This window comes from Castor canadensis, chromosome 14 (genome assembly GCF_047511655.1).
Source record: "Castor canadensis chromosome 14, mCasCan1.hap1v2, whole genome shotgun sequence".
Classification (NCBI taxonomy): Eukaryota; Metazoa; Chordata; class Mammalia; order Rodentia; family Castoridae; genus Castor; species Castor canadensis.
The window spans coordinates 114,120,099-114,241,994 of record NC_133399.1 but is presented as its reverse complement, the minus strand read 5'-3'; the positions used below and the strand labels follow the sequence as shown (position 1 = coordinate 114,241,994).

The following is a 121,896-nucleotide window of genomic DNA, read 5'->3' as shown; positions in this document are numbered from 1 at the left end:
ATGTAATATTAAGTTTTTATGAGTCCCAAACTTTCCCTAATTTTAGCCTGCCTCAAAGAGATAAAATTACATTCGAGAGTGTTAGGCTTTACCAGGTTTCCGTCTGTGGGCCCCTGCGGCTTGTGATGAGAAGGAACAGGTGTGAAAGGAGCAGAGGGTGGCCTTGCACCGGCTTGGTTCCCATGTAAGCAGAGCCCTGATGTCCAGTTACGCCCCCTGAGTCCCTGGAGAGCAGGTCTCTTCCTCCCCTGCAGAGGATTCTGGGTTGCAGGCTTCTGCCCTAGTTCCATATGGTCTCCAGATGCCCACCAGGGCCTGTTGGCCGCTGGTTTCCTGTAAGCCATCTTTGTCCTGACAAGCCCTGCATTATGGGTCACATGCTGAGCTGGACAGTCACCCCCACCTCATTGTGTCAAACCACTCTGCTCCCTGTGGGTACTTTTTGGGAACCAGGAGATCACTCTTCAAGGCAGACCCCCCACCCCAGGAGCAGGTCCAGTCAGTGGGAATGAGGAAATGTGAATCAAAGCTGTAGTTACTGGAAATCCCTTTCGTTCCTTGGAACCCTTTGTTCTGGAGTCCAGGGTCCAGCTTTCCTCGGTGCAAGACTTCACAGAGGCTGCTTGCTTCCTCAAGTCTTAAAAATATGACTCTGAGATCAGGGTTCTTAAATTAGAATGCTCAGACTATCTGCAAAATTTTCTTTTAAAATGTGTTTTCATTTCTGTGATAGTCCAAGTGAATTTTTTACCAGTCGTGAAGACTAATCACTTTGGAAGAAGTAATTTGCAATGCAAATGTGCACCCCCCCCTGTATTTTTAGCTTCTTAGGTCAGCGTTCCTCAAACTGGGACCTAAAAATATGTTCTCAGAGTGCTGCAAGTCCTTCCCAGGGCTCAGCAGAGCTCCAGGTTGGGAAGCCAGCACTGGGAGAGGTCCCTGCTCCCCAGGTCCCTGCTGTGAGAATTCAGACAGAGCAGGAGTGGTCTTCCTGCAGGCGTCCTGGCTCCCTCCATTCCCCAGCCTGGCACAAGGCTCTGCTTTCCTGAGCACCAGGCTGTCAGGCTCCCCTGCCTTCTCTCAGTGCATGTGTGCTGCCCTGGCTGGCCAGAGAGCTCACTTATCACCCCCGTTCTGAGGTAAAGATGGATCCTCACAGCAGACAAAGCTGGCATTGGTGAGTCTTACTGTCTTACACAGACCAGAGCAGGAAGATGTCTGTCTGCACCCTGAGTTTGGGTGTCACCTCTCCTTAGCATGCAGTGCCAGCCCAGAGGCACTGTGGAGTGCCTGAGGGGCACAAGATGGCAGGTCTGGCTCAGGGATGGGGGTGAACACAGACACAGAGGCCCTTGTGGGGGACATCAGAGTTGATTACCTATTAGGGGAGAGGCACACATGTGAGTCCACAGAAAACGGTATACAGAGATTCACAAGGCCCAGGGTGGGGAGCAGAGCTGCGTGTGTGTAAATATTTACTGTTCTTGAGCATTTGTGTCTCGTGTCTATTGTGGAAAGCCCAAGTGGATGTGTTGTTCAAATGTGGCTTCATCTTTTACTATGGTGACTTACAGATCGCACAGTTGATCCTGTGTGGAAGGAGGGCTGCTGGAGCCATGGCTTTACGAGAATTCTCGAAGCAGAGGAGAGGCTGTGCTAAAATGGTCACATTTCCTAACAATGTCTATTGTGACTAAAAGCTCTGCTGCATAATTTCCTGCCGAGCAGAACAAAATCATCATTTTCTCCTGTGCTGCTTTGTACTCAGATTTTAGGCACTCTTCACAAAATATGCCAGCCACACATCTTTGATTCGATATTTATGTATTCCCCCACACATCGAATGTCAAGGCTGCATTAAGGGGAATGTCCGTAAGAACGACAGCGTCTGCAGCTTGCTTTTAAAAAGAAGCTCTGACGGGCCCTTGGGTGTCTTGAACTTTGAACATTTTACCATAAGTCCTCCAGAGCCCAAATGCCGATATTTGTCTGTGAATGGTCAGTGCTCTTCATGGCAGATCTGATCACCTCCGCATGTTGAACTGCTGTGCACATCACACTGTGGGAGTCGTTTGGATCGGAACGGGTTGTGTTTCCTGTGGATTAGTTTGCCATGTTTGGACAGGCAGCAACAAACATCCAGGCAAAGGTGGTTTGGCTTCAGAGGTGTTTCCTTTTCTAGAACAAGTTAGAGCTCATGAACTAAATGGTCATTGATGAGGCTGGGCAGAGTTTTGTGTTGTGTGACTTGGAGATTGACAGAGGGTCACCTGCCCTCTGGGGCAGGTGGGCGTTTTCAGAAGGCTGAGGGGAGACACAGGTGAGCTGGAAGAGGAGGTCGGGCATGGAGCCAGCACAGCACAGAGTGGGGACTGTAGACTGACATGTTGTCTCGAGTCCAGCTTTTATTAATCATCATTTTAGTTGTGCACATTCATTGAGTATGGAGTGAGAGTTCAGAAGCTGCATACAGCAAGTCCTGATGAGATCAGGGGTGTTAGCCTTTCCATCCTTACACTTTTTAAATTTAATTTTTTGGTTACTAGCAGACCACTTCTGACTGATCAGCTAGATGCTGACCTGAGTGTGAGGATGACATCTCCCTGGGTGGCACTGAACTGGCACCTTGGGCAGCTGGTGGTGATGATCAAACAGCAGAAGGACGACTGTCAGTAAAAAGAGAAGTGGAGAGGAGGGCAGTCTTTCCACTCACAGTGTCCCTGAGCTCTGGATGTGAGTGTTGACATTTCACATAAACCATCATTAGTTTTGCTCAAGAATGAGGCCACACGGAACCATCAAAAGAAGAAGCTAAAATAGTTAACTTATAATCTTAAACCATAGCAGATGTTTAAATAAGCGTGAGAGCACTTTTGGCAAGCTTTATATCTGTGGGTCATGAGATGCCCGGTTCAGAGCCCCTGTCCTCTCCTGGACCAGGACGCGTGCTCCGATGGCAACAAGGTGCTCTGTGCACGAGAGAGGCCATTTTCTGAGAAGCTGTGCAGCCGTGGGAGGCCCATTTTTAACTTATCATCAGGTCCATTTAGCTCCTGGCTGAGGAACAATTATATACTTTCTGTAAGCTGACTTTTTGTCTTTTAATTCTAAGTCAGTAGATACTGCTTTACTCCAAAGAGCATTTAAATCCTAGCCCACAAATCATCTAGGAACAGGCATGGCTTTGTTGAAGTCACTCAGGACATGTCACATTGATCAAAGAGGAGGCTGGAAAGCCCAGCTGAAGGACTGACTTCCAGCGGGTGAGTGGAACACAATTGGAAGAGTTTTCTCCACTGTGTCTACAGGAGGATTGAGTTAAGTTTTAGTTTTACAGAGACTAAATAAACCTACCACGTCAGTGCTAATTTATGGAAAATAATGTCACAATTTTCATCTGCCATGAATGCTTCTCTGCCCCAAACTGGATGGATAGAGGACATGCCACCAATTCAGATGTGAGCCAGGTCTTGGGATATAAACATTTTAAGGACCGGGTGACTTTGATTCAGCTTAAAATGAGCTGAGCTTCCTACCTCTTTCTTCTGTCAACAAGCATTCCCTACTGACTGAGTGTCCAGCCCAGAAATGGGGGGCTGCAACTCGGGGTTCATCAAGGTGGTGCAGGATGATGTGACATCAGGGTCAGAACTGTGTGTGGCTCTATGACTTGGCAGTTCTGTGATTATTGCTCTACATCCTGTTATTTGGTGGCTGGTTTTGTCTTCTGGTTTTGTTCTGTGGGTATTTTGACTTGGGTGAAACAACTGAATTTGCAAGTGCTGGACACAACCAGCCCCTCTGCTGCCTCTGCTCTAGTCTGTAACAGGGGTCTTTACACAGTGATGGAGCCAAGTGTTGCACATGGCACTCAAGGGAAAATGTAAAGTCAGCTCTGCAAGGAGGCTTTTGAGAATTCAGGCAAAAGGAAACTTTGGTCTCTTAGCTATGAAATTTGGCACATTTGTTATTTCATAGCTACAATGAATGAAGATTATACTAATTTTAATGTCTTCTCAACTTGGGAATTATTCAGCCCACAAGCCATATGTCTTAGGATTTTCAGGCTGCTGTAACAAAAGTACTACAGACTGGGAGATTTATGCTCAATAGAAATTTACTTCTCCCAGTTCTGGAGGCTGGAAGTCCGAGGTCAAGGCATGGCATGGTGTCCAGTGGGCTCTGGCTTTCTGGTGTGTAGATGGAGCCTTCTCTTTCTGTCCCCATGTGGTGGTGGAGGCAGGGAGCTCTCTGGGTTCTCATTTATAAATGTGGCTATTCTTTGATTGTCACCCAAAGGCCTTGGGAGTGAGGGTTCAACACACGAATTGCAAGAGATGTGGGCTTTCAGCATATTACAGCATGCTTCATTTTATTAAATTTAAATACCATTGATTGTGAGATAAACTACAAGTCTATGCAGCTAGAAAAATTATGGCGCAAACTCTGTTACTGTCCATATTTTAACTTACACATTTTAAAAGAGCTCTTTAAGGCATGCATAAATACATGCTTTAGTTTATGTAGCTCTCGGTGCACATGTCTGTATGTATGCGTATGTAATGTACACATTAGCAAAGGTATTTCTACAGCTTTTCTGTAACATCTGCCTTTTTACACTTACATGATCTCAATTTTTAAAATTTTCTTTTCTTTTTTTATTTTGTAGTTTTTACATTTACTCCATGTGTACACATTGTTTGGGTCACCTCCTCTTACCCCATCCCCCTGGCTTCTGAGAGTATCTGCCTTTTGTGAGTCGCTTTGTAACTCAAGCTCACAAGTATCTGTAACGTTCCTCCCACTTGGTTCTCTGTCATCAAAGATGTCAAATGAACAAGCTTTGGGAGGGCTTCAGTATTCACTTCCAAGCTGAGGATCTGTCTGCACAACCACTGCTGATAGTGTCTTGAATTCCTGATTTTACCATAGGGTATCAACGACATATCCCAGACAATGGTCTCTCCTAGAGCCTAGTGTGATGCTGTCTGTCATCACAGAGATGACAGCAAAGTCTGTGTGTCTTGCTCTCAAGTGCTCTGGCACCACCTACACCAGGAAGTATGTCCGATGTCACAACACCTCTCTCGTGTCCCTCTCTTCCCCAGGGCATCTTCCCATGGAGTCCTGAGGGAATCTGCTCTATTCACGAGTTCCCTTCAGCTGGTGGCTGTGGTTTGACAGCCCCTGTCACCAGGAGTGGGAGCCATGACCCAGGTGCACAGACAGGGAAAGACAATCACACCACGTCCCTGATGGACCAGTGGGATTTTGATAGGTCGTGGATGATGGTGAGATATGCTCCAACCTCAGAGGTGTAAAACGAAACATAAAAATCAGAGCATCTTTGGATCTGTGGAATATTGGGGGCAAAACTGGCAAACATCTCTTCCGTGTACTGACCTGGTGACCAGACCGCTGAGGTGCCACCTACACCATGATGGAGTGTATCAAGTCTTCTCAGAGCTCCATATCTTTGCTCTGTGTGAGTGCTCAGGTTTACAAAGTGTGTCTTCACCAAAGATTACAGGTGGGACCCCCCAAGCTAGAACAGGAGTTTTGGGGGTTTTCTTTGCCCTTCTTTTCCTTCAATGTCTTCTTTACTCATTTTATTTATTTATTTATTTGCAGTACTGGGGCTTGAACTCAAGGCCTCTGCCTTGAGCCACTCCACCAGGCCTTTCTTGTGATGAGTTTTTCCAACATAGGTTCTCGCGAACTGTTTGCCCAGGCTGGCATTGAACCTTGATCCTGCTGATTTCTGCCCCTGAATAGCCAGGATTATAGGTATGAGCCACTGGGGCCCAGCTTCATTTTTTATTGTACTGGGGTTTGAACTCAGGGCCTTCTGCTTTCCAGATAGGCTCTCTACCACTTGAGCCATAGCCCTAGTCCTTTTTGCTTTAGTTACTTTTCAGCTAAGGTACCACATTTTTGCCCTGGTCAGTCTGAACTGTGATCCCCCTACTTAGGTGTTTGACACTGTGCCCAACTTTATTGGTTGAGATGGGGGTCTCTAGCTTTCTCCCCAGGCTAACCTCAAACCAAGATCCTCCCAGTCTCCAACTCTTGAGAAATGGGATTACAGATGTGAGCCACCCTACCTGGTCAAATCCCCAATTGTTAACACATTATCCTTGCACATGGTCTGAAACCTCAAAGATGTCATTATTCTCTTCCTTCCTTCTTCTTTTCCTTCTCCTCCTCTTCCTTCTCATCTTCCCCCTTCTCCCCTCCCCCTGCCCCCTTACCCCTACTCTTCTTTCTTCTTCTTCTAAAGCAACCAGAACTATGGGTCTTTGCTTTGGAAAAGAAAACCCAGTCTTTTGACATGTAGGCACAACCTGAAGGCCAGGCTTTATACCACACTACAGGGAACCTGATATTAAAGAAAATGCATCACGGCCCTAGGATTCGTCTTGCTCTTCTTTTGCACGTGTGACTTCAAGAATACAGTTTGAAATTCTTCACTTGAATCAGTACCTTGTGCTGGCTCAGCATTCCAGAGATTTCAGAGTTCTTTCCTGCATGACCTCACTTGATCCAAAGAGCAAAAGCAGCAGAGGCTTCTGTACCCATTTTCCTGGTGAGGAGACAGAGGAGCTTCCTGATGCTCCACTGTGCAGTGACAATAGGGGCCAAAGCTGAGCTGCACCTTCCAGACTCAGCATTGACTGTGAAGGTGGAGTGAGGACCAGGTTGGGAGAGGCCCATAGGTGGCACAGCTCTTCACCAGGAGCCCAGGGTGGCTCCTTACTGCCCTGCCCCTTTAGCTGCCTCATTGGCCACCAGTCCTCCAACTCACCCCCCTGTCCCCTGTCACAACCCTCTGTCTTTGTTTATTGCTTTTTTTTTTTGTAGTGCTGGGGGTGGAACCCAGGGCCTCGTGCATGCATGCTCGTGTAAGCATGTGGTGAGAACTAGGAATGGTCACTCTGGCTGCAGAGCCCAGTGGGGCGCACTTTGTTATCAGGGCACTAATGGAAGTCATTTGGCTGTCTAGTAGGTATGGCCTTCACCAAGAACTGCTGCACTGGGGCATGGGAGGGAGGATGGAGGAGAACCCAGTGTCTGTAATTTGTTCCACAGTGAAAAGTCGAGCTGTGTGGTGGCCTCACACTCAATCATGCAATCTGGATACCAGGGAAGGAGAAGGGTCTGGGTTAGCCATCTGAGGCAGGCAGTGGGGCTTTGAGTCATTATAGGGTGATGGACTGCAGGAGTGTGTGGCTGAGATGCAGGAGAAATGGTGTCCTGTGCTGTCCCATGCTCTCTCCAGGAAGGAAGGGGATTCCACAGAAGAGGGGCCGGGAACAGATCAGCCCTCCTTCAACCCAGAGACTTCTCTGGCCTTACTGCTCAGGAAGTGAATGTATGTGTGTGTGTGTGTGTGTGTGTGTGTGTGTGTGTGTGTGAGAGAGAGAGAGAGAGAGAGAGAGAGAGAGAGAGAGAGAGAGAGAGAGAGGGAGAGAGGGAGAGAGACTGAAATGGCCGTGTGCCCATGGGAACTGATGTGGCAGAAAGGCAGCCCCCCTGGGGGCCCTCCTTGGAGGCAGATCAGAGACTGGGATTCAGTAGTGAAAGAGTGGGGTTCACTGGTGGGCTGGGCCTTGACACAGGATTGCAGATCAGAAGGCACCCAGGCTCTGCTCAGGGAGACACTGTCTTGATGTGGCTATCTCTTGAGCTGGGCTGTGACAAGGCAAGTCTCCTCTCCCCACTATGTCCAGGGGCTAATTCCATATCCTGTCCTTTTCCTGTGGGTTTCCACTTGACTTTCAAACCTTATTTAAAAGGCATTGCTATATGTTTTACTTATCCACACATGAAAAGATCCATTTCTGATGGGCTTCCAGTGCTAAAATGCTTCAAAGCCATGTGTTATCATTGTGATGACTTTTGCATTTTGCTTTTTTCTTTTTTTTGCATGCCAATTTTCTTATCATATTTCCCAGAATCTTGATCATGATGTTTTTAAATTCATACCAATAACAAAGTTCCAAGTTTGTGTTTTCTCATCAGACTGTCTTTCTCATTTTCTAATAATATTTTTGTGTTTTATTTCTGTGTAATTCAACAAAGCACATTTATTGTTTACTTTTTTTCCTGTTTTAGAAGGAATTGTTACTTAGTGAAGCCCACAGGATCTCCATATGGCTGAACACCTCCCTTAACACCTTAGTGTGTCTCTCGGGAACACTAAGGGTTTTCCAGACATCTCTGTTCTCCAGGCGGGGATCCCTGATAGGCACAGCACCTGCCAGGACTCAGACATTGCCCACCAGCTGCTGGAGGAACTGTGGGAGCAGCCACCACATCACCCAGAGGCAGAGGGCTTTGGAACGAGACAGGGCTTGAAACACTCAGCTATTTCTTAATGTCAGACACACACATTTCTTCTCTGAATCAAATTTAATTCCCAATTAATTTTCTCAATAATTGGTTTTTCGTATAAGTTGCGGTTTGGATCTGAAGTGTCCTGCAAAGTGTCATGTGTTGAAGGCTTGATCCCTAAGGCAGCAGTGTCCACAGGTGGGTCCTTTGGGAGGTGACTGAGTCATGAGGGCTCTGACCTCATCAATGGATTAATCCATGAGTGGGCTAATGACTTCCTGGGCCATTGAGGGGTGATGGAAACTTAGGAAGTGGAGCATAGTTGAAGGAAGTGAGTGTTGGGGGGGCATGCCTTTAGAGGGTAGATTTTGACTCCAGCCCCTCGCTCTCTCTCTCTCTCTCTCTCTCTCTGTCTCTTCCATGAGGTTAGATGTTCTACTTTGCCATGCCTTCCTGCCATGATGTTCTGCCTCACCTCAACCTCCCTCAGTGCCCACATAGATGGGACCAGTTGACCATAAACTGAAACCCCTGAAACCATGAACCAAAACACACCTTTCATCCTTTCGGTTGGCCTATCTTAGGCATTGTGTCACTGCAATGGAAAGCTGAGTGACGAACACAAGAAGAGCTAGAGCATATACAAGTGTTGAACAGCCATGCACCATGGAGAGCGAGCATCAGGCTATCCTCAGTGCAGCTGTAGTCTGACAGCACAAATGCACAACCAAGCCACACAACACTCAGAAAAATAAGTAAATGGCTGGATAAATATCCCCACTAATGAGGGAAAAGTCCTGAATAGGCAGTTTTCCAATGAAGACACAAAAATGGTCAGCGGCTATATGAAAACGTGCTCAACAGCCCCCCTCTTCAGAGAAATGCGAATCAAAGCCACAAAGGTGTCTCCTCACGACTGCTAGGTTGATGGTTTCAGAGAGAGAAGAGATGTGAGTGTCGGTGAGGAGCTGGAGCAAAAGGAGGCCTTAGGCAGGGCTGGCGGGAACGCAACTGGTACAACTGCTGTGGAAGAAGCATGGGAGTCCTCGGGTATTGCAAATGGAACTCTTCACCTCCGCACGGCCACTGCTGTGTTTACCCAAAGGAAATGGACTCAGCACATGGAAGGGGTCTTCAGACTGAGGTCTCTAAACAACTCCTCAGCCCAGCAAGGCGCCTCCCAGGTACAGTGACCTCCTGTCTCTTACCTTGACATTGTGACCTCTCACCCTTCTGTTTGAGCAAATGTTAATTTACCTCCAAGGCCAGAAGCACATCCTAAATGTGCCATGAGGTTTTTTCCATCCATGTTTGTGGATGCTGTGCGCACCACTGCCTTCTGCCCGAGGTGTGCTGGCGGTGGGCCCACCTCCCTACTCTCTGTGTCTCCACCCCCTCCAGTCTCTGCACTACATCTGTGTCCTATTTCTCATGGAGCCACAAAGGGGTTTTGTGTGACTGCTACTCAAGAAGGTGTCATTGCATGTTACTGGGAGGACCAGATTTCAGTAGAAAATATTTAGTTTTGTAAAAGGAGGGGAATTTCAGCCAGAGAGAAATGCTTTTGTACTTCTTAGAGAAAGCAGGGAGCAGAAGGGATTCAGTGGGAGGGGTGACAATCTATACACTCCTGTCACTAGGCATTGTGTTGTGGGAAACATCAACAAAGCTCTCTCCCATACCCTGTTAAGCAATTGCCCCTAGGAAAGACTTCTTTTCCTGTTAAAAACAAACAAACAAAATCCCCAACAAAGCCTGCACTGGCTGCTCTATTCTGGGCACAGCTTGCCTTGAAAATTGAAGGGAGGCAGCCCATCACTGTTTTATGGGCCATGTCTGAGCCCAAAGAGATGAAGGGAACTTGGAAGGCTGAGCTATCTTGGGGATGGCGGGGAGTGATGAACCATGGCGTTAAGTGGGCCAGCACCTGGGTGAAGGAAGTACTAAGGCATCAGAACTGGGGTTTGGAAGAGACTCACCAGTGGGTGTCCGGTGTGCTGCCAGGGAGAGGCCCATATGGTCTGTCTTTTCCTTACAACCAGGTTGGGCTGCAGGCAGACCTTGGGCAGAGGGTGTGGTGACCCCATTGCCATCCTCTGTTGTGCTGAGGGGCTAGTCCCGGAGGACAAGGCCATGCATAAGGACCGGCTGTTGGGGTTCTTCTCTGTCTCTACTATGTTTGTAGCTACAAGTGCAGCAGTGACCAAGTGGAGAGCCTTCTGCCGGGGTCTCCACAAGGGCAGGCCTGACCTTTGCACTCACCTGGTGCTCTGGTGAGAGCCCTACTCTCTGTGCTTGAAGCTCTGTGTGGGACCCTGAGACCCTGCAGTGCAGTCCAGCCTGTCCGTCGGACTCAGGCACAACTCAGCTCTGTGCCATTCAGCGCCACTCACTGGTATCTGTGGTGCTCTGAGGCCTCTTGAGAGGACTGAGATAAAGTAGACATAAGCTCCCGTGAGTAGCTTAGCCTGCCACAGAGAATACAGACATGAAAACAACCAGCAACCATACCAAACAGGAAGTCGTGCATCTGCAGGGGATAAAGGAGGCTCTGGATTCATCCTGTGTGCAGAAATAGGGCAGCTATATGGATGGCAGGGAGTGTAAAGGGGCAGCTGAGAGGACAAGCAGGACTTTTTCTTTATTTTTAGCAAGAGAAGCAGATTTGAATAAGGAGCACTGGCTGATCTGTTCCCATTGACATCCAGAAGTCTGAGATCTCCAGGCTGTGATATCATGATGAATGATGACTGATTCATTTAGTGTAACTACACACTGAGTGCTTCTATGTGCAAGGATTTGACACACTGCTCCTTCCTCCATGGGCCAGGACTCTTGCATCCTTCTCAGACAGTCAATGCAAATAATCAGAAGCTTGAAGTGTACACTATAGACTTAGTCATCCCAAGCGCTGAGTCCACCTACACCTGTTAACAGCTATGAATTTTTCCACTGTACGAAATGGCATGATTGAAAACCCAACATTTGGATTATAAGACTAAAATGATAGATAAGCAATCATCCTCCCAAAAAGGATATTTTGTGAACCACCTCCCCACCATGTTTTCCCATGAAAAATTAACGCTGGCTTTCATCCACCCTGCATTTCTGTCTCCTTTGAAGCTCTGCAGACTAAATAGAAAATCCTAGGCAAAGTAACAAATCCCAGGCACTTGTAACAAAATGCTGCACTCACTTCTCTAAGAACAATATTGGTGTGGACACTAAGGAGAACCTCTTCCTACAGCGTACCCTTCCCTGCTCTTCTCCCCATGGGTAAACTAGATGTAAAGACTGATGATGGGTAGTCAGGAAGGAAAAGTAGATGATGGATAGACACAAAGGATGGATACATAGATACAGAGAGATGATGGATGGGTAGATAAGAGACAGGTAAGTAGATTCCTGATGGATGACAGTTGATAGATAAAAGCATGAATGCATTTGTGTATGCGAGTATAGATTGATGGGAATAAACCTATGTAAGATTAAAAGACTATGTTTGCAAGTTAGAAATATGCACCATTTTCTTACAAGGTCATAATGGAAGTAAGAGACTTTCTCTATAAAGTAAAAAATTCCATAGCAAAAAATTAAGGTTAATTTTTTTTTTTGGTGGTACTAGGGTTTGAACTCAGGGCATTGCACTTGCTGAGCAGGTGCTCTGCTATTTGAGCCAAGATACCAGGTCTTTTGCTTTAGTTATTTTTGAATAGGTTTTCACATTTTTACCCTAACTGGCCTAGACCACAATTGTCCTATTTATGCTTCCTGTGTAGCTGGGATGATAGGCATGTAACACCACACCCAGCTTTTATTGATCGAAATACTGTCTCCTCAAATTTTTGCTTGGGGCTACCTTTCCTGAGAGCTCCTGATTTCTGCATTCTGAATAGCTAGGATTACAGGTGTAAGCCTCCATGTCAGGTGACAAAATGAAAATTCAAAAGTGAATGCTGTAGCTGGGGTACACAAACACACACAGATGAACAAGGAAGGCCTTAGACTGAATAAGTCGGTGACCTTTGGTAGCTGTTCATGAGTGTAGTGAACAGCCCCAAGTAGCTTCAGAAGGGACAAGGCCAGAGACGAAGGTCAGTCAGTTAGGATACAGGGACATCAGTATGGGTTAAGTTCCCTGGGTAGGCCATGGGGACCATGGATGTTGGGGAGGGGACATGATTGCATGCTGAGGTGACTGGGCAGTCACCACAGCTCTGGGGCAGCATTGTCTCTCATTGTGACATGTATGTCTGTTTCATGCAATTTTGTGTGGAACTCTACAGGCAAGAATCATGACTTTGAATTTAGTAAAGTATGGAGCAGTGCCATGTGTGGTCACTAGCACTGTGTAGTGAGGAGAGCTGTCTATGTACCAAGCCCACTGTTGTCACCTGCCTCAGATGCTTCTCTAGACTGGGTCGCTCACCTTCTGACTCACAAGTCTTACATCTGCACACATGGCTAAGGAGCGGGGGGTCTCTGAGCATCAGTCCTTGGGCCGTAGAGCACATCTCAGCTCGAGGAGCCTCGTGGTATGCACCACAACAGTGTTCACTGTCCACTCATGTTGTCTGCAACTCGCCCAGCATTCTCAGATTCTGGGCAGCTATTTTGATGGGGTGTGCAGTCTGCAGCTGGGCTTCTAACGGGGGAGTCCCATATCATTCCTCCAGAGATCCTCAAATGAATGTTCTGATCTTATGTCTGGGTTGGACTGAGACTCAGTATTTCTAAGTAGAACGTCCATGCCTGATGATGCTGTGTGATCACCAGAGAGAGAGGTGGGGGGAAGAGAGAGAGGGGGACAGACTGGAGCTAGAGATTGAGAGGAGATAAAGGTAGAGATAGGTAGATGCATAGATAGATAGATGGTATGAGTTAGAGAAAGAGGAACTAGAGAGAGAGAGAGGAAGAGAGAGGTGGAGAGAGAGAGCGAGAGAGAGAGAGAGAGAGAGAGAGAGAGAGAGGAGGTGGCAGAATTAACATTCTACAATGTTTGGAATGTGTGACTGTTGAAGTCTTCTCTGAAAGATGAATAATAGAGAGAAGTGTGATCACACATTGTGATTTACTACAAGCCACAGTGCTTATAAATGTAACTATTGTCCCTCAACATAAGGGTGGAGTGGACGCTAATGAATGACTTAAAGTCAGAGGGAGGATTCCATTACAAAATTTCACACCTTTCATTGGAAAAAGAGGACTCAAGGAAGGGTCCTTATGAAAAGTGTTCACAGCTTGAGCCTCACACCTGGGGGAGTGTGTTTCTTGCCAAGTGACAAGACAAATATAGAGACTGTCATTTTCGAGGAAAGAATTTGCTGGGACTAGTCTCCCATGTCACTTGGCATTTATCTGAGCCAAAATACCATGGATTTTTAAGGACTTTGCTGCTTATAAAGTATTCTGTAAGTCTCATGGTGAAAATATATATTTCTGAGAATTAGGCTAAACATAAAAGTCCAAGTAGATTAATTCTTATCCCAATTGATTTCCTTCTAAAATCTCAGAGAGGTCACGCTGCCTGCCACTCCGAAGCTTCTAAAAACGTTCCTATGGATTATCTCGTTGAGGAGTTTGGGGCACCCAGAGACATTTGGAATGGACTGAAACCTCGGTGTGGCATGGGCTGTCTCCCTCAGACAGTGCTCAGGCAGTGGCCAGTGCTGAAGTTCTAACATGTTCTCCTTCTTGATATTTCTTCATTGTGACACACTTCAAGAGTCTGATGTGATGCAAGTATCCTTGAATATAAAGTGCAGCTAATTTTGCAGATCTATATTTTTCTTAAATAACCATCACAGCCATCACAGAGAAATCTTCAGATGCAATTTACAAAGCTCATTTTTTGGAAATGTATTAGTGATCACTTCTTGAAACTTGAAATAAAAGGGAGGTAGTTCAAGTAAAGTAAATCTTGCTCAAGCAATGGCTTTTAAGATGGAGAAGCAGCCCTGACCCTGAGCCTGTGGGGGGCCTTTGGCTCCCCCCACCACGTCAGCATTGTTTTGATGGCAGCTGATTGACAGCACAGGGCCAAAGCACTGCAGCTAACAGGATTAGAGTATGCACAGGATTTATCTTCTCAGTTGCAGTAGGATTTGCCAATAAATTCCAGAACTCAGCAGAATCTTCTCTGTCACTTCCAGTCTCATCGCTTCCTTTATCCCTCTGATTGGGGATAGACTGTCTTTATCTTGTGTAAGATGGTGAGAAAAGCAAAACTCCTCGGCTTCCACTTTGAGGTTTTTTTGTTTCAAAACAACCTTAGGGATACTTCGCTTTTTTTTATTCAAAGTGTCTAAAGAATTCTAGCTGTGGAGGAAAGGCAAATTCCAGCCTCAGAGAGCTGGTCTTAAGTCATACCGTGAGGCTTCTCCCTCCACCATCCTGCTCCTGTGTGGAGCGGCGTGGCACCTTGACTAGAAAATGAGACTTTGCTAAAAAGCCTTAATCCAAACTGTGACTGCAAGCGTCAACCAGAAAGGTGGACTGAGTAGTTCATGTGGCTGGCAATGTCACCATCGGGAAGGAGGTCCTTCCGCTTGTCCAGTCACTCTTGGACACAGTTTTCCTTAAAAATGTGAATTATTTTTTATAAAGAGATTAACTTTTCCCCTTTCTTCTTTTGATAAAACTGTTTTAGGAGTTGACGGTTTGAGAGCCTAGCCAGGTCATCATAGGATTGTCTGGGCCTGTTTCATGGTTTTGGGGATCGTCTCTATGGACCTGGAAGTTTTGGGGGAGCTCAGATTTGTTTTTAAATCTCAGCTCCATTGCTTTTTGGCCGAGTGGCTTTGGGAAAGAGACAACTTTGTTAAGCCCTTATTTGCTTTGCTCCAGGAAAGGGACAACTATGTGAGTGGTTTACTGGGTTATGGTGAGGATTGACCAGACCAAGTGCCTGGAGAACTCAGCAGTGTTTGTTAGTTGAATCCATAAAATGCCAGCTATTGTTTCATCATGCAGACCGATGCAGAAAACAGTCAAAAGAAACGTGTGAGGTTTTCTTGAACAACACGTCCCCACTGCACAGGACACAGTGAACCAGTAGCAATGCTCCAGGCCAGGTACCCAGCCACCTTGACTCAGAAGCATCTTTGTCACATGTGATTCCAAGGTGACAGCCTTGTGGTTTCTGCCAGGGTCCACACAACTGGAGGTGTCCCTTGCCCATGTGCTGTTCTGAGCCAGCCAGTGGCTTCACTGAGTTTTGTGTGGATGGAGTGTCTTGGCTGCCGACTGTCCTGTGTTAGGGGAACCACCCACGTGGTATGGGGAGGGACATGGCTTCATTTCCTTGCTTTGCTCTGAGGCCTGAATGAGGCTGGATATCGTCATGGCCCATGGCTTCCCCGGTCTCCTGGATCGTGCATATCAATTCAGCAGATGACTTTTAGGATGCTCTGGGCCTAGCTGTTGAGGTGAAGCGGTGTGGATGATGCTAGATGTATGGCCCTGTGAACTCAGTCATCGTTCATGTCCAGAGAAAGACGCATGCATCTCAGACCAGGAGCAAACACTGTGCTGTTTGCACAGTTCCAGTGGTGAGGATTTCGCTACACATGAAGTTCTAAGACTGGTGTTGTATCACATTTCATCATGATAGCAAAATCTAGGAACATAGGTTACATTGTAACTTCTTTTCTTCAACATTTTCCAGTGCAAGAAAATTCCTCAGTGCAAAGTAGATGTAGACCCCAGCAACACGTATCTGAGTGAATATGATACACGTTTTCACAAATCTGTGTATTTAATTTCTGTCAATAGTAAATTACTTTTGCAGAATTCCAAACACCATGTTGATAGTTGTACTGAATCTGACTCAATTAAACAATTTTGAAAGTTGGGAGATATTTTTAAAATTCAGGAGCTTTGGTTGACTTTTTATGAACCATTTGAAATCCTATCCCCAAACTTCCTGAGGACTTTGTCACCCTGGAAGCTGCTGATTCAGTCCAACACCTTCTCATTTCTGCTCATTGTGGCTGCTAGGTACTGTCTATGTCTCACCATCTGAGTAGAGTCTGTAGACCTGTGGCTTCCTGTATTATGGGGGAGGGGGGCTCCATCTTTGGTGGTTTCCTCCATAGGTACCTGGGGATCAAGTGCCAAAGCTATACTAACATTGCTGGCCACCTATCAGAAGGTCTGAGATCTTTCTACACCAGTCACTTGGTTAGGTGACAAGACCTCGCTGGGTCTAGTTCCTTCTTCCCTAAAGCAGACAAAGGAAAGTTCACCTGTGCTTCCCAATGGAAGGTAAGAGAGGAGAGGTGCATTAAAGTTTCCAAGGGACATGAAGGTGAGTCATAAGGAGGTCCATAGGAATTTGTGTGATGTCTTTTGGTCACAATATTTAAATTGCTTTGAAATTTTGGCTAGTTGAGACTGCAACTTAATCCAGTGGTGTGTGGGCCACTTTAGAGGAAGCTCTAGAAAGCTGTAGCAGAGCTTAGTGGACAATTCTGGAAGGAGCTCAGAAGACAAGAATGCCTACAGGAATGTGCACAGTGAAGGCCAGGATTGTGAGTTTTCAGATGGGAATGAGGGTGAGAACCGGACCCGAGACCATTCACGTTACACTGTGGCAAAGAATTTGCCTACACTTGTCCATGTCCTGGGACTCTGTGCAAGACTGAGTTTAAAGGTGGACTAAGTAATCTGGCAGAGGAAATTTCAAGAAAGCAGAGCATTTAGGCTCTGGTGTGGATATTGCTGGCTGCCTTTGTCCAGGTTTCCAGTGAGAATTCATAGCAAACTAGCGGAGCAGAAAGATTTGAAAACCGGGCAGTTTGGCCAAAAGAGGGATCTGTTTAAAGTTGCGGACACGGAGGGGGTGGTTGTTAAAGACACAGAGTCACAGAGTTACTAGAAAGAAGTCAACTCCTTTGCATCGGGTAGGAGAGATGCCTTGAGGCCATCTCAGGAATTGGTCAAACTTCGTGCAGATTGCAGGGTACAGGGCATGAGAGAGTGAACTCATTGAAAAGACTTCCCCGGGAGAAGGGGGCTCTTGACTGCCCTGCTCCCATAGCGCTGCCTGGAAAAGTGTTTCTCCTTGTTCAACCCCCCAAGCACTCAGAGGCTGCTGCAGCCATGTTAGAAATGATTTTGGGATATTGGGGTGTTGTAAGAGGGATGATACAACTCAGAAGTCAACAGGAAATACAAAATTTACTTCTGCAGAAGGGTGCGTCACAAAGAGTTTGGTTAGCAAGCAGACTGAGCGGGAAGTTTTTCTGTTTTTATCCTTAGTGTAAGTTTGCCCCTCGCCCCGATTGAATGGGTTTGGGTTCACAATCCTTGTGATTGGCTCATTTGCAAAGGGGACACGAGGGGCAAAGGGACCTTGGGTCAGGGGGAGCAAGGAAATTCCTCTGGGTAATAGTCATCTTAAGCATTTTTAAGATAGGACATCTGGTGATAACAAGAACTTATTTAGCTAAGAAGAAAAAGAAAGTCAGCTCTCTGTTCAAAACCAGGAACCCTGCAAGATTAAGCACATATATAACAAATTGTTGCCTAAAAATTTGGGGAAGTTAAGCTGACATCTGCACAATGATAACTATGCTATACATTAACCCCTTTGACAGAAAAGACCTGACTTTAGTTGATTCTTACAATCATGGTCCAAGGAGGCCCAGATACAGCTTGAGTTGGAGTCCAACCTTGGCATTGTCCACATCCATCTGTGCTGAATGAATGATTTATGAAGTCATGGAAGCTTCCACCCAGATTTCAAAGGAAGGTCTGGAATGCCAGGCACTATGGCAGAGGGAGAGTCCCTGCAGGCCACTCCTGAGAGGGTGATACATGAAGCTGTGCAGGTGACATCTGTGCTACAATGGAGACCCCGGCATGTTGGAGATGCCAGGAGCACATGATGTCATCTGAGGAAAGCCATAGGCAATGAGTAGAGCAATCCAAGAAAGAGGATTCAACTGGCAAGACCCTAGAAATAGGCTTCCCCTGGATGCCAGATGCAGTGTTACATGAGTTACTGTTTACCCTGATGGGTCTCACATTTGCTTGGTCTGAGTCTTTCTTGCTGTTCTCCATTCCTTCTTTCTGGAACTGGAGTATTTATCTGTGTCACTGTATGTTTGCAGAATGTAACTTGTTTTTGATTTTACAGGGGCTCACAGCCAGGAGTTCGCCTTGAGACTCTGCAGAGAGTTTGATGTCAGACTTTTGAATGTGGTTGGAATATTAAAACTATGAAGTCTATCTTGGAGATAGACTGCATTTTGCATTCCAAGATGGTCAGGAGGCTTTTGGGGGCCGGAGGTGGAGTGTTTGGGTTTAAGGAGGTGTGATTATTAATCTTAGTTGTCAACTTAGTTGGATTGAGAAATGCTTAGGAGATTAGTAAAGTGCTCCTCTGGGGTGTCTGTGATGGCATTTCTAGAGAAGATTAGACCACGAGAGCTCTGACCTACTGAATGCATTAACTCCTTGATGGACTCATAATATCATAGTACTAATGGGAGGTGGGGAGAGGTAAGAGGGCAGGCTTACCTGGGGGCTAGATCTTGTCCTGGTAATTCCTGCACCCCGTTCTCTGCCTCCTGGCCTCCATGATGCGAGCTGCTCTGATTTGTCTTGCTCTCCCTGCCATGATGGGCTGAATCCTCTGAAATCATAAGATAAAATAAATCTTTACTCTCTCAACTTGTCTCTCCAGTGTTTTGGTCACAGCTATACAAAAGTAACTAACGCCATGATTTACCACAGCCCAGGTGTAGGGTGAATAGCCTTGTCCAGGTGGCAGGGACTTGCTTGAATTTAAGTTTGTATCTATTTAAAATGACGTTTACTTGTGAAGCCTCTGCTGTGCGAAACAAGTATAATTAACCCTGAAGATGGAAAAAGAACTTAAAGTATTTCTTTGCTACCCATAAAGGAGGTGGCACATTGTGACATAGAATCTGGGCTGGCTGTTTAGGTAAGTTTGAGTCAGGCGTTTGGCGATATTGCATTAATATGACACCAAACATTTGGTGGGAGTCGAACTGGGTCTCCAGGGTTACCTCGGTGATGACTGTGTTTAGTGCAACTGGAGTCCAACAAATACACAGACTCCCAGTAGGTGTATACGTGTGTGCATACTCATGTGTGTTACACACGTGTGTAATGACGAATGTGCACACGACTTGGAGATTGAGAATGAATATAGATACATGAACTTAATTCTCCAGCAAAATGCCTGGTGTTTGGTGGCCGCTCAGCAGTGGCATTTGTAGCATCTATGCGCTAGATGGACAAAGTGCACACGGAGTATTCACAGGTCTCCTGCTTCTGTGTTCCAATGTGACTTGCTATGCTCTGAATTTTTCTTTTACCTACCTCCTTGTTTCCCTTCGAACCCTTTTGAAAGACAGCAAAGACTGAAGAATTATTTATTACCATTATTCTTAGACTTACGAGGGGAAGAGAGGCACACCTACTCTAGTTTGCCTTCTGTAACCAGGCAATCACACCACCATCCCCTCCTCTTTCTCAGATGCACTGAGGTGGACAAGCTGTGTCCCCAAGTAGCCACATGGTCATGAAAACTGATGACAGGTATGTTTGTGCCTGCATTTGAGTAACATGGTCATTTGGGTTTATAATTTGCCTGAACAAAAGCTTGTGATATCTCATTTACAGCCTTTGGTTTTTCCATGTGGGACCTTAAACTGGAGAAGTCACACTGATGCACACTGATGAAATGTTGGGAGACTTGGATAAGGCACCCCCTTTTTGTAGGTGACAGTTGTGGTTTATGGATGCTAGTGTTTTTTTTCCTGGATGCAATTTCCCAATGGGAAAAAAAATCAGTGAGCAAGTGACCTCTGTGCAGACATAGAACGGGTTCTGTCTTCAAGCAAAGAAACAGGAAATTTCTTTTTTTTTTTTTGGTGTAATGGTATTAGTGTTTTATTTTATTTTATTTTATTTTTTATTTTTTATTTTTCATTTTTCTTTTATTATTCATATGTGCATACAAGGCTTGGTTCATTTCTCCCCCCTGCCCCCACCCCCTCCCTTACCACCCACTCCACCCCCTCCCGCTCCCCCCCCTCAATACCCAGCAGAAACTATTTTGCCCTTATCTCTAATTTTGTTGTAGAGAGAGTATAAGCAATAATAGGAAGGAACAAGGGATTTTGCTGGTTGAGATAAGGATAGCTATACAGGGAGTTGACTCACATTGATTTCCTGTGCGTGGGTGTTACCTTCTAGGTTAATTCTTTTTGATCTCACCTTTTCTCTAGTTACTGGTCCCCTTTTCCTATTGGCCAGTTGCTTTAAGGTATCTGCTTTAGTTTCTCTGCATTAAGGGCAACAAATGCTAGCTAGTTTTTTAGGTGTCTTACCTATCCTCACCCCTCCCTTGTGTGCTCTCGCTTTTATCATGTGCTCAAAGTCCAATCCCCTTGTTGTGATTGCCCTTGATCTAATGTCCACATATGAGGGAGAACATACGATTTTTGGTCTTTTGAGCCAGGCTAACCTCACTCAGAATGATGTTCTCCAATTCCATCCATTTACCAGCGAATGATAACATTTCGTTCTTCTTCATGGCTGCATAAAATTCCATTGTGTATAGATACCACATTTTCTTAATCCATTCGTCAGTGGTGGGGCATCTTGGCTGTTTCCATAACTTGGCTATTGTGAATAGTGCCACAATAAACATGGATGTGCAGGTGCCTCTGGAGTAACCTGAGTCACATTCTTTTGGATATACCCCCAAGAGTGGTATTGCTGGATCAAATGGTAGATCGATGTCCAGCTTTTTAAGTAGCCTCCAAATTTTTTTTTCAGAGTGGTTGTACTAGTCTACATTCCCACCAACAGTGTAAGAGGGTTCCTTTTTCCCCGCATCCTCACCAACACCTGTTGTTGGTGGTGTTGCTGATGATGGCTATTCTAACAGGGGTGAGGTGGAATCTTAGTGTGGTTTTAATTTGCATTTCCATTATTGCTAGAGATGGTGAGTATTTTTTCATGTGTTTTTTGGCCATTTGAATTTCTTCTTTTGAGAAAGTTCTGTTTAGTTCACTTGCCCATTTCTTTATTGGTTCATTAGTTTTGGGAGAATTTAGTTTTTTAAGTTCCCTGTATATTCTGGTTATCAGTCCTTTGTCTGATGTATAGCTGGCAAATATTTTCTCCCACTCTGTGGGTGTTCTCTTCAGTTTAGAGACCATTTCTTTTGATGAACAGAAGCTTTTTAGTTTTATGAGGTCCCAGTTATCTATGCTATCTTTTAGTTGCTGTGCTGCTGGGGTTTCATTGAGAAAGTTCTTACCTATACCTACTAACTCCAGAGTATTTCCTACTCTTTCCTGTATCAACGTTAGAGTTTGGGGTCTGATATTAAGATCCTTGATCCATTTTGAGTTAATCTTGGTATAGGGTGATATACGTGGATCTAGTTTCAGTTTTTTGCAGGCTGCTAACCAGTTTTCCCAGCAGTTTTTGTTGAAGAGGCTGCTATTTCTCCATCGTATATTTTTAGCTCCTTTGTCAAAGACAAGTTGGTTATAGTTGTGTGGCTTCATATCTGGGTCCTCTATTCTGTTCCACTGGTCTTCATGTCTGTTTTTGTGCCAGTACCATGCTGTTTTTATTGTTATTGCTTTGTAATATAGTTTGAAGTCAGGTATTGTGATACCTCCTGCATTGTTCTTTTGACTGAGTATTGCCTTGGCTATTCGTGGCCTCTTGTGTTTCCATATAAATTTAAGAGTAGATTTTTCAATCTCTTTAATGAATGTCATTGGAATTTTGATGGGAATTGCATTAACCATGTAGATTACTTTTGGGAGTATCGACATTTTTACTATGTTGATTCTACCAATCCATGAGCATGGGAGATCTCTCCACTTTCTATAGTCTTCCTCAATCTCTTTCTTCAGAAGTGTATAGTTTTCCTTGTAGAGGTCTTTCACATCTTTTGTTAGGTTTACACCTAGGTATTTGATTTTGTTTGAGGCTATTGTAAATGGAATTGTTTTCATACATTCTTTTTCCGTTTGCTCATTGTTAGTGTATAGAAATGCTAATGATTTTTCTATGTTGATTTTATATCCTGCTACCTTGCTATAGCTATTGATGATGTCTAGAAGCTTCTGAGTAGAGTTTTTTGGGTCTTTAAGGTATAGGATCATGTCTTCTGCAAATAGGGATATTTTGACAGTTTCTTTACCTATTTGTACTCCTTTTATTCCTTCTTCTTGCCTAATTGCTCTGGCTAGGAATTCCAGTACTATGTTGAATAGGAGTGGAGATAGTGGGCATCCTTGTCTGGTTCCTGATTTTAGAGGGAACGGTTTTAATTTTTCTCCGTTAAGTATAATGCTGGCTGTAGGTTTGTCATATATAGCTTTTATAATGTTGAGGAACTTTCCTTCTATTCCTAGTTTTCTTAGAGCTTTTATCATGAAATGATGTTGGATCTTATCAAAGGCTTTTTCTGCATCTATTGAGATGATCAAGTGGTTTTTGTCTTTGCTTCTGTTAATGTGGTTTATTACGTTTATTGATTTTCGTATGTTGAACCACCCCTGCATCCCTGGGATGAAGCCTACCTGGTCGTGGTGAATAATCTTTTTGATGTGTTGCTGAATTTGGTTTGCCATTATTTTGTTGAGGATTTTTGCATCAATGTTCATTAAGGAGATTGGCCTATAGTTCTCCTTTTTGGAGGTGTCTTTGCCTGGTTTTGGGATAAGTGTAATACTGGCTTCATAAAATGTGTTTGGCAGTTTTCCTTCCCTTTCTATTTTGTGGAACAGTTTAAGGAGGGTTGGTATCAGTTCTTCTTTAAAGGTCTGATAGAATTCAGCAGAGAGAGAATCCATCAGGTCCTGGACTTTTCTTTTTGGGGAGACTCTTGATTGCTGCTTCAATTTCATTTTGTGTTATAGGTCTATTCAGGTGATTAATTTCCTCTTGGTTCAGTTTTGGATGATCATATGTATCTAGAAATCTGTCCATTTATGGATGCTAGTGTTTTTTTTCCTGGATGCAATTTCCCAATGGGAAAAAAAATCAGTGAGCAAGTGACCTCTGTGCAGACATAGAACGGGTTCTGTCTTCAAGCAAAGAAACAGGAAATTTCTATTTAAATTTTCAGGTTGCTGACAACAACACAGACATCTTTTTGTAAAATCTTATCAAATACTGCTTAAGAGTGACTGAGGGTGCAGAGCTGTATGCTGGAGCTCAGGTTTTATTTTTATTTTTTGCTTTTAGGAAATAGGGTCTCATTGTAGAGCCCAGACTGGCCTCTTTACTTGCTATGCAGCTTATGTTGGCCTTAAACTGATGATCTTCCTACGTTAGTCTTCTGAGTGCTGGAATTGAAGCTGTGCACAACCATGCCTGGCTTCAGGAGTGCAGGGTTAGTGTGCATTGATGGGCATTGGCTCCCATATCTCTCTCTGGGCCTCACCCTAGAGAGTTTAACACTCTGGCCTGTGGATCACTCATTCCTGTCCTGAGATGCTCATGGTCACACAGGTGGACACTGTTGTGCAGATCTAAGTTTGGGAGTCATTACTAAGAAGACTGGACCTTAACCTTTGGGTCTCTATGAGCCATCTTGAGACTTTAATTCTGTATCTACGCTCTCATTACAAAGACACAAATATGTGTCCCCACATGTTCAGAGATAAGGTTCTACTACGAAAAGGAAGTTGGCTTTTCCAAATGTGGGATTTGTGCAATACACAGCCACAGCCAGGTTCAAGGCAGAGCCTGACGAGCAGAATTAAATGGAAGTTGGGGTTATGTCTTGCAGGGAAGACGCAGCAAATTCATCCTTTTGATACTGTGATGTCTAGATCATCTAAATATGATAGCCAGCTTTGTACTTTTCTGCTTCTGTGTGGGCTCTCTCACTAGACCAATGGTTGCGAAGTCCTAGTTCCAAAGCTTTATAGTGCTGCAGGCATTTGCTCCACGGTTATAAACAGCTTTCGCCCGTGCCCTCTCTCCCACCCATCGCTCTAATTTTCTGCTCCAGCCTGCCCTGGTTTTCTTCTCCTTTCCCTCCAGCTGTCCACACTGCCCTGCAGGTTAGAAAGTGTTAATTACTCCCTCACACCTCCGGAGGTTCAATCTTGCACTAAATAGCTTCCCAGCCAGACATCTCTCCAGGGGCTGCCCAGGCTGGCCTCTCAGGCCCAAAGCGAGTCCTCTGCCTGCAGAGGCTCCGGCTTCTCTTCTGATAGCTTTTGGAAGTGATTTGGGCCAGGGCTGGAGGCCCTTGCTCTCCACTTTGCAGTCCCCCTCATGCCCATGTCCTCTCATTCCTCCATATTAGTGCACCTGTGCTGCAGGTCCTTCTCAATACTTCTTTTTTTCTCAATGCTTCTTTTCTTCTTCCTGTGCAAGCTTTTGATGCCTGTTTAAACGTGTTAGTTTAGTGTCCCTTTTCTTCTTCGTCTATTGACCTACTTCTACGCATTGTATTTAGTGAAAACACATGGTTAAACACTGTAGTGTTTAGACTGTATTTATACCCAATGTTTCTAATTAATTTTACCTTCTGAAAATGATTTTTCTTCTTCTTTAAATACTTGATTTACTTCTAGACTACTTAAGTCAGTCACATCCGTTTCATAGGTATTTAAATCATACCTATTGAGTGTCACTCTGCCCCAAGAGCAAACCCTAGTACTTCACTCATTTTGTGGGATGTGACTTGAAGAATCAGGTGTGGTGAGCTTAGCCAGAACAGAGGGCACTGTGAGCCGGGACTGGTCATCCTACAGCAGGGCTTCTCTGTGAAATGCACCTGCTGTCAGCGCACTGAATGAGCAGGCAGGTGAGCCCAGGCTTGGAGGAGAAGTAGGGTACACTGAATCCCCAGTCCTGTGCTAGGCCAGGACTCCTGGTTTAGGCTCAGAGGTGGTGGTTGGTGGCCTCAGGTCCACCCCGAGCAGTGAATCTGCTTCTCTTACCTGAAGCAGGTGGGTCTTAAGTGTTTCTTAGGATTACCGTGAGACTTTACAGAAGGCAGCAGGTGGAAGCCCTCACCGCTTCAGCCAGCTGTTTCCTCACAGTGCAGGTTTATCTGGTTTTCATGAATGTCTCCAACATAAATAACCTCCTTTCTATGTATTGGGACCTCTTTTTATTCACTGAGCTTAACTTTGTCACTGCACAGAAAAGCAGGCGGAGAGAGTAGCTCGCTACATGGATTTTATATATGACATAGTAGGATTTAGGTTATCATTCTCGTACTCAGGACTTCTGAAAGTCACAGTTCCTAGATTTTGGAGGAAGTCTGTGTTGGTGTACCATCTTCATGGACATCGTCACGCATGCTGGAACTGAATTATACCATGGAGTAGTGGAGTTGAAATAGCTGTGCATCCCGCCTGCTTCGGACTCATACTGCAAGCATCTGGCCAGATGTGTGGCCTTGGGCAAGTTATGTGACTGTCTGAGACACTGTCACTTTGCAGCTGTCCTAACACAGAAGAAAGCCCCAGAGTAAGAACGAGCTAACTAAGGCCTGCTTTGTGACGGCGAGGCTGAGGGTAGGCTGCCCACACACAGGACTTCTCTTTGGAGATCCCGCCAGGCCTGAGGGCTTCCTCTGAGCTGGCTTCTCTGTCTTCACATTCACAGCATTTGGATAGGCCCCAAAGAGGAAGCAGTGCAGTTCCAGGAGGAAAGGGAAGAAATCCAGTTTGTACGTAACTGTTCAGAGCTGAGACACTATAAATCAATTCACATTTTAAAGTGTGTTTGCTTTGTCGTTCCTGCAATTCATCCCAAACGAGGCTGTTTCTACATGGTTATTGTGATCAAAGCTAGGCTGGAGTTCCGTAGACATTCTCATCGCCCTCTTATGTTTTATGACAACAACCAGCACATCAGCTGGCTGTGCAAACGCACCTCCAGGGTCTCTGTGGTGGGCGGCCTCTGTTCTGACTTTGCTGCTTGACAGCCAGCCGTCCTGTGACTGCAGTGTTTACAAAGGGACAAGGTGGCACAGGCCACAACTGCACGAGATGTGGGGAGGCATTCAGCAGCTACACACACTTACACACGTATGCACCTTCAGACACACATGCACACAGGCACACTCACACCCGTGTGCATACCCAGAAACATATGTACACTTACACACACATTCGCTCACATGCCCACACACACTTACATGTGTGCATGATTCACTTGCACCCACACACATGCATACACACACGGACCCATTTGTATTCCCCACTCACTCACTCACAGAACTTATAGGGAAAGTGCTTTATAATTAAGGGACTTTCGCTGCACCTCTGTCGAAACACACACTCTAATTTCCACACCACAGCAAACCTGTTTTGGGGAGCACATTCTGATCGTGGCTGGGCCTCGCTCTGGCAGCCTCATTTCTAACAGGGACGAGAGTGTCCCTGGGGCCACTTGCAGGGAATTGAATGGGGTGTGATTCTCTCCCCAGGAAATATCTCTGACAGAAGTGTGTCCTGTGTCACGGTTCTCAGGAGCTGCGTGGGATTCTGAACATGAGCTCTGTAATGAAATCCAGATTTATGTTCCCTTTTCCCTGCATTCTGCAAAAACAAACACAGGGCACCAGCCCCATGTCTTAGATCTGTCGCTGTCATTTGTACCCAAAGTGCCTCGGCTCAATTCTGAGTTTCTAGGAAAACAGGAGATAGTAGATATCCATCAGAAACTCAGCAGCCACCCAGGCTCAATATTGTTTTTTCTGTCTTATGAAGTTTTACTCTTATCAGTGTTGGCATCAAATAATATTTATTAAGCCTGTCCTGGGTCCTGGGCTTTGCAGGGTGATGTTCTTTCTACAGTCTCCTTGTTGTGCTGGGTTTTCAATGTACCTGGCTAATTTTGTTCTGAAATCAATTTCTTTCTTGTTAACAAAATAGGTTATTTTTTGCACTAATTAAAATCACAAGGTAATTGAATTTGTTTGCAATTTCAGTAAAAGTGTTTCAATGACTACAAAAGGTGCTGGGGTTAAGTATTCCTGCTTGGAAGACGAACTACTCTGGGTTCCTCAGTCATTAGCCTGTCTCCTCACGTGGCACTCACGGCCCATGAGGTCCTCACCCTCGGGGCTAACTGTGCGCTGTTCACAGGGAGCACTTAGACACAGCACTTAATCCCCACCAAGACTGTCCTCATCCTTGATATGACTTGGCTGCTCTTTGTAATTATTAGTTTTGCTTTATTTTTTTCTCATAAAATTTCCCCAAATGGCAGGTTAAAAGAAAAACAAATTAGAAAACAGATAAAACGCTAATTATAAACTATGGAAATAACTGCTTAAGGTAACAACATTAGCACGTCTTGTCAATTCCAACTCCTGTTGGAAAATTGTTGAGTGTGAAAAATGCGTGTTGGATGATCTTTTAGATATTAATACAGACCTCCAGGGTATTTGCTGTTGTAGCCATGAGTAGGTAATAAGTAAAAATAAATAGGTGCACTCACTCTTCCACTTGATTTCCTGACTCGCTGGAGTGTTCCACAGGCATTGCCTCCCTTATCCACAGCACGACCCCACCCAGGAGGTAATCTCGGCACCCACCAACCTAGGAGAGTTGCAAAATTTACCCAAGATCATGCTGACCTTGAAAACAGATCTGGCTCACTAAAAACCCACAGCCTTTGTCACAAAGTGTGTGAGTCAAGTCAGTGAGCTGTTTCTATGTCAGGAGCCTCAGGTTCTTCCCAATCCCTGCACAAGAGAGCTGCCAGGTTCTGGCTACAGGCAGAGTTTACCTTTGCAAGAACTGAGGATGTGTGGGCTGCATTGTGTAAGTCTGACTGGATACTGGGCTGAGCAGGTCTTCCATCCAGGCAGGGCAGATTGGACCTTGTGTTAGTGAGATGAAAGAGGAGAGAGCCTGCAGGAAGCACCAGAACATCGCTCTTTTATGGAAACATGGAGGGTGCTGAAACCACAGATGATACCAGAACCCATACATATGTGGCTTTTCCTAGACATACACACCCATAATCACCTGCTCACAAGAGTGTGCAGTTTAGCTGGTGAAGTGGCTCAAGTGGTAGAGCGCCTGCCTAGCAAGCATGAGACCCTGAGTTCAAACACCAGTGGTGCAGTTTAAAACTTAGGAACTATTCATTTCTGGAACTTTCCTTTTAACATATTTTGGACCCTGGTTGATGGTGACTAACTGAAACTATGGGAAGAGAAATCTCAGTAAGGGAGGACTACTGTATTCCTGCAAGCGGCCACCCCCATTCTGATTTGAGGGATACAGTTCTCTCGTCATCTGTGGGTTTGGGGTTCAGCTTACACCCAAGATCATGAACCTATACTAGGTTCAGTTGCGATGCCTTCAGTCCAGGCCCTCCTGTGACTCTGAGACTTGGGGAGCCCCTGGGGAGGGAAGGAAGAGGAAACATTTTTCAACCCATGGTCAATATTTGCAATTTGTGAATGCAGTGTCTGGGTGTCTTTCCTCTGCAATCATCATTTTCTGCCAGGCCGGACCCACGGTTGTATGCACACCTGCCTCAGATCCTTACTTGCTAGCAGCTGGACTCACAAAGAGGACAGCTCATTGCTCTGGTCCTTTCCTTCCTATTGAAAGTGACACACTCAGCAGAAGTGACCTTCAGAAGTGGAGTGAGGGATGTGGATGGGTTGTAGGAAGGGAGTCATGACTGTGCAGACAGAACCCATATTCATGTGTGCTCCCTGACTGCATCTCTAAGCCTGCTGCTCCTGGTGGCTGTGCTCAGGTCCTTTTCCAGGTGCACCCTCACAGGACACCTCGCCTTGGCTCCTCATCCTGGTTTTGCATCTCTGTGCAGATGGTCCTTCTGAGGACAGCATCAGCTCTTGTGAGAAGCTAGCTTCACAAGACAACTTCTCTTCCACCTATGGAGACAGAGTGTAGACAGAGCAATGTTCCTAAAATGCCGATACTAGCTGCCCCTCCTTGGCTTAAAAGCTTTGTGTGAATCCATATTGCTATCTTCTTAAAACAAGAATCACAGAATATTGTTTACCTGGACCTTTAGCCTCTTCCATTTCCTCTCCTCTTGGGTGTTCTCTGGCTAAGTTGGCTTCAACCTAGACCTCACCTCTTCCAAGGAGCTTTCTAAGACCATCTACTCCCCTATCTACCCATTCTGGGTTGGATGGCCCTGCTTCCTACTCATAAAACATAGTGAATTTTATTGAGCTGTTGATTTGTAGGAACTCCCCATTAACATCTAAACTTTTCAGAGCAAGAACTTTCTGTAGCTTGTCAATTTTTCAGTCTTCAGCAGTAATCATAAAACCTGGAACACAACAATTCATGTTGCTAGGATCACAGCTCCAGTCTGTAGCTCCAAGATATAATAGGACTTCTCACCTGCATTTCCAATAATATCTAAAGGTGAGTCTATTTCCCAGCCAGGGCTGGGAGCCACTGACCTAGCTGACAAAGGAGAGTAGCTTCCAATAACGCCACGGGGAGGGAGGAAGCAGAGAGGGACGGGGAGGGAGGAGGCAGAGAGGTACAGGATGGTCCTGCTGAGTCTGTAGAATCTTCTCTTGAGTTACACAGAACCAAAAACTTCATTAGAGGATAAATCAAAGATGGCAGACATGGGAAATGTTGCTTCCATTATGAGCACTTGGTACAACGCACTGTGCCAGGAGGCAAAATGTGTTCTGCACTTTCTGGAAGCATTTCCAGTGACACCAAATGCAGTCAGGTTCTGCTCTCAATAATCATCCCTGCCACCCATTGATGTATCAAGTACCTCTTTATTGATTAACTAAATGAGTAGTGAGGACATTTTCTGCCAGGCATTCAGGAGGCAGAGTTTCCAAGTCTGTTGGCAAGATCAGCCAGCAATCATGAAAAGGAGGGTCCAGTGGTCACAGCTGTATTTTTGTAGTCTATGGGAGAAGCAGGCATACCAAGTGCCAGGATAACTCAGGGGAAGGAAAAGGCTGAGAAGGCTTTTGCGGAGGGTGTGAGACTTGTTCTAACATTTGAATGCAGTTTAATTAGGTAGGTTGAGGAAGGGTGGTGAAAAGGTGCAGAGACAGAGAATTCAGGAGGAGCTGTGCTGATGGGTGGAGGGATCAGAGGTGTTTGGGCAACTTTGTGTAGCTCAGGTCCACTGGAGTTGAGGAAGAGTGTGGCAGAGTTGGGGAGACAGGAGGAGAGAAGGCTCCCTTTGGTTGTTTAAGGGGAAGTCCGGGGAGCTGTCCATGGTTCTGACCAGGCTGCTTGGAAAAATATATGAAAAGATTTTATAAAATTTAGAAAGTGGACAAGTGTAGTTTCTTTATATTGCTGTGATTTAATTTACTTATTTTTAGGTTTACAGCTACGTTAATGACTGTATCTTCAGTTTTAGTGAAAGCTACCTCTTTCTGGCAATAAAAATCTGCAGGTGGTTTTGAGACTCGTGAGCTCACCCGCACTCAGATGTCCACGTTCAGCTGGGTTGACGGGGAGGCCCCACCTAGGTGGGCCTTAGATGTTCAGTGGGAACTGGGGAAGTTCTGGCTTTGGCAAATTTAGTGGAAGCCGTAATTGGATCAGGGAAACATTTTGACTTTCAAGCTAAGTTAGGGACTTCTAATCTCAATGGAAAGTAATTTGCTGTAGAATTTGGTCTTAAAGTGAGGCAAAGCAGCATCCATGGGGACGTGAATTAGTACAGGTGTTTGCAATACAGAAGGACAATTTTTGCAGCTTTTGTACAAAAACAAGTATTTGAAGATTGAGCTACGAGCTACACCAGCAGCATAGTCAGGGCAAGTGTAGAGGTTGGTTTTGAATTATAACTGAGCCAAAAGCATCTCAAAGCAATAGGTTCTTTTTCTTTTCTTCTGTAACCTGAAATGGGCCTGTATTTTTCACACTTGGTGAAAAGATTCTCAGAGTCCTCAACCCAGGGCACCAAGCTGTAGCTCAGCACATTTTTAGAACTGAGTTATTGGCCCCAGAAGGCTACCTGAAAAAGATCTTTGTGGTTTGGAAGGTCCTAGTTTTTCTCCCTGAATTACTTTGTATCTAATTTAGACAGTTAAGGATTTTAGCATGGGATTTTGCATGCAGATTGGGCACTGCTTTGAAACCTCTTCCAGGATACATATTTCATGACTAGTATCTGGAAAAAAAATTCCTATACCTTTTTGGTTTGCTTATTAGAGTGGAAATAGACAAATTAAAGGAGCTGGCCCTTAATTTAATGAGAACGTGTTTTAAAATGAAAACTTTGAGTAATTGGAAATGGTATTGGATGAAAAAAACAATAAAGCAGAAAAGATTTAATTTTTAATCATGGACTTTGTAATGAGAACATTTTAGAAAGAATAACTTTAAAAACTCTAACTAATGACTCATGTTGTGAACTACAGCAGAATGCTATGGCTTGGATCTGAACTGTCCCCAAAGGCACTTTGTTGAAAGCTTGGGCCCCCAGCTGTGGTGCTATGGGGGCTCCTTGAGGAAGCTAGGTCATTGAGGGTGTGCCCTGGAAGGAATATTGTGACCTTGGCCCCCTTCCTCGCCCCAGCTGCCATGAGGTGAGCGGTGTGTTCTACCAGAAGCTCCCACCATGGTGTACGGCCTCATCACAGGAGCAATGGAACCAACTGACCATGGACTGAAAGCTCTCACACTGTGAGCCAAAGTCAGCCTCTCCTCTTTGTCAGTTGGTCATCTCAGGTGTTTTGTTACAGTAATGGGACCCTGGCTGACACAGTGGGCCCACAAATTTTTTTCTCTTTGTGTTGGAGGCAGAAAACTCACATGAAACAAGTGAGATACTATGAAAACATGGCCTTCACTTCAGCTTTTGGTGATGGGCTGAGCCTGGAACAGGAGCATAGCGTTATGGGTGGATCCCTGCAGGTCAGGAATGGAAGACTCCTTCATGTGGAGACGGGAAAGCTTTCTTTTAAATGCTGACTCTTTGTCTTCATAGTAGGCAATGTATCTTTGTCCAGCAAATTCAAGGGTATTTAGTCTTAATAAAGCCTTCCCTCATACTGTTTCTGCCTAGGATCACAAAAGGGGACCCACATGCATGCCCTCCATGTCTGGCCACCTTTCTGTTTTTTGCCCTCTGCCCCCAGTGACCCCCATCTAACAAGTGGATCATTGGTTCTCTATGCAGGAGACAGGGATGCTTGAAACCTCTCCTCCGGGTCTCCACACGTGAACTCAGCCTCAGCACCTGGCCTGGTGAATGCATCTCTGGTCCTCCTGGGGTCATGAGCAATGTCCTGCTCGCAGCTCTGTGAGCTTTACGTGACTGACTCACCATACTGCAGACAGACCATGCGCCAGGATGGAGGCAGATCCCCACTGGCCTCTCCATGTTCATGACCTCTGCCTTGCTTCCTGCTGCCTCCTCCTGAACCATCTGTCTCCACCTCACAGTCTCATTAGTGGTGTTTCACCTGTGACTTCTTACGTTTACTTCTCTCTGTTTTACGGTGATAGCTTTGAATGTTCCATTTCTTAGTCAAGTAGATTTGCCTTTCTTTGCTTCTGGGCAGCTCCTACTCACACTTCAGAACCTGGCTCAAAGAGGCACCACTCCAGGAAGGCCTTCTTCTCTGGGGTAGTGGATTCCCAAGGATGTCTACCATTATGACAGCTGGCATGATTTTACGATTTTTTTGGGGGGGTGCTGGGGTTTGAACTCAGGACCCTGTGTTTGCTAGGCAGAAGCTCTTTCCTCTGAGCCACCCTGCAGCTTCCAGCCCCTATTTCATGATTTGTGCACTTATTTTTGCCTCACCAGCCAGATCGAAGACCATCTGAAGCCAAGAGTCAAATCTCTTTCCACTCTCACTGCAGCTGTGGAATACCTTCCTTCCTGTCTTCACCTTTGCATCCTGGCCAGTGGGAGCCAGTGCTTCCCAGGTGGGATCCCGAGCCAGGTCTGCTCTGAATAGGTTAACCCCACACTGAGTTTTGTCTTTCCACTTTCACCCAGCCTTCAGCTCACGCTGGATGTCTTCCAATTTTCTGATTCCCTGTTGGGAGTTTGGCAGGAGCGTTTCTGGGATGTATGTATGACCCTGCTTTCACAATTCCAGATTTCTTTGGGGATGAACCACTTGAAGACCGTGGTTGTTCACATCACACACATTCATGATATCTGAGCCATGAAAGCAACCCACATTTCTCTCGGTGGATGAATGAATAAATAAAATGTGGTCCAGTCCCACAGTGGAATATCATTCAACTTTGAAAAGGAAGGGAATTCTGACACAGTTGTACCACATGGGTGAACTTCGAGGACGTGAGGGTAATAAATAAGCCATTCACAAAAGAATAATTGCTGTATGATTCCAAGTATATGAGGCAACCAGGGTAGTCATTTGCAGGCTTTCTGGGGAGGAAGGGAGTGAGTGCTCAGTGTGTGTGGGGGGTGTTCAGGGCAAAGAAGTTCTGGAGAGGGTGGGGTGACAGCTGCACAGTATGTGCTAAGGTCACTGAAAATGACCTGGTTTGGACCCTGGGTCCGCCTGATGGGTTCCTTCATGGCTGTTGCTAGGCAGGGGCTTGTGGGTTGGTGGTGAGGCCACCTGGATGCACAGAGAAAGTCAAAAGCTTCAACAGCACCCCAGTTACTTGTTTGAGAGTTGGCGGTGTGTTGGAGGCATTTTCTTCCTAATTTACTGTTGTTGGGTAATTTTGAAAGGGCACTGACCTGTGGTGTGTTTCATCTCAGGGGCTGCTCTGGATGACAGACAGGAGAGCCTGGCTCTTCTGTGAACCCTCCTTGCTGATCGGGCTTTGACAATGCACATTAGATGTGTCCTCACTGCCATACTGAGTCCGAGTTGAGATATGTCGCTCGATGCCCTGAGCTGCACAGGTGTTGCATGCAGTTCTCTCACAGTGGTCCATCACTGAACCCTTGTTTGAAACCAAGTGCTAATTCTGAAACATTTGACCATATAAAGCAGGTAACATTAGAATTGGATTTGAGTATAGAATTGGATTTGAGTATATATGATGCCGATGTTAAAGAGAAAACACCAAACCCAATTGGTAATGATGCTTTTTCAGAACAAAAAAACAACTCATGAAAATGCAGCTGAGTGTATGGTTCAAGGAAACATGTCTCACCTTAGAGTAATGCAGTCACATCAGGTGTGGTGATGCACACTTGTAATTCCAGCACCTGGGAAGCTGAAGCATAAGAATCATAGTTTGTGGTCAGCCTGAGCTAGCCATGCAAACCTGCGATCCAGGTCCTCCCATCCCCCACAAAGAACGGACTGGGGTCATATGTTGGGTTTAGGGAATGTGAGTGGGATGGAGCTGTGTTTTGTGAGGGATCTTTCAAAAGAGACAAATGAGCCTGAGAAGGAGGACACATTTACAGAAGGACATTTCCGTGCAGGTTCGCCAGGGGTCAGCCTGCAGCTCAGTGCACACGCTGCAGGCTTCCATGTGCCTTGTTGAGATGGAAACTCAGACTTGACCTGTCTGATTGTCAGAGCGTGGACAGAGAGGGTAAGTTAAAAATACAACTCTTCATGAGAGGAAATGACAGGATTAGGGTGTTTTTATTAAAACCATATCTGAAAACCCAAAGCGTCTGTTTCTAGAGGGTGCATGGCTGAGGGTGGGTGGCACTGCCACCATGCTGTACAGCCCCAGTGGTCTCAGTGGCCATCTTTTGTGGACAGGTTTCAGGGCTCAGAGGCACCAGGGGTCCCTCCTCAGAAGCACGTCTGGATATCTGACCTATGCTGTGTGAACCGCATCCAGTGGCTCCTCACACCTGTCCATGATGGACAGGACAACACAGGATGTTCTCTTAGACCCATTGGAGCTATGAAGAACTTGTGTCCCCTGGCAAGAGCTCACCTAGCCAGTGTTCTGATGCCACCAGCAAGTGTCCCTCTCCCACTGTCCCCAAAAGCTCAACATCTTTGAGGCTTTTGTTTGACTCTGGTGGTATTAGACTTACTTCCTGGAAAAAACTCTTTGTTACCAGTTTGCTCGGCACAGTGTCTGTCCTGTGTCTGAGACTTGAACTCAAAGCACACTTTAAACTTTTGTTCTATTTATCTAGAACTACCTTTCACATTTTTATGAATGTAAAACTCTATGTTTGTATATATATATATATATATATATATATATATATATTTCAAATTTTAGTTTTACAATTTCTCAGTTTCTTCAAGATTCTTCTGGTGACCTTTACTTCCTGGAAGGGTGTGTCAACCAAGGTTAAAGGACGACTTTTCAGGAAGTGAAGAGAATATTTTACAGAGCAGACTATTAGCAACTGTTTACTTAGAACTTCTTACATGAGCAAGTGTTGCACATTGTCCTCGAGGTCACCCTCAGCACTTTATTCACGTCACCTTCAAGTCAACAGACACCATTGGTCATGAAGCTGTGTTTCATTGTGAGAATTTCACATAGGTTTAAGTATTCTTTGAACAAGTTCACCCTTCTGTTCTAGTCCCTAAACTCCTTTCCTCTGCTGCTCCTTTTCAAACAGCATTTGGTGAGTTTCACTGTGCTGTCCTCATCTATACATTTATATTTCTGCGCACACATATAAACATGCACATATATAGACATGTATATAGGTAACACACAGTGCAGCTAATCGTTTTCTTGAAATGGAATACAGTCGTGGAGGACCACTACCTTCTGTGGAGTTAGCGGGTCTCTCAAAATCTGTTTTCCAGAGCACACATCTACTCCACGTCCCCACAAGGTGGCACTGTGACAATACTGATGTCACCATGAACCCTGCATTTTCTAGCAGCTGGAAAATTTTTATTTTTCTAATTCTGACTTTATTTCATTAGTTTTTAAAGCCCTGCTATAAGATTCTCCAGTCATCATGCACCTCAGGACTGCAGAGAAGTAGGTGCCCATCACACCTGTCCTCCCTGAGAGGCTCCCCAAATTGGGGAACAAGCTACATGACACTTAGGTTGAGCAGGGTCAGGGCTGCTTGGAAGTCTCAGATAATTTAGACAACATTAAATATTTATCTCAGTGATTAGGTCTGGGAAAACCCCAAAAGAATACCATTTAATTCTGCAGCAGAAAAATATTAAAATGATTTCTGCCTCTTACAAAGCAATTAAATGTCTGAGGACTGAACGCCCAGCATCCAGTGAGCAAGAAGGATCCTGAAATCACAAGAACCAGCCACCCAGAAGTGACAGGTTGTGTGGACCACGAGGCAGGGTACCCCAAATCTTAGTGAACATATGCTCAGGTCATAGGAAGCCAGGGAACATGTTGGGATTGGCTTAAGCCAGAAAGTCTCACTGGGACTCAGGGTCCTTCTGGAAAGGGAAGTGCATTTCCTCCTGGGTGCAGAACGAGTGGATCCTAGAGTCATCCTGGAGATGGACATTGCCATGCATGTAACGCCCTTCCTGTAACTCCACAGCCATCTGGCAGACACAGTCACAGACCTTGCTGGCCTCAGGGTTGGGCTGTAGGACTCAGCACAGAAGTGGGCAATGGGTGCTGCTTCTGTGGCTGCTTACTCTTCTGGTCCCCTGCCTATTCATTCCCTGTTCCACACATGTTTTCCAGGATTTTCAGTCTGGTTTGTGTTGCAGCAAAAAGACCACAGAGTCAGAACTTGCATTTTCCTGTGCTCTCCGGCCCTTCCCTCGCTCACAGCAGCTGGATCATCCTTGTCCTGAAGGATGGGGCTGCAACTTGTCAATCTTAGTGCAAAAGGAAGGGTGCAAGCCTGTTGCAAGACCAGGGCTTACTGTGCCTACCTCTTACTGAAGATGGAACAGTTGGCTGTGGAAGGCAGGGCAAAGTCATTTTATAACTAATTGATCCAGGGAAATAGGTACACTGTGTAATTAACCTCACCTCGTGTTTGCCGGTTATCCGATGTCCCTCTTTGAGCCGTTAGTGGCTGCTGGCCTGGGGCCGTTTTGCAGCTCCTTAGCCACTCGCCAGAAGGTGGAGATGAAGGAAGGAGGAAGTGAATTGTGTTCCAATCAATCTGTTCTATTATTTCCTGGAAGCTCGTAAAGCCCGCTTGATGGTAGAGCGCTGACAGTAATGGGAGGTCGCATTAGGGGTTGGCTTGTGCGGTAATTAATCTGAGTCTTGTCCCATCAGAGGGACTAATTGGCTTCATGGGGAGGGAACAGCCCAGCAGCTCCAGGAGTGGGGAGCTGCCCTCACACCAGCCCGTACTGGAGGAATGATTCACGGTTTTCTGTTTGTCTTGCCTTGGGTCAATCAGACAAACTCACTGCCGTGGAATTAGCTTCAGACCTGGCCCTCAGAACCAGTCACAGATCCTCAGCGGAAGTGTTCCAGAAATCTGAGAAGTCTGTGTAGTTGGGACTTCATGGAGTCTTTGCTAGGGCTCTTTTCCCTCTTCTCCCTACCCACTCCTGTCCTATGAGTGCTCAGGAGAGGAGGATCCACAAAGGGGAGAAGGGGACACTCTGGAACCACGTCTTGTCACTGGGAGGCAGGCACGCAGAGGCTTATTGGTCCACATAGCTCAAGAGTAGCTGGACTCACAGGTGACGGTGCTCAGGTCCCCAACACAAGGTCAGATGGAAATTAGTCTCACTGACCCACCTGCTGCTCTTTGACCACCACAAATCTCCGTGGGATTTGGAAGCCAGTCTCTTTGCTTTTATTTGTGCCTTTCTTGGCTTCCCCATTGTGGTTTCCATTTTCGTCCCCCTCAGCCCCCTCATGTGGCAGATGTTCCAGGAACATTAGACTATGGCAGATGTTTCAGGAACCTGCACAGATCCACACATGTGTCTTCCTGGGTAGGTCGGAGTCATCTTGAGGGACAGTGATGCTGTGCAAAGTAATGGGTTGAAACGAGTAGTGTCTGAAACATGTGTTTCACAGGCAAGTGGGGTTGGCTCTCACCCTGCAGACTCCAGAGCTAGTAACTAATAAAATGAGCAGCAAAACCCTCTTGGGAGGATGCGTTTAAGGTAGTACTCTGACTGCACACCATTTACAAAAATTGGTCCAAGAAAATCCATCTACAGGGTCAGGATATTTTCCTCTGTCGTCTTACCACACATCCTCTCTAACTTCCCCAGGCTGCCTAAACCCCCAGTGACTTGCACTCCATCTCCAGAAATATTAAGACATAGCTCTTCCTGCAAAGTAATGTCTTTGGCACAAAAAATCTTTGAGGATGTCTTCTGATATCAGAAAGCCCATTATTTTTCAGGTTTTGGTGGCATTGTCAGCAACTCTAAATAGCAGCAGACTTCTGAAATCACACTCAGCTACTTCAGATGCTTTTTTGTTCTGTATCATCTTTTTTTTGTTAGTAACATTATATCTCATAGCAAATTCATCTTCAGGTCCTTTGTTCAAAGAGTGATGAACAACGGTGGTCATCAGTTATCACTGCAGCCCTTGCAGTCCCTGATCTGTGACAGTGCTGTGAGCTGCCTGTCCCTCTCTGCCATGTGCTGACCTCAGGCTGCTGGGTGGGGTACCAGGTGATGGTGGATTTGAATGTTGGTAGGATTTCATTCATCCACTGATGCTGCAGTGAGCAACACCTCTCCATTGAATACAATAAAGAAATCCAGATTTCTGAGTGATTTTAAACATTTCTCTGTCTTCATAAGCAAGCCTGCGTCAATGGGCAGTGTATATCGCACCCCTCACACCACAACTGGGAAATATTCCCCAAACATTTCTTTCATGCCTGCTATGAGTCAAGCACAAAGCTGGCTGGGACTTGTGGACAGAAATCTATCAGGAACACAGCTCTGCCCTCAAGAAATTTATGCTTCATTTTCAGGAGACAGAGACATAGATCAAGGGTTACAATAAAACCTGAACTTTCCATACAAAAGTTGGGAACAAAGAGGTGTGAGCGGTACAATATCACATCTTTATGACCTCACACTGAAAATGTGCCATGTTCCTGAAAGCACATAATCTTAGATATTATACTTTGAAGAAGAGATGAGCGCTGGGCACTGGGAGCCAGTTGTGCAATGCTTTATGAATGGCATCCTCATTGAGCGATGACCTCTCGTTTTCATTCCAGCCCTAATTGTTGCTGGAATGTGATGATCGACTCACTATGTTGTTTTTGCTTTCAAAATAACCCTGTGGGTGTCAGCTTGTAAGTGAATCACAAATGTATTGGTTGTGTACACTGCATCTGAGATGCACCCCAAAAGGCAGCTTGGGTGTTTGGGAATTTGCTGGTTGCTGTCTCCATTGGCTGGCAATTCTGGGGTTGATTTGGGAAGGTCAGACCTAGAAAAGACCTTGACCTATTCTGTTCTAGCTTAGCCTTGGCTCAAACCTCAAAAGGATTGGTAACTTTTGAAAATCACACGAGGAGCTCATGGTGGAGCCAGAATGAAAGCCACCCCCCTACTGTTCAGTGTACTTCCCTCCTGTCTGGAGCACAACCCAGTGTTTTGTGGGACAGTGTGGCTTAGCAGAAGGAGCTGATATTCAGAGCGAGGCAGTCTTAGTTTGCTCTGTGGCTTCTCCAGCTGTGAAGTGAGGCTGAGGGTTTCAGGGGGATAGCATTTCAGCTGACTGTCAAAAGTTGGGTGCAGGGCAGTAATTGCCAAGGACCTTAAAGGCAACCTGGTCAAATGCCATGGAGCTGCTCTGCCCTTCCATCACTGAACTTTAGGGAAGAAGGAAAGACTGGGAGTTGAAGGGGCTAAAATTAGCATTTATGGGGAAGAGCTTGTCAGCTTTCTACAAGGAAGGGGCCTCAGTGTTGACCCATCCACTCTGCCTGAGGGATGGTGCTACATTAGTCTATGAAACCAGTTTCTTTCTGACAGGAGAGCTTGGTCCAGATTCACAGCTAAAGATGAAGTGGGCCCTGGTTAAGTTCTGACAGCAGAGTGAGGAGAGAGGGACCAGAGAGGGGAGTCACATCCCATCTGCCATTAGCGGGCAGACAAGGATGTGCACAGCTCTGAATGGTGTGGTGTGCCATTGAGATGTTCCTTTCCCCAAGAGTTCCTACCAGAGGCAGGTGGTTATCAGCATGGAGAGGCTGCAGGAGTGGACTATGCACATGTGACCAGGGAAGTCCACTGGAAGTCCAGTCCAAGGAGCCCTCAAAGAGCCCACATATGTTCCCCAAAGCTACAGGACAAATGAGCTGGTGGACAAGACTCTGTCCCACTGCTCCGTGCAGTTTCTTCCATACTGAGCCTTCCTTAAGAGCTGGCAGAGAGGTGGGGCAAGGCCACAGTAGGAGTATCTGGGGAGGCTGGGTGAGGGCTTAATGAAAGGGTCTGAGACTGGACTGAATTGAGGGCGGTCAGGAGCTTACAGCTGGATGACAGATCGAAATTTTGACATTTACTTGAACTGAACATTTTACTGTCCAGGGTGACTTGAAAACATGGATTCCTGTCAAGACTTCATCTCAAGGTGGGATGAATGAATGAATGAGTCTTGCAGTGGACCTAAAGGGCACAATACTGCCAAGGAAGAGAGCTACTTTCTGCTAAAGCTATTCAAGGGTGACCACTACATCGCCATGTTCCATCTTCCCAGGTTTGTGAGGACACAGCACAATGAATGTCTGCAAGACGCCCAACCTCATGTTTGCCACGCAGTGAGCAATGAAACACAAAAGAATCAAATGAGCACCTCCTGTAGGCCCTGCCACTTTTGCTTTGTACGAATGTGGGATGGGAGATAGAAAGGACACGGTGTTCTATTTTAAGGATGTATAATCTTCAAGAGAAAAATTAAAAAAGGCCGCGTGAGATTCAGGATGCATACCACGCGGTTCAGGGGTCATCACCCACAGAAATCCAGGCTTTGCAAAACACCACAGTGAGACTCTGATTAATTGATGAATCACTCAGAAAAACAATGACATAGTCTCCTGAGCAAGGAAGCAGGTCAGGATGGGGTGGACGTGCTAGGCCAGAAAGAGTACTTTGATCTACCATTGACTGAGAGAGAAGAATTGGATGTTTTAAATTTTATAATTACATTTTGTCCTGATTTTTTACTTACTTCTTACCTTGGGAATTTGCAAGATTGCCAGTTATGGCATGAGAATAGAATCTATGTCAACCCTAAACTATTGGTCAGTTATGTTAGCTTTGTACAAAACATTACAGATAAATGATGGGAAATGCTTAATTTAATACTTAAACCAAGAAGTCACTGAGACTCCAGGTAGTTTGTAAAATACCCAAAAGTATATAAAGCAAAAATTGGAAGAAATACAAGGAGAAAGTGGCAAACCCTTGGTGGTTGTGGAAGATTTGAGCTGCTCTTCTGAGTATTGATACTGATAGATTAATCAGGGAAAATGACAAATATGAGAAATATTTGTCATTAACCACCTTGACCTGATATCCATATTGTGTGGAGCATGGCTTTGGGAGAACACATGAACTTCTGCTGTGCAATGGAAGATTTCAAAAGACTGGTTGTAACCTAGGCCAGGACTTTTTGAAATGCTGGATGAAATAAATACGTCCTCTGACTCCACAGTTGAAAATGAATGCCTCATCAAAATTAGGAAAGTGGAAATTACACGGAGCTCTCACACATTAAAAACTAGTACTCACCCAGAAAATTGTGGAGAAATAATGAGCCTAAGATGAAAGAAAAAGAGGAAGAATAAACATAGCAAAAGTCAAGACAAAGCAATAATAATGACAAAGAACTTAAAATTACACAGATGATGCAACAGAGTGTTAACTGACTCAATTTTTTAAAAGACAAACAGACATAATCCAGGTAAATCTGATCAAAACAAAAAAGAGAAAGGTGGGCACTGGTGGCTTGCCTGTAATCCTAGCTACTCAGGAGGCAGAGATCAGGAGGATCGCAGTTCAAAGCCAGCCCCGGGCAAACAGTTCGTGAGACCCTATCTTGAAAAAACCCCTCACAAAAATAAGGCTGGCCTTCAAGGTGAAGGCCCTGAGTTCAAGCCCCAGTTCTGCAAAAACAAAAAACAAAACAAAATAAAACAAAAAAAACAAAAAAGAGAAAGGTAAATGATAATAGCAGAGAATCAAATTTTGGCATAGCAACCGACATTAAAATTAGGAAATCTTACAAATGATTTTATGTTAACTGTTTATAACCTTAGATAAAATGCTATGTTTTATAAATGTCAGATAAAGTACAAATTTTAGGTAGAAGTGGAAAAGCTATTAAGTAAGATACCTTGCAAAAGTGATTTAAGAGTGTGGAGGTCAAAATAATTGTTAAAGAAATTGAGTTAGCAGTTTAAAAATCTCCCAGAGGAATCTTCCAGTTCCAGATAATTTTACAGGCGAGTGCTACCACACTCAGATAATTTTACGGATGACTTCTACCAAGATTTCAAAGATAATTCCAAAGTTATACAAACAAAGAGGCAAGAGAAGAGGGGGTATTTTACTGACCTGGCCCACTGAGCCAGGACGATCTGATGCCAAAACCACAGGGACGGCTCCAGAAAAGAAAATGACAACTGTATATTTGCAATTGCAAAAACCATAAGCCAAGCCTTAGCAGAAAGAAGTCAACATTGTACTAAAAATATGCAAACTCCCAAGTTTGTTTTGTTCCCTAATGGAAAGATGGATAAGCAGTAGGAAACAAGAGGAGAGGTCATTGAGGTCACTAGCAGATTAAAAACGAGAAAGTGGTATCTCAACAGATTCAGAAACCTTTAATAAAATGTAGCACTTATTAATCAGGTCAGAGAACGTCTATCACCCAGGGGCTTCCCTCACTTGGAAAAGATAACTACAAGAGTCCACAACAAGAACAGTTTCGATGGGAAATGTAGATGGCTTTGTTCAAATAAGGAGGACAAGTAAAAATGTCTCCCTTCTCAGTTCCCTTGTAGCACGTCATCTGGCTGTTGGTGACATTGTGTTGAGGTCTCATCTCTACACAAGATGCATCCTTGCCAGCCTGGGCTACGGAGAGAGACCCTGTCTCAAAATAAGTAAGTAAGAGCAAGGACATATGTATGAATTTTGGGCTGGCAAAATGGCTCAAGTGGTAGAGCACCTGCTTAGCAAGCGTGAGGTCCTGAGTTCAAACCCCAGTGCCACCAAAAAAAATAAAACAAAAATAAGGGAATGGTTGGTGCAGCATTTGCAAGAGTGGTTCTCTCCAAGAGAGAGGGCGATGTGATACAGGTGAAGGAGAAGAGTGTGTGTAGGATATGTGCAAGTTGTTAGTGTTACTGTGTTTGTGATCTTCCCAGTGCTTTTCACATCACAAAGCATAGTTTATATTTTGGATCAAGAAATCATCACTCAAATAATCTCAGGAGTGATGACGTGAAAATAAATACCTATTTAAATGTGTAATTTATTTTTTCTTTGGCGATAAGGATAAGTGTTCAAAGTAAGGAAATGTTCCCAGTGGATTCATGTGTTGTAAGTGGTGTCATTTGTCTTCACTATTCTCCTGCACACTAAGAGTTTGTCCCCACATTTAAACTGCCAGCCAGGCCTTGAACTAACAGCATTAAGATAACATAAGATAAGTGTTGGTGGAGTGGTTCAAGTGGTAGAGTACCTGCTTGGCAAATGCAAGGTTCTGAGTTCAAACTCCAGTACTACCATAAATAATATATATATAAAATAAGATTTGGATTTTTGTAATTTTAAAATCAAATGTAATCAGATCTTTAAAAAGACTATTTGGTTATTAAAATTCAATGATTAGAACTTGCATTTCTTGCTCTTATGGGACTATTTGTGTGGCAAACACTTGCTGAGTTCTGTGAAAGAGAAGACAAAATTAAAACATTTGAAGACCCAGAAAACTAAGTGAATGGGACTTGAATGGCTCAGACTTCAGAGCAAGGATGCCAAGAAGGCCATCAAGACCACGTAGGTGTCATTTTCCTCTAAGTACCTGGCAACTCTCACTGGGATGGAGCCCTTGAGAGGTCTGCTATGGAACGAGAAGGCAGGAGAATTTTTGGAACTCTTGTTGGGTTGAAGAATCAACAATTGGATCCTGGTAAGGCAAGAAGGAAAGAGAACTCAGCCTAACCCACTGGCAATTTCCACTGAAGAAAATTACTGAGTTCTGAAGCCATGCAGTGCAGAAGAACTAGAAGCCCCCAGTGGGGTGATCTCAAGGATACATCAGCACAGCGCAATCCAATGGCAGCCACCAGAGAAAAAGAAAAGTCTCAACAAGTGTTGTCACGGAGAGAGGTACATGACTGCAAACAGCAATGACAAGAGCGAGTCAAATCAATCCGCACAGCCCACTTTTGAAGAAGACGTGATGGAAGCAAGGGTAAGTGGAATAACGCCTTAATAACACCAAAGAAAACAACAGTCAAGTTAGTCTCCCATGCCTGGCGAAACCTTCAAAACGAAGGCAAATTAAAAAAATGGTTTTAGGCCAAAAAAAAAAAAAAAAAGAGGATAAATGAACTGAAAAATTCACCAACAGAACTTCATTTAACAAAATATTAAAGGGAGTTTTTCCCCCACAAAGGTAATGGTCCCATTTGGAATCATGGTCATTCAGAAAATGATGAAGGTCAATTAAAAATAACTTGCTGACAGATTGTTTAAATAAGTGTTAACTGTAAAAAAACAGTAACTTCTTACGCACTTAAAATAGACGTGAAGAGGAGGAGTGAAGGGCGAGGGAGTGAGGTGCTTTCTGCTCTGCTTTGTGGGTAGTTGTGATAAGAATTGCTCTGGACTCCCCGTAAAGGATTCAGTTGCAATATCCAGGAGATCAAGTAACAGGTAAAGAAACTAACAAGTTACTAGAGGAGAAATATGTTTGTAAAGTTGTCAGATTAAAGTAGATTTAGACTATTCAGAAAAAATACAGACGTTTCTTTGTGTAGCTCAGCGGTGGAGTGCTTACCTCGTGTGTGTGAGGCCCTGGGCTCCACCCCAGTCCCCTCACAAAAAATCACTTCTTTGGAAGTGGTTCTGTCTACTTAGTAAACTATGTGCAGTTGTTTTCAAAAGAATTCACTTTGTGCTTAGACAATCTAGAAGTATTCTTTTTATGTTTTATGCTTAAGGCAGAGCATAAAACATTTATGTGGTGACACTGTTTAAGTCATCATTGATAAAATGTTTTATAAAAATGCCCATTCTTTTTTGCTAACAAACGTGAGGAGTTTTTCCTGTTGTAGTCCTTTACATGAAATTATCTCCTAACTACATTTTCCAGACGTTTTCTGCCTCCCAAATGCATAGAAGACTTAAACAAAAACATTTCCATGTGTAGTGCTGAATGTTGCTGGGCTGAGAGCTCTGGGGGATGTTCTTCCTGTGTCAGCCAGGGCTTGCCGAGTGACCTCTGAGTCCTGGCACTGTGCTCAGGGCTCCACACCTGCTAATTCTCACCAGAGCCAACAAAGTGGGTATTTCTAATCTAATCTAGGTGAGGAACCTGAGGTCTGCAAAGCTGACGCCATTGGCCTGAGACCTGCAGCAGGGGATGATGGCATCAGAATTGCAGCCCTGCCCGGGCCCACTGTGCCACCCTGCTCTGCCCATCTACACTGAGTGCTGCTGGCCACCGTGACCCTTCTCTGCCCTGTTTACACTGAGTGCACTGCTGACCACTGTGTGACTCTCTCTATTGGACTACACTGTGTGCTGGGAGAGGTGGGTAGAGTTCACTGTATCCACACTGTAGGTCCTCCCTGCTTCTAAGCACTGGTAAAAGCCCTGCCTCCTTGAAGGGCTCCGTGTTGGTTTCTCTCCACTCTGCTTCTCTCAGGGTTGACCCAGGCCCTGTGGGAAACCCTGGAGCTTGGTGGGTGAGGTGGTGTCACTTCTGTCAGCTGGAATGAGATCAGCCTGATGACTCCACCAACTTTGACAAACTTAAAACAAGTCATAGCTGACCCCATTGCAATATTTTAACATTACTGCTTTAAGCAGCTTTGATTTTAATTTTATTTATTTATTCATTCATTCGTATGTGCATACACTGTTTAGACCATTTCTTCCCTCCTCCCCTCTTCCCCCTCCATCTCCCCCCAGCTTTGATTTTTTAAAAATAAAAGTTCTTATTATACAGTAATGGGCTTTTTCTTTTATACACAGAAAAGCATGCAGATATAGCTTGGTATTAAAAAATCACACGCTCAAAATCACTCCTTTCATATTTGAATATCCAATGAAATCTTGTTAATGAAATTTAAGTGAAAATGACTGCTTTCCCTAAGACAGTCTAAATATTTCACTCTGTGATTTTGGAGTGTCTCTGAGGTATTTCCCTCGACTTTAAGGTGACTTATTGGTCTTTTCAGAACAGAACCTGGGCGAGTTAAATTTAAGGCAAAATGTTTAGCACTACAAACACTCTTTTGTTATTTCTTTATTTCTATTTTGTCTTTACACATGTGCTAAATGAAACTTCATCAGTTTTTACAAATATGTTTGGAGGAGAAGCAAGAACTCCTAACTTAATAAATCACACCATCACATGTTGCTGGACCATATTCAAGACAGATTTCCAAAAATATCATAAATTATAGCTCTGTTAGTGTAAATTTAAATCACATGTGATGAAAAGCAGTTCATTCTACAGAATGAACTGGAAATACCAGCTTACACCATTCCCTTTTAAACACGGCTGATAGCCGTAGTCCTTCCCACCATGAAACAGCAAATCTACAAAATACAGCTGTGAAAGCAGTCTGTTAAAATGTGCAAATGAAGATACATAAACTTTTAAAAAATCAAATATGTAATTTCAGTGGAACTAAATTCTATTCGTTCCAAAATATGGTCAAGTAAGGGGTTTTTAAATGTACTTTACTGAAAAGGTATATAAAGCCAAGTCAGATATAATTCCTTTATATTGGACGAGGAGACATGAAGTAAACTGCATCACCATAAGGACACAATCTGTCTTTCTCTGTGCCTTGATGGCAACCAACAGTCTGGACCTGAATTTCCAAAAGGGCACTGTTCATTCTTTCCATCTTGCTGTAGGATCTTTGAAACTGCTGGAGGATTTCTCTCTGTATTCTTGGGAGTTTGACAAGGAAAGACAGAAAGCTATTTTCTGTGCTCAGGGATGCTGAACCATGAACAAATTGCGGGATGTGAGTGTGGGAAAGTGAGATCCAGGACCTGCGTTGGTGGCTGGCTGTGTACGGGATGCAAAGGCAGCAAGGAGTCCTGAAAGCGGACAGCACCCCGACCTTGTGTCATCTAACATTTGTCCTGTGTGCCCCTCTCTCAGTGTCTCCTTGAGAAACAATGATTTAACAAGATTGTTTATTCCAGCAGATTGGCATCTTTAGAAGCAAAGCAGGAAGTTGTATTCCCCAGGTGGTGTCCAAAAAAGAAAATTGAACCAACTATTTAACATGCACACTAGATCACACTGAGGGACAGTCTGACCATGCTAAGCTATAAGTCCCCATGCTCCACCTGGAGATCTGAGGACCCTGGAGGCTTCACTGATGGAAGATCCATGTGTCATAATGCTGGAGACCCATCACCTCCTGTTGGGCAGTCTCTCTAGAAGCATGGCGCTGACTTTTTGGGTCAGCTTTCTGGGCTCTGGGCCCAGTGGTTCTGTCAAACCTCATTCTAGCTGTGCTGTGGACTCTAAGCACCCCAGATGTCCTCTATAATGCAAGTGGGCCTCATCAGATCAGCTGAAGTCTTAAAGAGAGCAGACTGAAGTTTTCCACAAAAGGGGAAGTTCTTCCTCAAGAATGTTGGATTGGTTTTGCCTCATTTCCAGCTCACCCATCTTCCTATTGGCTTCACACCTGCTCATTCTAGTATCGTGTGAGCAAGCCATTTCATTAAATGTCTGCTCTATATGCATGTATATGTGTGTATAAGCATGTATCTATACATATGTGCATATCGTAACTGTCCATCTCCCTATTGTATATCTACCATCTATCTATCTATCTATTATCTATTATCTATCTATCTATCTATCTATCTATCTATCTATCTATCTATCTATCATCCATCTGTCTTCATTAATCATTATCATCTATCTATGTTCTGTTTCTCTATGAAGAACTCTAATACAAGAAGATGATGTCACCCAACAGTGCTGTTCTTTCAGGCTCCTCAGCTTTGCCCACTGTTCTCATGGGCAGCCATGCTTTAATCACTGGACTGAAGGCTGTGGACATGGACCAGAGTTGTGAGAGAACACGGCCATGGTCATCATGTATTGTTTGGAAGGTGATGTCATTGCTAATTAAGCCAAACACTCTTAGCTTTTATACTGAACCATTCTTGTTCCTGTAGAGTGATGTGTCTGCTGCATTATGTACACTGCATTTTCTCATGTTGTCACCTCGGTCCTCCAAATTGCAAAATTATTGCTTCCTAGTGATGAAAGATGGCTCTCCACCGTGGTCATGTTGCTTCTTCCCAAACTCTATTAAGCCTCAGGTTTCTCTGAATTTCAATCCATCACACTCCACAATGCTGTCCTGGTGACCTCAGGGAAACTGCCTTTACGATTACCCTGGAAATGCAGACTGAGATTCAGTCTCATCTCTTCAGGCATCCAGAAAGTTCTTTTTTCGACCCTGCCTAGTAACTACAAGTGCAAGTGCATATAAATTCTCTTTCTTTCATTATGGGTCACTATTTACACCGAAACAATTAGTCAGCATCATGGTCCTACAGTGAAGATCCAGAGGCTGATAACTCATGAAAAAAGAGGTTGATTGAGCTCATACTTTGCGGGCTCAAATCCAACACAGGGCCCCATGATTTAAGTCTCTTGCAGGGGACAGATCATCATGGTGTGAATGTGTGGGAACACAACCTACCGGAACCTATGGGACACAGCTAAGGCAGTCCTGAGAGGAAAGTTTATAGCCATGAGTGCATATATTAAAAAGATTGAAAGATCCCAAATCAATGACCTAATGATACATCTCAAACTCCTAGAAAAACAAGAACAAGCAAATCCCAAAACAAATAGAAGGAGAGAAATAATAAAAATAAGAGCTGAAATCAACGAAATAGAAACCAAAAAAAAATACAAAGAATTAATGAAACAAAAAGTTGGTTCTTTGAAAAAATAAACAAGATCGATAGACCCCTGGCAAACCTGACTAAGATGAGGAGAGAAAAAACCCAAATTAGTAGAATCAGTAATGCAAAAGGGGAGATAACAACAAACTCCATGGAAGTCCAGGAAATCATCAGAGACTACTTTGAGAACCTATATTAAAATAAATTTGAAAATCTAAAAGAAATGGACAGATTTCTAGATACATATGATCATCCAAAACTGAACCAAGAGGAAATTAATCACCTGAATAGATCTATAACACAAAATGAAATTGAAGCAGCAATCAAGAGTCTCCCCAAAAAGAAAAGTCCAGGACCTGATGGATTCTCTGCTGAATTCTATCAGACCTTTAAAGAAGAACTGATCCCAACCCTCCTTAAACTGTTCCACAAAATAGAAAGGGAAGGAAAACTGCCAAACACATTTTATGAAGCCAGTCTTACACTTATCCCAAAACCAGGCAAAGACACCTCCAAAAAGGAGAACAATAGGCCAATCTCCTTAATGAACATTGACACAAAAATCCTCAACAAAATAATGGCAAACCGAATTCAACAACACATCAAAAAGATTATTCACCATGACCAAGTAGGCTTCATCCCAGGGATGCAGGGGTGGTTCAACATACAAAAATCAATAAACATAATAAACCACATTAACAGAAGCAAAGACAAAAACCACTTGATCATCTCAATAGATGCAGAAAAAGCCTTTGATAAGATCCAACATCATTTCACGATAAAAGCTCTAAGAAAACTAGGAATAGAAGGAAAGTTCCTCAACATTATAAAAGCTATATATGACAAACCTACAGCCAGCATTATACTTAATGGAGAAAAACTGAAACCATTCCCTCTAAAATCAGGAACCAGACAAGGACGCCCACTATCTCCATTCCTATTCAACATAGTACTGGAATTCCTAGCCAGAGCAATTAGGCAAGAAGAAGGAATAAAAGGAATACAAATAGGTAAAGAAACTGTCAAAATATCCCTATTTGCAGAAGACATGATCCTATACCTTAAAGACCCAAAAAACTCTACTCAGAAGCTTCTAGACATCATCAATAGCTATAGCAAGGTAGCAGGATATAAAATCAACATAGAAAAATCATTAGCATTTCTATACACTAACAATGAGCAAACGGAAAAAGAATGTATGAAAACAATTCCATTTACAATAGCCTCAAACAAAATCAAATACCTAGGTGTAAACCTAACAAAAGATGTGAAAGACCTCTACAAGGAAAACTATACACTTCTGAAGAAAGAGATTGAGGAAGACTATAGAAAGTGGAGAGATCTCCCATGCTCATGGATTGGTAGAATCAACATAGTTAAATGTCGATACTCCCAAAAGTAATCTACATGTTTAATGCAATTCCCATCAAAATTCCAATGACATTCATTAAAGAAATTGAAAAATCTATTGTGAAATTTATATGGAAACACAAGAGGCCACGAATAGCCAAGGCAATACTCAGTCAAAAGAACAGTGCAGGAGGTATCACAATACCTGACTTCAAACTATATTACAAAGCAATAACAATAAAAACAGCATGGTACTGGCACAAAAACAGACATGAAGACCAGTGGAACAGAATAGAGGACCCAGATATGAAGCCACACAACTATAACCAACTTGTCTTTGACAAAGGAGCTAAAAATATACGATGGAGAAATAGCAGCCTCTTCAACAAAAACTGCTGGGAAAACTGGTTAGCAGTCTGCAAAAAACTGAAACTAGATCCATGTATATCACCCTACACCAAGATTAACTCAAAATGGATCAAGGATCTTAATATCAGACCCCAAACTCTAACGTTGATACAGGAAAGAGTAGGAAATACTCTGGAGTTAGTAGATATAGGTAAGAACTTTCTCAACAAAACCCCAGCAGCACAGCAACTAAGAGATAGCATAGATAAATGGGACTTCATAAAGCTAAAAAGCTTCTGTTCATCAAAAGAAATGGTCTCTAAACTGAAGAGAACACCCACAGAGTGGGAGAAAATATTTGCCAACTATACATCAGACAAAGGACTGATAACTAGAATATACAGGGACCTTAAAAAACTAAATTATCCCAAAACTAATGAACCAATAAAGAAATGGGCAAGTGAACTAAACAGAACTTTCTCAAAAGAAGAAATTCAAATGGCCAGAAAACACATGAAAAAATGGTCACCATCTCTAGCAATAAAGGAAATGCAAATTAAAACCACGCTAAGATTCCACCTCACTCCTGTTAGAATAGCCATCATCAGCAACACCACCAACAACAGGTGTTGGCGAGGATGCGGGGAAAAAGGAACCCTCTTACACTGTTGGTGGGAATGTAAACGAGTACAACCACTCTGGAAAAAAATTTGGAGGCTACTTAAAAAGCTGGACATCGATCTACCATTTGATCCAGCAATACCACTCTTGGGGATATACCCAAAAGACTGTTACTCCAGAGGCACCTGCACACCCATGTTTATTCCGGCACTATTCACAATAGCCAAGTTATGGAAACAGCCAAGATGCCCCAGCACTGACGAATGGATTAAGAAAATGTGGTATCTATACACAATGGAATTTTATGCAGCCATGAAGAAGAACGAAATGTTATCATTCGCCGGTAAATGGATGGAATTGGAGAACATCATTCTGAATGAGGTTAGCCTGGCCCAAAAGACCAAAAATCGTATGTTCTCCCTCATATGTGGACATTAGATCAAGGGCAAACACAACAATGGGATTAGATTATGAGCACATGATAAAAGCTAGAGCACACAAGGGAGGGGTGAGGATAGGTAAGACACCTAAAAAATTAACTAGCATTTGTTGTCCTTAAAGCAGAGAAACTAAAGCAGATACCTTAAAAGCAACTGAGGCCAATAGGAAAAGGGGAACAGGTACTAGAGAAAAGGTTAGATCAAGAAGAATTAACCTAGAAGGTAACACCCACACACAGGAAATCAATGTGAGTCAATGCCCTGTATAGCTATCCTTATCTCAACTAGCAAAAACCCTTGTCCCTTCCTATTATTGCTTATACTCTCTCTACAACAAAATTAGAAATAAGGGCAAAATAGTTTCTGCTGGGTATTGAGGGGGTGGGGGGAGAGGGAGGGGGCGGAGTGGGTGGTAAGGGAGGGGGTGGGGGCAGGGGGGAGAAATGAACCAAGCCTTGTATGCACATATGAATAATAAAAGGAAAAAAAAAGATGCTGAGAAAGAGAGGACTGATGGGGCCCCCAGTCCCTCCAAGGGCACACATCCAGGGACCTAAGGCCTCCCGCCAGGTTGCACATCCTAGCAGTGACATCCTGGAGACCAATCCTTTAGCACTTGGACATTAGGGAAAATTATTCATATTCCAGTGATAGCACTCATCAGTAAAAAGTGTTGATAGAAAAAATTACATATTGCCATTAGTAAGCATCTAAGAATAGAAAACTAAAAAATGAGGGCTATGGAGTGTGTGTGTGTGTGTGTGTGTGTGTGTGTGTGTGTGTTCCCAATCCAAACCTTGGGAATCATGACATCTGGTAATCTAAATTTGCCATTTCAAGCTATGACTTTTTTTTTTATTTCAACTAGTATGAAAAGTAAGAATAAAAAGAATAATGATAACAACAATAGCAATCAGGTAAGGACAAGGGGAGAAAGTGTGACAGCAGGCAAAAAAAGCTGACACGTTTCAGGAAGATTAGCAATGGATGTAGTTGCTGCTGGATCTTGAACCCAGCCTCCCCATCATCCAAGGGAGGGGTACTACCTGTCACCTGCTGGGTACAGACTTGGTGAGAGAGGTGGGATGGGGAGTGGGGACCTATCACTCTCCCTGCCCCATTTCCATAGGCCAGGTGGCTCTAATATTGTGCTTTGATCACACCACACACAAGAGATGACATCTTGTCCTCTGAGGAATAGAATCTGACAGGCTGTGGCCTCAGGCACAGGTTGGAGGAATGAGTTGAGGAGATGTGGCAGAAGGTATGTTTGGAGATCTGTGCACTCACAGAGAACCAGCCAGGCTATCTGCTGCCCGGGTCTCTATGTGAGGTGCAGGCCCCTTGGAGAGGTACAGAGAGGCCATCCTGCAGAGTGATGGGAAAGAGAAAATCCCTATAGCACTGAGATAGCAGGTGCCTCAAATCCTGGCTTACTTATGATGTGAGGTCCACCAGCCAAAGAGACTGGATGAAACCACTAAGCTTTTAGTCATCAGTACTTTGCTCTGAAGTATAAACTGGGCTTAAAGAGTGACCAGACACTTGATATCCATCAACGAGAGAGAGAGAGAGAGAGAGAGAGAGAGAGAGAGAGAGAGAGAGAGAGAGAGAGAGACTGGATTTTCAGAAAAGAAAAAACAAACAAAAGCCATACTCTGAGGAAACAGAAAAAAAGAGGACTCCAAGGACCATAATACCCTCAGGGAAATAGAAGATATTGTACCCATGAAGCAGTAACCACACTGCATAAAAATGAATGCTAGAGAATACAAAGGAAGCCTTGGAAATGAAACATTCATTAGAAGCACTGCAAGATAGTGTGTTGAGGGCATCCTCCAGAAGTAGAAAGAGAAGAAAAAATGAGAAATACAAGGTATTTTTTAGTGATGGTGGGTTTGTGAACTAAGTAAGGCAGAAGTAGGGAAGGACTTAAAACTGTGTCCACACTGGACAGGAATCCTGAGAAAGAGGCAACATAAGTGATGATATGCAAAACCCAAGATGGTGCAGGCAGCAGTGGCAATGTGACATTTCTAGCAAGAGAGCCCAGTCACCCTCATTACCTGGGTTAGGTAATGAGCCCAGGGAGAGGGGCTTGGAGTAATTTCAAGTTCAGCAGAGAGGTAAGAGATGCTCATGGATCTGGGTAAGGGACAGTAATGGCTCCTTCTAGAGAGCACAATGGGGGTGGGGTTTGGGTTTCACTGTAGAGGTGGTATCAGCTCTCTGGTGATGATTTGGAAGGACAAGGATGGAGGGGGTGAGTCTCTCCTTCTCTGGGATGTGCTGTGTCTGAGGTGGTCTTGAGTTCCAAGTAGCAATAGCAAAGAGTCCCCTGGATGTCCAAATCCAGAGGTCAGAGGAGGGGCCTGTCAGAGAACCACGCAGTTGTGGTGTCAGACATCATGGGTGTGGGTGCTTCTCTGGAAGACAGCATGAGAAGAAAGGCTGAGGCAGTGTGTAGACCAACAGCATTTGGAGATGAGTCAAGGGGGAGGAAGGGGCATCAGAGATGGGAGCTAGAATCCAGAAGATGTGGAGGTCAAGACCAAGGGAAGAGGAAGTCAGCAGAGGAGGCTGAGATAGGCAGGAGGAGCTGGCCGAAGGCAGGCTCAGCAGGCTGTAGCTCTGTGTCCTGATCATAGGATTAGTGGGGAGACTGAGGAGGGTGACCACCCTGAGGTCCATGTCCCACTCCGTGTCTGTGGCCCCCATGTCCACCTGTGTCAGTCATCCTCATGCAGAGTGCCTGAGTACCAACCCCCCATACTCACCCAAAAAAATCTGTGAGAGGTCCTAGGTGATTTGATGGGCCAGATAGACACAGATGTGACAGTAGGACAGCTGGTAAGTGACAATTGGGGAGAGAAAGATGCTGTGTTGGCTGAGTGGGACCATTAAGTGGAAAATGAGAGAGAGAAGCCACTGAGGTGGTGAGAAGAGGCAGAATGGGGACCTCTGTGGTAGGTGACAGGAAGGGCTGCATCCCATATGAGGAACAGAAAGATGCTGGGTTGGGCCATCTGGGATGGGAGGTCAAGGAGTTTCCATAGGAACAGCTGTCTCCCTTTGGGGAGGGAGGGATGGAGGAAGGTCATTGTCAGTCCTTGGGGGCAGTCAGATTGCAGATGGAGGGGATGAAGGGAATGGACATTGTCAAAGCAGGGGTAACACAAGGAATAAGACCATAGGGCAATTCAGAGGAATGGGACCCAAGAAGGCAATGAACCCTAGCATAATGGGGAAGTGGATGTCAAAGAAGGTGAGGGTGGGAGCAATGGAGAGGTAGAGGGATGGAAGGGTGAAGGAGTGGAGGTGTGGAGGGTCAGAAGATGGAGGGGTTGAGGGGTAGAGGGGTAGAGAGTTCGATGGGTGGAGGGGTAGAGAGATGCAAAGGGAGGCCTGGGTCCAGCCTCATGGCTCCCTCCTGGGACAAGACACAGACTGAATGTCTCAATGGCATTTGGGACAAGTAGGATGGAGACAGTGGCATTAGCTCCTGAGAACTTATCCAAAAACTTGATTCCCCAAGTTGTCAATAAGAACATAGTTTTTGGTTCACAGTATGTCCAACAGAGCAGGTAAACACAGAACTGTGTCTTCTGAGAAAATGAAGGGTGTGCCAAGGTACTAGCTGTATTAGACAGCCTGTCATTGCAGTGAGAAAACGACGTGGAGGAAAGATTTGGATCTTGCTTCAGGGGCTTCTCTCCATAATGTATTCGCCCTGTTGCAGAGGCTTGTGATGAGGTGGGACATCACGGCAGAGAGAGTACAGTGCAGAGCTGCCACTTCATGGTGACCAAGGAGCAGAGAGGGACAGAGGAAGGGGACAGCGAGAAGATCTACCTTTCTAGGACTTGTCCTCCACCCCTAGTAACCTACTTCCTCCAACTGGGCCCCACCTCCTAGCTTCTACTACCTCCCAATAATGCCACCAAATTTGAATCATCAATGGATTAATCCACTGACAAGATTAGAGCCCCCATGATCCAGTCACTTCCTGAAAGCCCCTCAGAAGGGAGCCAAGACTTGAACGTATGAGCCTACGGAGGGCATTTCAGATTCAGTACTGCAGGAGGATGGGGTGCTTCCTTTCCTCTCTTGGTACTTATTTTAAATTGTGGTTTTACGAGGATGGAATACTTGGTGCAATAAGGAAAGGTGTCATTGTCTATAACAGCACATGTCTTCACTGGGAGTATTTACACGAGTGACCATGCAGAGCTGATGAGGGGTAGGATTTGTAGAGGGCACAAGAAAGGAAATACTTTTTACACAGCAACATCGTTGTTTGTTCTGAGCCATGGTGATTTTGGCTGTTAGCTATCTGCTGCAACAAACATCCTTCATGCAGTGCTGAGGGACTGTTTTTCATGATTGCAAATACCAGCTATGCAAAATGGAAAACTTCTTTACCTTGCAGATGGAAGACCTGGAAAAATAAGTAAAGCATTCAGTGTATTCATGTGCAAATATAGTCACACATTGGACTTGAATTTAACTCCAAAGATTAGCTTACAAATTAGAGGATTTTCACCCCCAAAGCTTTAACCTGCAATCTGAAAACTCAAGCTGTGTTCTCTCAGATTTCAAAACTAATGGCAGTAATTCTGCACTCTGAATTTGGTGACAATCCTGGGAAGATTGATGTCACACTTTGCAAAGCATATTAACCCTGCAGCCCTAAGCAAAACAGTCACTTGGTTGAAATGCACAATTATGAGGTCAAATGAGTTCAGGTACTTTTCAAAAGAAAAGTTTAAAAGATGATTTTCCATTGATACTTTCTCTGACATCAGGTTTGAAAATATTAAAAAGTCTTCCAAATTATTTTTTGTTTCTTTGTCATAGTTGTCATTTCTTAGGTAGATTGGCAATGCCCCCTTAAAGCTCCTGCAAACTTCAATGCCGTAATAAGACACTTAGAGCAGCCGTGTCCCCAAGCTTTTAGATGTGCTGGTAAAATAGGAAAATGGGTCTAGAAATCTCGAATATTCTTATAGAAAAGGTTACACCATTCTCACTCAAGGTTAATGATGAGGCACTGGGTTATTTAATTCATACCAAATTGGCTTGTGATGTTTTAAATTGTCTATAAATAATGGGTAGACAAGAGGACTGTAAGCCAGAAATTATTTATGAGCTACTTTAGTGATCAATCTTATAAATGTTTGTATAAAATACTCATCATATTTTTCAAAGTCAAAGAAAGACTTAATCACTTATGTGTTTGTACCATAAAATGACAAAAATAAGTTAGAAGTAAGTGTGACAGAGGAAATTGGTGAGCTGTACTTGCCAACTTCACACAACACCAGTGCAACAATTTCCAAAAATGTCTTTATGTTATCTTTAATACTGTATAATACACAGTATGTACGGAGCCTTTTCTGTAGGTGGTAAGGCATATGCTCAGAAACCTTATCACACTAGTAAATAATGGAGCTGAGATTCAATACCAGAGCTCACGCCTCAAAACTGTCTTGTGTACTGTTGAGTTCTGTAGTTTCTGTCTCTCTATGTGACCTGTAGTACACCCATATGCACATGGAGTATGTATTTGCACATATGCATCAGAACTATTTTACAGCTCTGTGTGTGTACATATTGGGAAAATGTGGGAATTTTGTTATTAGTGGGATTCAACATGCCCTCATACCCTTCTGCTGTAAGGACACAGAGTTCAATGGCGCCATCTTGGAAGCAAAGTCTGGGGCTTACCAGACACCAAACCTGCCTGCACTGTGACCTAAGATGTCTCAGTGATCAGCACTATGAGAAATAAATTTCTGTTACTCATTATTTCCTCAACCTCAGGCATTTTGTTATGGTGGCACAAAAAGAACAAAACCGGGGGGAGAAACAAACATTACAAAAATTTAAGTTAGATTTCTTTGGTGGAAGGCATGCAGGAGGTAAGTCAGGGAAAGAGGTAGATGTAACTATATTGGCAATTTCTACTTTTAAACTGAATTGAGTGGTAGTTTCACTGGTATTCATTCTCATTTTATTACTTAAAATAAAAACTGCACAGTAAAACCCTAGAGACATGCTATCTACGTGCTAGACTAGGTCTTTATCAGTAGTTTGCTCTGGGAGTTATTTCCATAAACTCACTTGGGTTTTCAAATATTTTGTAATCAATAAATTTGGCATTGCTTGTGTTTTCCTTCTACACAAAATCCGTAATCGTGGCTTATCAACTTTTGAATACCCAATATGCAGAGCTGTACCTAGAAAATGGAAGGCATTGGTGTGGGTGTGCATGACCCTCCAAAGGCATGTGTTAAACCTAGTCACTAAGCATTCTGAGTGGTGCTGCTGAGGGCTGGCAGGTTGCAAGGGCTCCACTCTTGGGTGTGGGAGTGGTGCTCTGATGAAACAGGCTGCAGGGATTGACTGGCCCTTCTTGCCTCCACCTTTGGCCATGGGAGGACACAGAAACGGGTACCATCTTGGAAACAGTGAGAGACAGAGAGAGACAGAGAGATGTTCTTCAAATTGCCCTGTTTAGATGGTGTTGAACAACTATTTCAACACCATCAGTACTGCTTTCCAAACAGGTTTAGCTATATTACTGGATTATTGTTTTCAGGATTTTTAAAAATTTCAAACTGAGCAAACAAACATTTTTGGTACCCATTAAAGTAATGCTTTCATAATTTACAAACTGGCCATTTCTAAGTACATGAAGTCTGAAGCCTCACATTACCAGTTTATAAATAGTCATATGATTTATTATTGATGATCGGTCATGGAGTGCAGTCTACTCAGTGTAACAAAGAAACACTGGAACCATCCAATCCCTGAGTTGTGGCTTCCAGATATCTTCCATTGATATTCATTACTACGAGTCTGGTTTCTCTGGATTACTTGGTACTTCTCGTAAAAGGCAAGTCTTATGTTCATAGTAACTTGCTTCCTTTCCTCATGAAACTGGTATCCAACAGAAAATGACCGAAACCTGCTGAGGGGGCTGCAAGCGCGTGAACCCATCGCCGCCCACGGCAAACCTGTTATCCCCCACGGCCAGAGGAATTTCTTCACCTGGACGTTAGCTTGGCAGTCTGCGCCCTGTTGCTTGCAGGTCTGGCAGTGTTCGTGCGCTGGGACTTTAAATGCAGAAAATTTTAAGGTCAAAAATTGATTACTTTGAAAAAAAACTAAGCCCTTGACAATCCACTTTGTTTTACAGAGGAAAAAAACTTTACATACTGTGCTCCAAATAAGTTAACAATTTAACATTCTTAGAGACTGGCTATAAAACAGTTTAGATGTGATATTTCTGTGTCAGATATCATAGGGTTATTGATCAAAATCATAGCCAAAATCTGGCTCTGAACGTAATGTCTTTCTCTTTTGAAAGAAATGGGAAAGTAGTCATTATACCATTCATGTTAGCTGGAAACCAGTGAAAGAGCTAAGTGATTGTATTATCTGAGCAAAAATTTAAGGTAATTAGGCCACTAGTGTCACCAAAGCATTCCTCATTGAAGGCTTTGCCATAAATTCGAGTTGCTTTTGTACTCATTAACCTTTATGTGAAAAGCTGCTGCCGATTGTGATGAAAACAATGAGTTATTGCAAGAAGCGTTTGGAAACCATGGCGTAAATTGGAAACCATGGCATAATTAGGTCAGATTCAGTCTGGAACCAGAGCAACTCAGGTTTGGAAGAATCCCCCCAAACCCACAGAGAACCACTGGTTGCTGCTGTCCTTGCTAAGCAAAGGAACTTTGCGACTTGAGGTCTCTCCGGTGGCGGCGGAGAGCGGCACCTGCTCACCCCGCAGCATTTCATCGGTGCCGGTTGATGAGTCCGGGTGGTGGAAAAAGGGAGGCATCTGGGAACAGGTGCCATGGTCGCTGCCTCGGGGTGCTCCAAACGATTTTAGAATGCCTACGCACTTCCTTTTTATTGCAGCAGTTTAAATGTAAAAGGCCTTTCCCAGTGATTTTTTTTATTAAACGATGTTTTACTGGAGTGTGAGTTTGGTGTGTTAAATCAGTCTTTTGAAAGTAGTCATCATGTCTCAGTCAGTACTTCTCATTCTCTAACATTTTTTTATCTCTCTGAAACATCCATCTGGAGATGAATACAACGTAAACTAATGCTCCCTAAACTGCTGACTATTAGGGGACCTTGGCGATGGAGAAAGATAAGCAGCGGGGGTTGATCTGATTAAAGCATGATAAGTACAGGTGTGAAGTGCCAAGGCGAAACCCCCTTGCACTATCAATATACACTTAAAAAATGAAGGGCAAGAGGGTAAAATTAGTCTTTTCTGGGAGTGGGTACCAGTGAGGGGGAGGGGCACAAGGAAAGGGTGAAGGAGGAGAGTAGGGGGGATGTCTTTCCTATCCACATATGAAAACAAAGAATGAAACCTGTTGAAGTTGTTCTAAGGAGGGGAGGGTGAGGGGAAGGGGGGATGATGAGGGGGTGAATCTGAGATACACTGTAAGCATGTATGAAAATGTCATGCAAACTCTTACATGCTAATAATAATAAAATAGCTGTCATGAGCTATATTTGTGGTCAGATAGGGACAAATTAATGATATAAGTTAGAAATCTCTGCCTAAGAAAAGCAACCTATTCAAATACAATAATCTGTTTGTGAGTGACTTTATCAGTATATAAAATTCAAAATACACATATTCTATTTTCTTAGAGCATTACTACAGTTAAAATATTTGACTAATGATTTATTGTAGTTGTATACATTTTTAATTCTTCATTCCTGTACAAGGATTATATAGCTAGAAGTACAGTTATAATGTTTACCTAGAATAATTTATGGAAAAATTTGTACAAAGACATCACTATGCTAATATCCTGCTATTATCTTTCTTCTACAATGTGGACAAAAACAAAGTAAAAATATAAATTATGTCCATTAAATATTCTAATTAAGAGATGACTTAGGGTAATGATAATGACAAGTAACCTTAATTGTATATGCACGGTGCATAATTAATGCTATCTATAATTATTGTCATTACATTGAGTACGCAGAGGACACTGCACAGTGTCAGTACACAGTAAACAGCACAAAGTTCCGATGTACTTCACGTGATGAGAAGTACACAGTGCAGAGTGCACGGCACTCAGTACCCAGAGCAAAGTGACCAGTGCACAGTACCCAGTGCACATTGCACATTACACAGTGCACCGAGCAGAGTACCCAGTGCCCAGTACACACAGTACCAATCCACAGTACTTAGTGCAGAGTCCACCCTACACAGTGAGAAGTGCATAATTCTGAGTGCACAGGACTCAGTACCTCAAGCAAAATATGTAGTGTCCAGTACCCAGTGAAGAATACACTTTGGACCATACATGGTGCACAGTATTTGGTACAGAATACACAGTAAAACAGGCACACCAAATTTAAGATGTCTCAATTTCTCAAGAACCTATGACTCTTAATTTTTTTTATTCATTTATTCACATGTGCATACATTGTTTGGGTCATTTCTCCCCCCTGCCCCCCTGCCCTACCCTCTCTATCCACCCCCCTCCTTGCTCCCCTCACTTCCAGGCAGAACCTGTTCTGCCTTTATCTCTAATTTTGTTGAAGAGAAGACATAAGTAAAATAAGGAAGACAAAGAGTGTTTTTGCTAGTTGAGATAAGGATAGCTATACAGAGAGATTCCTAGCATTGCTGCCATGTACAAATGTGTTACAACCCATGTTGATTCATCTCTAACTGATCTTTTCACTGGTTCCTGATCCCCTTCTCGTGTTGACCTCTGTTGCTTTAAGATTTCTGTATTAGTTCCTCTGGAGTGGGGACATCAAAAGCTTTCATGTTTTGGGTTTTCTATTTATCCCCATTCTTCCCATATGTGCTCTCCCCTTGTCATGTGATCCAAGTCCAACCGCATTGCTGCATTTGCCCTTGATCTAACCTCGCTCAGAATGATGTTCTCCAGTTCCATCTGTTTATCTGCAAATGATAAGATTTCATTCTTCTTCATGGCTGAGTAAAATTCCATTGTGTATAAATACCACATTTTCTTGATCCATTCGTCAGTGCTGGGGCATCTTGGCTGTTTCCATAACTTGGCTATTGTGAATAGCGCTGCAATAAACTTGGGTGTGCAGGTGCCTTTGGAGTAACCTGAGTCGCATTCCTTAGGGTAAATCCCCAGGAGTGGGATTGCTGGATCCCAGAGTGGTTGCACTAGCTTGCATTCCCACCAGCAGTATACCATCCTTGCCAGCACATGTTGTTGGTGGTGCTTTTGATGATGGCTATTCCAAGAGGGGTGATATTTTTGATCTTTGAATATTTTTCCTTAACTTTCCAGTATCTCTGGCCAAAGTTTTAGGGTCGTCCTTGACCTCTGTATCACTCTGAGTTCCCATATGAAACCTATCAGCACATTCTTTCTAAATACTTTTACCTTCATGAGGCATGGGGAAGACAAGTGGATGGTGCAGCACAGTGACAACATGGGTGACATTGGGCCAAGAGAACTAGCCAGGCAGAGGAAGAAAACACCACAACCCTAACTTGTATATGGGATCTCAGCACTGAATTCATAGAAACAGCAAGAATGGCGGTTACTGGGGAGAACTGGGAGATGTTGGTCAAAGGACACAGACTTTTCATTAGTCCGGAGGAATGACTAACGAAAGTAGATCCAGAGATCTACTTTCTAATGTGGTGACTACAGTCAATAACTAAGTACTGTATTGAAAATTGCTGAAAGTGGATTTTAAGAGTTCTTGCCACACATGCATAATGACAAGCAGATAAGAATTAGCTGAATCGAGCCATTCCACAATGTATATACACTTCAAAACAACACGTACATGACAAATGCATACAGTTTAATTTTTCCACTTAAAATATAAAATAGTTTCAAACTTTGAGAAAAAGTTGAAGCACCTTGACAGACTCCACCAAGGCAGTGATGGGTGCGTGTGACAGGTGATTCAGTGGGAAGAGAGATTCTCATTCACTGTGGTAAAAGACGTGTAAAATAACGGCCTAAGGTTCAATGGATGGTTCTGGAAATAATGGATGTCTGCACTTGAAAGTGAAAGCTGAACTTTGCCCCTCACCTCACAACACTCACAAAATCAGTTCCTGCGAGTTGAACATGCAAATTAATAACACTTGGGGAAAGTAAGGATTTCTTTTTTTAAAAAATAATTTTATTGTTGTTTTGGGTGGGGGTACATTGTGGCATTTATGAAAGTCCTTATAATATATCAAATATATCATCATTGAACTCACACCTCCATCCTTCTCCTTTATCCACCCCTCCAATTCCTAAATTTCTTCAAGGAGACACAAAAAGTGCTCAACAGCCAAGCAAGCACATTGGTCTACATTAAGAATTTTTGTTTATCAAAATGCCTGGCTTTTAAAAGCAGGGTATCTTCCAATTTTGCCTTTTCTTATCTTGGAACTTTGAATAATATGAAAGTCAACAGAGAATAGGAGATGATATATATATAAAATATAAAATATTATATATATAATATTTTAGATACATGTGTGTCTACATGCTAAGTTCTTGTGTCTGGGCTATTTAAAGAATGGACACTCTCATAATTAAATGAGAGAAACACCACAAATTATTAAAAACCAAGAACAGTAAGATGGTTGGCAGGGTCTTTCACAATGCTCTCTTCCCCCTTCATCTCTAGCAAGAAATCAGTCACTAGGAGTCCTGGCCACCTTCTCTGCCTTGGGACACCCACAATCTCTTGCCTGGCCAAACACAAGCCTCGTATACTGAGTCTATCTCCAGAAAAATTTCTAAATCGTTTGCCTTCCAGAAGGATTTGTGGAAAACATCCTGTGTTGCTGACAAACTGATTGTCCTAGTCCTTAATGAAAATCCTTCATGGGCTCTGGTGGTTGAGTTAATTCCATTCCCTTAGTTTATGTACTGTGCCTTTCCTTACACAATTTCATTCTTGCATTCATTCAGCAACAGCCCCACTCCACACCAGGAATTTAAGGATGAGTAAAACTATCTCAAGTGTCAAGGAGTTTAAGACTCAGCCCAGTCAGTGACACACAGCATTAGTGTCACATCTGATGTGGTGGGCTCTGCAGTAGAGACTTGCATGTGGGGGAAGAGGGTTATGGAGTGTGCTGAAGAGGAAATATCTAAGCTGAGTCTTAGATACCATGGAACAATTGGTAAGGTAAACAATGAGCTGTAGACAGAGAAGAAAAATAGCACCAGCCAAAGGTCAACCACAGAAAATATTTGTAGGTAACTACTAGAAATCAATGTAGTGACTGTTGTATGTGAGTGATGGATGGTGGGCAAGGAAAGAAGGCCAGAAGAGGGTGGGGTTTGGAGGATGAGGAGTTCAGGCCACCTCCAGGTAGGGGACCTTTTTGGAAACTACTGCCACAAACCAAGTAGTTGGGAATTTAATGAGTCTTGGTGACTGGATGGATGTTAGGGATGGAAGCAAGGAAGGTATTGAAGAGGTCTAGTTTTTCTTTTGGGTAAATGAAGATCACCCGGGTGTCATTTTGGACATGATTCTTTGTTTTCTCTGTTAATATGGGGAAATGGTCTTTCATTACTACAAAGAAAGCAGTCAGCCTCTTTCCATCAAAATAAGCCAAAACAATTTTCTAGTGGTTTTATTCCTGATAAAGTTGACACTCTTTCTGATTGGTAAGAAAGCATTCCATCTGTTTCCAGTCCCAAGCACGTATTCCAAATACCCTACTTTCTTTTGGGGGAAAGATTTGCACATGTTCAGAAGAGAAACTGAAGGGGTTCCATACTTAAGAACAGGCTAATGTCCAGGTCCTGCCCACAGGGTTTCCTGCTTTTGTCTACCTCTTGGTACCAAGCCACTCTGTTCCTCCTGCCTTGAGCCCTTCCACCCAGCCTGTTATAGCCAGCTGAACAATAGAGACTCAGAAGAGTCAAGTTATCTGCTTCTCTTAAAATTTCAAACCAAAAACTTCACTACCAAATAGGAGACATAATAAATCTTATTATTCTGGGTTTCCAATGGAAGAAACCTAGAATTTTTCCCTAGTAAACTTTGTACACACACGTTGTGACCTATTTCCAAGATTTAGGTAATGACACATAGAACTTTGATAAGTTTTATAGAGCTTCATAGAGCCTGTCTCTCCCTTTCCATTCCTACTTGGAAAACTTTGGTGAATTTGCCTCAGCTAAATATCTCAGGAGGGAAATTGACATAATTTAACCTTAAGGTAATCAATAAATCAGTGAAGAACTGGAGAATTGCCCAAGTTTCTTTAGAAATGGAGTGAATTTGAACTAATAAAAGGAAGAAGAGATTAAGCATGAATATTTTTACTGTCTGAGACCTGCAAACGCATCTGACTGCTACCACACCTTCCCCAATGGGCTAGATGTCTCCCCCTGTACCACATCAGCTGGTTTCCAGCTTGCTGAAAACAAGGATCACTGAAACTTCTCCGAGCCAGACTCGTGTTGGGTTGGACCTCACTTACTTGCAGCTTACAGCCACACCCGACCACATCCGAGCTTGGCCCACTCTGCACGCTCTGTGGTGTGGATGATAGGGAGTAGTATTTCTGCAGATGTCTTACAGCAGCCTTGGTCTCGCTGATCAAGATGGAAGCATGGTAACGTCTGAATCAGTGTGTACCTTTGGGAAATTCCTTGTTGATGGGTTTTGCCAGCATGAGACAAATACACAGTCAAATTTTCAACTTTCTTGCTCCTCCCAGAGGGACACTAAATGCTGGAATAATTTGGTGTGAAGATTGAGTGGGCCAGGTTTCCCAACTGGGTTGAATCATGTTGAAAGACCATATAAATTGATAGCTTCTACTCTGTTTTAGTTTCCCTGATTCTACAACTGGCTGGGAAAGGCATTTGGGGAGCTGCTTCTGAGATTGGCAGGTGGTAGACAGTGGGTTGGTATGAGAAATGTCTAGCTAATTTTTGCAAGAACACTCCATTTTCTGTTGTGTTATATACCTGTGTGTGCCTATGCAGAAAGAAGACAGGAAATACCACACTGTTATTTTAAGTAACTAAACCTAATTTATACACAGGTTGCTTATTTAAACTGTTTACACACCTTCCCAATATCATGCTCAGCCACAAAATCAATGGTTCAAATATTTGGCATTTTATATAAAATGTGAGTGAATTCTGCCCATTTTTTTCATATCTTAAATTTAATATATTACTTGCCTTGGTAATCCCAATTAAGTTTTAGATTTAATAAGAAATGAATCCTTAAGAGCTCCACACTCAATCCTGACCTATCGGCATCTACTGAAGTTAAGAGATTGAAAAGACTTAAAAGGATCAAGAGGCAGGCAGTGTTGGCTTTCTTAAGAACCCAGCCAAGAGGTCGGAGATGGTTTTAATCCTCAGTGTACAAGAGATGGCTGTGTGCGCCCTGCAGCTTTGAAGGGCGATTCCAGTTTCTGGTTCTGTCATGGGGCATCCGCTCAGTGATATGCTCAAGCCAAGACGTTCCCTAAGTAACTTTGAATCCAGTTTTTAGCTCTTGTTTAGATGCCACCCCTCTGCTCACTCAATCAGCAGCCCTCCTCCAAGATACCATCTGTACCTTCTTTTCTTCTGTGTTTTCTCAGATAGATAATGCGTTCTCGTGCTGACCGATCAGCCATGGAGAAGTGTATCCTGTGGGTGGTGAGTGGTGTGGCTTGTGGGTACGTTTTGTCTCCTGTGTCCTCTTCCTCCTGCTGCACCATCCTGGTGCACTCCAGGTCCCTGTGGGTGGAGGTTGCTAAGTCACACACCTGTAGACAGTGCTCTTACTCCATTTCCAGCATTGTGAGTGGTTCAGGGGTGGACGCCTGGCTGAGCACTGTGTGAAGCCCAAGGTGACAAGTGACCCACTCTGGCTGAGCACCATGTTGTTGGCAAAAGCACAGGGTTCTTAGTGAATACCTTGCTTCCACAGGGAGGGGTAACTGAGCAGGCAGATCCTCTGCCAGAGGCTGTGGCAACACAGGCCCTGGGCATCCTGAGATTGGAGCCAGGGCTGTGTGGGGCAGAGTATGCCCCGTCCTGCAGATGCTGATAAGAGCGAGGGGTCAGGCACTCACCGAGTCATATCCTGGGACAGGAGGGATCACCTTACTAAGTGAATGCTACACACAGTTTTATCTTCACTTATGCTCCACACTCCTGTTCTTCTTCTGGCTTTATTTCACAGCCATTCCTCACAGACACCCTCATCTCCAGATCATCTTCCATTTGCTGTTCCTTCATGTAATCATTAATTTTTCCTTGTGCTCAAATCTGTCACTGAAGTAGTGTCTTCATTAACTTACTTTTGTTTCTTGAACTTGAATCATTTTTGAAGATGCAACAGAAATTCACCTCCTCCAGGGATCTTTTTTTTAATTTGAATGTCCAGAATATCTTAAACAATATTTATAATAGCAGTCTTTAAGTTTTCAGTCTGATGAAATAGCTATGAATTTTAAGCAGTGAGGTGCAAGACCTGTGAAATATGTTCCTTTGCTATTCTAAAGCAGTTGAGAACTCCAGGGGCAGTTCTTGATCATCTCCAAGCCGTCCCTTAACTCCTGCTTCCTCCATCAAGCTACCTGTGAGCTAGAGCCAAGAGGTGTCCACCTGCAAGAGTGCCCTGCCTGCTAGCTCATACCTGGCCCTGGGTAGAGAGTCCTTTCCTTTCTGAAGCTGAGCTCCTCTTCTATCAGACCCTCAGGTTCCTCCTTCGACTTGCTGAGGTTAAGATTTCATAAACAAAGGCAAGTCAATCCCTTCAAGGGACAAGAGAAACACTGCACCCATAGTGACTCAGGGCAGTTGTGCACAGGGAATTATTCTTTCTTGCTAGAAGACAGAAAGAAGGAATTCTCCATGTGAGTGCACACTCGTTCATATGCTTGGCTACTTTCTTCTCTATCTGGCTATAAAAGTGGGCTCCTGTTAGGGAAGGACCGTAGCTTACTTTGTTCATAGCCAGCATCTGTTTTTAGTACTTGTACATTGAATGGTCATGGACTGACTGGATAATAACACACGAATGAAAATCATAACAAAAATTCAATCAGGAGATACTACTTACTAAATGCACGTGGTCAGCTTTGGTAAAGTAAGAGAGTATAGCAGCCCAGGGGACAGTGGTGACTTCACAGAGCTCACCAGCCCTACCAATCAGCCAGTTGATGACATCCGGAATTTGGTCTGGTTTCAAGAGAAGCTATAATGACAGATTTTTCATGTGATGTCATCTAATTTTAAGATATTGTCTGTGAAGTGAAATTGTTTTATAGACAATCTATTGATAAAATGAAATCTTTGTGCAAAACCAGATGTGATATGAATGCAACTAGTTTCACAATGCTATTATAGAAAAACATAAGGATGTAAAGAATTGAGAAAAGGGAACATTGAGAGAATTTGTATTATTATTTCAGAGGGTCATATGAATAATTGAAGGTAAGTTTAAATTGTTTCTCTGTTTCCTCTCCTAATAAATCCCAAACCGTCAGATATACTGACACACAGCTATTTGAGGGGAAGGATGGAAGATCATGTAAGTAGCTGGACGTTACTGAGAAGAGCTGCAGATGTCTATGTGCTCTTCATGTTCTCTTGGATGTCCTGTCCCTTAATAGTGGGCAAATTTGTTCTGAATAGTGGGGACAGGATTGCAAACATTGGAGATAAACTGCCTAGTTTTTGTATTTATGTAAGGTTCAAATGAAATATTAAAACAGACTCGGCCACCATGTTTTTATGCGTGAGTAAGATTGAAGCCTTGGTCTCCTTCGAGATGTGTAGACGGAGGGACGCAGAATAGAAATACTTCAGAGTCCTCCAAGATTAAAAGATGACGTTATTCTTAGTTGCAACTATATATGAGGGGCTAGCAATTCTTTTCTTTCTTGCAGCTGTTTTCTGGGGTCTCGTATGTGGTCCAGGTCACAGTCCACTGTCCGGTCCTTAGTTCATTGCAGGTGTCTTGTTGGTCTTTGTCTTTGTTTTCTTTTGTAGTTTTGCTTTTCAATGTTTTTACCTTTGCTGGTTAGACTTTTCAATGCTTTGCTTTTTTCTTTTTTTTGCTAGCAATATTAATTAATATTAATTTTGTTAGCAATTCTAAGTTGAGCTTTTGTTAAAAAAAAAAAAGGAATAATAACCTCTGCGCTCCAGAAATGAGATTAGGTGGTCCAGGCAGAAGTGGCAGTAAAATAGTGAGTCAGGAGATCAGAACCGGTGTGGGGTGAGGGAGCAGACTGGTGAGCGATGGGAGGAAATGCTAGTTATAGCAATAGAGCTGAACTTGGGGTGACTAAGCATCCTTGAGATAGGCCATTTTAGATGCTTTATTTTGGCTGTTGGAAGCCATTGTTGTGCTTGAAGCAGACAAAGATGTGACATGACCTACAGTTTGAAAGGACCACTGTGGCTTCTGTGCTGAGGACAGATAGTGGGGAAGGGGGTCTCTCAGTGAGCATGCATACTACTCTGCTTAAGTTTTCAACTCTTTTGAATGAATACCTGGGATCATGATTGCAGGACAGTATGGCAAGGGTATGTTTAGCTTCACAAGAACCCACTGAACTGTCTTGCAAAGGGGCTACGCCACTTTGCGTTCTCACCAACAACAAGTGAGAGTTCCAGGGGCGATATGTCCTCATCAACATGTAATGTTGTCAGTGTCTGGGTTTTTGGCCAGTCTGATGGGCAGGTAGTGGTAGTTTGTATGTGTCCACAAAGACATGTGGGGCTGTTGAGCTGCAGCCAGGACTTCTCTGTTCTCACCAGGATCTGAAGTTGAATATTTTCTAAAATCATTAATGGAGGTTCATAATAATGAGGTTCTGACAATTCCTCCTCGTTTTTGGACATAGTTCCTAGAGACATTCTTAACACCATTCCCTCCCTCCCAGCATACCCTCTTCTGCCCCCACATTTATTTGGGTGCCATCAAAGAGACATCCCACAAAGTTAATGGGCAGCGGCTTCACAATCAGACAGAACTGAGTCTCCTGCTGGCTCAGCAGTTTTCCTGGGTTTATGACCTCAGTCAAGACACCTGTGTTCTTACTTTGCTCCGAGTGCAGTGATTAAGTTACTTGGAGCCGGGTGTGGTGGCACATGCCTGTCTTCTCAGCACTTGGGAGTCAGAAGCAGGAGGATCTCATGTTCAAGGTCAGCCTGGGCTACTTAGTGAGATCCTGTCTCTAAAAACAAAAACCACCCATCCAACCAACCAACTAACTAACCAAACTAACTGGCAGGATGTGGGGTGATGCTTATGAAGCAGTCCGCACAGAGTCATTGCTTGTCCAGTAAACTCTTCTTGTTACTGACAGCACGGCCATTGGCCCCAAGCCGGGCTTCTCTTGCGCTTACCCAGCTCGTCCTCCCTACTGGGACTTCTCTGTCATGCTGCCATCATCTCCATAGGTAGATTCCACATGGGCTATCTCGTTGGTGTCTGGTGGACTTCTTCTAATTCTCCCTCCTGTTATCTTAGACAGGTTTTAGAACTGGCCTTTTCTACTACAAGACAGTCAGAATATCTTCCATGGAAGCCAAAAGGAAAATCAAGCCCACACTCATTAAGAAACTGTCTGATGACGGATGTGTGTAGTGTGACTTTTGTGTCTACCCAGGGCTGGCAGAGTGCTCTTGTCCAGCCAGTGCAAAGATGTCAATGCCTAACCGCTGGTGCATGCATGGCTCCTGCTGGTGACATTGTGAACTCACAACTCAGGACCTGCCCAAATACCAGATTCACTAAGCTGATTTCCTGAGTCTCCACACCTGTCTCTGTGCCTGCCTCTCTCAGTGTGCTTCCCTGTGTAGTGCTGAGCACAGGGTTGATCTGTATTTCTCCTCCAAACAGGACCACTGAATGGCTATTACAGTGATGGAACAGAATTTCTGTTCCAAATTCAGTGGGTGACTGGGTCTACACTTCACTTAATTGCTTCTGAATGTGTCATGTTGCAGTGTGGAGATGGTTTGCATTTTGGTACATTTGGAAGCCAGAAAATCATGATAAGATTGGGGTGCTATAATTGCTAGAAGTGGATGGAGCTGGGAAGTAACAGTGAGTGCAGGGGCCTGCAAATCCGCATTGCCTATTTAAGTCTTAAATTTGCATGTTTCTCTGTTTCAACCTCCTTCCTGTACTAGTCTTAGTAGGTTTCTAGTTATCCTGATGACATTAATCTCTCACCATGTTTATGGGCAACCGGCCAAGCAGATTGACCAGACTCTGCTGTGTTGTCTGAACATACTTTCTTCTGTTCACTAAGTGGATGGCTAAGCAGAGATTTTGTGAATGTAGCAGCTCCTAAATTCAGACTGGGAATCTGTTTTTCTGGCTCACCCCACTTCCTTCCCCAGGTTGCTCACATCAGTCCCTTACTTCTGCCCCACAGAGGGCAAAGTGGATCATAAAAGTGCTGCTGGCCATCCTGATGTTGTTGGTCAGATGAATTAGGCAATTCTTTTCCTAAAAAGAATATTTTACGAGATTCTTTCTAAGCTAGCCTAGAGGACTAGGCTGAAGGACTTTGTGGTTCTTTTCTATTTTCTTCTTATTTTATGAAGTAAAATTTAATATTTTCTGAAGGCTTCTACTGAAATATTCATATAAAAAATCAAATTTCCATATAAAGCAGGAAAATCCAATCCAAGTTTTTTTCTTCCTACTGCATTTTCTAAGTCAATGTTTGCCAAGAAACCTGTTCATTATTTCTTGTGTTTTATTAGGGAAGCTCATTTATTTCAGGAGCAGATTCTATTTGAGCCAGCCATCAGTCTTCCTTTACCATAAGCACTGAATTTTGTTAGACGTCTGGACAGTGACCTGGGTATCTACTTCATTTATTGCAGGTGTTTCTCTGTCTCTAACACTTAATAAATAATGAAGATGTTATGAGTGATGCCGTGGCAGAGGCACGGCATGTGAACTGCTTAAGTCAAAGCAGGTTATTAATTTCCTCACTCAGCCAAGTGATCAGCGAGGTGTGGTTTTTCTGGCAGAACTGAGACATGAGTGGCGCTGGACCTGTGGACCTGGAACCAGCTTCTCACCTGACTTCCTTGTCCAGCAGCCTCATCTCCTGCTGCTCTGTGTGACCCTGTGACGGGTGAGATGTCCACACATGTCATCCCTACCACACGTCCACAAGCACGAGATTCTTATGGAGGGTTTGGCAATAAGTCCCTCTCACAAACATTGCTATGGTGTAACCTTACTACATTAATAGGATTCAATGTCTCTTTAGGATGACTTTAGGACAACATGAAGTTCAGTGAGCTATGAAGTGACGTCTTTGGAAAGACATGCTTTGGGTCGGGGTCCGAGGAGCACCAGGACTGCCTTGGTTCTGAACACAATGGGGCTTCATGTCCCACACATAGTTGCTGGTTCTGCTGCTGTCCCTAGGGCTCTGCCTGCCGCCGGCCCAGGTGCTGCTCCAGGTTTGTTTAGAGGACTTAGTGCCTAGTAGGTGTGGTAAATGACCGGTGTCTCAAAAGCAGAAAATGGCCCTTGATTCCCCTTCTGCTGGCATTTATTTGCTTTTGCTTCATCCTTTGTTTCCAGCCCTGGGTTACCATCAGTCTTTATTCCATGGCATTCCATGCTTTCTTTTCTGTAGCGACTCAGCAGACGTGGATGTGGCTGGCAGCCAGGCCTGGTGGCGTTGGCTGCAGCACAGAGACCTTGCCCTTATCCCGTGCTTAGTCCTGGTCTCATGACACACCCTGCCGAAGAAATCCCTGGACACTGCTCCGGTGACAAGCACTTCGTCCACATCCACTTGACACTTCAGAAACATCTCTGCCTTTACGGTGGCCAATCTCCAATGCCATGATATCAATCTGGAGGGCTCATTCATTAGGAAAGCACAATTCATTTCTTTAAAAACTCTTCCATTTATCACTTAGAGACGTCAGAGGCACTTCAAAGACATGGATAAACACTCGATGACATTTTTAAAAACATGAACGAGAAAGTAATTTTCTCAAGTGTTATCAAATGGTGAACAGTTTCTCCCAAGCTGCTGATAATTAAAATTTAACATGTAAGGATTATGGTTTTCTCATAGGATAACACATTTTTCTGATAGAAAAGAGCTTTCATTGCAAACTGAGCCAAGGGTCATGCCTTCAGTGATGAGAAAGGCTGTGACCGTGCGAGGAGGACTGTTAGAGAGCCCTCATCTTACTGACCCCACGCCGCTGGTGTGGATGGAGCTGGGACCACAGCATTGTCTAGTCCTGGGCCAGCACTTCTGGCCAGCAGCCAGAGCCCTACCTATCTTATTTATCACAAGTGTCACCTCCTTCTCTTTGCAGTGTGAACTGAAGTTCTGGGAAGAAGCTGGCTGTACTGCAGATCCTGTAGGCTGTCTGAACATCGTGACCCTGGAGAGATGCAATGTGGCAGGCCCAGAGCCAGAATTACCTTGGGGTAGGTACCTCGGCCCCTTTAGTAGCCATTGGCTTGCAGCCTCTGTACCTGGCCTCATAGTCTTTAGTGTTGGGGGAAACTCTCAGAATGCACTGCTAAGCATGGCAGAACTCCAACCCGCCAGCACTAAAGCTAAGAATGTTATAACACGTGAAACCTATGCAGCAGATGTTCTCTTTGCTGTAGTCTGCCCCCTGAGGCTCCCACCAAGATATCTGGCGAATCTGTTAATTTGTGACTTTGTTCTGTGGCTATGAGAGCTTACATAACCTCTTCCATGTCGTCCCAGGTAAATTGAGTCCATGCTCCAAGGCTGCAGTCACTCTCATTTGGCTCAGAGTAAACCATTTTCTTATTTTGTTTAAAAGAGAGTTCTTGATTTACTTATATAACTGGAGCTCATTGGAACCTGTCACACCACTGCCTCTTAAACACAGTGTCTGAGCCATCGTGGGCAGCGGAAGCAAAATGCCATAGGCGAGGGGCTCTCAAAACACACATTTGTTTCTGGAAGCTCAAAGTCCAAGTTCAAGGTGACCATGTGTCAGATCCTTATGAGGGCTGTCACCCTGGCCATAGACAGCTGAGGAGACAGGAAAGGCTCTGGTCTCTTTCTGTTCTTGTAAGAACACTGGCCCCATTGTGTGGCTCCTTTGTCATGACCACACCTACCTGAAGTAACTCTCAAAGGCCCTGCCTTCAAATGTCATCTTGGGTCCACATGAGGGGCACAGATGCACTATGGAACATGGCGTCACTCCCCATGTACACCTTGTTCCTTACCTGTTCTCCGTGTCACATGGCCCCTTCTTCACACACTGTAGCCACCATGTCTGTTCCCTGCCCTTGCTGTATGGCTTTGATGGAGTGCATTTTTTTCTAAAATGTCAAATAGGAAATATAGCCCATCCTTGAGTCAAAGTAATTTGAATGGCACATTAAATGATTTCTGTGTATCAGATATTGTCAGCTGAAATTTTCCTGGATGCCTTGACTCTCTGAGGACAGTTCACAATGGTCCATTCATTCATGCGGTATGCTATCTAAATTCGTCATTCTAAGGAGTTCTGTGATAGACAGTAATAAAAATATATCCCAAGGTGATTATGATTTGAGAACTTAACATCATGTATTTTATCACGACAGAGTTATTTTTTCTCTTTGTTGCTATCTGCCATAAAAAAAAGAAAAAACACCAAACTTTTCCCTTTGTGCTGTGGCAAAATACCCGAGGAAATTAACTGGAAAGGAAGGGATGTTTGGTTTCGGCTCTGGTTTCAGTCCATGGTCACTTGGCTATGGTGTCTTTGAGCTTGCAGTGTGGCCCCACATCATTTTGGGGACCGTGGGGTAGAGAAGGCTGCTCGCCTCACAGCAACTGGGACATGAAGAGAGAGGAAGGGCCAGGTCTAATCTTCTCTTCCAGGGAATGTCCTCGAAGACCCATCTTCCCTCCACTAGGCCCCACATCCTGAAGGTTCCATCGCCTCCCAGGAGTGACACAAGCTGGGGACTAAGTCTTCAACACACTGGCCTCTGGGGCACATGTAAGATCCCAATCTTAAGGCATGTGTTATAATTTCTATCAAACCTTTTAAAGTGGTTCCAGGGATCATCTTCTAGCCATTTGAGACCTTTGGGTTGGTGTGACCTTTGGTGCTCCCTGTGACTTCAGGACTTGACATGAGGTGGGAAAACTAGAAGGGGCACGTGGAGAGGTGTGCTCAGACCTGTCCACCCCACTTGGCTGCTTCTGAAGGTTCCTTCACACACTCTGTTAAACCAGAGCTAAGACTTCTCTGGAACCCAGCAAATCCCAGAAGGCACCTGAGAGCAGCCATGTGGCCTCACCCTGGTCAAGAGGTCTTGTTGCCAGTCTTCCTACTATAACGTCAAGCATAGCCATGGGTTTGTTCGTGGCCTTGGCCTCCCTTGGCAAACTCAGTGATTTGATCCAGAATTTCCTGAGTAAGAATTGTGGGTACTTACCAATTCAAGCAATTGTTTTCTCTTTATTTCATTTTACAGTGAAGCACACTAAAATTTTTAAATCTTAAAGGTTCTTGAGATGTGAACCCCCTCTTTCTGCCAACACTAATCTCACAGTGCTCATCCTATGGAGAAAAGTTAGAACAAAAGAGAATTGGTAAATGACTTCTTTCAAATTTCCTTTAGAAATAAACACTAGGTTCTCTCAGTGAATTGCCAAGAATGACAGACTGTGTCGGCTAGAGCCTCAGAGAGAACGAGGCCTTGCTGGGCGTCGAGGCTCACAGGGGTGGGCGTCCTGAGCAGGTGGCAGACACGCTAGGCGTGAGGTGTGCAGTGAAGCAGGAATGCTGGAATTTGAGGTGACATCTTCACAGGCACTCAGTACACGTCGAGGGGACGGATACATGATGCACAGGTACAGGAGTGAGCGAAGAGGCAGGTGCAGAAATGCTGAATCCATGAAAACAAGAGGGAAGGAAGAAAGAAGGCTCCAGGGAATGCTGGGAAAACATTACAGACTTTTATGTTTTCCAAACTGATCCTTGGACTAAATGTATTGCTACAATTTTTCAGAGTTCATAACCCCTGGATGAGATTATCTATTTCAATTTCGCCCTTAGTTTTCCTCCCCTTGCCACTCTTTTTTGCATTGGACTAAGAATTGCACTTGACCTTGGAATCTTGCTCATAGGGAAGGTCCCAGATCCCAGGAGAGGGCGAGGGTCTCTGGGGTTCTCTGCACAAGGAAGGCCTGCTTCTGTCAGGTGTCTGGAGCTCCTATCTAAATTCCCAGCAGAGGTGAGGTGTGAGCGACTCTCTTGTGCTTCTAATCCCTCCCTGCACTGTGCCTTCTCAGCACGGGGGTTGCATTCACTGAGCTCCTCTGGGGTGTAGACCTGGCTATGGCTAATGGTGAATGGGTTAGGTCTGGCTTACCCTAGACAGGGGTGTGGCTTCTCCAGGCTCAACTTAAGGGCAGGGGTTTTGGGTCAGCCTCCCCTCCTGTGTTTGTCCTCAGTTTCACACGTTGTGCCACAAACACTCAAACTCACCTGGGGTGAAAGGCACTGCCAGAGATCTCTTCAGTCCTTTCCCTCATCCTCAGCGTGTTATGACAGCACAAGCATTCCTTACTTTCTTGCCAGTTCATGCATGCCTCTAGGAAACCATTTGTCAGATTTTAGCCATGCTTTGTACCTGATCCATCAGGAGGGAGGCTCCATGGATGGAGTGCTCCATGTTACCACATTGTTTTACAGGAAAAGGGGGCTTTTTACCTTGGTAGGGGCCTGGAATGTCTGAGGAGTCAGGCAACAAATGCAAAGTCAAGTTCCAAAACCAGAACTCCTGTGTAAGCGTACGTCAAAGCTGCCTTCTCTCTTGCATGCATGTTTTATAATCCTAGAAGACCTAGATCTGAGTAGAGGTCGACACATATGTGCACATAAACTCACGTACGCACACAAAAGCACATGCACACACACATACAGAAACTCCAGTATTTCCCCCCTTCCCAAGATTCAGAGTCTCAGCCACCTTCCTTGTATGTTTGTTGTGTATGAAGCAGCAAGTGAAATAATGGTATATTTTGCTTGAAATTGCCTTCCTGTGTGGATTTAATATCAATACAGATTTTAGTCTTTTAAGATCTGCTGTTTGATTTATAAGTTGGATGATAATGCTATGCTTTCAAATTCTCAATTACAAATCCATCTCCTGCTCTGTGTGTAGGATGTGTCAATGTCACCTTTGAGGACGGGTCCCTGATCCTTCTCACAGTTGATTCACATTTCACAATGTCTCACACACACCAGTATTGGCTCCAAGGCTTTTAAATTAACTACTAAACCATTCCTATCTATGCAAGGATGACTTCTTGCCCATTCTCATAAATTTAGGCTTATAGAGGAGTTGAACTTTACATGTTTAATTTAAGATCTATTGAAACAGTTTAAAAAAGAAAAATATACTTCAGAAAATAGATCTTTATTTCTACTTAAAAAGAGATTTTGTCACAGAAGTTTAAAATATTCATACAATGTGCTTAAGTTTATAAAGTACACTAAGAATATCTAATTTTGTAAAAACATATTTTGAAGAGTTAAAAGGGTTCATATCTTTTTTATTGATTTTTTTCATCAATACATTTTTTGAGTGGTTTTAGGTTTGTAGAAAAATTAAACAAAAAATACAGAGTCCTTAACACCCTCTGACCTCCACCCCAGTTTCCCGATACTCAAATCTTGCAGTGGAATATGGCACTTGTCATAATTTTTGAGTCCTGATACATATTACTAACTGAAGTCCATAGTTGATATTAGGTAAAATAATTGCTCTTGGTGTAGTATAATGTATAGGTTTGTACAAATCCATGTGTGCATAGTTACAGAATCACACAGGATACTACTCTCAGAGCCCTAAAAGTCCTCTGTGTTAATGCTGTGTAAATGCAGTAATATTACTGGTCATGGGTCACACACTAAGAAGAGAACGTGCATGGGAGGAATAGGGAAAGGGAAGGAAACCTAAAACGTGAATGTGGTTGATGATGTGATCACTGTATATAAGTGAATATAGTAATCTTAAACTGGCAGAGGCCACTATGGGAAGGGGACCAGGAAGTAGTGAAGAGGTCTGGTAGAGATGAACCAATGTGGGTTGTAATACACAAATGCATGGAAGCAATGCTAGGAATCTCTCTGTATAGCTATCTTTATCCCAAACTAGCAAAAAATGCCATGTTTTCTTATCATCTTTTATGTTTTTTTCTTCTACAAAATTGGAGAACAAGAGGGTGGAACAGGTTCTGCCCAGATGTGGGGCAGCATGGGGGAGTTGGTCCAAGTAATGTATACACCTGTAAGTAAATGTAAAAACAATAAAATAAAATTAAAACCAAAGTCCTCTGTGTGACAGCTCTTTATCCCTCCCCCAAACCCATCATCCACTGATCTCTTTGCGGTCTCACTAGTTTGTTCCACAATGTCCCATCCTTGGAGTAAACAGTGCATATCTTTTTCAGACCAGCTTCTTTCACATAGTAATATGCATTTTAGTTTTGGTCATGTCTTTTTGTGACTTAATCAGTCCTATCTTTGTGTCACTGGGCAGTAATCCACTGCATGAACACATCAGCCTTCGTTTATCCATTCATCTTGGTTGCTTCCAACCTTCACCAATGACTAATGAGATGCTAGAAACATCCATGTGTAGCTATAAACTTTCAGGTCCTTTGGGGAAAGACAAAGGAGTGACATGTTGGGTCATATGATGAGAGCATGTTTACTTATGTAAGAATCTGTCAAAATGTCTTCCAAGGTGGTTGTGTCACTCTGCAGTGCCTGCTGCAATGGGTGAGCATCCCTCTTGCTCTGTCTTCGCCAGCATTTGGGGCTGTTCCACCCTATGAGGTGTGCAGCGGTACCTCAGTTTTTTACTTTGGAATTTCCTAGCGGATAGACTGTTGCGTATGTTGTCATGTGCTTATTGGTCATCTGAATAGCCTCTGCTGAGGTGTCCAATCTTTAATTTTTCAGTTGTGTTCATTTTATTATTGCTGAGTTTTAAGTGTTCTGTGAATATTTTGGATATCAATATGTCTTTTTGCTCCAAGTCTGTATCTCGTCTTGTCATTCTATGAACAATGCCTTTCGCAGAGAAGAGGTTACTAATTTTAATAAATCCTCATTCTGGACCATAAAATACACCTGAATAAATTTAAAAGAATAGAAATAATACTATGTATGCACTCAGTTCCACAAGGGGCTTGAACTGGAAAGCAGCAGCAGAACTCCAGTGGCAGTGCACTCACAGATTCCCTTTGCAGTTCTGTCAGTTTTTGCCTCATGTATTTTGAAGCTCTTGTGTGGCACAAACACATTACTTGTTTATATATCTTCCCAGAGAATTGACCTCTTTTTCATGTGAGACACCTTTTTATTCCTGATAGATTCCTTTGCTCTAAAGTGTTGTTTCTCTGAACTTCATAGAGTGACTCTGGTTGTCTTTATTTTTAAAAACTTGTAAATTGAGACATAATATATGCAATGTGTAATAACAAAATCAGGGTAATATTTACTTCCACCTTTTCAAACGTTAACCATATTTAGTGTTATTTCTTATAGAAGAATGGAGTAGAATTGGGAAGGGCAGGGGAAGGGGAAGAAGACAGTAAATAAGGGTAACTAAAGCATCAAAACACAGTTAGAGAGGCTACTTTTGGTTAAAATGATCTCCTTCCTTTTGATGACTGTTGGTATGGTTTATCTTTCTTGGTTCCTTTGCTTGTTATCTAGCTTTCTCTTTATATTTAAAGTGGGTTTCTTGCAGACAACATTTAGTTGGGTCTCCTTTTTCTTTCTAAATCCACTCTGACAGTCTCTGTTTTTAATTGATGTATTTAGATAATTAATTTTAAAAACTATTATTAATATAGTTGGATGGATAACTACTATATCTGCTGTTGCTATTTGTTGCACACTTTTGGTTCTCTACTTACTCCTACTTATTTTGGTTTTAATTGAGAAGTTTCGATGGCTTCCCTCCTCTCCTATCATATCACTTTTATTTTCACATTTATAGCATGTGGTCTTGAGGTTACAGTATCTATTTAAAACCAATCCAGGTCCTTTTCCATATGACACTATAGCTCTTCACAGTGGTCCACATATTTCAAAACAGATAATTTCAGTTTTTCCTTCTAACATAAAGTCACTGTCATTCATTTCACTTATCCTTAAGATACAGTATCTCAAAACATTTTTGCTTTAACTACCTTGAACACATATCTGTTAGATTGATTAAAAATAAGAAAACACTCTAATATTACTTTCATTAATTTCTCTCTCTTCCTTTTCAGAAATCTGAGCATCTGACCTGTATCATTTTTGTTCTTTCTGAAGAATTTCTTTTAACCTTTCTTTCAAGAAGTCTGCTGGTGACAAATTTGCTTAGCTTTGTTAGTATAAGAAAGAGTATATTTTTCCTTTAGGTTTGAGAGATAGTTTTGCTGGATACAAGTCTCTTAGTTGGTGATATATATTCTTCTGCTATTTTAAATGTTTGTCCTATTCTCTTGGTTGAGTGGTTTCTAAAGAGAAGTCCAATGTAATTTTCATTCTTGCTGCTCTGCAGGAATGTTTTTGTCCTCTGACTTTCCCCAAGTTGTCCCCTTTGATTTTTGTCTTTGGCTTTTCTCCAGTTTGGATATAATATTCTAAGGTATACACTCTTTTGGTATGTATCCTCCTTGGTCTGTCTGAGCTCCCTGGTTCATTGATTTGAATGTGGCATTAATCTGAGGAAATTCTGAGTCCTCAGAATTTCCAACCTGAGTTGGTCCAAGTATTTCTCTTTCACTTTCTCTCATCTGTCATTTTCTGGTTCCCCACCACACACAAGTTAGATGTTTTGTGCATGTCCCCCACTCTTGGATTCCCTGTTCTGTCTTTTCAACTCTTTCTTCCCTTTGCTTTTCAATTTTGGAAGTTTCTCTTGACACTTCTTAAAGCTCCCCAGTTCTTCCTTGACTGTGCTGGGCAGCACCTCATTATAGACTTCTTCATGTCTGTGACTTTCCCAACATCTCTGTCTCTCTGCTTACACTGTCTACTCTGTACATGCATTTTTCCTGTTACAACCCTCAGTGTCTCATCATGGTTGTTTTAAATTCCCAGTCTGATAATTCGAATATCCCTCCTCAGATCCTGGGGCTGGATATGATATTTGCTGCTTCTTCAAAAGGTGTTTTCTGACCTTTGGTACACCTTGTAATTTTTTGAAAGCCAGATATGATGTATAGGCTAAAGGGATTGAGGAAAATAATCTTTCAATGTGAGGTTTGGTGTTTATCTGGCTAGAGGTTGGGGGGGTTTACTTTTTGCTATTGTTGTAACTTTCAAAGCTAAAATTTGTAATCTCATTTTTTGTCCTTCATGGTTTCTTTATGCTTTTCCAAGAGATTTCCCAAACAAGGTATAATATGAGCAGTTATTTTCAGTCTATTCTTCTGTTGTTACAAAGAACCATATTTATGTGATGGTGATGTGGGAAGGAGAGTCTTCTGTAGTCCATTGATCAGGTCCAAATATCTTAGTGTGGCAGCCTGCAATGCAAGGTCTAGTGATGGAAGGAACTTGATGTTGATGCCTGCTGAAGCAGGGGAGGAAGAGAGGAAAAGCACAGAAATGGACAAAAGGGAAAGGAGAGAAAGAGAGGAACCCAAGAGTGGAGATGTGTGTTTGCATAGGTGTGTCTCTATAAAAGTAATTTACATTTTCCTATAAGGAAACATGAACATACTTTCATCTGTCAGATAAAGTGAAATGTGAAATAAACAAGAAAATAAGACTCAGTTTACTTGCTAGAAGTTGAGGATGATTTGTCTTCTTTTCAGAGGCCAGACAGCAGAAACCCAGAAGAGGAAGAGAGGTTTGGAATTGCAAACACTCCATGTGGCTCAGGAACCTCTCCAAACTCCAGAGTGGAGGTGATCCCATCTTCTTCCTCTTTGGTCCAGGACTCAAAGCCACAATCAGCACCACAGAGCCCATCTTGTTAATATGTGTGGAAATTAAACTTCATGTGATTTCCCATCAACACAGGGACATTAATTGGCTTCTGGGGAAGAATAAATGTACAAATCTCATAGAGAGCAGTGACTTTGCAGTAAAGGTCTCCACACAGACCAAGTGCTCTGGCTTGAGTGTAAGTGGATGGATAGTCAGCATGGAAGGAGAGAGGGGAACATCACAAGTGTCATTTCCATTGCCATGCTTCCTTGTGATAATTTCAAAAATGAAGCACAAAGCCAATTGTGGGTTTTTGTGCAAACAGTCATGGTGTTTTTGTGTCAATAAGTGTCAGTCATGATTGATCATTCCGTTCAATGTCAGGCATATGACTTCACAAATTGAACGGAATATGCCAGAGACCCTCAGTGAGTCAAAGATGGTCCCAGCCCTTGAGACCAAACTATGGCATTGTGATACATTTGTGATTGAAAGCAAAGCACCATCTGAGTCGCATCGACCAATTCCCAACTCCACTTAGAAATGAAGAACAGTTTTTGTAGCTGCAGGCCCTAACCACTTGTTTTGACTGCAGTTTGAAAACGTGATGGAATACCACCATTTTCTCCCATAAATGTAAGTTTGTATGTGTAAATAATCCAGATGTAGAGAATAAAGACTATTTATGTAACTTCTTAATGAATTCTTACAAGCCTTTAATTAAGGACACAAATCATAGTGACGCCTTCGGCTCTAATTGCTTCTTGGATCCCTTGCTGCTCCGAGCTGCAGTTACGATCTGAAAAATAATGAGACATTTCTGCCTTGCACTTCCCCAGCATGCTGTTAACGTCCTCTGTTTGCACCTGCTGGATATGGAAGCCAGGTGAGTGGTCCCGTGAGAGGGTGGCCTAGTAGGGCCAGGACTGAGAGTTGCTGTGGTGATGACAAAGTGGAACCCCTCCCAGTTCATCACAATTCAGGGCTTTGTGGATGACTGAGAAACAATGAGACTTCGCCCTCAAGAAGCTACCAATTTACCTAAAGATCCCAAGTGTCACACTTGGAAAATGAAAAAGTATGCAGGAAATGAAAGTGTGATGGGAAAGGCAAGGCCACGCAGTGCCTGGAGAAAGAAGGAACTTGTGCACCAAAGTGACAATGTCACTTACCTATAGGCCTGGAATGCCTGTGCTCTGGCAGGTATCAGAAAGCAGGCTGGATTTCAGTAGAGAAAGTGTGGGTATGAGAAGGTATCCCTTAAACACCACACCACTTAATGAGGTATGTGTTCATGCACACCCCATACAGACAGGCAGATAGAAACACCACTCACTACACACACACACACACACACACACACACACTGATTTAAATAAATAACCTGTGCTATCTAAATTCAAGGCTCTTAATGCCACCTGAGATGTTTGGGAAGATTATGGCCAGAGTTTTTGTCTTTAGACTACCATAAGAGGAGAGACACTGGGATGCCAGTCAGCTTGTACATGCAGGAGAGTCCAGCACAGGAAAGTGTTATTGGCATTCACAGGACACTTGAATCCCTCCTTAGATGAAAACACCTTCTTGCAATTGCCAGAGCTCAAAACTTATGTCCACTTTTCCATCCAAGATAGTTTTCACAGACAGCGAGATTCCCATGCTCATTGTTCAACAGCATGGCAGGTAGCATTTTATAGTTACTGAAGTATTTTCTGTCAGCCTATGGTGCTATTGGTCACATTCACCCCTCAGAGCTGCAAGTCCTGTCAACGCCAATGCCTTTGTGGTGTTGGACATGGGGTTGTTTTTCTTTTTCTGTGTATTACAGCAGGGAATTTAATTGATTTTATTTTCATTATGTGTGTAGGTAATTGACCTTGTTGAGGAACTTGAGGAAGCAGTCAAAGAAAAATGCTCACAAAACACTTACTGCAGAAAGCAGGCATTGGATGGGGTGGATATGAGAATTGAGATTGGTATTTCTTGCATATATGTTAAACTTCATGTTTCTGAAATCAGACTTAAATATCTATATAGAGAATAACGCATAACACAGATATGCATATAGATCAACGCAGTCACCTCTGTTTCTCATGAGGCTCTTTCTGTTTTTACAGAAAGAAACAAAATCAAAACTGCACCCTGCCTTAGACTTTTTGGGCTGCTGTAGGGACACGATGGACTGGGGGCTCAGAAACAATCAAAATCCATCTCCTGCAGTTCTGGAGGCTGGAAGTCCACCATCAATGCCCAGAGACATCCCATGTCTGGTGAGAGCTGTGTCCTGGATCATTTGGGTGCTTTCTTGCTGTGTCCTCACAGGGTGGACAGGCAGGCAGCTCTCTGGGCCTCTTTCATAAGGGCACCAGTCCCATGAGGAGATTCTGCTCTCATAATCTCCCCTCTGCTTGCTGTCACCGTGGGTTGAGATTTCAACATTTGAGAGAGGGACACAAGCATTCAGACATCACTCTCATGGTTCCAGCAGAGGTACCCAGTGGTAAGCAGTAGATTTATTTGCATGTCTCTTCATGGGATGCTTTGCCTGTCTTTCACCTGCCTGCTCCACTCCTGTGTTTCTCTGTTTCTCCAGACAGCAGAGCCCCTGCTGCCATTCACCTCTCACTTCCTCCATGTTCCTGGTCTTCTGTTTAAAAAGCATTTTATCCCCCATCAATCTGCACTACTTTCTCTGCTTTATTTATTTGTTCATGAACCAAATCTACCAGAGCTGTGCTCAACTTTGTGTTCAAGTGTGGTGCATCCTAGCCACCCAGCACACTCTCACTAGATGAAATAGCAATAGTGTGTGGAGTCATAGGCCTCAGCTATGGCCTGAGTTTTAATCAACAAGATTTTAGTGTGTCCTCATATCAAATTTCAATGCAGAGATGAGATAAATAATGTTCAGAATATTTTGAACTAAGATTTCGAAATTTGTATAAACAAATTGTATAAACTGAAGCTTAAATTTTGAGTCAAATCTTTGTGAAAACAACTAATACAGGATGAATTACTGTAAGAAATCACAAAATTAAGCCATCATTTATATGAATGTTTTCCATTCAAAATTATAACTTTTATCATGATGCACAATTTACTATTTGAAATAGTGAGAAATTTAGTGAGGTTTTGGAAAGTGTTTAATTCATTTATCTTTTCTGATTTAATAGACTTTGGTCATATATTTTTCCTTATTCTGTCTCTAGCTGTTGCTTTTACAATGCAAGAATTTACCATAAAACATGAATGAGGTGACCATAAGAGGTGAATGGGCTGATCAAGGAACATGGGCTGTTTTTGGTAGTAGGCATCCTTGCCCATAACTTGTGCCATAAGTAGTTTCTTTCCACACAGATTTTGCTTTATATTTCTTATTTATATATTCTTTATGTTTTCTGTTCAGAACTGGGTCACACACTGTCGTGCACGCAGTGAGGGTAGCAGACCAACAGAACTGTGCTCAAAATTCCATCCTAGGCAACTCAGGAGTTTGACCTTGGCTGTATCATTTTACATATGAGGGAATGGAAGTCTAGGCAAGCAACATCTGTTCTGAGAATAAAATAAGAAAGTATGTGTGTATTTTCAAATTTGCAAAGCTAGACAATAAAAATCCCACCTTTATATTTGGCATGGCTGTAATTTTTACTGAATAAACGATCTTGTCCTGATCTTTGTCTTCTCAGAAGTCTTCTCCAGCGTCTGTGCCAATGTCACCCACTCATTTGATGGATGTATCCCTTAAAATTAAATTAGCATTCTTCTGAATTCGTAAATGTCTCAAAATCCATACATATTTCTCCTTTTGGTTTTCCCTAAAATAGAGCAATCCTAGAACATATATTTATTACGATATCCGTTTTTGGCAATCCTATCTTTATTATCTGACATTGTATTACCTAGGAATAACCTAGGAACCGATGAAGAGGTTCCAGGCAGGCATAGTGGTGTATGCTTGCAATCCCAACCACCTGGGAGGTTGAGGCTGGAGGATTGTGAGTTTGAGGCCAGCCTTGGCAAAGTTAGTGAGACCCTTGCTCAAAGGGTGTGACTGCATGGGGCAGAGAGCCTGCCCAGCAAGTGGGAGGCCCTGGGTTCAATCCTTAGCACCGCACAAGAAAAAGTTCCATACAAGGAAATGCTACTAATTTCATAAAAGGAAAAAGAGTTTGGCAGTGGTGTCTAAAGCCTGTTTTGTGTTGTTAAAGATCCTGTTTTCTCTCTGAATAAGAACCAAAATGGGAACAATTACTTGTGCAGTTCACTCCTGGAAAAAAGTTTTGGGCAAAATGTCTTTCTGTCTCTGCAAACTTCTTAATACTTGTTGCTTCACAAATACAGAAGTGACACAGGACCTCACAGTGGGAAGACACCAATGCTATACCTTCAGTCTTGGATGAGAGAAAAGATGTGGCTAGGAAACCTCCTTCCTGTCCCTGGGCCTGGCCTGTGCATCTTTTAGGGGCTTTGCAGAAGTGCCACTGATCCCTGCTCCACTGTCCCAGTTCTTGGTCTTTGTATCTCCTCATGTCCAGTGTAGACTCTGCCTCCTAGAGCTGAATCTGCTATTCAGCTCAGACTTTTGTCAGAACCACTTATACTAAGCCTCATATTGAGAATCTGGAAACTTATCCATCCTTCTGCATGAAGAAGGCAGAAATAGACCAAAGCACAGACTACAGAGACCTCACAGAGACAGAGGAAAGTGACCACCACCTCCAATCAAGCCATCGAATTATGACTTCATGGATACAGTAATCTATTGATGAAGTCAGAGTCCTTACAATACAATCAGTTCCTAAAGCCCCCTCAGCACTTGAGGGTCACTCCTTCCATACCCAAACCATAGCAGGATGCATACATGAAAACATGTCACGTGAACAACTCATAAACTTAAATCACTGATTTTGCTAAAATAAATCTGGAAGATCAAATAAGGAAGTGTTATCTGAAAGTATATTTGGGAATGGAACATGAGAAGACACGTAGCCAACAAATTTTAAACACCCTTTGCATTTTTCTTTTGTTACTCACTCCCCCTTTATCTGGAAAATGACACATATACCATGGTAGCAATGACCACAGCCATTTTTCACATCCTGCTGTTTCAATCCACAAACTCTTCTGTCTTCTGCTTTTCCTTAAGAGTTTTTTTGGGTTGATGGACTGGCTCAAGTGGTAGAGCACCTGCCTAGCAAGCATGAGGCCCTGAGTTCAAACCCCAGTACCACCAAAACAAAAAAGAGGTTTTTTTGGAAGAGATATTTACTGACTCCTCATATTTATTAGGCTTTTATTGTAATAAGGCTATTGCTGGGATTTTAATGGGCCCCAAAGCCCATGTGTTGGAAACTTGATCTTCAAGTTGACATTGTAGGGAGGTGGGGCCTTGAGGGAGGACAGGGTCACAGGCTGTGCCCTCTGAGTGGACTGATGCCATCATTTAGGTGATGGGAGAGGGCTCATGATGAAAGGATGGTCCCAACTTCGTCCTGTGCACACAATTCTTTGTCTTCCACCCTCTGCAATGGGAGGACACAGCAAGAGAGCTCTGAAGAGATGAGGGTTCTCAGCTGTGAACTTCCAGCCTCAGAACTATGAGACTGACTACTGTTTATGAATGACTCTGTTTGTTAATGCCCGCTCAAGTCTATAGCGCTGGCAATACAGGGTGCCTCGATTCTCAGGTTTTTTCTGGACAAGAGAATTTGTCACACAAGCCTCAGGAGACCAATGCTCCTGGAACACACCAGGTCTTCCTCATCACTCTGACTGTGCCCCATGAATTGGCAGGAGCACACTGTGCTCTTCCTCATCCCAGGTCTGGGTCTCCCTCAGCCCCAGCCCTGACTGTGATCTGTCACCTGAGTGCTGTCAGCTTTCCCACTCCCTCTCCCACTTGGTGTGGCTGCCTTATAAGGCTACTTATGACTGAGTCCCTTCCTTGTGATAAGAGTGACCCTTTCTCCTACAACCGGTGAGGGACCATGAACCCCACCATTCCTGACCCCCCCAGGCTTGAGGATAAAGGCATGGGCCACCTGTTGAGTGTCACATGAGGCTCCCTGACCCTGTGGCCCTTTAGGCTTTGCCCCCAAAGGGCTGCTGATGCAGGTGTGGGTAGGACCATGGCTTCTCCTGGCCTGGCCTTGCACAGCCACCTCTCTGGCCAAGGGACTTCACTGCTCTTTTGCTCACTGCATGCTTAGGGCAGGCATTGTGTCACAATTGCAATGGAGAATTGACCTGATGGCTCTTTGCTATCATTGCCTGTACTTATTATCAATATCTCCATCCTTGTCTATCTCTGTGTGTCTTCTGCTATCAAGATAGACACCCAGATAATGCATAGAAAGATGTAAATGTAGATGTACCTGTCCAGCTCTACCTTTTACCTATGTATGTATCTGTGTATCTATGTATCCATCTTCTATTTGTGTATATATGAATGCATATATGTATCTACCATCTACCCATTATCTATCTATCATCTATCTACCTACCTATTATCTATCTATAATCTATCTCTATCTATCTCTATCATCTATGTATCTATCTATATCTATCTATCTATCTACCTATTTTTCTCCTACTTAAGAAGTAAAGTTTTCATGTCTCTTTTGCCTTCCCACTTTTTAAAGTTTACAGTCATCTTTTTAAGCAGCATAAACTTTCTCAAAAGTAATGCGTTCTAAGGTTCATTTAGTTTTTGCATTTTAGTGAGGGTGATACACTGACCTTGTCGCACACAGAGTTAGGCATTTTCCCTCCCCATTTACCTCTGAGGCTCACTGCGGTGAAGAGTGACTCTAAGGCTTCTTTGTCATTTCAATCCTACATGATGGCGACTGTGCTGGTGGATTTTATCTCTAGAAACAAATGTGACCCCTGATTCCTTCCACATTGCTGATGCATAATTATAAGCAATTTGCATGGGATGTGGAGACAATGCCCTGTTCCCACCAGGTGTCACCTGTACACTGGAGTTAGGGGAATCAGTTCAAAACAAAACATAAAATCCTCATTAATACTTTTTGCAATGAACACATAAGGGCATGACTGTGTTTTGAACTTGGTTTAGGGAGAACTAAAACAATTAGTTTTACCTGCGTCTGTCTACTTTTTCTGATGTCACTGAAGGATTTTAACGAACATTTCACACAATGTGTGTCACTCTCACTTTTTTCCCTTGGACAGTGCAGCTCTGGGCTTTGAGGGCCACTTCGAAATCACTTCATTTTCCACAGTTCTGAGTGTGCTGGGATGCCACAGAGCCGTTTGACAGACAAGGGATGAAGCAAATTTTGTTTCTGAAAAATCCCATGGCTAGTACAGGGAGAATGTCCCTAAAGGAGGCCTCAGGCCACAGTCATCAAGGGGATGTGGTCAGGACCCATAGCAGTGCTGTGAATGCATGTGAGGGTGGTGTTGAAGAGGTGGCTCCCTGAGGAGGCTCTCAGCACCCACCAGCTTTGGGCACACATTAAAGGTGTTTGCTGACACAAGGAAGGGGTGAAGATAGGTAAGACACCTAAAAAACTAGCTAGCATTTGTTGTTCTTAACGCAGAGAAACTAAAGCAGATACCTTAAAGCAACTGAGGCCAATAGGAAAAGGGGAACAGGAACTAGAGAAAAGGTCAGATCAAAAAGAATTAACCTAGAAGGTAACACACACACAGGAAATCAATGTGAGTCAATGCCCTGTATAGCTATCCTTATCTCAACCAGCAAAACCCTTGTTCCTTCTTATTATTGCTTATACTCTCTCTACAACAAAATTAGAAATAAGGGCAAAATAGTTTCTGCTGGGTATTGAGGGGGTGGGGGGAGAGGGAGGGGGCGGAGTGGGTGGTAAGGGAGGGGGAGGGGCAGGGGGGAGAAATGAACCAAGCCTTGTATGCACATATGAATAATAAAAGAAAAAGGAAAAAAAAAGAATGAATGGCATCGGCAAGGGGACAGCTCATCTATCCAAGTGAGAATTGGGCTCCAGTCAGGAAGAACCTGTTAGAGTCCTGCTCCACCTTGTTAGATAAGTGATCACGACAAGTTAGTGTAGCCCAGCCTCGATTTTTGCATCTATAAAACGAGGATAACAATGGTAACTCCTCAAAAGGAGTTAAATGAGATAAACACATAAGAACAGCTTGATAAACATAGCTACTATCATGAAGATGGTTTCTTTTTTTTAATAGACATATAGGAAGAGAATTGAGACATTTGATTCTTAGTTTGCTTTGACTTTGATCTCAACTTTCAGCCTAAGCATGAAATATTCATGTCCAATAAAATGATACTATGTTAGACACATTAAAAAAAAAAGGTGTTTGCTGAAGGATTCAGCATTTCTATAGAACTTTGTTTTAAAAAATATTTTCCAAAAGTGCCATCCGTTAACCTGAGGGCATCTGTGGCTCCAGTTTAAACCTTTTCTCACAGGGCTGAAGGTGTAGCTCAGTGGTAGAGGGCTTGCCTCCCATGGAAGGGGACCTGGGTTCCATCCACACATGAGAAGGAAAGAGGGAAGGAGGAAGGAAAAGAAAGAGAGAGAGATGTTTTCTCACAAGTTTCAGTCTTCCTTTGACCAATCAAAAAATTCTGCTAAAACCAGTGACCTACCAACACTGTCAGCCGAGGTCCAGACCCAGGTCTGTAGCACCAATGCTATTCCCAGCCCTTTCCAGCCAGCTAAACCCTACAAATCTGTAAGAGAGCCTCTTATGTGTACTTTCCTTCCAATCTGCCTTTGAACCAAGTTTTTTTTGTAGCTAATCCTTGGCTTTTAGAAAACCTTTGTGGGTACAGGCATTTGAACAGGCCCACAGGACACGGGTCACCTCCCTTGCTCACTGTGGTATCCCTGTTACCTCTCATGGTGCTTCCTACAGAGTTGGTGGTCAACAAGGAATTGCTGAGTGAACAAGTTAAAGGATGAGCAGTCACTGTACTGTGGACTCTCAGTTCAGCACTGAATATGCTTCATTGAAAGATTGTTTTCTGTGCCGAACTCAAAGGACGTGGGGAAGCCTTCTCGTCAGCACAAATCCACCCGCAGCTTCAGACCCGATTCAACAGTGTGCAATTATGCTCTTCAGTAGCCATCTTCCAGACCAACCAGATTGGTTTAGATGCCTTCTCTTCACAAATTTTGCCCCTTCCATGTTGGAGACAGGAGTGGGGATGGTTTTTAATATTCAGACAATTATCTCTCTGTACCATGCATCTCATGTGATTCCAGAGCAAGGGGTGGTCACCTTTGAGTGGAGTCACAGTGAATCCTGTCCCTGTCAGCTCATGGAGAACAGGAACATCCCTGAAATCACCAGGTTGGAGCATCACTTGGGATTTGAGGCTCTGCTCTCTGAAGAGACAGGCAGATAAGTTGTTTTATGATGCAGAAAAGAGAAATCACCTGCTTGCATTATTGGACACATCTTGTCTCCTGGTCCTACACACCTGTGACATTGCTACACAGTCATACAGGTGGCCATCCTGCACCACTGTGTTCTGTATTGTCTTGGGATGCTTCAGCTTCCTTCCTGCTCTCTCAGATCCTCTTCAGTTTATGGATGTCAAATTACTGCTGAACGTATGTGGTGACCTCCATAACCAGGGTTTTGGTCATGCAGCTGGGTGCATTATCTCTGTGATATTATGGGGAGGTGCTACTCATCCACTCTCCTAGCATGGGCAGCTGGAAGGTGGTGGAGAGATCTGCAGAGTAGCAGCAATGAAGCATCTATGCTGCTGTGAACTGCAAATAATTTTCAAAGACTTGAACTGAAATGTGTGGACACTCTTAAATACAGCTCACAGTATTTAATCACCTATGACACAGCCAGTGTCTCCTTCCCAGCTCAGAAATGAGGTTAGTAGTGCTGACAGCAGGTGCTCTTAGTATAATTTGGATTAATAGCAGCTTGGGGCACTTTTAGCTGGAAATAAATAAAGCTAACTAACTCTCCATCAGGAGAAGTTGAAAATGAGTTTAGGCTTCAACATCTCCTAGTTTCAGGGAGCAGAAGACATTGGGCTCCCTCCAGCCTCCTCTGTGGTCCGTTTTCCAGCCCATAGGGCAGATGGGGTGACCTTCTCATCTGCAGAGCTCACAGTCAGCCCCAGCCATGGAGGGTGAAAGAAGGATGAGCTGCCCTGGTCTCTCTCTGGCTCTCACTTCCTTGTGCAGAATACTAAAACCAAAACAAGAAACTCATGTGAGTCAACTCCTTGTATAGCTATCCCTATCTCAACTAGCAAAAACCCTTGTTCCTTCCTATTATTGCTTATACTCTCTCTACAACAAAATTAGAGAAAAGGGCAAAATAGTTTCTGCCAGGTATCGAGGAGGTGGGGGGTGGAGAGAGGGGGGGTAGGAGGGTAAGGAAAGGGGTGGGGGCAGGGGGGAGAAATGACCCAAGCATTTAAAAAAAAATTTAAAAATGTGTGATTTGATTTTTGTTACTGATGAATTCTAGACTTGACAACTTATTGCTATCATCCCCTCCACTCAACAGCCTGGTAGAATTTGGCTGATAGAGAGTAGACCAGACAGATAGACAGACAGATAAGGTAGACAGACAGATATATAGATGATAGGTAGATAGAAAGGAAGACAAAATACAGAAGGAAGGAAAGAAAAGGAAGGGAGAAAAGAAGGGAGGAAGGGAAGAAGGGAACGAGGGAAAGAAAAAGGAAGAGAAATGACAGATAAATAGAGTCTATGGTATTCCAAGAGCTCCTTGGGGTCAGGAAATGTCTTAGTTAGCTGCATTCCTCCAACACTATTCCACATGCCCAACACACACCAACTATTTAGTATTTCTTGTGGAGATGCAGAGTCAAGTTTGCACATATTTTGTTTGTTTTTAATATTCTGTCCTCAGACATAGTTAATGCTGGGGAGCTCATTCCAATGGACCTTGGGCACTTTAATTCAGGCTATTTTCTTCCTGCCACTTTCAATTATATCTTGGTGTCACGGTCAGAGTATATAGTTTCACATGAAATCGATTTTGGGTTTTTTATATTTGAGATAGGTAAGTAGCGAACTCGTGCTGTGCACTAAACTTTTCTGGGTTATCATTAATCTGGACAGACTGACTACATTAATAGACACGTAGGAAGATAGCAATCTGAGTGTACCAGCTCATGGGTGTGGGACACTTTACATTTAATGCAGGGCCAGGCTCTCCCATGCTCAGCAGTCCGTCCCCATCTGAGGGCCTGGTCCCCGTTCTTTGCCTCTATTGTTCTCAAAGCTATGTCCAAAAACCACAAATGGAAGATGAGAGTTTTACTCAGGATGGGGAGAATGGCTGACTCTCCAGAAACACTGTGTTACAAGCAGAGAACCGTGACAGGTAAAAGATTGAGATGCCTGAGCCAAGCCAGGGAATGAAGACGGCACACAAAATATCAACTCTTCTCTCAAATGATTCAGCCTCACTGTTAAGTCCAAGGTTGCAAAAAACACACTTATTGATATTTCACACTGATTGAAGTCACACTGGGCATTTTCGGTCCACAGCACTAAGGGGGCACAGGAGAACTGGAAAGAAATGAACGGTTCCCAAGTTCATTCCTCTTACTACCAGCATGAAAATTGTCCTCATTCTGCCACCTGTTCTTTCTTCTTCTCCTGTGCCTTTAAGGTAAGTCTGCTATGTTGGCGTGCAATCATTGGCCAGTTAAACTTCTCCTTCGGAGAAGCAGGGGCCACTCCTGCCTGCTCACAGCCGTGGTCTCAGGGATTCCGCCTTGCTCGATCTCCAGGATTCTTGCCTTCTTATTGTTGGGTTTCTGCTCATTCTTCACATTGATTAGGGTTCGGTCTCTTTCTGGATCCTAGGGAGTGATGGTGCCCCCTTCTTGGTTGTGCTGGGCAGCATGTTAAGGACCCCAGCTTGCTAACCGTTTGCCCCATGGCAGATGAGGTGAGCATGGGAAAGGGTGCGTGTGGGGGCATTGGTGAGGTTGTGAGAGGAGAAGAGTGGACAGTGAGTGAGTGGACATGGGGCAGGGAACCTGCAGGGTGCGATCATCCCTACAGGAAAGACCCCAGCATGTCCACCGAGTAGCACAGAGACCATCTGATTAAGGCTGCTGGTGCTCCTGGGGCTGTCTGCCACAGGTGTAAACTGCGATGTGTTTCTTTGATTCTCCTACATGCACTAAAGGACTGCTCCAGGCTATGTGCACTGGCTCCCAGGAGAGGCTTAATTAAATATTGTTATAGAAATTTATGGTTAAGCAAGGGAAGGAAATAAGTGCTCATGTCTTCTCCAAATTGAAACTAGCAAAACTCTTACTCAAGAACACAGCAAGTGTTTTGGGGTGCAGATTATCAAGTCACCCTAAAGTGCATGAAACATAGTAATTATGAAAAGTGTGCTAACTTGGTACTGAAGGATTTTATAGTCTTTAGTATGCGAAATGTCCTTTTTTTTCAAACTTTTCTCTAAGGACGATCTACTTTTTACATATACTATAAAATTCTAGTTGTCATTTTTGCTACTCTATTGATCAGCTTGGGACCAGCCCAGACTTTCCAGACCCCACAGCCTTCCACCCTCCACTGTCTGGAAGATGAGGTGCAGGGAAGAAACCTTTACTTCTACTGACCTAGGTTCAGTGTTTGGGGCCATGCAAATTAAGTTGAAAGATGAACAAGAGAAGAAAACCAGGCTGAACTATACACAAACACATAGGGTTCACAATACATGTAGGCGTTAGAACTTGGGGGCTCATATAACCCCGGAAAGGGTGGTAATAGGAGAAGCTAGACAATGGCCAGGGGTTGTGCCCTGAGTGAGCATGGGTGGTGACTAGGGGAGAGGGGGGTGTCAGGGAGAGGCCATGTTTGTCATATGAGGTAGGGAGAGGAAAAGAGGAGGTCACATTCATGGCTGGAAATTGCCTTCTTAAATGCACGTTTTCTTTACCAAATTTATGCACTGTTTCTCAATGGCCTTTGTGCCGGTGGGACACATTTTGGGGACTCTATTCTGATCTCTGTGAAGGGTGTTTCCTGATGGCTTTTATGGGAACACTTTCTCAGTATGTCACTTTGCAGAGCTCACGTGACTCTTCCTGTGACCTGGTCACCTCAGTGTTTTGGTGAGCCAAGAAGTAGAAGCCTGTCCTCTGCCTCAGCACCCTGAGTGGTGACCAGGGAGAGACCTCAGGCTCTGCCACTGGGCTGGCAGAGCCCTTCTGGTCAGCATGTCAGACTTTTTTTTTTTTTTTTTTTCATTTTTCTTTTATTATTCATATGTGCATACAGGGCTTGGTTTATTTCTCCCACCCGCCCCCACCCCCTCCCTTACCACCCACTCCACCCCCTCCCGCTCCCCACCTCAATACCCAGCAGAAACTATTTTGCCCTTATCTCTAATTTTGTTGTAGAGAGAGTATAAGCAATAATAGGAAGGAACAAGGGGTTTTGCTGGTTGAGATAAGGATAGCTATACAGGGCATTGACTCACATTGATTTCCTGTGTGTGGGTGTTACCTTCTAGGTTAATTCTTTTTAATCTAACCTTTTCTCTAGTTCATTGCTGGGTGTCCTATTAACTCCTTGTCTTCCTGCTAATGCTTCCAATTTCACCTGCAAATGGAAGCTTCTGAGCCGACTTTCACCAGCTCTTCTCTCCTTCATCCTGGGACACTTTCATTGCAGCTCAGAGACTTTCTGCATTCATCTTCTGTTCCCCATTACGGTGTAGCGGTGGACGGACACTGGGCGTGAGGCCCAGAAAATGAAGAAAATTAAATCAATTCACATTTGCTGAGTGTTCACTACTGTGCATGTCTGCAGGATGGTCTTGGGAAAGGAACAGTCATTATCTGGTCCCTCATGACAGCCAAGAGTAGAAATGAATAATGCAATTTTAGCATAGAGACTTTTTTTTTATTATTCTGGAACCAAAGCAAGAAGATCAATACAAATTTGTTAAAAGTATTCCTGCAAGCCAAAGCAATCCTTAATATTAAGTTATATGAAACTAAATTATAAATTTAAAAATGTTTTTTTCTGACAGAAAGGTACAAAAGTATCTCATAATGACTTCTATGTAGGAAAATAGACCCTGGAACAGAGTGGATTTTTAAATTAATGTCCTTATTAGAATGTATCTTGCATGAAAACTGGCATTATCTCTTGGATTAGGAAGAACCTGATTTTTGCAGACGTTTAAGTCAAGTTGTTGTCAAATGTTGGATGAAGGTGCAGAATTCCTCTACACGGCAGTTTGTATAGCCCGAACATTGTTGGCTCAGCTTGTTCTCTTTAAGAAACATTTGTGTCAATATTTTCCAAAAGCCTATTTGAATGTATTTGATTGACTCCTGGAGTAGATTTTTCCCTGTGGGCTGCAACTTTGTAACTTTTGTTGACAAGAAGGCATGCCACTCCAGGAATGCAAAGTGACAGCTGCTAAGAAATTGTGGCCCTGGCCAGCCGAGTGGGGCTGAGCGACAGTGAAGTGAGGGTGCATTTCCAGCTTAAAAGAGAGGAAACTGGAGAGTGCAAAGGTGCTGGATTTGCCCAGCATCCCAGGCTGGGTCATGGGACCCAGAATAGGCACAGGTGCCCCGTGCAAGGACAAACCCTTGCACCTAACTTGGTCCGGCGTACAGCCCCAGATCCACTCACCCATCAAAATAAGAAAAGCACACAAAAATCATGGCTGTTATTCATGTCAACTTATGCTGTGATGTAGCCAAGTTTTTTGTGTGAATAGACTTTATTCCTGTTATTTTGAGGCAATTTCTAAAATTTCCACTCTTACTGAGGGATCTGATATGTGTTATTAGATCATGCCAATTTTTGCCCTAACACATAAAAGTTTTTACAAATATGAGTATTAATAATGTATAAATACCTTTCTCTTTGTAGTAAAAGGACTTAAAAGTACAAATTGGGTTTATTGTATTTGTACACTTCCATTCTCAGAAACATTGCAAAACCCATCGCTAGAAATACTAGAAATAGCATTTATTACTCTATATTGCAGAGGTTTGGGGAAATAATAACCCAGACATGTTCCTCGTGGGTCTTCTGCATCCTATTCTAGCTACTCTCCATGTAAAGAGTGCAGGACTCTCCAGGTTTCAATGAGTTTTTGGTTAGAAAAGTGGCTTATATGGATAATGGCAAGAAAACAAGGAAAACTTAAGTCTTTTACCTGTGCTGTCTGTCAGGGCAAAGGGAAGGCTGTCCCCCATCCCCAAAATGAACCCCGCTCTATGGGGCGGGTGCTGAAGCTCTGATAATTCCCCAAGCACAGGGAGGAGCAGAGGTGGGGACAGGGAAACTGGGCAACCCAAAGGGTTGTGAAGTCAAGCTGTGGCACTGGGAGGCTTCAGGAAGGTTGCCTCACCAGGTCGGCAGAGCCTTGGGTAGCCTTTGGGGGTGGGATAACTTCAGCTGGGCGGTGGTAAGTCTGTCTTTGGAGGCCTGGTGGGCTGGGCAAAGGGACCTTCCTGGTCATTTGGTGATATTCTTCAGGGGAACATCCTGACAGTGTGTCTTCCTCCTCCTCGCCAGGTGGAAGAAGTAGAAGAGACACAGGGCAGTGTGCGGGGCCCTGGTTCTGCTGCTCAGGCCTCCCAGCTTGTCAAAATGCCAGTCTTTGAGGTATCACTTTCTGACCCCAATACAGTGAGAAATAAAGACTATTCTTGGCCATGCAGAACTGAGTCACATGCTCTCTGAGGGTGATATTTTACCCAAAATAAAATCAGAGCTGCTGGATCCTGAAGAAAATGGCAGATTCGCTTGAAGTGCTGTATTTTTACCCCAAATCAAGTTGGAAGTCACAGTCAGAATAGATGAGAAAGTACAATGTGAAGATTCCAGAAAGTTACCAAACCACGTGGAGAGCACCAGGACTGTTGGAGACGCCTTGCACTGGTTGAAAGGAGGGAGTGGCTAGAGCCATTGTCTCCTTATGCTCTGGTCCTCCTGTCTTCTGTGTAGCCTTAAGGAAGCATTGCCTAGGCCTTCTCCAGACAGAGAGGAAAGGAAGGACGCTTGGCCAGGTCCTGGGGTCCACACCCTGGCTACCTGGAGCAACGCAAGAGCCCTCCTCCAGAGGCTTCTTGCAAATGGGTGTCAATAGACACAAAAGACTAAGAATTTGTGACAGAATTCTTAACAGCAATATAGGTGGATGAAGACATTAGGGAATATTTTTAAGTATTAAGAGAAATAACTGGAAGTTTAGATTTTATCTGGTAAATGGTGATTTTAGTGCAAGAATACTATATATATTTTGAACTCACAGAGCCTCAGAAATTTTGCCATCTAAAGACACCTTGTATTTATAACAAATACATGGAGGAGGAGACAGGAATGAAAAGAAATAAATCCCTGTGATGACGGGGGTCATTTGGGTGACCTGGAAATGCCCTTCCTCCAGACACCATGGTGTCCCCACAGCAGTGACAGTATGTAAAAATATATCAAGAGTCACACTCAGGGTCCATGACCAGAACAATACTGTTTGTACATGGAAGGACAGCCATACCGACCTGTGTGAAGAGCTCAGAGCACTGTATTTAAGAGAAAGAATAAGTGATGGGGAGATTAATCTGATTAATGCATGGAATATATGTGTGACATGCCAGGGTGAACTCCCCTTGGACTATCAGTATACACTTAAAAAAATGAAAGACAGGAAGGTATAACAGGACTTTTCCAAGATGGGTATTAGTGGGAGTGGGGAGAGAATAAGGGAAGGCTGAAGGAGGATTATATGGTGGATGTATTTTGTGTTCGCACATGAACACAGAGGAATGAAACCTGTTGAAATTGTTCTATGAGGTAGGAAGAGGAGGAGGGAGACCGAGGGAGGGAGTAAATTTAACTAAGATACATTGTAAACACTTATGTAAATATCACAATTGTATTTCCTAGTACAACTATTATAGTATCATGAAAAATAAGTACACAGTGGTCACACATGTGACAATAACAAGAGTCATGCTGCATCGTGCACAGTCCACTCAAAAGGTGCCTGCAGAGTAGCCGACTTCCCCATCTTAGCTGCACCGTTAGATCTCAGGCATTTTCACTCTTTTTTTTCTTTTATTATTCCTATGTGCATACAAGGCTTGGTTCATTTCTCCCCCCTGCCCCCACCCCCTCCCTTACCACCCACTCCACCCCCTCCCTCCCCCTACCCCCTCAATACCCAGCAGAAACTATTTTGCCCTTTTTTCTAATTTTGTTGTAGAGAGAGTATAAGCAATAATAGGAAGGAACAAGGGTTTTTGCTGGTTGAGATAAGGATAGCTATACAGGGAGTTGACTCACATTAATTTCCTGTGCGTGTGTGTTACCTTCTAGGTTAATTCTTTTTGATCTAACCTTTGAAGAAGAACGAAATGTTATCATTCGCTGGTAAATGGATGGAATTGGAGAACATCATTCTGAGTGAGGTTAGCCTGGCCCAAAAGACCAAAAAATGTATGTTCTCCCTCATATGTGGACATTAGGTCAAAGGCAAACACAACAAGGGGATTGGACTTTGAGCACATGATAAAAGCGAGAGCACACAAGGGAGGGGGTGAGGACAGGTAAGACACCTAAAAAACTAGATAGCATTTGTTGCCCTCAATGCATAGAAACTAAAGTAGATACCTTAAAAGCAACTGAGGTCAATAGGAAAAGGGGACGAGGAATCAGGCATTTTCACTCTGTGGAAGCACGTGGGTAACTGTGTGGCTGCTCAGAAACCCAGTCCACTGTAATCCACTGTTGTAGTTTTCATGACAAATTCTTCAAATGAGCCCTTCTTCTTTGATGGGATTTGGCTTAGGATGATGGCTTTCAACTTGATCACTTAGACAACATAGAGCAGGAAGAAGTGCCATCTTCAATGACAGCTTAGTTAAGTGTTTCAGTCTCTGTGGTTTGAACTTGACTGTGGAACAGGCTGAAGTCTCTGGAAGGTCAGAGATTCCTGAGATGCCACTCCTGTTTGGACCATTTTTGAGGAGCACAATGAGTCTAGTCTCATTGAGCAATCTCCAGACCCATTCCCTGAGTATATGAATAAACCATTGTGCTCCCTGGGTGAATGCAATTAGGAAAGTATCTTTTTCAACGAGTTTCTTCCTCTAATATTGTGTAAAAGAGAACTTTAGCAATTCTTGTATCTCAAGACTGTTTTTAAAAGTTTGCACTGGGGACCAAACAAAGGAAGGTTTTTCTAATCAAACCTAAATATTAAGTCTGTGGTGTATTTTCCAAGTTACAAGTGAAAGAAATCTGGGATTTAGAACAAAGCATTTCTGGTTTCTCTTCTTCTTTTTAAGGAGAATGAGATAGGGAATTGCTTTTGCTTTTACCAGTCAAGTCTGGAAACTCATCCGGTGGCTGACTCCCTGTTTTCAGAGGACAACCGTCTTTTTTCCTGCTTTATACATCATTTTCTATGAAGCGTTCAAAGTTCTTGATGTTCTAATCTGTTGCTGGGTTTCAAACACCCTCTGAGGCTCAGGGCGGTGCTTTCAGGCAAGTGTGAAGCCCAGTGAAAAACAGTGTTTGAATTTTAAGTAGGGATGATTAAAAACGTAAATAGAACGTTACCCACGAGGCTCTAATGTTCTTTAATCTTAGGTGAGATTTCTAACTTTTCAAGACTGCTTTGTTGTAACATTTAAGAAAAGTCAGTGTTGGATCATACGACGATTAGCTCGAATATTCTGCTAAAAATAAACTATAAAATCATAAGCGTTGGGGGTAAGGTGTCACTTGTTTCTAAGTATCAAAAAATACTTCTAAAATATTCAACCAACATAACAATTAGGCAGCTGGACATCGAATTTTGGATTTAAAGTGTGAGGGAAGATAAGAAAATTTCAGAAATTGATTTGAAATCTGGGATATTATGGGCAGTCACATAAACAGTGATGTTGGCACCTTGGTTTATGGATTGTATGAAAACCACATCCCAGAACAGGACAGACAGGGAAGGGTGGAAACGGAAATGATGAACCGATGTATTTTCAATACGCAAACCTAACAGTGTGACAAAGAAAATCAGAATGGAAATAAAAGCCACAGACTGGATAAAACCTTTGCAATTTGGAGCTACCTACGTATTTTCCTAGTGAGTTATACAGCACTGGGCTTACAATTTTAAGAAGGAGTGCATATTTAAATCTTTGGGTTTCTTGCGAGCCCCATAGCCTCTCTTCTGTCTCTCAAATGACCCCAGGAACTAAAATCCCATTGGGTGCAGCTGCCAGGGGCTGTATCTCTCGCTCTGTTAAGTTGTCCAGCTGTTGACAGAAGCCTGCAAGCTGAGTTCTCAGGGACAAACCTGAAGTCATGGATCATTACTGCATTGCTGCGCAGTCAGCCCTTTCCCTGAGACACTCACACACAGGACCTGGTGTCCACGGTCTGAGCTCCTTGTAGGGCATTTTCAACCAAAATAGGCTGTAGGGCTGTGCTGGCACTCAGCTTGCTGGTGAGATTTCTGCAGAGTGCACCAGACACATGAGGGACTTGAGCATCCGACTTACCTGTGCCGAAAGGAAGGGAACACATGGCTCCAACTCTTGTCCTATTTGAACTCCCTTCTCACGTTTCTGACCTGGTTGTGCTCCTCTTACTGACTGCTGTAATGACATGTGTTTCATTCCTCTGAGAGCTGCACTCCCCCAGAGGCACACACAGGGCGTCCTTCATCCTTCAACATGTCGTCTCCTTCAGGTAAATGGAGACAGGAGGAAGGATTGCCACCATCAGGGAGAAAGAAGTCTTCCCTACTCAACAAGCTCCCAGAGGTAAACTAGCCATGTCAACAGGACCATCATATATGCTCAGTTTCAGGATACATCATATATGCTCAGTTTCAAACAATCACAGGAAAATTACAGAGATACTTGCAGGTTCTAGAAGGTCAAAGTTGAACAGAGGCCTGGCTAACCTTCAGAGTAATATTAGTCAGGATCTACTGAGTGGAGGTGTCTAACAACAGCCGGTTCCATTAATCTGGTGCAAATTTAATTTCTGTGACTGGAGCATCTTTGTAGTAGTTTTACCATTTGAGCCACTCTGCCAGCCCTTTTTGTAACAGTTTTAAATTGGGTTCTTGCTTCCTCTGCACCATCGAAGTCTAATCCTATTCTCACAGTAGCCCAGTGAAAGCCACCGAGGCTGGCACACACCTGGGCATGAGCTCGAACTCTCAGATAACAGGGAGGGCTCAGTTGTCTTTCAGGTCACACTGCAGAGTCCTCTAGGGACAGCTAGGAACTGGTTTGTCAGGAATGGATGCTAGAGGGGAAGCTATCAGTTCTGCTTAATGACCTCTAGGCTTCCCAAGGTCAGCTTCCTCTCCCCCTTCCCCACCTCCCCTGCCAGAACATAACACTTTCCCCAGAGAAACATGCATGGGTGGAGGCACACTGACCTTCTACACTGAGCAAAGGAACCCCAAATTCCCCTCTCTGCCCCCCGCCAACACGCAGCTTCTCCCCTGTCCCCTCCCAGATCCCCCACCCATAGGAAGTGGGGCTGTTCTCAGCTCCTGGCATCTTTGCCATAGACATCACAGCAAAGCTCTTTCTTTTTGCTCTAACTGGTCCCATACATAGTCCTGGCTTCTCTGCACAGGGCCGGGGGTGACCTCACATGACATCACAGGCAGAAGACCGAAACTGGCTGGCAGCAGCTTTTTACCTGTTGAGGCTCTGGCCTTCAAGTGAGTCCCAGTCCACCTGTCTGCTCTGCCCCTGCCTGGCCATTACAGTGACATGGTACCCTTAGAGAGTGAGGAGACAGCAAGGTCTCACCAGGGCAAGGGCTCCTGTTGGTTGTGGAGGGAAGGCCAGACACCCTCTAGACTGGAAGTCTTTTTTGGCTCTGCAGAACCGCAGCTGGCTGGTCAGCCCTCCTGGGGGAGGAGGGCATTTTTTGGGTATTTTTTTGCTTGCCTGTTTTGTGCACTTCAGATTTAACCACTAACATTTTCAGACCTCTCCTTTTTAGGAAGACACTATTATTTGTCTGTCCCCCACACAATTTTCTCTTTATACCTTAACTAGGGAAATTCAGTTTTGTTCAGGTTTAAAATGTTCCCAATGAAATCCCCATATTTCCTGGCCCCCTCCTCATCAAAAGATAACCATTTGATATAGTTCTGACCAGTTGAATATTAGTAGAGTCCACTGTGTGAGTTTTTGGGAAAATACTTTTTAAAGCATCAGTGTAGATGACCTGTTTACCGTTGCCTTTAGTCTACTCTCTTTTTTTTCCTGCCTGGAACACAGACATGCTATGTGGAAGAACAGCAGTTATCTTGGGACCAGGAGGTGAAATCTTGTGTCACAGAGGCAGGACAGATAGACAGGACAGGTGGGAATTTGAGAAACAGATGATATCACGTAGCAACTGCTGCAGTATTGAATGTTCACCCTCTAGAGTTTTGAATATGCAGAAGTCGACACTTCCATAAACACCTGAGCCATTATTGCCAATGCATATCCACATGCAATTACATAAGCATCTAGCACAAACCTGTGAAATGGCAACAGTGAGCAGAAAGGCAATCGCCACTCACAGAACTAAGCCGGTGACTGTCACGCCTCCACCCCAGACCTGTGTGAGGGATGTTTGACAGTAGTTCTAAGGTCTGTACTTCTCCAGGTGTCCTCAGATCATCATAGCTCATCACTTCTAATGGGATTTCCATGTCACAGCTGGGAGAGACTGGCCAGGGGACAGGACACTCTGAATGTGCTGGAGGCTGACAGGACAGACGTGTGAAGGAACCCTTCCCTGTTCTCAGGACACCTGAGCATCCAACACGAGCTAGGGATGGAGGTGGCAGGGCAGTTCTTTCCTGAATAGTGAATGGTTAAACCTCAAGGACCCAAACAGGAAATTATATACCTGTGGATATTACATTGATTTTATTTTTATTTCTTTCAGTTACTTTTCCAAAACAATAGGCTAAGACATGAAATTTAACAAAAAAGCCACCTCATCGCACTCACAAAACTGCTGTGAAATTCAAACTGTGGGTCTGTAATTGTCTTCCTCCATCTACCTTTTCCTTCCATGGAGGAACAGTATCTTCTTGAGCTGAAGAGCACTCAGTCCTCCTCTCAGAAGGTCGCAGCCAGAGGACAAGCCCATGTGCAGCCTGGTTTAGGATGCTGACAGCATCTGGAGAACAGTGTGGGTCCTGGGCTGGGGACCATGACATGGCAGGCTTTGCACTTGCACCAGTGATTCCTGAGGGTCCTCTCTGCCCAGGTGCTCCTGTGGGCAGCAGGGGTAAGGGAGGATGACTGTCCTCTTCAAGTGGGGAGAGAGACAACACACACAAGACTGAAATGAGCACAGCAGGAAAGTCATTGTAGAGTGCAGACCTGCTTTAAAGCCAAAGAATCAGCCTAAGTTCAGAGCAGTGGGTAAGAGGCTCTGTGAGAGAAGCTGGTCCACAGCCTGGGGATGTCACCTCTGTGTCAAACCTTGAAGGACTTGAATGTCAGCTGTGCAAAGTTTCCGTGAGGAGATTCCAAGCTGGACACTTGTCTTATAGGTGCGCTCTGCTGGTGAGTTCTGGATATGGAGAGAGTTGGCATGGGAAACAGAGGATGGACCCTATCCATCCTCATTTCATGAGAGAGAGAGAGAGTGAGAGAGAGAGAGAGAGAGAGAGAGAGAGAGAGAGAGAGAGAGAGAGGTGATGGAGCACACACAGGCACCTTCAGCACTAAGAGCAGTCTGTTCAAACCCACCCTTGTCAATGTGTTTCTACGTAGCACTGCATAAATTATTTTGCTCAATAAAAGAGTGCTATGTTATTTAGTGCATAGCTAGCCATTATTACATTCCCTTTGTAAATCGCAACAGAAACATGTCCTTTGCCAATTAGATTACCAGGATTGCAAGAAATTGTTTTCCAATTATCTAGAAAATATCTGTCTGCATGCTGTGTGTAGACTTCCCAAGTATTTCTCAGTTTGTCTCTTAATTGCAACATACACTTTTTCTTTGCTTGTGAGGCAAATTAAAAATAATAGTGATGTTAAACCCACACATATTGGTTGATATGACTGATACAGTGGTTCTCAGCATTTTGGTATGATTCCGTGTCATAATTATTCCCAGCATTTAAAAATGTGTTATGCTTCTATAATATGTGTTATTGTTGACTATTTCAAAATTTTATTCTGTATTTAGGGAGACACATGTCCTTTTTAGAGGTACTTCACACAGCTCCAGTTTTAGTATTCATATCCCTCTAATTACTGTTTATATGAATTTTAACAGAATATTTTACGTTCTGTAAGTTGTGTATAAAAACTCAATGAGCGTATTTTTCTTGACTGTTTCCCACTCCCTTTGTCACCTAACTTTAGTTTCAGCCTCATTCACAGCGCACGTATGTCTGGCTTGCTGCCAGCCTTGAGTTGGCTCCACAGTTTCACCCTGCTATACTTGCTGGATGAAGCTTCTCACCTAGCACACCTAGTATGGGGCTCAGGTCCAGATCACAGACACTTCTATTTTCTCTTAATTTGGGGACAAGGCCTTGCTATGTAGCCCAGGCTGGCCTCAGCCTCCCAATTGCTGGGATTATAGGTGTGCATCACTGTGCCTGGATTTCTATAACTCCAAGTTTGTTTTCTGTAGCTTGCCTCACTGGGCATGCAGCTGGATTAAACCACAGACTTATACCTTCTCTACTTGAGTTTCTCTAAGGTGCATTTACCCTGCTCTCCCACTTTGCTGTTTGAGGACGCCTGTACTGGTCTAGTTGTTTTCCTACTGTTTGGTCTCTGTCTATTAAGTGTGGGGGATTAAAAGATTCCAATTGCAATATACTAGAATGTCTGAGTAAATCATCATGAGTCAATGTTCACTGATACCAGCTACTCCTTTCAAGGGGAGAATTCCACTTTTCCTGCCACCCTTCCTTCCTTCCTTCCTTCCTTCCTTCCTTCCTTCCTTCCTTCCTTCCTTCCTTCCTTCTTTATTTATGAAAAGAAAGAATGACATCTCTAAATAACCATTATGTTTCATTGTTTTGTTCTTCTTTTTTGGGGTCTCTGATTGTACATACATTGGTCGTCTTTCTTTTTCCTATTTCAGCTGGTTTTCTTGGTAACTTCTTTCTTCTTTACTTAGCTTTTGTTCACCTCTTGTTTTTTGCATTTTACTCCACCGTTTTCATCCAGGCCTTCTCCTCTGGTGGACCTCATTAACTTTATGTCTGGTCTTTAGTACACTTCTTCCATGCTCCTTATTTCTTACTGTGTTCAGCAAACTCTCCTTTTATTTCTTGCTGTCCTGTTGTCCATTTATGCTCTTAATTTTGAATTGTTAAAGGCACTTTTTGACGTATGTGAGTATTTCTAAGAGATATAACAGTTTAAAGAGTTGTGCAACAGTGTTCTTGTGTTTTGCTTGATTTGTCAAGTATGACTTCACACAGTTGGACTGTCTCATTTTTAATTTCTGTTTTCATTTTATGCCAGTTTGCTTACTTCAGTGAGTTTTTGTGGCCGGACAAGCCACTACAGGTGTTTTGTAAGCACTGAGCTCAGAGAACCTTCAGCCAATGCAGTAAACTGTGTTTTCTTAATGGTGAGCTTTATGACTGGGCCAAGGAAGGTTTTGCTTTTCTCAACTTTACTTTTAGGTCATTTGGTATCTTAAATTTCCCTCCTTGTGTCTCCCCTTGGGCACACCTTTCCTAAGAGGACTTTCTTCCTATACTTTGCTTCCCCTTGCAGATTTGTCATCCAAGGCCATGTAATCTTCCAATCACTGTCTTAGTGTCTTCACACTTAGGATGTGCTTTTCTGTTTTGAAGGATTTTTTCCTTGCTTGTTTCTTTACCTTCATTAATTTTCCCATACCACAGTTGTTCCCCATGAAGCAGGAACATAACTCATGCTTTCTCTTTGGTTTGGTGTTTCTTTTTACTATATACAAATAATTTGAAATTTGGCTCTTCTTTGTCTTCTAGAATGTACAATGCACAGGGTTGTGTTGTTTTATTTCCTGTGGATTTTATTTCACTATCTATTGTCTTTTGGGTGCTGTTGGGAGGTACAGATTCTGTTGGGAGGCCCAGAATCTTCTCAGTCTTCTCATCCCAGGGGAAGGCTTACTATTCACAGAGTCTATGCCTACATTCAAATAGCTAAAAACTCATGTAATGAAAAGTCTTGTAAGTAGTTTTTTTAAACAAAACTATAAGTTAATAGTTTTCAACTTCATACAGTTCTTCCACCAATTCTTGGGGATCCTAGTACATTTCTTGAGTAACATTTGCTTTCCAGTTTGCTATAATGGGCTTCGACATATCACCCAAGACACCAAAACTCAGGTCTTTATTTACTGGATTGAGCTAATAATACTGTTTTCATTTTACTGCTGCAAAAGTCCTTTAATCCAGAGTTTTAAGACCTACCATAGTGCAGGAACAGGGTCAGCTTCCCACACCAGGTCACATTTTAGTTTACTTCGACATTGACAAAGCTCACTGTAGTAGACTGTTGCAAAAACTGCCAGGCACAGCCTTCTGTGTCACTTGTGCTTTTGCTACTGTCCCTCTGAGAGAGAGGTGACATCTTTCTCTACTTGCTCACAAAGGACTGGACGTGCAAGTTTCTTTGTCAAATGGAATCTGGTGGAAGCAATTCCATTAATTCCAGAGGGAGGTCTTTAGAAGTTTTGCAAGTTGCCTTTCCTTGTTGTGATGGCAGCTTGAGATTCCCATGTAGAGATAACAGCTTAGCCATGAAGTCAGAGCTGATGGCCAACACTCACATGGGGTAAGGCCATCTTAGACACAGCCCAGCTGACCCTGGATAGGAAAGGTTGCCACAAGAGTGGGCCCAGGTAAAACCAGCAGAGGACACACCAGCCAATCCACAGAATCGTGAAAATAAATCACGGCTGCTTTAATCCACTAAGGCTAAAGGCAGTTTGAGGTATAGCAGTGCACCTACAAAATGTGAGAATTTACATGTGCTTTGCAGATAGCTGGTTGGAGTTCTCAAAAACTTCTTTCAACACTTTGACTTGAGGTATGGAAGTTGTTTTATGTCTTCATAAAGTCGTAAGTGGAAAATAGGCTTGCCCAAGTGGAAGCAAGTATTCTGTCTTACATATCGAGTGGACTAGCTGAGCAATCACACTCATTAACGTCTCTGTTCACAGCTGGCAGGAAAATAGAAATATTTCTTGATTTTATGGACGTTGGTTATGTATACACCAGCACTGTTGTTCACCATATCTATGTATGAAGATGCCAAGGACTCATTTCACTCACAGCAATTATAAGACACCTAATTGTCCTCTGTCTCATTTGCTGAAGAATACAGGTGGGTTGTGCAAGGCCACATGGTTCTACTGGTCCAGCACAGCCTGTGTGGATTCTACAGAGTTGACCAGTGTGTTGTCAAAGCTGGCTGTGCATAGTATTCAGGGAAATGAAAATAACTCACGGAAAGGAAAATAGGAAGGGTGTCACGGGCACCTGCTATGGAGTGAATGCTTGTGACCCTTCAAAATGCATCTTGCAACTTAGTCCCCAGGGCATCACTACAAGAGGTGTGGCCTTAAGAGGGGATTGAGTCTTGAGGCCTCTACCCCATGAATGGGACTTGGTATGCTTAGAAAATGGCTTGGTGGTGAGAGTTCTCCCCTTTTCCCCTTCCATCTCTTCTGCAATGTTAGGATACAGAGCTCCACACTGAAAGCTGCAGCATTAAGCTGCCATCATGGAAGTGGAGACTGAGTCCTCAGCAGGCACCACACCTGCTGGCTTTGATTGTGGTCTTCCAGACTCCAGAGTCATGACAAATGAACTATAAATTGCTTAGTCTCAGGAATTTTGTTATAGCAGCACAAAGAGTTTGAGTCAGTACATATTGCTGCATAATAAATAGTCCCAAATAGTGTTGTAAAACAGCAGCTGTTTGTCTGGAAGTGAGGGGAGGTGGGGGGGAGAAGGAGGGGGTGGGGGGAGAAATGGCCCAAACAATGTATGCATATATAAATAAACAAATAACAAAAAACCAGCAGCTGTTCTTTGATGCATATGGGCTCAAAGAACAAGTCACTAAGGGACAAGTTGGAAATTTGGGCAAGTCACTAAGGGACAGATGGATTCTTTTTCTTCCACATGACATCTGTGACCGCAGATGAAAGGACTAGAGAGGCTGGAGGGTAGACTAGAAAACCTCAGGCTGGGCCCACCTGAGAATTCTCTGCACATTTGTCTGAGCTCTAGACTGAGCTAAACTGGGTCTGGGGCCAGAACATCCCTCTGCCTCTCTGTGGGGTGGAAGCTTCCAGGCAGTATGCTTCATGGTGGTCACTTTTTCACAGGGTGGCTAACAGCTTCAAGAGTACAGCAGATCAAGGTCAGACATGATATTTTATGATTCAGCTCCTTTTTGAGCTCCGCTGTAATGGAGCAACACAGAATGGATGACTGAGGGGTTCTTCAGAGTGGAGTTCCATCACGGAGCTGTGGGCAGACATGGCCCTGTGAGGCCTCCCTCCTGGGAGTGCAGGTGATCTCATCTTGCCACCTCCTCACGTGGTCAGCCCTGTGTGCCATTGTTTCCTCTTCTTACAAGGTCAGCAATCAGACAGACCTGAGCCCCAACCGAATGGTTTCAGTTCATCTTAACTACCTCTTAAACCCCTTATCTCCAAAGACAGTATAGACAGTGACTTGTCATCTCAACTTACACATTTTCAACTTTCTGATGTGCAAAAGAGAAGCAATCCCCCATTCGGTGTTCACTTCCAGCACATTGTTGGATTTCAGAAGGAATTCCACACTTGGTGAGAAAACAGGCTGGTGTTAGATGGCTTTGGCCAACCCTGGGCTCATGCAAGCGTTCTGAGCGTGTGGAAGGAGGGCCTGGCTAAGCTGTGCTTCTGGGTGAACCAAGTATAGTTTCAACTTAGTATATTTTCAACTTACAGGTTTACTGGGGCATAAAGTGGGGAGCAGCCATCTGTCCTAGGAGTTGAGACTTGAACATATGGACCTGGGGAGGGTGCCCATGACCATGACTGGGACTCACAGCTACCAGGCATCACTTCCATTATAAACTATTGACACAGTCACAGGCCCACTCTGATGTAGGCTGTGTGGGGTAAGAGGACAAAGGCTGACTTCAATGGTGGAATGGCCAAGAATTTCAGCTACTTTTAAACACTGTTATAGCAGGGATTTGAAGTGACTGAGGAAGGATGTGGAGGGACATGTGACTGAAGTTTTAGGCCCCTCACTCTTGGATGCTATAAGACACCTGCTATGTAAGCAGGTGAAATTAATAGAGGGACCAGTGAAGGGAGATACAGAGGGCACTGCTCTAGGATTTGAATCATGGAGGAGAAACAGAAATACTCGTTATGATGTCAGGCAGTACATGTGTGTAAAAGCAGAGCTGGCAGCATCTCATGAGTTCATATTTCTTGGAGGGGTCATGGACACCCACTTTTCCTTGACCCAGGAAGTCCTCATTTTGATGTTAAAGATGCATCTTCATACTCCAAGCTGGATATCATGGCAATGCTGGGTGTGGTGGTGCAAATTTGTAATCTCAGTTACTTGGGAGGTGGAGGTAGCTTGAGAGACCCTAGCTAGAATCTACTCAAAAGCAAAATACAAAACAATAAAAAACAAACAAGGTGGGGATGTGGCTCAAGGGGAAGCACACTTGTCCAGCACATGAAGATAGAGTTTCACACTCCAAGTGTGAACATGGGCATCCCAGTGTCTTACGAGACTCATTTTGAAGGTGTGAGAATTAAGCAGACAGTGCTTTTGTGTACAGTTGTCTCTTGCTATCTAGAGGGATTGGTTCCAGGACCTCCACAGACACCACAGATCTGCAGATGCTCAAGTCCCTGTGTCACGTGGTGTGGCATTTGCATAGAAGCTGCACATGCCCTCATCTCCCATGGTACCCAAGGCAATGCAACTACTACTTAACAGCTGTTCTGCGCTGTTATTTAGTGGAAGTGACAGGAAGGAGCAGGGACAAGACCAGTACACATTGTTTTGAATACTGGATTTTCAATCTAAGGTTGTTTGAGTCTGCAGATCTGGAACCCATGCATGTGAAGGGCTGACTGCATTTATTTTATGATGCTCAAAAATAAAAAAATTCTTTCATGGATGTAAATCAAAATTGCAGCACAAACCCTTTGTTTCTGATGTCAGTATTTCCCTAGCCAGGGCCTATGGGAAGGTTCTCAGAGTTCTGAATTTTTTTCTATTAGCAAGAGATTGTTTCTTACTGGGAACTAAGGAATATTTGTATGCATGACAGCTGCAGCAGGATTGAAGAGGCTTAATAAGAAATCACAGAGTGTTTTTGTGCTGAGGAGTCAAACTGGTGAAGGAAGGGACATAAAAGTTTCTTCTGAACTTCAGAGGAAATTGGTGCGGACTCCAGACTGTTCTCTGCTGCTTTGCTCTCTGGCTCCATACAGACTTCACAGCACATGAAGACCCTGCTCCCAAATACAGCATTACAGGAAAAAGTGAGGAGTCTGTGTCCTTCTCACCTCAGGAAAAAGAAAAGACTCAGTCAATGGGGGTGGGCAGGAATGGTTTGAGTATTGCCTGGAAAAAACATGCCTTTTGTGCTTACAAAATCACGATTTGCAAAATGCCTCACCTTAACTTTTACAACTTTGTGCTTTTCAAATATAGCCAAAATTTAATGGCTGTAATGTTTGTTATTTCATTTGTTAAAATTAAGTAATTTTACTTTGCATCTTAAAAATTTGATGGAATGGTAATTTTCCTGGCTTTTTACTAACTCTGTAAATCAAAATGGATGAAGTCAATTTAAGTATAATTTAGTAAGATGAAACATTTCTCCATGGTCTGACAGGTTCTATGAATAATGCATCTTTAATAGCTGTCAATTAAGGCAGCTTCTGGAGATTTCTGATGGAGGTATAAACATCTCGAAAGGATGATGTGGAGCACAGACTCACACAGTTCTTTGTACAAAGCTTCTCTGACAGAATATAAATTGCCATACAGCACGAAAAGTATTGGGACGTATTTTGTGTCTCTACTTGCTGTGCCCTGCCTCCTTTAATTCCATTCTGTCACCTTATAATTCCAATATGTGAATCACAGAACTGTGGAGGTGGAGGGACTGCAGGACACCATCTGGTCCAACCACTTTATTGCACAGATTACATGTTATCATACACATTTCTGGTACATTCTACAAAAGCCCTAAGCACGCTCTGATCCCTTCAAATAAATTCCCACAGAAAATAATGTAGTGGTCAGCAGCAGAGGACAGGAAAGGCTGAGGAAGCTGGAAGTGTGGCTGAAAATATTAGCATGACGTGTGGCGAGAGGCAGCCAGGGAGTGGAACCTTTGTGCAGTGGCTGATTGTTCCTGTCTCCTTCTGTCACGTACCACTTACCCCGCTAAGCCTTGGTGCTCCACTGCAGAGATCCCAAGAACGTGTAGATGGCCCTCTGTTTCTTCAGCAGCTCAAACACAGTCACTTCACTCACTTTCCAATGCATCCTATGCCTTCCTCTGACTCTGAAGTCTGTGAGAGGTGTTGGGGGCTCTTCACTGGGGCTGCTGTCTCTCCAGCACAGCCCCCATCCCCACTACTGGTCCACAGATGGAGATGAAGGCTAGAGGGATTTGCCCCGGATAAGGTGAAGTCAGCCAGGCACTTCCAGGGGGAGGAGCCTGGGATGACCCTCCTGTGTTAGCGGGCTCTCAGGCTCCGCCCTCTATTCAAATGAGCTAAGAGTCGCTGGGAATTTGGCCTGGGATTGCTGACTCCCTGTCCCTGGCCCAGCTTAGCCTCTGCATTTGTTATGTGAGTCCTTGTCTTTCGTCATGGCAGTCGCCACCCAAGCTGCTCTTCGACCCATGGAAATCCCTACATCCACCCAGGCCTTCAGACCAGCACGCCTGTTTTTGACTTACCGACTTCACTTTCCCCTTTACATACTTCTTCTGTGTTAACCCACTCACAATAAAATTCGCCCTTAGACGAGGTATGTGTGGGTATAGAAAACAGGCCACGCAGGGAGACACAAAGTCATGAAGATGTGTCTGAGCCTTTCAGTCCTCACATGTTCATAAGGCGGGGGGGATGAAGGAGGTGCCGCTTCCCCAAGCCCCGTGGTTCTGTTTTCAGAGCTCCAGGGTGTTCCTTACACTGATCCGCCACTCTAAAAGGACCCAGAAGGACCCAGGCCCCACAGGAGTCTCACTTTCCTCTCCTGTGAAGGCTTCTGGCAGAGGCTGGGAATCTAGTCTTCGCATTGGAGGGACAGTCCCAGGTGGAGGTCCTCTCAGGGATGATCCCTGTATGCCAGCTTCTAAGACGTGTAGGAGGACAAACTTCTGAGCACCGGTTTCTTACTTACCGAAATGAATGCATGTGCCACTGATGACCCGAGACACTTGGAATAGGAAATTATGTCTATTGAATTACACTATCATGATTTCTTAATCAAAGGGAGAGTTGAGTACTTCTGTCCCTCTGTTACCTTTGTTTTTTGACACCCTCATTACATTTGACGGCATCAGTCAAGGAGCTTTGAACAATACTCAAACACAAGGCAGTAGGAAATTCCAGGTCTCTGGGAAGGAGCGAATTCTACAGGTTTCAAACTTCCTGTGTTGACATAACAACCAAAGCTTAAAAAATCTTACCATGTCTAATAATATCTACAATGCAATAACAACTCATTTTTGTTTAATATTTTAGGAGACGTTCCTTTTTTAGTGTGTTAATTATTGAATAAACATATCCAACAATTAGATTAATATTGATACAATAAAAATAAATCGGCAGCCCTCCTAAGCACCCCTTCCTAGTTTAAAGTGAGGTCACCATAGCCGGTACGGGGGTCTCACCTGCGCTGGGCAGATTATTAGGCAGGGGTGCAGCATTTATGTGTTGGTTGGATTTCATTCCAAGTCACAAGAAACCCACAGCCCCTAATAACAAGGCAGACAAGTTTTCCCAGGAGCACTCAGAATGAGAACCACCATCTTTGTTTCTCACTGTGTCTCCAACTTGGCCTTCACAGTCAGTGTTCTTTCAGATATGACGTCATGTTGTAGTGTGACGCTTATCATGTTTTTATGGAATCACGTGTTATCCCTTTAAGGGCCCAGTCGGTGGGAGCTGATGGAAGGACTGACTGGCAGGGAGAATGAAGGGACTGAAAATCGGGGTGCTTCGTGATTCTTCCTAAACCCAGTTGAGAGCACAGATTTGAGTAGGACAGGATTCTCAGAAGTGAAAACTACTCATTTTAAGAGAGTCCTTTAAAGAAGCCATCTCTTGTTCTCCCCTTCCCCTCTCTTTTCCTATGTCCCTCCTGTCAGTTCCCTCTTTTAGAAGAGAGTGCATATAAAACCACAAGCAGAGTGTCACCTTTGACTTAGGGATTCGAGCCTGAGGCCAGACTAGACGTAGAAATTGCATGGCGCGGTTACAGGGAAAACACCTTGGTCACCACTGTCTCTGGTTATCATGCATTTTACACAATAAGCAAAAGCACAGTGATCTGACACAAGGCAAACAAGTTATTTCTCATTTGAAAGCTTTTGAGAAGTGATAGTCTCAAGAATATTTTCAGGTTGACAGATGGCAGCTGCGGCCGGTAGGCATGGCTCTCCTTGGTGTGGGGGGGGCAGGGGACACTGTACTTGTGAACCTTGCACATGGCCCGCAGGGTTCCCGTCACAGCTTGCATCCTGGTGCTCATGACCACATGGGCGGGCGAGTGCTCGTCATACTTGGTTCTGTAGGCTCCTGGGACACTTCTGTCCCCCTTTCTGGAGTGTGGCTGTATGACAAGGCAGTGTCAGTGATATTAATAGAAGAGCAGGATCCACCACGCTGTCAGAAACCGTTTTCCAGGCTGGCTGTGAGTGTTTCCGAGGGCGACCACATGGAGTTCACAGCTGAGTCGTCCCTAACTTAATTGGAGTGACAGGCGATTCCCACTTGATGTCAGCGTTTACCTCATTCAACGGGGATCTTCTCTACCAGTCACCTGAGGTCTATCCAGTTGCAGTTAAGAAAATAAAAGTGTGTTGTATAAAAGGGTAAATATATAAAGTATGAAGTCATTGAGAAGAATCTTGGTTTTGGGAGCTGGGTGGGACCCGTTTGGAAGGATAGAGCTGTTTACAGAGAGTAGTTTGAATTCAGCACCCATTTGGGTAAATGCCCAAGCAGGAGGAAAGAGAGCTGTGGGTAGCGGTTAGATCAGAGAGAACACTCACATTGTAGAAAAGTCCAGAGGGGAAGGTGCTTGGAGCTGATGGTGGCCAGGCCATCTGTGGAGAGGAAAGGGTGAGACGTGTTTATCTTCCCTCCCTCCTGTTTCTGATTTTCTGTCACTCCCTTTATCTACCAGAGCTGTGGTTGTTGCATTCCCTCCCCTCCCCTCTTCTGCCATCCCCTTCTCTTCCCTGCCATCCCCTCCCCTCCTCTCCCCTTCTCTCTCTCTCATTAATTCTCTGCTAAGGTCTGAAGTCCTTTTTTTTTTTTGTGGTAGCAGGGTTTGAATTCAGGGTCTGCACCTTGAGCCACTCCACCAGACCTTTTTTGCATGTGATTTTTTTTTTTTTTGAGATAGGGTCTGGAGTACTATTTGCCTTGGGCAAGCATCAAACCGTGATCCTCCTGATCTCTGCCTCCTGAGTAGCTGGAATTACAGGGGTGAGCCACCCGAGTCTGGGTAGGTCTGGGGCTTTGATTCTCCAGGTTGCAGGTATAACATGGTGCTCAGTAGTGAGTTATCACTGTGCCTCTGTAAGGCTAACATGTCCACAGCGTTGCTGCTATTGGGGTATAGATGTCTCTCGGTTCAGGAACCAGGGACCTGACTCCATATTAGGAAGTGTCTGTCCCCTCATCAGCAGCATTGTCACTTTCTTGTTGTGACCTGGTCACTGATGATGACTGACATTTACCTGCACTGCACAAAGATTAGTATCCCTGACTTCTCTCTGCAGTGCTCTCACTTCCCTCATTTGTAAGGCAGGGAGCTAAGCGGGGAGGTTTGGAAACACCATCTAGCCCTTAGCATTGGAGCTTTAAAATTATATACAAAGGCACACAGGCAGGTTTTTTAAAAAATATTTTTCCTTTTGCAAAACAGTATATTGATGCAGATGTTTAGCGAGTGACTCCCTGTGCTTTGAGCAGCAAGACAGACTGGAGTGATGGAATTTGTTTTGTGCTGGAAGCAAATATAATGTCTAGCACCTCTCCTACCTTAAGAAGAAAGGTAAAGCCTAGAAGTAGAGTTGCACAATGCAGAATAAAGAGTGGGCTCCTTTCTGTCTGCAACAAAGAAGGAAGCGTGCCCTTGTTGTACCTTTCTTTCTAACCAGCTTCTTATACCACATTGTTTAAAATATTTATTTGGTGACTTGATGATACAACTGAGACCTCCTAAGTTAAATAGAGAAAGAAACCATTGGTGAGGCCAAAAAGGCAAACCAGGGCTTTGATTGAACACCGTGTTCAGAGCTCGTGCTGGGCAAATGTGCTAATGACGTCCTTCTGATATTAGCTGGACCGTGCTGGCTGTGACCCAAGGGCAGCAGCTTTCATTATGCTCTGAATTCCACACTGGGCTGAAGTGCAGACCCAAAACCATGACCTCTAGTCATTATCTGGCCAGTTGTGAGGATGAAAGTCCATAGCTCTCAGAGGTCTGAGGGGTTCTCAGTGTAGCTCGATCTATCTGCTGTTAGAATTGTTTGTTGAGCTCTTTTGTCTTCCCTGTCTTCATATGTTGTAAACTTGTGCATGTTCACACACTTTTATATACTTTACGTATTTTATATTTTGTATGTAATAATGTTTAATATTTAACACTCAATTCCAGCTGTTAGTTTATCCATCTTCACTGTTTTGTTCCCTGGTGTTTGGTTGAGTGTTAGTGAAGTTGCAATGTATGAGAGGTGTAGAGACACTTCTTCTCTCTCTGTAGAAGGGCATTGCTAGTGCATGCAGGAAAACTCATGCCAAGTGACAATCTTCTGGGCACGTGGTGGCTGTGTCTGGAAATAGTGTGCTGGTAGCAGGTGGGAAGCAGCACTCTTCAGAGAGAAAATGCTTCCATTTTGAGTGTGAGTCCATGGAGGTGGCTACAGCACATCCTGGTTTCCTGGATCACCCTTGATGATCTCTGTTGATAGAGCAAGTGTGACTTCACCTTAGAGGTTCACAGACTGTACCCTGGCGAGGTGACAGAAACAGAGGGCACTGAGTTTAGAGGAAGTCATGTTATCATGATAACCAGTGGTCTGGGCGATGCTGCAGAGGAAGGCAGCCCCTTTCCTCTGCTCACATTGGTTAGCTGGGTGCTCCTAGAATGCTGGCCACAGAGGCAAAGTCCACTTGCTTTCCTGAGACGAGACTTAGTGAGAGACACTGCTGCCTGGAGACCAGAGGGTGGCTGCTTTCTGGGAAGCGTGTACATAATACATTTTGTCCTTTGCTAAAACTTATAAGATGGAACAGGGAAAACAAATTGATGTATCATTGTGCAGAGAGCACGATATGTATCATAACACTGAAACCACTCTCTCATAGGGGAGACCAACAGTATGCATGAACAGAAAATTATATTTCAATAACAATTGTAAACTTTTGGAAGGTGTTAAGTAGAGTCTGCTGGAAAACTGATTTAGGCTTTCCCAAACTATTAGCTGCTTTGTGTAACATGTGCTATCAAGCTGCAAGAAGGAACAAGGGGAACAGAGTGGAGATGAAGTATGGGTGACATATCCCAAATATTGTTGCACTTGAGCTATGTTTGGAGGTGGTGCTTCCAAAGTTTTGGGGGGTTGATTGGATATGGTGTAAGTGGTTAGCAGAACCAAGGTTGACTTCTTGAATTTTTGTCCTGAGCCATTTGGTAGACAGTGCATGCTTGATTCCCTTCCTTCCTTCCTTGTTCCTTCCTTTCTTTTTTCCTCCTTTCTGTCTTTCAAGTAGGAGGAGGGTATTTAGACATATTGATTTTAAGGGACCTGTTACATATACATATGGTGCCTGAGCAAATCTTATGATGTCTCTTTTCCAGGGAATTTATCTTCCAAGGGGAAGATAAGTAGGAAGTAAGTAACCATGCATACAGCATAAATCCAGAGTACAAGCACAATGAGGAAATGTTGCACAAGTCACTGGTGGAGGGAGTCATCTCTGAAAGACAAAACAGCTGGATCTGGATGGACTATCTCCCTTGCCCTCCATTCCCTGGTGTCTGGAGAAGAGAAGACCATGCACCATTGCATCCATCTCCACTTGAATAGTTTGAGGGAAAGACTAGGCACCTTGTTCACATGTCCTCAGGGAGTGTCCAGTTGGATTTTCAATGTTGTGAGAGTCCTGCTCGGGGTTATAATTCCCACCTGTTTTTCCTGAACAGAGACCAGATGGTCTCTAAATTGACCCTCTTTAGAAGATAATATGTAAGGATCAGGAGGCAGGAGACCTACATACACCTTATGAGCACACACACGCACAGATACATTCAGATAAACGCTTGCACACACATGCATGCACACACACACATGCTCAAACAAGGAAGGATGCTTTCCCTGTTATATTTAAGAACAAAAATGTGCATCACTAAAGCATGAGGAATCCACCAGCTGTTGTCCCGTGCAGAGTGTGTTAAAAGCCAAATTCAGCAGAAAGTGGAAGAGGAGGTGAGGAATGAACCCATGGCAAGCTGTGGGCTTGATTGGTTTGGAACGGGGATGGCGGCCTTCACCTGCCTCCACACCTGCAGGGCTCCTGACATGGCCAAGCCATGCCTCACTGGTGTAGTTCCTGTCTTAAAAACAAATGCTGAACTACTCCTGCTCGGGACAACCTGTCTGTGTGATAGCATCCCTCACAAAGCCGGAGACTGCTGACTTGTCACATGCTTCGAAAACAGCCCTGAGAGTAGAGGAAGGGGTGACACTGAACAGCAGCAAGTAAGTCTGCTTTTATTTTTATTTATCTTATAATTATTATTAACTCGTTTATTTTTTATTTGGTTGCATTACTGGGTATTGAAATCAGGGCCTTGCCCATGCTAGACCACTGAGCTGTATCCCTAGACCAAACTAGTAAGTTTTCAAATAGAAAAGTCTTTGTTTACTGTTTTTAGGTTTTAACAAGATATCCTCATTTGCAGCAATTTCTTTTCTTTGCCTTATCTTTCCATGTCTCTGTCTCCCTCCCTCTCTCACTCCCCTACCCCATCAGAGCAGTTTGGACAGGTGTAAAAGAGGCAGGAAGAAAATTCAGAGACTACAAAGATGGCTTCTAAACCATTCAGCAGAGTGTGCAGGTCAGTTAGGGAGCTGAAGCACACACCCCAGGGGAGATTAGAGTTGACCATGTGGCCCCAGAAAGTGACAGGAATGAAGGAAGAACTGCTGGCTAGTGCAGGCCTCAGGATGACCAGAGGAAATGTAGCTGTCAGGTGGAACTCTCCAGGGTATAATAAAGGGATTAGAAGGTCAGAGGTTAGAAAGAAATCTGGAGCAGCTTCAGCAGAAGGGACACTTAGAAGGCAAAAGGAGGTCATAGGAAGAGATGAGTGAGGTAAGATCCCAGGGTCTAACATGGGAAAGCGAGCAAATGTTATGCCTGCATCACAGTAGTGAGCAGGCAGAGTGAGGGAAGGTGATGTCAGGCATTAAAACAAGAGAAGGTGAATTTTACGTGGACAAGTTCTCCCAGATTTTATAATCCTTGTCAGACAGAGCTGAGATTTGAATCCACCACCACCTCCAGGTGTACTCTAATCTTGTCTTCTTTCCATGGTCTCAGCAACACCTGCTTAACATCATGAATAATAATTTTCTAAAATAAGCACTGCAATTTAAAACTTGAGAAAGAACAAGTGTGCTTTGTGAGTCTCAAGAGACAAGACAACCAAGGTCATGACCATCTAATTCCACAATGGTGTGATGAGGGCCTCTCCAGAGGACGCTTGTGAGAATGTACTAGGGAAGACTGAGTGAGCCACTGTCAATGAGGCATTTGGGGGCAAAGCAGAGGTTCCATTATTTGTATCCTAGTTTTACAACTTGGCCTATTTTTATAGCATTTCTGGTTTGCATGGATTGACTTGAACTCAATCTATTTTTCAATTATATAAAAGAATTATGCCTTTTCTTCTAATTACATGTTTTGTCTTGTTATCAAAGCTTATTGGCCTTGCATCTTGTCCATAGTCTCCAACTCCAGGGACAGAAGTTGTCCAACACCCGACGTGATTGGTTTGGCATCTGTTCTTGGTCTCCAGGGAGGCAGAGGAGCCTCAGGGCTCCAGTCCTCTTCTCAGGCATCAAACATGGCAGCCAAGGTGCTCCTCATTGGGAGTGAGCCAGCTCTCTTCCTCAGTGACAAAGGAACTTGTCACAACTTTTCTCCACGATTTCCTTTGTAAAGATTTGTTGGTAACGATGGTTTTGTGGTTGTATCTGAATTCTAACTTTTTTCTTGAACCTATGTTCCTTGAATTTGGGTTTGTTTTACACTGGACTGTGCATTTGAGAGGCTGGACCTTAGGAATGCACTTTTATCAAGGAACCAAACCCCAGTGAGGGGAATTGACAAAGTGCCAGGCTGGGCCACACAATGACACCATCTTCCTGACATGAATTCAACTTTATCACTCCTGTTGAAATGTATGATATCTAACCCTGGCTGCTAATTCCTCTGTTTCATACCACATTCAATGAAAATAAATAGTTATCTTTCAAAACAAAAAGTAGAAAGAAAGGACGCTGTAGCTAGACCAAGAATCAACAGATTGTCCTAACTGACTGTTAGGGTCATTAATTTGGATAGATGGAACTGGAATTCACTGCCCTCTTCAGCAGAAAGCACTGTTTAATTTTGCATACTGAAATAAGAGCAAGAGCAAAGGTACTGTTCTTTCTATCATGAGCTCTGAATCTTAGCATGTCTCAACTGCTTTCCTTTCCTTTCTTTAAAATTGGACTTTGCTCACTGGATTTGCATCTGAGACACATACAAAATTAATTTCCACATTATGCAAAGGAAAACAAAACTGCTCTGGATAAATTATGGGTCTGTCCACAAGGAATTTGTCACACCATGACATAGTATTGGGTAGGTTTGTAAGAACACTTATGAAGGTGCTTACCTTTCTCCTGACAAGAGCACTGGGAAGTCAGGCATCCTACACCTACTGGGCCTCCCTCTGGCCCAGGTGCAGGGTTACTTGGTCCATTTGTCCAGTAACTTTGTCGTAAAGCCCTAGCCTTTGGTAGAAGGATTCAGCATAAGAAAATATTTACATAGAAAGTGCAATTGGTGATGTCTGTATTTGCTACCCCTATCAGGGATGAGCCAAGTGGTTGCAATTCTCACACCTCTTTTCTGTGCAAATGACCCTTGCTCCTCCTCTGCAGCCCCCTGCCCAGTGGGGCAATGCCTTCATCAAAGGCAGTATTCAGAGGGCATTGCAAAGCTCTCCTGTGTCGCTACTGTAAGTGCACTTGCAGTATTGGTAGCTTTCTGGGGTCCCTTTCATGCTAGCCATGCCTCGCTTTCTCAATGCCACATGTGCTCCTTAAAAGTCCCCAACGCATGGCTGTAACTTGTGGTCAGAAGCACTGTCCTCTTCATCACTGCCCCCAGATTTTGAACCAAAAGTGGCCTTGGGTTGTCACTCTTATTAGTGGTTCTCCTCAGTTCCTTCATTCATCACATTCTAAACAGATACCTGGGCTCTGGACTACAAAACCGGTCACTAAACAGATGAAGCACTGGACTCAACGTGGACCCTGATG

General features: G+C 43.7%; 1 long non-coding RNA gene across 2 annotated transcripts; it reads left to right on the top strand.

Annotated features, from left to right (window-relative positions):
- The first annotated feature begins 888 nt into the window (after window positions 1–888).
- Window positions 889–85,693, top strand: LOC141416947 (uncharacterized). 2 transcript variants are annotated; one of them, XR_012441592.1, is made up of 5 exons: window positions 889–1,177; window positions 8,765–9,518; window positions 73,413–73,527; window positions 81,914–82,914; window positions 84,146–85,693. It is a non-coding gene; the product is annotated as an uncharacterized lncRNA (long non-coding RNA). The 2 variants fall into 2 exon arrangements; XR_012441591.1 differs by having other exon boundaries at window positions 81,914–85,693.
- The last annotated feature ends 36,203 nt before the right edge of the window (window positions 85,694–121,896 follow it).